General features: G+C 41.2%; 2 protein-coding genes and 2 pseudogenes across 13 annotated transcripts; 1 reads left to right on the top strand and 3 right to left on the bottom strand.

Moving 5' to 3' along the window:
- Positions 1-7,537: 7,537 nt before the first annotated feature.
- GDF7 (growth differentiation factor 7) lies at positions 7,538-11,595 on the top strand. The gene is made up of 2 exons (XM_070573210.1): positions 7,538-8,091; positions 10,494-11,595. Exons 1-2 carry the CDS (start codon positions 7,698-7,700, stop codon positions 11,456-11,458), a joined length of 1,359 nt encoding a protein of 452 aa, XP_070429311.1. The 5' UTR covers positions 7,538-7,697; the 3' UTR covers positions 11,459-11,595.
- A 13,610-nt stretch (positions 11,596-25,205) lies between these two features.
- On the bottom strand, positions 25,206-123,292 carry LDAH (lipid droplet associated hydrolase). Of its 12 annotated transcripts, XM_070573208.1 has the most exons (10): positions 123,000-123,090; positions 107,660-107,815; positions 101,512-101,655; positions 90,583-90,752; positions 78,865-78,977; positions 59,200-59,434; positions 41,247-41,329; positions 37,313-37,441; positions 36,103-36,259; positions 35,726-35,893 (listed from the first exon to the last, which is right to left on the bottom strand). In XM_070573208.1, the coding sequence occupies exons 2-5, from the start codon at positions 107,811-107,813 to the stop codon at positions 78,951-78,953; spliced, it is 495 nt and encodes a 164-aa protein (XP_070429309.1). In that variant the 5' UTR covers positions 107,814-107,815; positions 123,000-123,090; the 3' UTR covers positions 35,726-35,893; positions 36,103-36,259; positions 37,313-37,441; positions 41,247-41,329; positions 59,200-59,434; positions 78,865-78,950. The 12 variants fall into 12 exon arrangements, with proteins under 12 accessions (XP_070429303.1, XP_070429304.1, XP_070429307.1 ...); XM_070573202.1 differs by lacking the exons at positions 35,726-35,893; positions 78,865-78,977 and adding an exon at positions 25,206-27,484; XM_070573203.1 differs by lacking the exons at positions 35,726-35,893; positions 78,865-78,977; positions 123,000-123,090 and adding exons at positions 25,206-27,484; positions 110,209-110,338.
- On the bottom strand, positions 61,519-62,539 carry LOC103542875 (nuclear pore complex protein Nup88 pseudogene; annotated as a pseudogene).
- LOC139073329 (nuclear pore complex protein Nup88 pseudogene) lies at positions 62,398-64,370 on the bottom strand (annotated as a pseudogene).
- Positions 123,293-125,730: the final 2,438 nt, after the last annotated feature.

Raw genomic sequence — 125,730 nt, 5'->3', positions numbered from 1 at the left:
GTGTGTTTTTAGACAGAGCAGAAAGAAGAGAGAGGGCTCCGTGAGGAGATAAGAGGCTGGGATACAGAGCATGGGTGGAAGGACGTGACAGACACACACTTGCCTAGGACCTTTGGTGTGGATGGCTGAGCCTGTCCCTTCCCCTCCCTCTGCTCCACCCACCGTGTCTCTCAGCATCATATATTTCTGGCATCTCTCTATGCCATGCAGCAAAATCTGATTCAATCTCATCCTAGGGGAAGAGCAATCCATGCGAAGATGTATCATAATTCATTTTGTCATTAACCTATTAAATGCCATTTTGGTCATTTCCAGTTGTCACTACCACCTCAATTTTTAAAATCTTTGTATATTTATCTTCACTTGTGCGAGTATACCTATAACAAATTACATTTCTACAAGCATGTGAGAATGCTGAGTCAAAGCCTTTCCTTCTTTACAGTGTTGATGCTGTCTCAGTGCTCTGGGAAAATCTTTATGAACTTACAGTCCTGCCAAGGGTGTATAGAATGCCCATTTATCCATCCTGTCACCAATAATGCATCTTCTCTTCTTCAGTTTGACTAACATGAGAGGTAAAGAAAATGGCATCTCACTGTTCTCTTCATTTGCAGTGATTTGCTGGTGGCTTTTGGGATTCTGATTCTGTCACCCAACGGCTCTACTAATTCTTTCAGATTTGTGCCCCCAGCAATCAGGATCAGCGTTTTGATCAGAGTCCTCCAACTCTTTACTCGAGCCAGAAAGGAAGCCTGGGAGGACAGAACCCAGCTGGGGCACTGCCCTAAATTACCGTCTTATTGGAGGCAGATCAGCTACCTAGGAAAGTGAGGAGCCCTTGGGGGTCGCCATGCCCAGGGCCAAGTTCCAAGTTTTGTAGGTGCCCTCTTCCTTTGCAGGGCAGCCTCAGAGACTGCCTCCTTTAGACAAATCTCACGGATGCCTTTGCCACGTGGGCCAGAGGACCTGAGGCAGCCACCCAACCTGATGACACCAGGTCGCTGGGTCAGCCCCATGATATTTCTGTTCGACACTCTGCTGTGGGAACCATGGGACCTTTTGGTCTCAATGTTCCCATCCTCAGAGGCAGCTGCAAGGTCACACATCCTGGACTGGGGGACACATCTTCTCATTCCTCCTTACCTGTCAGCCCTTAACTTCTCAGAGGAAGACAATTTGGTCCCTATTCATTGTGTATCCAGAACAGAAACACTGGGCTTCTATCTGACCAAGACTGGAGGACTAGGCATTCCACATCATTGCACATTATAAGAGTCACCTGTTTTTATTCCAAAAGGAAGTTTTTAAAAAATATCACGTGTCCACAAATGTCTCCAACATAATCTAACGGGGAGACCCAACTCCAGAACATTGATACTACTGATATTCATGATGGACACGTCGACAGAGGGGAAATGCCTCAAAGGCAGCAGCCATACAGAGGAAACTGGATGGACAGGTTGGATAAACTAGCCTTCCAACTGGTTAACGTGGGATTTACCCAGAAAACAATAAGAGCCACGATTCATTGAGCCAGGCGCCATGGTAAGGACTTTACCTACTTTAAAGTCTCTTTGGCACCCCATGACAGGCAGGAATCCCTGTCCCCATTTAAAGATGAGGAGATGGAGGATGGCAGGTGAATTAACCTAATCAAGGTCACAAAGCGAGTGTGCCACAAAGGTGGTCTGGAAGCCAGGTCTTTACCACGACCTCATACTGTCGTCTCTTTCTTGACCTCAGTGGAGGTGTGTGGTCCTTGGCCCCTCATCTCCCAGGAGACCTCACGGCTCCAGGTAAGCTGGTTCAACAGCAGAGGTCCTGGTGCAGGGGTTCCTGAGTCTTCTCCCGGACTGGCTGGTCTTTGTAAATCCCAGCAGGCAGGCGGGAGTTCAGCCACATTGTGATACTGTTACAACCAGTAACCAGCAGATGGCAGTGTCTTCCAGCCCTCCGCCATTTGTCCCAAACTGAAGGATTCTAAGAACCCTGTGGAACTTCTGGGAAAGAAGCCACCTACCTCCCTTCTTCTCTGTCCTCTCCCTTCCCCCACGCAGCAGCTCAGGGCCCAGGGGCAGGCCAAGCCAGTGGCCCCTGGCCGGGCTGCAGCCGACTCCGGTGTGGATGCCAGAACAGTTGCCCCGGGTAACCTGGGGCGAGGCCGCCCGGCTTGTGCACGGGAAATTCCTCAGAGCCCGAGGAAGCCCAGCCCTGGACATCGGACCTGGGGCTGAGCTGGAGCGCTGCTGGAATCTTCCCACGCCGCCGCCCAGGGAGCCCCATCCCAGGTCTTTCTGGGGGAGATGTTTGCAGCACATCTCCGGCTCAGTGGAGACCAGCACCACCAGATATAGTGACGGCCAGTAGGCGGCTGCTTCCGCGGCTGTCATCACTATCTTCCCTCTCCCACCCTCCCAGGGAGACCATCCTCAGGGCAGAGGCCCAGGCTAACCCAGGACCCTGACTCCTCACCTCTAACCCTCTCTCCAGCTCTGAGTCACAAAGGCCAAGGGCCATTGGTGGGTCCGGACTGACGAGTTTCCTGGCTGGGTCCCTGGGAGTGGGTCCCATCCTTGCACGCTCTCCGCCTATCACAGGTGGACCCTCAGTGGACATTTGATTGTCAGTCTCACCGTGCATTTGGGGATCTAAAGCCAGGAGGGCCCAGGGACTTGCAGCCCAAGGTTAGAGGCAGGATGTGAATTCCAGTCTCGTGACTCTCAGGACCATCAACCAATCATAGCCGGGGGGGCATCTGTTTTATCTTCCAAAATAGCACATGGCTGCAGGGACCCAGAACCCCCGATAGTGAGCAGTGGAGGCTGAGCCCTCATCACACCTCACCTACAGGGTGCCCAGGGCAGAGCCGAGATGAGACCTTCTGAGCTGCGTGGAGAGCAAACGCATGCGGTCACAGAGGGGACCCGCTATCCCAGATAGGTATGGTGCCAAATAACAGGTCCTGATCACTTTCCCTCCTTAGGGCCTTGGCTTCTTTACGTGGACAAAGCAGGCAGTCCACTTCTAAGGGACCTCCTCATGCTCTTGTCATCAGACATGGGGGCCTGGTGTCTGGGTGTGGCAGGAGATGCTTGCTGGAGGCTGATCAGGCTGCAGCTGGGACTGGGCCAAGTTCCAGTGCCTGAAAGTCATTCAAGGAGGCTCTAGCTGGCAGAACCCGAGATTCACTTCCCAAGTGGCATCAACCCAGTGTGCCAGGCTCATGTTCCCAGGTGACATGTAAACTCCCACAGCAAAGGTGCTTTGAGAGCTGTTGTGGCTCTCACAGGCACGGCAGGAAGAACTTCTTCACATTCAGAGCTATCAGAAGGCTGCCTGGGATAGGGAGCTCCCCATCTCTGCAGGCAGGCAAGCACAGCCTTAGCAGAAATTTGTTATGGCTCAGGTGTAACATGGAAAGCTGGCCTAAATAACCCAATAGGTTCTTTCCGATCCTGGGGTTCTATGACCTGAATCAGAGGCCTGGTGCTCAGAGAAAGCAAACAGCTGCAAGGGATGCATGAGCAGCACAGTGCTCTCCAAGAGAAGGATTTGGGGGTGAGAATGTGGGAACCACCCCTCCCTACCCAAGTCAAGAAACACCCACCCCCAGCCAGGCTGCTTGTACCTTCCTCCTCCTATTGGAGCCAATCTCACCTGTCTCTCTGAGAAAATGACAGCTGGAGCCTGGAGTTCTGGATGTGGAGGGTGGGGGGCGGGGAGGTCATCAGACTGATGAAGAATAAGTTAGAACTTTCAGTCCTTAGTTTTCTCCCTGCCTTCTCTGAACTTCCCACGCCTGCCTCTGTTTCTCATCACCAGCCTCCCAGTGACTGCTGGGGCAACACAGAGAACAGAGGAATTTCCCTTCAAAATGCACTTAGCAGCACATTGAGCACAACTTCCAGGTCTCCAGGCAAGGAGCACCAGCTCCGTTCTGCCTGGCCCACCTACTAAAGGCTCCTCACATCCCCCAAGAGGAAGCCCCAATCGAGCCTTGGACGACCTGGTGTTGTGGGCCCCACAAGGGCCACCTGTTCATCAGCAGGCCTCAGCTTCACAGAGTCTCAGAGATGGAGGGGTGGGAGCTCCTGGTCTCAAGTTTTCTCTCTCACAAGGGCACCATCTTCACTCAGGACTGATGTTCCTTTATGGGCCTTGGGGAAGCCCTGGGTGGGGTATCCAGAATCCTGGGTCAAGCCAGGTCCTGCCTATGGGCCTGACTGGCTAGGCCACCAGGTCACATCACATAAACTAAGCAGTTGGACCACATGCTCTTGCTAGCCCATCCTGCTCTGAGCATCTGTGGCTTCTCGAGCCATGGGCAGGCCCTGCCGCTGGTGATGACAGACTGTGTTCAATGGCAGGTGTCCGGAGCTCCAGCTGACGGCAGCAGCAGGAAGGAGTCCTGGATGAGTCTTTCATGGTCTTCACCTGGACCTGAGAGTTCCTTTCTCTACCAAGAATTTTCCCGAGAGCTAGAGAGAAATGGCAGGAATATTCTGCTTTTCCACCGGGGTGGGGGAGGGTGTTGCAGACCAAGCCCCTCACACTCCCACCTCCCCTTTGGGTAGCCAAGGGTTGGGCAAAGACAGTTGGTGACTCCAGGCTCTGTCACTCACTAGGTGACCCTGGGCAAGGTGTTGAATTTCTCTGTGACTCAACTTTCTTTGTCTATAAAATGGAAATAATAACATCTACCTCCCAGGATGCAGCAGCAGTGAGAGGATACGACAGGAGGTACGTTAAGCAGTTGGCCTGAGGCCCAGCACTCAGAGGAGAACAAGTGGTTACTATCATGGTTTAAGGGGAAGGAGAGGCACTCAACATGGCCCAGGCACTCCTGGGCCTCCCCCCTCTCCGGGCTTGGCTCCACAGTTTCCTCTGCGGACTAAAAAGCCTTCAGCCCTGGCTTCCCATCGCTCTGCTCCGAACCACCTGACAGAGCACTGTATATTCATGTGCATTTATGTGTTTACTGTCCATTCTGCCCTCATGTAAGCTCCATGCATTTGTCCGCTGCATTGCTGAATCCACAACACATGGGAGGCTACTGGCACAAAGTATTCACTGGAAAGAAGAAATGAATGGAGGGTTGGATAAATGAACAAGTGAATGACTGCCTCACTTTACAGACCAAGAAACACAGGTGAGAGCAGTTAAGTCCTGGTGGGAGTACACACACCAGTGGGCAGGGGCTCCAGTGACACCAGCCCGCCCGCAGGCAGTCTCCCCCAGAGCCTTCCAGTGCCTATAAGCTGCTTCCTTCCTGGACATCATCATCTTTGGGACCAGAACAGACTGGGATTTTGGGGGGAGGCACTGAGCCTCCTCTGTGGCCTGTTATCTTGGCCACACACAAACTTCCCGAGGTGAGAATCCTCCCATTTTACAGATGAAGAATTTCAGTCTCAAAGAAGCTAAGTGGCTTGCTTTCACAGGGACAGCAAGGGCACAGGGATTCCAAACCATCCCTAATTCCTAAACCGGAAGGTGGCCTCAGGGCAGGGGTATCATGGAATCAACAAACATTTATTTGGCACCCACTGCTTCAAGCCTGTGCCAGGACTCTCCCATTCTCTCCGTTAACACAGTCGGAGAAACTGAAGGGAGAGGATGCAAGGGACTTATGCGTGTCTGCAGGGGGAAAGGAGCCAAGAAAGACAGCAGGGCCCCAGCACCAGCTTCAGTGGAGAGACCGTGGCTGGGCAGGGAGAGCCTGAGGCTCTAGGCGGCATCTCTGCCAGACAGCCTGTGCGGTTCCTGCAGGGCGGCACTGTACCACCACCACCCAGAGAGGAAGACCTGTGGTCACGGCCTTGTCGCCGGCTCTGTATTCTCGGTCCCAAAGGCAGGGTGGCTTGATGCAGCCCTGGGTCATCCCAGCCTCACATCACCCTTCCTGCTCAGACCTCACGCTACTCTCCGGCCTTTCTTCTCCGCCTCCTGATCCGCCTGGGGTCCTCGAGGAGTGACACCTCGTCAGGCCTCTCCTCCCGTCCCTCTCCCGCTCCCCCATACGTCCTCAAGTGGTGAGTGGCCCAAAGTCCCAAGCTGAGCAGGCGCCGCGTATCCGCGGTGGCCGGGATGGCGACAACAGAGGAGCTCGCTTGGGACGAAGCAGCTGGTGCAGGGGAACTCGGGTGCCTGGGCCGCTGTCGGCCCAGGAGCTCCTTCGGCTGGGCCCCTTCCATGGGTCACAGCGCGGCGCAAGGGGGAGAAAGTCGGGACTCACTGGGCTTTGCGTCCTGTGGCATCGCGTTAACCCCTACCACACACTCCAAGGGACCATGACACATCGCCCGTTTAGATTTAGAGTTCGGTATCAAATGTAATTTTAAAGGAAAAGGACGCGCCTGCTCTGCTTCAGGGATCATTTCAGCTCAGGCCCTCCGTCTGCCTAACACCGGCTCGTCCATCCACTGTCTTCGGCGTCGTTCCCGCACTCGGTGGAGTAAGCCAAAACCCGCCGACGACCTCCCTCCCCTGCGCGTCTCCCTGAGAGGTAGCCTCCGAGACCTGCCCCTGCAGGCTGCGGACCCAAGTGCCCTGCCACCCGCGCAAGTGCGGTCTGAGGCGCTGCCGCCGCCAGGCGTCCTCTCCACCCAGCCCCTGCCCCTGAGAGAGCCGCGGCCCGGGAAGGAAGTACGGAGGCGCTACCCCGGGGCTCTTCGCTGCCCTCCCTTCTGGCTTCTGGCCGTGCCCCGACATACCCAGTAGCCCGTTTCAGTTAGCTGGCCTCTCTAGAAGGCGGGCGGAAAGTCATCACTTTCGACGCACGGATGAACTCGGAGGGCCACTCCCGCGCGGGAGGCCCCCTCATCATCCCGAGGCCTTCGTAATTCTTGCGCTCCTTTGAGATCTTGGCTCCGGCTTAAGGCGCGTTCCGCGCCTAGACCTTTGCTTTCCGATTGTCGGTCCACGTCCATGTGTCTTTCTGGCCTGCCCTTTCAGCCTCTCGCACTCTCTTCCCTATGGGTCCCTTCCCCTGCTCCGGCCGCCCGCTCCCATCTTTGGGGGTCTGTGGCAGGGTGGGGAATCGCCGAACCAAAGATCAAAAACGCGCCTTTGTGGCAACCCTGCTCGCCCCTGTGGCCTCTGTGCGCCCTTGTGGCCTTTCTGCGCGCCTTGGCCACCGGGTCGCGGCACGAACAGGCGGGGCCGAGCCCTTCCAACGCCCCACCTCTGGCGTCCGGGGCGTTCGCGGAGTAGGAGCGAGGAGGGGGCGGGTGCTTCTCCACAGGGGAGTGGGGAAGAAGCTGGGTGGATACGCACGATGCCCAGGAGCCTGTAACTCCGGAGGGCGCATTTGGCTCGGGCGCGTTTGGCTCGGGCGCAGCGTGGGAAGACGGGGGTCGCATTGCAGCGGGGAAGGGAGGCGGGGCCCTGGGTCGCGGCGGGAGCCTCTGGCCGCTATCACTCTCTTGTGAGAGTGGGGGCGAAGCGCTACGGTGGGGGGAGAAGCCTCCTGCCCTGGACTCTGCGTTAGGCCGGAGTGGGGGGCGCAGCGCTGCCACTAGAATGTTCAGCAGGGGGCGCTGCTCCAGGCGTTGGGCAGGGGTGGGGTGGGAGAGGAGGGGGGGCCGCGGCTTGCTGCGCACACTTCCCCCATTATTAAACATTATGTTCAAAAGGCGCCGGGGGACTTCCCGGAGCCACGGAGCCCGCGCCGCCCGCCCGCCTGGCCCACGGAGCCCATGGACCTGAGCGCGGCCGCCGCGCTGTGCCTCTGGCTGCTGAGCGCCTGCCGCCCTCGCGACGGACTCGAAGCGGCCGCTGTGCTGCGAGCGGCGGGGGCAGGGCCGGCCGGGAGTCCCGGGGGCGGCGGCGGTGGCGGCGGGCGGACCCTCGCCGCAGCTGCGGGTGCCTCCACTGGCCCGGCCGCCGCGGCCCCCGGGGCCCGCGCTGCGCGGCGCGCTGCCAGCTCCGGCTTCAGGAACGGCTCCGTGGTGCCGCACCAGTTCATGATGTCGCTTTACCGGAGCCTGGCCGGGAGGGCTCCGGCCGGGGCAGCCGCCGCCTCCACCTCGGGCTCTGGCCGCCACGGCCGCGCGGACACAATCACCGGCTTCGCAGACCAGGCGACCCAAGGTACTCACGTCTCTGCTGCGCCCGTCCAATCCTGTCCGGTCCCGGGCTGAGGCCACAGCCAGAGCCGTGCCCCTGCTCCTTTCCATTCGGGGCGCGGCCCCCGCACGTCCCAGCCTCAGGTGTTAGAAAGAAACTTCGCCAAGGCCCACGCACCCGAACCCGCTGCGCCTGGACTGTGGCGAGAGCCGCGGCAGCTCGCGGGGCCGTGCCCCAGAGGCCTGACCCGGTGCCTCTTTCAAGTGGCCCAGGCCCTGTCGGCTGGCAGGTCCCCTCGAGGAGGCAGGCTGAATTGGAGATCCGGAGAAGCAAGGAGGGGGTCCGGCCGAGAGGCACGGCGCAGTGGTAGTGGCGGCGGTTGCTTGGTTGCAGCCATCTCTGCAGCTCCTAGTCTCGTGGGGGCTGCACAAATTGGGGGAAACTCAGGGCAATGCAGGACAGAGGCAGGCACCAGACGAAAGTAAACGTCCCCGGAGAGGCTGGTGGCATCACGAGGTACGGGGAGGGCCCTTCTCCGCAGGCTGCGTCCGGTGGACTTAGTAGCTATGGGTGCCTGTGCCTTGTGCTGGGCCCCTGGGAGAGCCAGAGGTCGCAGACTCGGGCTGTGTGGGCAGGAGAGGAGGGCCAGCGACCGTCCAGGGACGCAGGCCTCTCTCGGACCAAGCGCCCCACCTTACTCCGCCCTGGGCCCTCCAAAGGTAGGACGTGGGTGAGGCTGCGGTGGTTGCTGTGTGTCATCTGGATTTTATTAATCTCTATTGAAGTCATTAAAGCAGACAGATAGGGAAAATTTAGCTAATTTCAGGCGGAAATGCAAGTAATTTCGGCCTTAATTCTATCCAGCCAGAGACGCAACATGGAAGGCAGGAGGGAAAGAAAGGGGAAAATTGTTGGAAAGTAAGCGCTGCCCCAGTCGGGCCTTGTCTGGGAGCCGCTGACTGGCTTACGCCCGGGACCCTTCCTGAGAGAGAAGGTTGACGACGGGTACCCACCCCCTCCAGCACACACACAACGCCTACACACAGATGGGCCCAAATGGCCCTCTAGTCCGGTGGGAACTTTCAAGCATTCTCTGAGGGCCTGGCGTGCCACCTAGACTGGATGCTGGGGTCCTCGTAGGAAGCCCGAGTCCTGATGTACGGGGCCAGGGACGGCCCCAGCCCTAATGCTGCTTTGCGGCTCCCGCGCCGTGGGAGAGGTGGGGTGTGCAGGGCCCTCAGCTGGCAGAGGCACTGCTGCGCTTAGGTCGTGTGAGGCCTGCCATAGCCTCGGCCTGAGCTAAATCCTTTCCTGGGGAGCTCCGTTTGGCTGGCAAGGCTAGTAAGGCCGCCTCTCCTTCGTCCCTCTGGAGGGTTGGGGGATACAGAATCGTGAGGGAGGGAAAGGCCGCAGGGGAAGCTCAGAGAAAGTGCTCCGCCAAGCAAGCCCTCGGGAGGAAGCAGTGGGGGAGGAGCGCTAGCCCAGCGCCTCTTCTATCTCCTTCCATCCCGAGCCACAAATTGGAGTACAGCTGCCTGAGGTCCCCGGAGGCCACCGGCAGCGCCCACACTTGGGACTTCAGGAATCGAGGTCCTGGCGTCGGCGGGAGGGTGAGCAAATCTCCAGTGGTGGGGGAAGACTGCGCAGTCTCTCCGAGTTTGGGGCAAAACGAAACCATATGAACCTCTTCAAAGGGAGCTCCTTATCTGCTGCTTGGTGGAATTTCAGTTCTTTTTTTCTGAGCCCAAAAAGGAAAAACTGCCCACGACCAGAAATAAAATCCCCACGCCGGAGATAAGTCATAAACGAGGGAAAGGATAAGCCTGAGAAGGGACCGGCGGGTCCTGGAGGCGCGTCCTCACACGGGCCGCTGCCCTCACTGAAGCGAGGCAGTCCCGGGACACCCCAAACCCTTCCCGGAAGGTTCCTTGCGCTCCTTCGCCACTTTCCCCCGTCCATCGGAGGTCGCGGAAACGCTGGGAGAAGCTGAGCCTGGAGTTCCCGATGGCGAGCAGCAGCGCTCGTGGCCATGACAACTTGGGGAGACAGGCCCCTATCTGGGCCTCAGTTCCCCTTCGGCGAAGCGAGGAGGGGAGGCTGGATGCACAAGAGGGGCTCTGCAGCCCAGCTGACGCGTCCCGCTTCTGGACGAATCGCAGGGCCCCAGCCTGCCTGGGAGACTGTGGCCGGCTGGAATGGCCAGGCTGGGCTGGGGAGGAGAGGGAGCAGAAGGAGCAGAGTTTCGCAGGGAATGAATTTTCCGTTTTCGCAGAGCTGCGACTCCGCAGCTCTCCCGGAGGCTCAGCAGGGCAATAATAAGTCCCCGTGTAGCTGCGCTGTTCGCAGTTAGGATGCGCCGCGGCCCGGAGTGCGGGCTCCACTCTCACTCCGCTCTTTCTCTCTCTGTCTCTGCCCGTCTCCTGCAGACGAATCGGCCGCCGAGACCGGCCAGAGCTTCCTATTCGACGTGTCCAGTCTCTCCGACGCCGACGAGGTGGTGGGCGCGGAGCTGCGCGTGCTGCGCCGCGAGTTTCCGGAGCCGAGCTCCGGCAGCGCGATTCCCCCGCCGCTGCTGCTGCTGCTGTCCACGTGCCCCGGCGCCGCCAGCGCGCCGCTCCTGCTGCACTCGCGAGCGGCCGAGCCCCTGGACGGTGCGCGCTGGGAGGTGTTTGACGTGGCGGACGCCGTGCGGCGCCACCGCCGGGAGCCGCGCGCCACCCGCGTGTTCTGCCTCTTGCTGCGCGCAGCGGCCGGGCCGGCGCGGGGCCCGCTGGCACTGCAGCTACTGGGCTTCGGCTCGCGGGGTGGAGGCGGGGCCGCGGCGGAAGAGCGCGCCCTGCTCGTTGTCTCCTCCCGCACACAGAGGAAGGAGAGCCTGTTCCGGGAGATCCGCGCCCAGGCCCGCGCGCTCGGGGCCCCGCTGGCCGCGGAGCCGCCGCCGGATCCGGGACCCGGCACCGGCTCGCCGACGGCGGTCATCGGAGGTCGCAGGCGGCGGCGGACAGCGCTGGCTGGGACGCGGGCGGCGCAGGGCAGCGGCGGGGGCGCGGGCCGGGGCCATGGGCGCAGGGGTCGGAGCCGCTGTAGCCGGAAGCCGCTGCATGTGGACTTCAAGGAGCTGGGCTGGGACGACTGGATCATCGCGCCGCTGGACTACGAGGCGTACCACTGCGAGGGCGTTTGCGACTTCCCGCTGCGCTCGCATCTCGAGCCCACCAACCACGCCATCATTCAGACGCTGCTCAACTCCATGGCGCCCGACGCGGCGCCTGCCTCTTGCTGCGTGCCTGCGCGCCTCAGCCCCATCAGCATCCTCTACATCGACGCCGCCAACAACGTGGTCTACAAGCAGTACGAGGACATGGTGGTGGAGGCGTGTGGCTGCAGGTAGCAGACGGGCCCGGCCGGGCCAGGGAGAGGGCAGCTGAGGACCCCTTGATGAAGAGCAGCTGTGGGCCAGGCCTGTCGTCACCGAGCGTGGATGCGCGTCGGACCATGGCCCCGCGCACTCACGGAGGAGGGAGAGCAGACGTTCACACTCACACCAACACTGGTTCACTTACGCACACATTTACCATGGACAGCATCTGAAAGACCTGGGAAGAGACGTCCTGCCGCTACTGAATGTCAAAGCCATGTGTACTCTGCAAACAGATCACCGCTGCACCCACTGCCCCCTTTTGGGGAGAGGATGGTGTTTGTGTTAATGTTACAATAACAGGCACTAAATCAGGTAGAAACGGGTTAGGGACTTGGGGGCTCCAGAATGGGTGAACTAAAGAGGTACTTGCTAAGTGCTGTCTCCCTGCTTTTTGTTTCTGGCCGAGTGGAGTGTGAGGCCTGGCCCGGCTGGGTGGTTGAGTTCCCCGTGTTGCACCTGGGACCGAGGGAAGGGCAGTAACGCCCTTTCTGAGGGTTTGCGTTGCACCGAGGCCATTTACTCCGGGAAGGAACTGCTCCTAAAGGCCTTCCCTTTTTTCTCTAACTTTGAAAATCTCACGTGCCCCCTCAGTTTTGAGAAGGAACATTTGTCCGAAAGAATGCATTGTGGTGCTTCCCAGCTCCCTGCAAAGATCAGCACCACTCTTTTTTATCAGTTCCAACTGGGAATGACCTAGAAAGTGGGAAAAAAAATTTTTCTTTTGGAGGGGAGGCGAAACGGGGGGAGAGGCTTTAAACTGCGAGTCTGAGCTGACGTCAAATTGGGGATGAGGTAGCATCTGCCAGGTTCTGAAGCTCCAAGCCGGGCAGCCCGAGGTGGCAGCAGTGTCTTGGGGGCACTCAGAGGAAGCTAGTGCAATGGCTGGGAATGGGACAGGGGGATGGCTATGGCTCTTCCTAGAGACCTGCCACGAAGTTTTCCTGAGGAGCTGGCGAAGAGGCTCTAAGGGCTTGGAAGAGGCAGGGAGGTGTCCTGGGGCAGGCTCTTGCAGAGCTTCAGGCTTCTCTGCCAGGTAGCTGCAGCCTCCCTCATGACATACTCAGAGTGGGCCCACATGTGCGTGCACTTAGCTATGAAGCCTGTGTCAGCTTTTACACGCGTTCATTGTGTTGTTGCTGTAGTTTTGGCAGTGTGATAGTAACGGGAAGCGAAGCTACACAAAAGTGCTTTTGTGAGTAGAGGGGGAGGAAGGGCTGCTCCTCCCCTGTCTCTCTGTGAAGGGGCGTTTGCAGCTGGGCTGCTGTGGCCCCTTCAGAAGGGCTGGGCCTTGGTATGGGCGAGGTGAGGTGGAAGCCTATCCCCTAGTCCCTGTGTTTTGTCCCAAAGAGTCTTGTTGATTGTAGGATTGTCTGTTCATGTAAGAGGGAGGTCAAACGTGCCGGCCCTCATTGTTTTTGGTTCGTTTCTGCCTGGCAGTCCTTTGTGGCCTTGTGTAAACGGTTGGGAGAAGGAAGTTGGATTCCACCTGCCTGGGGCTCTAGGGGCTTCTTTGAAAAACCCTGCAGTCCCCCTGGGAGCTCCTGTGGAAGGCCGTGCTGGGCTTTCTCCTTCGGATCCCCAGAGGCATACATTCCCCATTTCTTGTCGTGGATGCTAAGGTCCAGGACAGTTTATACAAATTTTAATTCTCAGTGGTTACACTCTTAAGAGAGAGAAATATGAAAGATTTAGATACAGTTAATTTATTTAAGGGTCCCACCTGAGTCCTTTTTATCCTATAAAATTGTCCCAAAGGAAAAGAAAATACTTTTATACTGTGAATTTATATGCTGTGGCTATGTGAGTAGCTGTAAATACCAGAAAATACAAGTCTCTTCAAGTTAAAACAAACAAACAAACATCCCAAAGTGGCTGCTGTGGTGCACTTCCCTCCAGTGTCAGAATGGACAAAGATGGTCCTGATACGTTCATGGATTTTGCCAGAGAAGCCTCACTCTGCTTTTCTTAACTATGATTTTAATGACTGCATGGTAATTGCTCTGATACCTGTCATCATGGAGAATTTAAAAAATGGCACTAAAGTATCAAAACTTGTGGTATTAGAAGTTTTAGAAAAGAAGTTAATGAAAAACTATAGCTAAATACTATTTTGAAGAAATTCTAGCATATTTAATATCTTTGGATGAAAGCAAATATTTTGATACTTTTTCAGTGACTAGGAAGAACAGATTTTTGGGAAGAAATGTCTTGAGTTAGCCTGAGGTTTTTATGGCAGGAAAAAAATGTCCATTTCCTGTTTTCTTCCAATGACCTCCTCCCTCTACCAAGATGTGCTGTAACTGATGTAGGAAGTAGGCACCTTCCTGCATCCTGAATCGAGGATGCACCCCGGGGCGGGGGGGTGATCCTTAGCCAGGGACATTTCCTTCCATGGCCCCTGCCCTCAGTGTGTTCTTTGTTTACCAAATAAAAGGAATGCCTCCTGGATTTCCTCTGGTAGCTGCAGGTAACCACCAGGGGCCACCTGGGCCCTGCTCCAGACCCAGCCCTCTGGCATCTCAGAGTTAAAAGTAGGTGAATGGAGAGGATGTGTGTCACTTTGTAAAAATGACAGCCAAAGGGCCACCACCTGTGGAGGCAGACAGGTTTTTGCTGGTATGATGTGGTTCGACTAAATTTACCAAGATGTGGAGAAAAGGATTCTGCCCACGCCATTGGTGGTGCCCTGTACTATCCGTTTGTCTTCTAGGCAGCAGGGAGCGGGGCTGAATCACCCAGCTGGAATCTCCAGTCCCCACCGATGGTAGAGCTGGCTGCTGACAAGCAGGATAAAGTGTGTCAGGACTGGAGTGAAGGCAGCCTCCCCACCTCATCCCCCACCTAGGGTCACCAAAGTATTCCTCCTAAAGTAAATAGAATTTTCCACTTTTGTCGGGGGAGAATCATGCACTACTAGTTGAGATAATTTCAGTCACTTTTCCTGCTGGGGAGGAGCATTTGGGGAGCTGGAGAGGAAGGTTTCCTGCTTGGGGAGCACAGGGCAGGTCAGCCAGGGCCGGAGGTGGGCTGGTGCTGGGTCTGCCAAACACCAAGACAGTCTGGTCACTGCTGGGGGAAGCCAGACTTCGCATTATGGGACACCCCTATGCTGGCAGGCGGCCATGTCCACTGATGCCCAAATGCCTGCCTGGTTGAATTCTACCTTCCAAGCAGCGGGGATCGTCCTCTAGAGAGGGTGGCAGCTTTATTGTCTTAGCTTGGGCAAGCAGGCTTGAGCTGTGCCATTCGTTCCTTACATGCTCCCCTTTGACCCACTGTCCTGGCACTTTACCCTAATGTGCCAGGGGAAAGAGAGGAGGTGTGGATTGTGTGATTGTTGAGTCAAACACATCAAACCCATCAAACCCAGGGCAGTGACTTCTCCCCTGACAGCCATGGAGGTGTCAGTAGGAGCGAGGACCTTGCTATAAGCACTCAGGAGAGTACTGACCACCCTGTGGCTGTAATTGGAGTACAGCTCAAATCCTACAAGTCATTTATCCTGTTTGCAATTTCATTCAAACTCATAGCAGAAAATAACTAGGGACCGTAGACTGATTTTCTTCTTAAAGCACAGAGAAAAACTGAATTCTTTCCAAGAAAAGGTCGGACTCTTCCTTTGCTTGAATCTGGTCTCCAGAAAATCTAGGGAGAGGAAGAGAGTGCACTACAGCTGTCTCTGGGCCACAGACGTCATCAAGGGCCTTGCTGATTCTTGTGAGTGCATGTCATGAGGGATACAGAACCTTCCCCAGGCCTGGAAAGCAGGGCCCTCTCAGTGGGCTGCGGGCCAGGGGGCCTCAAGCGGGACGCCAGGTGGGCTGGGAGGACCAAGGCTCTGGAACGCAGCAATCTGTCAGAGGGAGCGAAGGGCCTGCATCATCCCCTCAGAAGGTGTCTGTACTGGGAAGGAAAGAGAGGAAGCAGAGGAGCGAACCCAGCAGTTAGAAACATTGGCAGGGAGTGGGGAGTGACTGGAACCCTGTGGGGGTGTGCCTGAGCCTCTGTGGGCTTCTGTATGCCAGGGTCGTATGACCCCCACAGCACACCTGCCACTGGGCCCGTAGGGAGACTGCCCGGTGCCAGGCTCAGCAGGGTGTCTCCTGAGAGGTGTAGGGGAGTCGTGGGCAGTCCCCTCTCTGCCTGGAGCTGCGACCTCTGCCCCTGTAAAAGGAGGAGCTCCACAGGCCCCTGGTTCTAGGATTCTACTTTGTCTAAAAAGCCCACTCACATAGTTCAAAGGCAGAGCAACTGTGACTCCTCCTGGAAAGGTCTCCTCCGATCCCAGTGCCAGAGTCAGCTCTCACAAGTGGAGTCGCTCTTGCTTGTGTGTGTGTGTGTGCATGTGCGTGTGAGTCCATTATACACCGCGCCTCTGCCGCTGCTTCATGGATCTTGCTTCGATTTCCACCTGGGGCAAGGCAGGTGCAGGGCAGGCCAGGACCTTGGGGTTAGGGCTGAGCTCACCAAAGCCACTGCCTTTCCTGTGTCCCAGCTGAGGGACACTGCCAGCCTAGCTCGAGTTGCCCCTGTGCTCACACAGGGTGGGTGGAGCCACACTCAGGTTAAGACTTTCGTGTGCCCAAGTCCTGGGAAGGCTCTCAGTTGCTGCTGGCGCCTCTGTGAGGGCAGCAGAGGAAAGAAAAGCCTGTGTCTTGTTGACAGCCCAGCCAGGGACCTGGGACTGTCCTAGAGTCCCTGGACGAGGCAAGCAAGCCTGTCTAAGGGCAGACCACTCCGCCAGGTCCTCTGCAGCTCCCACCGCCTCCTCAGCCACCTCATCGATGTACTTAACATCTGGTCCAGCTTGCCAAGGGAGTGACCCAGGGGCAGGCATCAGAAGAGCTTCCCCTTCTCTTCTTTTTTATAGCCTGGAAAGTGGTGGCGCAGTTTAACATTAAGAAACACTAGAAGGGAGGAGTCAAAAGCTGTTATTTCTTATTTTTCAGACAGCTCAGCCTTTTGCACCTGCATCTTCTGGCCAGTTAGGCTGGAGTAGTCCTCCTCCCTTTGTGCCGTTCTGGACTTTAGTCTGCGCCCAGAGGTTAGAACCGCACAGTTAAATCTCAGCGAGGCTCTAGGTGAGAGAAGCCTGTTCTTTTCAGGAGGGCCACGCTCCCAGTCTGTGGAGAGTCACCTCCGTGGACGTAGCTGCAGGGAGAGGGCTGGAAGTTGGCCCAGGAGATCAGTGGGGGTGACTGGGGGCTTGACATTTGCTGCATGGGCTCTGGTCACTCATTCAGGGATGCTCTCTGCTCATGGCGTTCGCACACTCAGCCCGACCAGAGCTTGGCGTCTTCCCACCTACCCTGCAGTCTCTGGTGCAGGTGCCGTGCCTTGAATGGGCCTGGGACTTGGCCATGGGCCTTCTGGCCAGGCGGAGTTTGGGACGGTGCTTCATGGTGGCAGCGGCAGTTACAGCAGAGCATCCCAGGAAGGGTGGAGTCAAAGAGGCCACTGAAAAATTGCTCTGCATTTAAAGGCATGCTTATTGTTGTGGAAAAGTACAAATACAGCCTCAGAACAGCACACCCAGCAGGCAGTGGTCCTCTCCCAGGCCTGTGCAGGCCTCCTGCGAGCAGTCTTGCAGGCACCTTCTAGCGTCTGTGCAAGCGTATGCATCTGTGCTGGCAAAAGAAAGGACTGGCTTCTCTCACACACAGCATCCCCCTACAATGGCAAGAGGGCTGCAGTGTTCGCGGAAACTTCCTGAGAGAGGTGTTTCTGTCATCAGGTGAGTTTGCTGGCAGGACAGCTTAGGGTGCTGGTGTAGGAAGCATGGTTTTCATTCTTTTTTGCCTGATGAACTTCCTTCTGCTAGTTTACAAACTCTTCATTCCAGACAGGCTCACCTGAGAGAAGGTAGTGCAGGAACTTTTTATCCTTCTTCTCAGTCAGTAACAGGATGCTGAAATAAGTTGTCTAGAAAAACAAGGAGAAGCTTCTGATGGTCAAGTCCCAGGCGCCTTTAGGCCTGGTGGTACAGACCTTCTGGGATGCGGCCAGCTGTTTTGCTTTTGCATGTCGACTTTCCTACCTTTTGAGCTGTTGGTAGATAGGAGTGTGGTGTGGTGGTGGCTGGAGATGTGACCAGGTAGGAGGCGGGTAAGTGGCTGTCTTCTTTGCAGAATCATCTCTGCACTGCTCGGTATGAACAGCAGTGGCAACAGCCACACCCAGTTACTGCATCCAGAGATGGGCGAGGTGCCTGAGACACTTGGCTGCCAGCATCTAGAACCTCGGCTGAGCCTTCTGGGGATGAGTGTGCTCGTGGCTGACAAAAAGCAGACTCCTTGAAGGCTTATTCATAGGAGTCCTGCGGAATTAGCAGTAAACACAAACCCGCCGAGGCACACAGGCTGGGCCAGGGCAGCCTCCAGGCCAGTGAGCTAGTGGTTCACTGCAGCGGCACGCAGCTCGTACCTGTTTTATGTACCTGCAGATCTCCCCCACGAGCTGACTTCTCTCAGACCTTTCACACATGGGCAGCCCTCGCCTGGAGTTTTCAGGGGGGGTGAGTCTGAAAAGCAGCGACAAGGTGTGTCGAAGGCCTTTCCTTGTCTGCACATTTATCTCAGAGTCACTCCGAGATAAAAGGCTGCCAAGGGCAGAAGAACACACACGTGTCCGAGCTTCCCCTGGGGCTCAGGGCAGTGGCAACTTGGCTTGAGGCGAGCACGCTGGCTTGGAAGGCTTGAGGAAACAAGCAGGGCTTATTTCTTTGCAATTTATATTTCTGGGTCAGGGCCTGTCAGAGACAGAGCAAAGTCAGCCATTCAGCATTCTGTTTAGAAAATAATGATACAGTTCAGGGAGAAAGAAAGCTCGGGATAAAACGTGTTTTCTGGCCGGGCTATACTCAAGTGTTCCGAGCCAGGAATGGAGACTCTGGAACGGGGGATTTCTCTGGCATTCTCCACCTCTGATAAATCACAGAGTGAACTCAAGCATCCTTAGAGTAATTTTTTTTTTTTCCGTATTTCACTTTATACTGTAGTGCAAACAGCTTTTATGTTTTCTATGACAAAGAATCTTAACTGAGTCACTTTAGGTCTTTTAGCTGGAAGTATTTCACCCCAAATGAAAAGTTAAGGCATTTTTTACAAGGATTAACATGCTGACTGCAACTTGCCCTTCGGCAGATGACAATAGGGCATTCTGGAAGGTTTGGAACAAGTTTGTTTGTGTGGTTTTTTAAAAAACATATAAAGAGGCAACTCCTCACTGCGAAGCTTTCTGCAGAACTCCGGCACCCGCTTACAGCGCGGTGCTGTTGAGCGGCCCTGCGGGGGCAGCAGCACCTGACAGGATGGGTGCCCCACCCATCACACCCCTTTACTCCGACTCCAGTGCTGTGATTTCAAGAAAATGGGCAAAACTCGAAGTGGCGGTGATGCCATCAGAGCTCAATGACACACCATTCCCTCAACAGCTAAGACAAAATTAACTATCGTGGGGCATTACAAGCCCTCTCATTTTGCAGCGATGCTCAGTTTCTCAGCGTGGCTTTGGAGTAAGATGGGACAGGGGTGATGTTTTTAAACTCATTGAATGTGAGAGCTGAAATCTCCTTTGCCAGCTGTCTTCCAGCTCTGTTTGGCCAGAGCAGAACTCCGAGGCTTGGGGGCTGGAGGTGGGGCCGCCTCCCTGCTGCCCAGCTTGGCCATTTGGGCAGCACGAGCTGACGTCGCGAATGCTGCCCTGCTCAGGTCAGCTGGCAGGGAGCTCTTCGAGGGCAGGTACAAATCCCCTGTGTATAGGTATTCGCAACTTTAAATAGATTGTACATATTGAAATGTAAATGAACTGTAAAACAGCAATCTCTATTTTTCTTGACGATTATATAGCAATATATATTTGTTAAACATGCTTATCTACTCTTCATTAACCATTTTAATATTTTGTACAGATAAGTTGATTAAATATTTTATTGATAAAACTTCCCCTGGCTGGTCTTTAGAGAACTAACCTTTGACTTGTTAAAGCACAGTTTGAGTGGACAGGTTTCTGCTTTCACACACATCAGGCTGCTGTAGGCTTGCTGTCACTTCCAAGCATGAGCACGGCCACTCTGGAGCCTCTAAAATCCAGAGGTGTGAAGCCCGACTGCAGCGGCTTCCTCCGCAAGGCCAGCTGTCTGTCAGGGAAACCAAGAGGGTCCTGCAGCAGGTTTGACAGGCACTTCTGCTCAGTACTCTTCTAGACAAAGACAAAGATCAGTGCTCGGTGACCCGGCACGGCCTTGCCTCCTTCAGCATCTCTCTCAGACTGGGCAGGAGAGGACCAACCACACAAGCGTTCTGCCCTCCTGCCTCCACACCTGACTTTTTCCTACAAGAGATGGAGGAGTAAGCTGTTCCATCTATTCCTTAAATATTTCTGGGACAGGGTTAGTGACAAAGCAGCGGTTGTGGGAAGATGAAGGGGACTTGCCCTCGTGACTTGTTAGCAGGATTACTTCCTCTGGGAGGTGGATGGGCCAGTGTGACCCACCTTTTTGCAGAGCGATGGCAGCACACCCCCACTGTAATCCAATGTTCCTGCAGTATGTTCATGCCAGTCCCTGCGGTCATGTGTGTCCCTCTCTGGTGAAAGGGAGATCAAGAAAGTCTGCTCTGTTTTTGCTTCTTAATTTCACTACTACTAAATGGAGTCTTTTTCTTTGGAAGCAAAATTATGTTCACCTTTCAACTAACTCATTTGGCAGGTACAGTAAACGGGTAAGTTTTATGACCCTGCCATGGAAAGTGTCAAGTCTTGTCATGCTTTGTTTATAACAATCCTTGGTCAGTTCTTCATTTTCTCATTTTTCAGTCTCCACTTGACCAACCCCAGCATTCTGTGGTTAGAGGATTACACGTTCCGTAGAGAAGGGGTAGTTCTCTACTGGGAGAAAGGGAAGTCAGGCGTAGCACTTAAGATTTTATCCTATTTCCAAAACACTGATGAGAGCAAGTCTCAAAGGCCCTGCAATGACTGGTGCTACAAGAAGGTGAAGATAGACTTCTCCGTGCCCCTGGTATGCCCGATGCCTGCTCACTTCCAAGAAGGCCAAGGCAAAGATGCCGCCAACCGCTGCCCCACCGAGGGCGGTGCTGCCTGACCTGGTGATGGAGGCGCTGTGTTCCTGTGCCCCTGGGAAGTCTACCCTCTTCTGTTCAGAAGGAACAGTTATCTGGGGAGAAACTCATTTGTTGCAATGTGTCACCAGCATGCAGCCACTGACCGTGAGGCTGTGGGCGTCTGCTGAGTCCTAATAACATCCAGGTGTGAGGCCCTTCAGCAGTGACCAGTAGGAGGAAACCCAGATGTTCCGCAGAGCCTGAGCAGGGTGGATTTGCAGAGGCGGGATGCTAGTCCCTCTGTGAGGGAAGGAGGCCCTGCAGGTGCACCCGCACCCCCTGGCTGTAATGGACGCCCAGTCACAGGGTCACATTCCCATCCCAGGGAACAGGAATTTTCCCATAGACTTACCCAGCAAGGAAGTCTGTCCCAAAGTAGGGAGGTCAGCATAGGCCCCTTTGCCAGAATGTCTGAGGAATGCAATACAAAATGAAAATACTCTGCTGTCCCAGAGCACGGGCTTGTGTAGTGTTGCTGCAATTCCCACTTGGGGTGCTGCATGGGGTCAGTGCTCAACAAATAATAACCACATATGTGGTAGTTGCTAATACCCAAACTCTAGAGGTTTTTTAGGAATGGAAGTAACAGTTGCAGCCGGAGGGGACAAGAAGAATGGGCCACGAAGTGTTGTGGCCTTGCTTTCTCATGGTCCCCCAGTGCCAGAAAGCCAACAGTCAATGTCCTTGAATCCACCTGACCCAGTTATGCACAGTTTGGCGGCAGAAACGCTAATGGGAAAGAAGAGCAAGACCATTCATACTCCATTCACATATGCAATTTCGAGGGACTGAGATGTGATTCCCTGATGGTGTGACCAACTGAGAGAGTCATGTTTCTTGAGAGCTTGCCTATTAGGTATGGTAGAAACTTTTATTCAGATAACACTTATTGAATATTCCACGTGGCAGGCCCTATTTTATAAGCCCTGAGAATACAGAGATGACTAAGACACAAGTCCCATCTCCGAGGACTCTCCTTTTAAGGGCAGGAAGGAGTGTCAGGCACGCGCATGGAGGAGCAGACTGGTAAAAATATAATTCCTGCAACAATGGTAAGTACTTCAATAGAGACATGGCCAGGGGACCATGAGGGCTCGGTGGGGAGACGGGGAGAGAGGGACTGCTCTGGGAGGCAGCAGCAGTTGGTATTTTGGGCCAAGTCTCCAGGGGGCGGAGTAGAGGCATGGGCACTCTCAAAGCTGGAGCAGTTCATTCCAAAGGTTGCAGAGCTCAGCATACGTTCAGAGTCGACAGAAGTTGGTGTGTCTGGAGCACCAGGCTGTGGCAGAGCTGCAGAGGGTCGGCGTGTGTGGCTGCTGATGCCTCAGCCCTGACTCTCGCATGCAGGCTTTCCTCTTCACAATCCACTGCCTGGCATTTGCCTCCACTCCCCCTGAAAACCGCTGTTTTATCTTTCATTCTTTTAAAACTACTCAGTTGCTACCAACTATCTACTCTTCACTTCAACTGCCAACCTGGCCCTCATTTGCCCCTCCCTTACCAACCCTCCACTCTCTCTCTTTTTTTTTTGGTGAGGAAGACTGGCCCTGAGCTAACCTGTTGCCAACTTTCCTCTTTTTGCTTGAGGCAGAGTGGCCCTGAGCTAATATCTGTGCCCATCTTCCTCTATTTTTTTTTTTTTTTTTTTTTAGATTTTATTTTTTCCTTTTTCTCCCCAAAGCCCCCCGGTACACAGTTGCATATTCTTCATTGTGGGTCCTTCTAGTTGTGGCATGTGGGACGCTGCCTCAGCGTGGTTTGATGAGCAGTGCCATGTCCGCGCCCAGGATTCGAACTAACGAAACACTGGGCCACCTGCAGCGGAGCACGCGAACTTAACCACTCGGCCACAGGGCCAGCCCCATCTTCCTCTATTTTTTATATATGGGACTCCACCACACATGGCTTGATGAGTGGTGTAGGTCTGAGCCCAGGATCCGAACCTGAGAACCTGGGCTGTTGAAGCAGAGCACACTGAACTTAACCACTACGCCACCAGGCCGACCCTGTAACCCTGGACTCTTGCTAGGCTGCTCACCATTGCCTCCAGGAGGCAGCGTGATGCCGTGGAAAGAAGAGCCTGAAGTGATGGCTCTGGAGTGGAGGGCCGCATGTGAATCCCAGCTGTCCCTTAGTGTCTCTGCGATCTTGAGCAAGTCTCTGACCTCACACCTCCGTGGTAATCTGTCCAGTGAGTATGATCCTAGCCTCCCAGGACTGTGAGGCCTTAATGAGCTGCTGTGAAAGTGCAGGGTGAGCAGCAGACTCTTTCTCTGGACCAGCTCTCTCTTCCAAACCCATCCAAGTTCCCCCTGTCCTTGTGGCACCTGGAGCAGCCTCCTCTCCCTCCAGGAATTTTCTCTACAGAACTACGGCAACTCAGAGCCTTCTGCGGCCCTTACCAGTCTTCCTTGCAGATGTCTTCAATCTGGTGGAAGGGGGCAGATCCCTGTCCCACCGTGGCTCTCCACCTGGACCCATGTGATCACTCACCTACATCTCTATGGGGCATAGGCAGGAATCTCAGTCCCCTTGGAAAGGGAAAACTTTTCTGTCCTCAGTATTCCTGCAGGAGAGCTTCGCCTTTAAGGCCTCAGACATATATTTGTTCACAGAGCACACTTAGTCCCAGCCACAGAGCTCTCCTTAAACCCCACCCGCCCAGGGGAAGGAGCAGCCCAACTATATCCTCTTCTCTCCTGCAAGAGAAGGCCAGGAACAAAGATGATGTCTCATGTTGTGTAAGAAATGCTTCGCTTCCTGCACATTTTCTAAACGACTGCATGCTCCTTGAGGTGATGTTTGAGCATCCTGGGGTGTGTGTGGGAGGTCTGCATGGCCTGAGGCCAGAAAGCTGAGCCAGGTGAGCAAGTGCTTCCCCACTTCTCCCATCCCCTAAATGAACCAGCAATGCTAAGACTGCAAGAATCCAGTTCCAGGCTGGGTGAAACAATGCAAAATGTCATGGGGTCCTCCACTGCACCAAACAGAAGAGATAATAAAAGGAAACAACTCAGCTTTCTACTTTGGTACTATTTTACAGAGCATCTACCATTAACTGCTTAGAAGAAGAAATTCACTTTATGGAAAAGAAGCAATGAGAGATTGACATGGGAAGAGATAGATGCAGGAGGAGAGAGCATGGTGGGTTTTTTTTAAAATAATACTTTTTATAAATTTCACAATCATCTCAAACTTACAAAAAGCTTGCAAACAAAGTACAAAGGACATTTTTTTCCTCTGAACCATTTGAGAATAGACTGACTTGATGCCCCATTGCTCCCAGACATTTCAGTGTCTTGAGTACAAATAAGGACAGTTTCCCTCTTTTCCACAGTACAACCACTGAAATCAGAGTTAACATCCATCTCTTACTCCAAGCTAATCGTCAGACCCCATTCAATTTGCACAAATTGTCCCAAGAATGTTTTTTTTTGTGAGGAAGATTAGCCCTGAGCTAACATCTGTCGCCAATCCTCCTCTTTTTGCTGAGGAGACTGGCCCTGAGCTAACAGTGGTGCCCATCTTCCTCTACTTTATGTGTGGGATGCCTGCCACAGCATGGCTTGACAAGCAGTGCCACTGTCCACACCGGAGATCTGAACCGGTGAACCTGGCACTGCTGAAGTGGAATGTGCGAATTTAACTGCTGAGCCACTGGGCCGGCCCCCCCAAGAATGTTTTTTACAACAAAAAAATCGAATCCAGAATCAGGTGTTGCATTAAGGTGTCATGTCTCCATAGTCTCCTTTAATCTAGAATTAAATTTAATTTTAATAGAATGTATGATGAGGAAAAAATCAAGCCTTTGGAAGTCACTGGTTCTCTAAGGGTGAGTGGAAAAGTGGATGGCGTGAGCGCCCTGGACCCTTGGATATCAGGCCACGAGAGCCACAGGACTGCCTGTGGAGATTCTCTCCCACGGCTCAGAGCAGACTGGGAACAGCCGTGGGCACTGGTCATGGCTCCAGCTTAGGCTTTTCACTCAGCACTAGATGACCCCATATGAAGTGAAGTCTGTGACAAGAGCCATCCATGTGGCTGACTGGGACATAAAGACAGAAATGCTTCTGGAAAATGGATTTCATCCACTGCTTATCAATTTTAGTCTTATTTTTTACTATGATGTTGAATAGTAATAATGATTATTATAGCCAATCTTTATTGAGAAGATACTGTTGGTCTGGCATCGTGCTAAATGCTTTAATTTTATCATTCTATTTAAACAGAACAATATGTTTTAATTGTCCAACAATATGGCCTATGCATTATCATTAATCCTATCCTATAAATGGGGACACTGAGGCATGGAGAAATTAGATGAAGTTGCCTAAAAATCACAAAGATGTTAAGGCCTCCGGAGTTCACAGACCTTATCACCACATATATATGCATGGAGACATTTAATCTTCTGTTTAATTCCTAATGAAATAAAATGAACTTTAATCTTCTGAAATCTGATTCTTCCTTCTTTAACAGACGCATTGGGCAAGCGGCTTTTCAATTTAACACAGAGACTCTGACCCAAGTCTAACTCAGGAGGCCTGCTCAGAGGGTACTCTCCTCCCCCAACACAGAGACCAGGCTAGGTGGGGTCACAGTGCTGGGAAAACATTTATTTCGAAAATTCATTTGGTGCTTAGATGATAAACAGGAAATAAGAACCAATATCTTTTACTTTAACATTTTACTTTTTAAGCTCTGCAAAAACCTATAAAATAAGATTCGATTTTATACACGTGGACTTCAGAAACACAGAGTGATGCTGTAAAATAACACTGTAAGAAAAGCTGGGGATGTTATTCTGTATTCCAGTAGCATGATATACTCAGTAAGGGACTGGCTAGTGTGTCCGGCTAGTACTACTGAGTATCTCTTGCAAGCAAGGCACTTCAGAGCCGTGAGTTCTAGCTTCTAACGTCAGAATTCTGGAAGGCCACCCCATGCAGACGCCAATAAGGACTTTGTGTGCAGCCCTGTGCCAATGGCCTATGCGTCTACTGGCTCCTCTCAGGGTAAAGAGCACTCCTTCCCTGGCTCTTGGCTTTTCTCCTCTGAGAAGTCACTTGCTCTGATGCAGAAGCCATGCCAAAGGATAGTAACTCATTCAACACTCACCACTGGGTTGGCGGCATATCAGAGTTGAATCTTTCGTCAGGCGGTTTAGGTTTTGAGAGGAAGGACAATATCCCATTGTCCTGAAAGAATGATAACGCCATGAGGGATTTCCTTTAGGAGAAACCGAATGTGTCTGATCCATCATTGACCATCACTGCAGTTGGGAGGATGTATTGCTTCCTAAGGTCCCGGGATTGAGTCAATTCAGGGAGGGCAGCAATGCTGTTAGCGCACTCTAGGCCAGAGAACATGCTTCCTCTTACTAGACTTCAAGCATCCAGAGAAGATGAATTCACATAATTTAATGGCTTGTTTTGGTCCATTATTAAAATAATTTCTTTCCAACTAACAAAGCTAATGCAGACATGGAGAACTCATTTACGGTAATTCTCCATTCAGCAATTTAAAAATGCCCTTTCAAGAATTACTATAAGATTTTCAGAAGAAGAGTCATAATGTAGCTAGGAACTCTCTCCTTAGTGCCTAGCATGGTACTTGGCTCATTGCTGGTCCTCAATGGAGTTTTATTGAAAAAAATCACGGAAGAGGCAACTGCATGTGGCAGGTATGGACTTGATTTGGGACAGCCCAGTGCCTCCCCATCCGGGTTCTGGAGAAGAGGAGCCTGCAGGGAGCTTACAACCCAGCAGGCTAAGGCTCAGACAGAGCTTGCTGGATATCCGCTGTTGGGAGGCATAGTTGGGATCCTTCAACAACTCTGTTCTAGTTAGTTGACAAGAGGAATGTCTGGCAAACTTTATTCTCTGCCTAATGCAGGTAGATCAGGAAGTCACACTCCTCAAGGAAGCTTCTCAGAAATGGAGACAAACAGTACCTTTCCTGATGGTGGCTCTGCTTGGGTCTGTGCCACTGATGGCCAGAAAAAAGGCTGACTTGGTGGTTTGTGACATGCTGCAAGGTAGTAACAGGTGGGTCTGTGGGCTGTCCTGGTATCCAGTCTGATTCTGATGATCTCAGCCCAGACCTGTGCAAAGTTAGCCTGGGCTGATCTTCACCTTCTGTCCTTAAGGGAGACCCGGGTCCACTGCCAAGATCCACTGCTCATCCTTTCCTGCTACTGGAACATGAGTGTATCCTTCTCTTGAGCTCATACACTTCACAGATCTGACTGCACTAACATTCCCTGATCGCCTTTACATTTTCTAGCAGGTGTTTCATGGTTTCCTCCAGGGGAGCCTATTCTACAATGTAACTCAAAATCAACTAAACTTGGACTTGCTTTTTTCTAGAGGGATCCTACCTACCAGAGTAAACTGAACGGTGCCCTGGGCGTCTCGTGCAAACATAAGAGCCCTTGTTTCGATCACTGTGTTCCCTGAGTCTCAGATAATATGTTGTTAAATCTACGGAATAGTTCATCACCCGTGTTCACTTCAGCCTGTGGCATGGGGATCGGGGAGCTGAGTGTTTTTAAGCCAAGAGGTTCTCAGTTTTTTCTCTTCTAATATCCAACATTATAATTAAACATTTACCTACTAAGTATACTATCACACCCACTGCCTCTATATGCCAGCTGCCTGTGCTTGGTTCCCGGTGTCAGTATTTATATTTTGGACAGATCATCCTTTAGCCAGTCAGCTACCATGTCAGCCATTTCCTGGTGAAAACCTAAGACAAAAGCATGAGGTATTTTTTTCTCACAGAGTCGGATATCTCCTTCTGGAAAATCTTTCTTCATGTCTTCATAATACTCTTTTGGACACCAGGCATCTACAGTACCATAGTAAAATGTAAGCTAAAAGACAAGACAAAAACATTTTATTAGAAAATGCTTTCCCCTCCCAGCACAGCTATGACACCAGCAGCCTGCAGTGCTTTGAAAACAGCCCCTGAGCCCGGCCCTGTAATCTTGGAGGGCCCCAAGGCTCCCTCCAGAGAGTGGCTCTCTCGAGCCAGTGAGCCTTCATGGTTTATGGGAGTGAATATAGAGAAATCTGATGGAAAGAAACCCATGTAGGGAGAGCCTTGTGTCACAGATCACCCATGACTCACTACAAGGATTCACAGCAAAGTTGTATATATCAAGTTTGGGAGGGACAGTGGGGACACGGCAGATGAGGACAAGGAAGAGTTATTGAGACAACCCCTGAGTGACTAGTGACCATTCATTACATACGTAATAGTTTTCATACAGCCACATGGTAGGCATAAGGGATATATTTGTTGAATGCATGCAAAGATGAATTAGACACTCAGGCCTCTCAATGTAGCAGATGAAATGTGAGCAGAACCCTGAGAGTGTCTATGACATTTCTATGAACAGGCTCCATGCAGCAGGAGAGTATGTTGATTCAGTGATGAGGTGCTATAATCACACTTCAGGTGACAGGAGGCAGGCCAGATGGAGACAGAGCCTCCTTTGAGGCATTACTAAGACCCTTTCTGGATATTGATCTATATTTGCCCATGATACACACACACACACACACACACACACACACACACACACACACGTACATACATACACCTACATATACACATACAAATATGTGTACAGATGTACACAGGCACGTGCATATATGTATGAGTACATATGTACACACAGACATATGTATATGTAAACATGTATGTGTGTATTTATGTGCACACATACATTTATAAACAAATATATATGTGTGTACATATACAGTCATGCGTCACCTAACTACAGGGATACGTTCTGAGAAATGCATCGTTAGGCAGTTTCGTCATTGTGTGAACATCACAGAGTGTACGTACACAGACTTAGATGGTATGGCCTGCTACACACCTAGGCTCTGTGGTACTAATCTAATGGGACCATCATCTTATATGAGGTCTGCCATTGACTGAAATGTCTCTATGTGGTGCACGACTATATATATTTATATATAATGTCTAGCTCTAGGCTGCTGTTCTTCAAGGCAAAAAATGAGTGAAATCTTATTCAGAAGGGTACATAGTAGTAATTTCTACAAAAAATAAGAACTAAGTTTTAAGGACTCTATGACCTCTGTTATTACTGGATAAAAAGAGTTACGTCCAGCTCCCCCTTTACGTGGCTTTCTACAGTCACTTGTTGTTTCTATAATATACCAAATTTGCTCACTTGCTCACAACGCTTATTCATTAATCTGTTAGGTAAATACTTATTGAGCATCTATTCTGTATTAGGAAGCCGGAAAACAGATAATAAGACACAGTCTCTGGTGGAGGGGAGCACTGGAGACACCATGTACACAAGACAAGTAGCCTGAAGGAGGAGCAGCTGGTGGGAACCAGTGGGCAGGAAAGATTCCCCAGAGAGCTGACACCTGAGTTCAGTCTTCAAGTTAGGGGAGCATACCAAGCAAAGTAAAAATGAGGAAATAAAGCAAAGTAAAATGCACGAAGGAGCGGCATACTTAGGGAATGGGAAGTAATTACAAATTGCTGGAATATAGGGTGGTGAGAGGTAAGACTGGAGAGGCAGAGAGAGAGTGGGTCATGAACAGCCTTCTATGCTGTGCTCAGGAGGTTGTACTTTATTCTGAAGTCCACAGGAGCTAACAAGACTTCACACAATGAAGTGACTTGATCAGGTCCGTATGCTCGGAAACTTACTCCGGCTACGTTGGTGAAGAGAGGTTGGAGGGGATCAAGCAGGGAAGAGGATGTGGGAAATATGTGTTATTGCCCACTGGATAATTTTTCTACATCAATCATTAAATCCATTATCTGAATATAGATAGGCGAAGTTACTCTTACAATAACATCATGACTCAACCAATATTTAAAGAGATGGTTAGTTAAAGAACACTTTAAAGAGGAAAATACTTAATGTAGTACTCCAGAGAATCAACTACTAATAACTAAACCAGGAGTTGCAGACTTATTCTGAATCACTTCATAGAGATTTTCCTGGTTGTCACCTGGGGTTTTAGTTTGTACGTTCAAAGGACTTGTAGCTCACAGATTTCTACTTAATTTATTCTTCCCATTCTCCTATTTTTGCTCACTACAATAATTTCTGGGCACTCCAAAGCCCCTAAAACCAAAATTCATTTTGCCATGGCTCTTAGCAGAGTATGAAGTTCTTTTTGTTTCCTGGAGAATAGGAGAGCCTGGCAGCTGACTGGTTCTCTCTTCCTGGTGTCAGTCTCTCTCCCGCTCAAAAATGCTACCACCTCACAACAAGTGGGCGAGTATTCTGGCCAGTTGTGGAATAATAAGTTTCCCAGAATCTCTCAGCAACCAATCTGCTACAGCTTCTCCTTGAAATACTATTGGGAGTACAAGCTGTCTGTAGGCATTAATAATCTACCGAGAGGGCTAAGAACTTTAGGTTCTCTCTAAACCACTCCCTAGTCTTACCACCAACAATCCTTTAAATTATATCCAGGAAATAGTGTATGGAACAGTCATTATGCACAATTGTTCAGCACTTCCTCAGGGTATGAAACAGTGTTGAGAATCTGGAAATTCAGACTTGGGCTCGTGTTTGTCAGATCTGTTCCTCTGCTCCAGTGTACTCTCATGCCTGAAGATACTTGGACACTGAGAAAGGCACTCTGGGAGCCCTCACACTAGTACAAGCTACAGTGGTGAAGTCTTGTGAAAAATCCTAATATGGAAGGGCCAACTAGAAGGAAAGCAAGGTAGATAAGACCTCCCCTAATAAAGTCTCTTTGACAAGGAGGACAACATCACTGTATGCACCTGCTGCCACTTTCTGCCTAACGTTTCAAACACTATTTCTTTTTTTTTTTTTAAAGATTTTATTTTTTCCTTTTTCTCCCCAAAGCCCCCCAGTACATAGTTGTATATTTCTCATTGTGGGTTCTTCTAGTTGTGGTATGTGGGACGCTGCCTCAGCGTGGTTTGATGAGCAGTGCCATGTCCGCGCCCAGGTTTCGAACCAACGAAACACTGGGCCGCCTGCAGCGGAGGGCGCAAACTTAACCACTCGGCCACGGGGCCAGCCCCTCAAACACTATTTCAATGCAGAACTTAGCATTTACTTTCAGTGAGGCAATTACAACTTGCAATGTCTCCAATGAGAAGTCCAGCTTGATGACCTTCAGCGCTGGGGAAGAGCCATTCCTTCCCTCAAGCACAAGGGAATCAGGCAGTTGAGCAGGAATAATAAACAGATTACAGGGACCCTATACCTACCTTTGGCTATCAAGAGACATTAGTTATGGGGCGTGTGCTGCCGAAGGGAGGTACCAGGAACCTCAACACAAAGTGAAGTACATTAGCGTTCAAGACAGTGTAACGGTGAGGATTATAGATATCCCATATGTTCACTGTATTTTATTTCTCAACCCTTCATGACCAGTAACCATTTAGTGTGGGCTGTATTTGGTTCAATCTCTTAAGTGATGGTGGGGCAAGGTCTTTGTTTTGGGTTTTTTTTAAAAGTTCTTCTTCAGGCTATATTCACTGAAGGGCTCTCTATGAAAATCTTGGCTTACAAGTAAAACACGTGGTTATTCTAACACCTTTACATACACTGGCTCAAGATACTTCCTGTTCTTTATAGACTATAAGTCACAGGCAATAGATCTGAACAGAGGACTCTGCACCTGTAACCCTAAACAGGAAAATGAAAAAGTATGGGGTGTGTGGAGGTAGAGGTGGAGGACGGGGGTACAGGTAAAGCAGAAAGAAAGAAAGAACTGGAAACCAAAGTATGGTGGTTAAGAGTGTATACTATTAATATGTTGATAGGTAAAAACAAATCGCACGAATAATACTGAACTGATGAAAACTGCGACTGATGTGCCAGGCTCTGTGTGCAGCTCTGTGCTCATTGAGTCCTTACAACAATACTCTGAGGAAGGTATTTTATCCCTGTTTTACAGAAAAGGAAACTGAAGCTTAGAGAGATTAACTTGCTTAAGTTCAAGCAATTAGTGAGTTGTAAAGCTAGGCTATCAATCCAGAGACAACATTCCTAATCAGTACCTTTTACTACTATTGACAATTAACAATTAACTGATCCATGTTACGAAAACACAAAACGTAAAGACTGGGAGGTCTTGAACTGGATACGAAAACTGAGTATGACAATCAACGACAAGAGCAAACCCAATCATCTTTATTTAAAGCCTTCCCGAAGTCTATGCAGTTCTTCTGGAGTGCTGCATGTCGTGGGGGTGACAACTGCTGTGAAAATACTGGAACTGTTAACTCAGAATCTCAGGCTATCAGCAGGATGTTTAAATTCAAAGGTTTTTAAGAATATAAATTATTTCCTGTAGTTATTTCTCCTTGGCACTTGCTTTGATATGCAGGAGAGTTGATAAAAAGTGCACATTATTGAGATGGAAATTATTCTTTTTCCAAATTGTTGTCATGTTAAATAATCCATTTGTTTATTAAACAAAAAATTTAATTTTCTTAATTCTTCTATATTCCGATTTCCTAGGACTGTGCTTTCGCATTTCCTTGTGTGTTTTCTGCAGTAAGGTGGAATTATGGTTACTATAGTCTCTGTGCTCCTTTGAGTCTTCGGTGTGCTCCTAAGGAGACACGTTCTCCCATAAAATGACCCTGCAAATTGCTGCAGCTTGCCACCATAGAGAAGTCACATTTGTCTTTTCTCACGTTTTAATTTTTTTTTAAATATCACTTTTTGCTGCTGACACTGATAGATTCATAGCAGTTCCACAAAAAATAACTCTAAACTTATCTCCCACCAGGCATGGGCTCAGTGGTTGAAATTCTGAAGTGAGTAAGACAACTCTGTCCTAGAGAAGCTTCCAGACTAGGGAAACACATAGGCATGTACAAACTGCCCTTCAACACAACAGGCAGAGAGAGGTACAAACAAAATACTGTAGGAGCCCAAAGTAGGAAAACCAGACTTCTGCTCTGAGGGAGTCAACAAAGCTTTGTTTTAGTATACATTTTGAGTTGTTGGCTTTTATGCATTACTAATAGAGGCTTTATTGTAAGAACAAAAGAAATATTAGAAACCATCTTATGACCTAAGTTGATATATTTGATTTAGCTGATAACTAAGAAAAATCACTTTCAATGATAAGTCAATGTCTTAAAATATTAAACATGAAAAAGCCACACACACAAATTTCTATCTAGTAGTATATATACATATACAATGGAATATTATTCAGCTATAAAAAAGGAAGGAAATTCTGCCATTTGCAACAACATGGATGGACCTTGATGGCATTATGCTAAGTGAAGTGAAATAAGTCAGACAGAGAAAGAAAAATACTGTATGATCTCACTTATATGTGGAATCTAAACAAAAAAGAACTCATAGAAATAGAGAATAGATTAGTAGTTGCCAGAAGTCGGGAGTGGGGCATACAGAGGAGGGATTGGATGAAGGTGGTCAAAAGGTATAAATTTCTAGTTATGAGATGAATAAGTTCTCGGGATGTGATGTGCAGCATGGTGACTATAGTTAACAACACAGTATTGTATTGTATATTTGAAAGTTGCTAAGAGAGTAAACCTTAAAAGTTTTCATCACAAGAAATGATGAAATGGAGAAAGACATTGGATGGAAGTTCAAGATCAGTCACCTACCAAATAAACAGTGAAGCACACCCCTGTCTCCAAGCCACCACCCACACTTGCTCACTAAGTGGATTCTTACCCACTTTTACTCATGAATGAGACCTGGAGCCTAAGCTACAGTGCCATGTGGGTATTCTTGGTCAAATATCTTCCAAAATGCAGGACAGCATCACCATTCTGAGACTGTTACTTCCCTCCTGGGGGGCTCACAGGGTGAGCCCTGGGTTCTCACAGATCAGAGAGAATGTCCACTGTTCTCCTGGGCTGTGTGAGGCTTCCTCTATTAGCATTTTATAAAGAGCTGTAGCTCCCTGGGTGCTAAATTAACAGGCTTCCCAGCTAAGTTTGTGCTGATTTTTTAGGAAGAGTGCCCTGAGCCATCACGCTGCATGGCAGGGGAAACAGTTGGCCAGCCTGAGAAAGTAACTAAAGACCAACAGGGTGGATGCTCAGGGAGCTGACACATTTTCTCTGTCCTAGTTTGAGAAGTCAAGAAAAACTGTCATTCCTGCTTTCTCCACTTTTTCTTTCCTCTTCTGAAATAACTCCCAACTGACCAGTTTTTCTTTTTTTTTGATCAAAGAAGCAAAAGGTCAGATATAAAGGAGGCAGTTGTTTACCAAGGGGTCAAATTTGTACCCAAACATCTAGGCCTCCTACTTCCCTGCTAGATTTCCCTGTTCTGCCTTCATTTCCCTGTTTTCATCCCCTTCCAGCTTTCCCAGGCTCAGGGCACAAACTGTTACATCCTCCAACGCATTCCATCTCTGGGGAGAATCCAGAACAGGCTAGACGACAGCAACAGGCTGCTGCTCCTCCCCTGCCCCTAAAATCAGACACTTAAGTCTCAACCCTGCAACCTTAAAGAAATCTATTCCGTAACATAAGTATGTCCTTTCAGTTATTTAAAAATCCTACCTTCTCGGGAACAGAGGGACAGCCGTCACAGAGCTTTAAAGTTTCACTGACATCTTTCTGAGGAACAGTTTTTAGGAAGCTGAAGAACTGTTCAAGAAAGGAAGACAGTTTGGAAAATAAAACCTTGTTGCCTTTCTTCTTTTTATCCAGAACTGGCTCAATTACCATTCTTAAGAAAATGAGAATCAAAATCTCCAAAGATTAAGAAAAGTGGCTGAGGCTGGTGGTGGAAAACACAATCCTTTACGACCATGGAGCCCTGCTTCCCTCTGCAGGCCTCTAGAGGGGCAGAGGGAGTCGACATGCCAGGGGAGGAGGAGGGCCAAGTGGGTTACTGCCTGGACCGTTCTCCAGTGGGTGGAACAACTACGCATCTAAACGCTCTCCTTTCTGTGTCTCAAGTGTAAAGGGCCAGAACCCACATATGGAAGTCACTGGGCCATCTCATGACTAGCTTTGTCTCTTTTTTAGCTGGGACTGGAGTGAGAAGCTGACCCAAGGCATCTATTTTCCTCTGGTGAGGCAGCAGAGTATGAGGCATCAGAGCAGATTTATGCTCTTGTGTCTCTGTTTCTCCCTGGTTATACGCCTCAGGAAACTGACAGATGTGCTGGAAGGGTCTTGGCCTAACTAACTTAGAGAAATGGCCAAGTGCAGCTTGTCTGAATTCTCTGCACTAGGATACTAGGCCCAAGTCCTGATAAAGATTAAGTACTTCTGTGTTTTCCTTCACCACTGTTCCTTTACAACATCTCCCCAGGCGCCTTGTGGGGATCAGTGGCTGTGATCTAGAATGGGACTGGGGCATTCCAGGGTCTCTTGGATACATATTTAACATCACCAAATCTGGGGCTGGCCCCGTGGCCGAGTGGTTAAGTTTGCGCCCTCCGCTGCAGGCGGCCCAGTGTTTCGTTGGTTCGAATCCTGGGCGTGGACATGGCACTGCTCATCAAACCACGCTGAGGCAGCGTCCCACATGCCACAACTAGAAGGACCCACAACGAAGAATATACAACTATGTACTGGGGGGCTTTGGGGAGAAAAAGGAAAAAAAATAAAATCTTTAAAAAAAAAGATCTAAGCTATCTAAGAGATCTAAAAAAAAAAGTTAAAAAACAATCACCAAATCTTTCATTACAGAATGAAAATATCTTGGAAGGCATGTGGGGGAGGAAAAGTTAGACAAATAGTCTTTTTAAAGTACTCAGAGGCATATCTAGGATACAACTAAGTTAATAATAATAACAACAACATGCCAGACCCCCTTGCAAGGACTTTACATGAATTATAGCATTATATTTTTGGAACACTATATGAGAATAGATTCTAATATTAAACCATTCTATTGATGAAAAAAGAAGGCACAGTGAGGTCAAGTAACTTAACCAAGGTCACATAAGTAAGCAAGTGGTGGAGCTGGACTTTGAACCTTGGGCTGTGACTCTGCTCCCCGATACACTCCCCCTCCTTTCAATCACGCTCCATTAGAGAACTCAAGGGTATGCTAACATAAGTGCCTGAAATGAAGCTCTCAAGGTCAAAATGATTGAGATAAAAACAAACCTACCTATTATGACATTCTGAACAGGCTTCAAATTAAACAGGCAGAACTAACACAATCAGTTTCAGACTAAGGCTTGGCGGAAAGGCAGTCCTGGTTAGCTGGTCCAGGGAGTGCTTCCTATGCTCCGTTAAACAGGACGTGTGCATGTCTGAAGGATTTGCATGCCCGAATCTGCAAACAACCGCACAAGGTTTGTTCCCAAAGGCAACATGCACCTCCGGGCTCAGGCGGGCCGAGCAGGATGGGGAGAGAGCCATAGCACAGGGGTTCCTGTTCCTGAGGACATTTTGCCCCTTTCCCAAACCACACTGCTGCCTGGCCTGGCCCTCTGGAGGCAGGGGCAGCACCACTTTGCAGGCAGCTCCTGCACCATTGCCTACCTTTGTCAGAAAGAAGCAGCTCATGTGTTCTCGCTGGGAACAATTTCCGACCCCTATGGACTGATAGCGATGTTCAGATTCGGTCTGGCGGTAGCACACACCAGCTGTTTCCATAAGCACAGGCCAAAGATGGTCACGGCAGTTTAGAATTTCCCTCCTAAGTGAGTTTTAAATGAAAACTTCAAGTTTCTAAACCAAACACTCATTCACTTTTCTATGAATGAGACATACATCCCCTTATAGTTTAAAACAATGACAGAACAAGAGAATGCTGACCTCCTCTTTGCCTCAGACACACCAGGTGCCTCATAAAGCAGAGCATACCCCAGAGGCTCCCAGAAGAACTGGGATTGGGATGGCGAAAATGTACAGTTGATTTTCTTACTTTGGTTTATTCCATCCTGGTTCTCATTCTTGTCCCTCCCCGCTCCACTCCCATCCTAATCATTAGCTCCTCTCCTTCCTCCGAACTTCTAAGCTGTGTTCCCCAAGGATCAAGCTTCAGATGTCTTCTCTCCTTATACTACATACTCCCTTAGGTCACTCTTCTCCACGCTCATGGCTTCAACTATATCCTCCTCACTCTCAAATCAAAATTAAGCTGAGACTACTTTTCTAAGCTTCATACCCAAATATCCAGCTACCTGTCAGACATGTGTCCACTTGGATGTCCCACAGGTATCTCAAACAAAAGTATCAAAATGAACTTCTTTCTCAACCATCTTCCACAACTTGATGTTGCGTCTCCTCTCATATTTCCTACATTTTTACCAAATCCAAACACAGAGAAGTAAGCTTAGGCTCCTCCGTCTCCACTCTCTCATACACTAAGTGCCTTTGATTCTACTTCGTAAATCTTTCCAGATTCTTCTCCCTCTCCACCCCCAATTCCACTGCCTTGGTTCTCGTAAAAGCCTTCTAAATGGTCTCCTCACGTCAAATTTCACTCTTTTCCAATATTCTGCCACACATTTTCCCCAAAATAATCTCTCTCATTTGTTACTCTAGCCACATTGCTAGGGCTGACTGATAGGAACTGGTACCTCTGAACTGGCTGTTCACAGAGAGCATATGTTCTGATGGGTCAGTGGCTATGTCACACAGTTGTCAAACATTTTGAATATCACCCTGATTATTAAACTCCATTGCTTAAACCCTTCAATGGCTCCCCAACAACTCAAAATAATCTAGTCTCTTGAGTGAAACTTACGGCTTCGTGTTCTCAGGCCAGTGCGCAAGCCACCTAACCTTCTTTAGTGTCTCTAGCACAGGGCTTCTTCACTTGGGGCCTACACGTCTATGCACGTTCAAGGGCAGAAGCGGCGGCACAGGGGTGGGGCTGGTGGATAGGAAAAACATTACACTTTTATTTTTGCTAACCTCTAACTATAATTTTATTTCCTTTAATTATGAATACAGGTAACAAACCATAGTAGTATTAGTAACACCTATATTTTGTCACCTATAAAATTATGAATATTTTCAAACCACAGTAAACTTGTTGCAGACAACTAAAAAACTATGCTCATCACTACAAAATTACAATAGTAATTCTGAGTGTTATTATATCTCATTATTTTGTGTGTTAATAAAAGACACACGTTATATATCACAAATTCGTTTTTAAGATATTTTGATAAGCATATTTCAATGTAATTTTTTTTAATAACCTCACGTATTTATTTAATGCATTTAAAAACATTATTCTGAGAAGGGCTCCATACACTTTAGCAGAGAGCCAAAGAGATCCATACACAAAAAAGGCTTCAACTCAATTCTCTAAGCTTTCCTCATCCATCCACCTACTATACATTTATTGGTTGCTCACCAAGTATCATGCATTGTGTTGGGCCCTAGGGATATCAAGACAGAAAAACATAGTTTCTTACCTCAAGGTGGGTGAGAGGGGAAAGATGACTGTTTAAATACTGTGTAAAAATGCAATATTATAATTTTACATAGAGGGCCATGGGAGGCAAAGGGAGGGACATCTAATCAAATCCAGGGGCTAGGAAATGCCTCTTGGAGATGACACTGGAGCCAAGTCTTTTTTTTTTTGAGGAAGATTGGCCCTGAGCTAACTACTGCCAATCTTCCTCTTTTTGCTGAGGAAGACTGGCGCTGAGCTAACATCCATGCCTAACTTCCTCTACTTTATACGTGGGACGCCTACCACAGCATGGCATGCCAAGCGGTGCCATGTCTGCACCCGGGATCCGAACCAGCGAAGCGGAATGTGTGAACTTAACCGCTGTGCCACCAGGCCGGCCCCAGGAGCCAAGTCTTAAACGACAGGTAGAATTTAGTCAGGTGAAGAAAGAACAAACCTAAGATGCCACAGGCCATAGTATACTCTTCTGGAAACAACTATGAGTCTGATATATTTGTTCAAGGAAAGGGAAATAACTTATGCAGTGTTGAAGCACTGCAAATAAACGCAACCGTCTGATACTGTGTATAAAGTCTCTAGACCTTGGAAGGAAGACAGACAAGCAGCCCAGTAAATTTTTTAGTTAAAAAGGCCCATTTTCCTCAAGAAGATAAAAAGTTCTTTTCATGTAGACAATGGAAATCCAGCGGTAGAACATTTGAATTTAGAACCACAGCCTGTTGATTATGCTATGATAGTTTCTGAGGGGAGGAGAAAGAATCTGAAAGCCATCCACACAATGTAGTAGAGAGACTATTCTTACACTCACTTTCCTGGCTTCCTGACTGGATGACACAAAGATATATTTTTCAGAACTGTTTTAAAAGTTGAATAACTGAAATATATTGAATGATTTTTACAACAAAATGTGAGGCTCAAAAAGTCTTCACACTGGACAGTCCTGGATAGGTATGAAATTTCTGAATGCCTATGTTTGGGCTGAAATGGGACAGAGCATCCTTGACTAGACTATCTGAAAAATAGGGATGTGTCTGGTCTTGGGAAGCGGTTTCAAGTTTGACTAATTGTCAGAGTTGTTTGGAAGGCGGGAGGCAATGCCCACTATCTTCCTAGAACTATGCGCCCTTTCAAGTTTCCTTATTTTCTCAAGCAGACTGGGACATACGTTGATTCAATTATAACATATTTCCTCTTTTTAAATTACAGAAACAAAAAGTTGCAATAAACTGCCTGTCTCTCTAGACCTCGTTTCACTTAGGAATTGGAAGTATATTATTCTAGTGAAGAGCTCAAACTTAGCTGGTAGAATGGATAACCAATTAATCGCAAGGTAGTTTTGCATCATTAAACTAAACAATGCTTTCTTTGCGTTCTCAAATTCCCCAAGTACATTTAATGTTATCTTAAAAACAAAACAAAACCATTCTCTGTAGTTGGAAAAGTCTATTCTTGTGACTGTGTGTTAATATTAACCTTGAAACGTCTGCCATCTGCCATTATACCCCATATTTCTCCCATAAAAGTTTCGGTAAACTGACAGTCCTGACGCAGTTACTGTGAGCAGACCTCTATCTGGGAATGATTACACTTGCATATGGATTTAACTTAGGACAGGAATAAGTTAGCACCTTTCTTTGACCTCTTTCTGAGCACAACATACAAACAGAATCCAGCGATGATGAGTATTTTACAGCAGCTGGCTTCCACAGGTGGTACGATGGGCTTTGACACATGATGGGTCTAATCATTCAGCATGTGTGCATTCTGGAAGTGAGCATCTGCCAGGCTTATTATTAACTGGAAGCTGAGTTGTTTTCTGAACTTCCAGCCTTGAGAACGTAAATGTATTTTTGAAACAAATGCACTTATAATTTAGCTGAAAAATAAAATACTTTTTTCCCTTTATTTTCATATCCTTCAATGACTGGAAACAGTGGAAAGCCCTGGAGAGAGGATCCTTATGAGGCCCCAACCTTCCCCATTCACCTAATGAGGTTTTTCTTCTGCCTTTAAAATTTCAATCTCTAACAATTGCTATTTTAGAAATATGATGACCACTATGGCCATTAGACAAACACAGAGGCATTTTCAAAAGTCCTCTCTGAGTGAAGCTACTACAGATCAATATTCTGAAAATATATTTTTAAGAACATATACATTTCTTGCTTTAAGATAATTGTATTGGGAGGTTACAGAAATAAGAATTAACATGGTAGGCAAGTTTCAGCCAAATGTCTCAAAGTTTATGAAGAGATTCTAAATCCAGTGAGGGACCTAAGATTTTACTCGCAGATGACAGGTTCCTGAGCCCTGTAAGCGCTGGCCACTTAGTAGGGCTCATTTCATTGTACCCAGCTGGTGTCACAGGTTCAGCACTGACTGTAAAGTTCTAGATTAGCACACTCCAACAGAAATACAAAGGCACGTATATAATTCAAAAATGTCTAGTAACTACATTCTCAACATTTAGTCAATATAAATATATCAATGAAATATTTTACTTTTTTTTTGGTACTAAGTTTTTGAAATCCAATGTATATTTTATACTTACAGCATATCTCAATTCCTGCTAGCCACAAAAGACCACACGTGGTCAGTGGCTACCCAATTAGACAGTCCAGCTCTATCCTGTTTAGGATGGACAGACAGACAAATGGTGCCATGGGAGTACCAGAGCCACCTAAATGATAGGGGGCCTAGACATATCTAAATCGTCGTGCCCTCACAGCTTCAGAGGTCGGTGCTTCCAAATGTGTTTGTGTAAGAGTCTAACATTTGCAGAAATAACTCACAAATGCTAGAAGTTTCTATCTTTCCCTTTCTGCACCTGCTTGTAAAGAAAACTGGTCTTGTGTCAGAGCTGGACGCTCCTGCTCTAATGCATAGGAGAACAAGAAAGCCTCACTGAGTTATTAGGTCTTAGTAATGTTAGTTCTTTTCCAATGTTTTACTTACATTTTAATATAACTCATTTATTCTATAAATATTATTGAGAGTCTTCTCAGTACAAGAGAGAAGTATTGATTCTAAAAATAAACCCAACAAAAAGAGGTGGTAAAATATATTTAAATAACTATGTAATCAGCTTTACTCACTTTCTATGCAACTTTCAACGACTGCATTAATTTTAACTAGAAGCAGAACTCTTTTTCTGAAATCTACAAACCCTTGAGGTCTTATAGATTCTAACCTTTCATCCTCAGTGAATATTTTTGCCCATCTACTTACTTCCTTGCAGTACTACAGTGATTACCTTCGATAAATGTTCCTTTATGGTTTCATTGTCTCTCTTCACCACGTCCATCATTTCTTGGCTCGCAAGGTAGGCAGCGTTAACTACAGTTAAAAAAACGTCAAACACTTAGAATATCCGGGACAAACACAAATGTCAAATTAATCGTAGTAAACTCCCATTCCCTGCTTTCCTTTCAGCAAGTGCTCTCTGATGTGACATATCAGAGAGGCCCAGAGAGGCAAGTGAGGCAGGCAATACGCATTGTCTCTGGAAATAAGAGCAAGTCCTGCCAAAGGAGCTCCTCTCACCCTCATTGGGCTTTCTCAATAGTGACATAGCAGGATGACGGCCTGAAGTCAGATGCCACAGCAGAGGAAGCGTGTAATTGTACCTGATCAATGTGTTTTTATGATTTAAGGATTAGAAGCACAAATTTTTATAGATAAGTCACATATAGCAGGGAAACCGTGTGCAGTTACCAACACGAAGCTATCCTGGCAATTTTTTCAAAAAGGACACAACCAAAAAGAATGTTTATTTTAAACTAGGTTTAAAGGCTAAGACTCTTTGTTTTTGTTTTTTGTGAGGAAGATTGTCCCTGAGCTAACATCTGTGCCAATTTTCCTCTATTTTGTATGTGGGATGCTGCCACAGCATGGTTTGATGGGCAGTGTATAGATCTGTGCCTGGGATCCAAACCTGCAAACTCCAGGACCACTGAAGCAGAGCCCTCGAACTTAACCACTACACCACTGGGCCAGCCCCTCTCTGAGTTTTTAATGAGGGTTAGTCCCATTATACTGACTGCAAAATGAGCAAAGTTACTCTCATTTTCAAGATCTCAAATACCTTGGAGAAAGGAAGAAAGCCAGAGATAACGTGAATTTATGTGGCTTTCTGGTACTGGTGTGGAAATTTTCAGTTAATGCTTTGTGCCTTAAATTCCATTTTGATTGGTATTATTGTTACTTTGCTTTCATTTTTGTCATCACCTGCCTGGTAGATTTGTACTTTTCTTTATTTTTAATCTTTTGTTATTTTGTTTTAAATATGTCTCTTGAAATCATAAGCAGACTTCTATAAAAATGCAATTTGAAAGTCTCTCTCTCTTAAATAAAAAGACAACATATTCACATATATTGATATAAAAGATATTTGGTCTGATTCTAGTCATCTTGTTTTGCTTTCTTGTTATTTCTGACTCTTCTCTCCACCCTCTTTAGGGTGAATGATGAGTTTTCCTCCCCTACTTTTTTTTTTTTTAAATTTTTTTTTTTTTTTAAAGATTTTATTTTTTCCTTTTTCTCCCCAAAGCCCCCCGGTACATAGTTGTGTATTCTTCGTTGTGGGTTCCTCTAGTTGTGGCATGTGGGACGCTGCCTCAGCGTGGTCTGACGAGCAGTGCCATGTCCGCGCCCAGGATTCGAACCGACGAAACACTGGGCTGCCTGCAGCGGAGTGCGCGAACTTAACCACTCGGCCACGGGGCCAGCCCCTTTCCTCCCCTACTTTTTAAACATTTCTTTTCAGTATTAGTCTCAAAGCATTAATCCCATTTTTATTCATCAAGTCGTTAGCTGTGCCTAAACTGTAAAACACATTTTTTCTATTGCTGTCTGGAATTAGAGAGTGTCTGTAATCTCTCCATCCAAACAGGCGCGCCCTTAGCATCCCTGCACCTTCCCCATGCCTTCCTCCCACCCTGCCTCCTCTTGGGAATTGTAAGTAACAAACTCTTATTCCAAGGGCAGCTGTCTCTCTCTGTCGCTTTATCACACCTGATTAAAACAAATTCTAAATACATTTTAAAACAATAAGACAGAGCTGGTACTCTGGGGGGGGGTGTGTGTAACGTAGTAGTTTTTGGTAGGGCAAAGTAGTGTGGAGGAGAGAGCTGCAGAAAGAGATGAGGTGGGGAGGACACTCTGGAGATCTAAAGAGGGTTCCTTTTGAGTTCCAGCTAAGTACTGATTGGTACTATCATTAGAGACACTACCAGAAGCTGGGGAAAGAACCATCTGAAGGTATTTACGGAATAATCCCCAAACTGAGAATAATTACTACTTCCACCAGCCCAGTAGAAAGTCTTATAATTAATGTACGAACTATAGAACTTAGAGAGGTTTTGCCTTGATGATGGGGTAAAATTAGCCCTAAACTAAATGCTGTTCCGGTACCAACCAACAAAGCTTAAAAGCAGGGCCAGAAAGGATCAAACTATTTCTGAGTAACATAACTGTGCCCCATAACAAAGTTCAAGAATATCTATATGAACACAGAAATATCCAGCATCCAACAAGATAAAATTAACAATGTAAGGCATCCAATAAAAAGTTATCAAGCATATAAGGCAGGAAATGAAGAAAAAGGTGACAGAAATGACAAAGATAATAAAATTGGTAAACATTCAAGAAATGGTGCTGGGAAAACCAGATATACACATGCAAAAGAATGAATTGGACCATTAACTCACATCATATACAAAAATTAATTCAAAATGGATCATAGTCCTAAATGGAACAACTAAATCTATAAGACTCCTAGAAGGAAACATAAGAATAAATCTTTGTGATCTTAGATTAGGCAATGGTTTCTTAGATAAGACACCAAAAGCACAAGTGGTGAAAGGAAAAAAACCCTGGATTTCATAAAAATTAACACCTTTTGTGCTTTAAAGGACATGATCAAGAAAGTGAAAAGACAATTCACAGAATGGGAGAAAAATCATATATGTAATAAGGATCTAGTATCCAGAATATACAAAGAACTCTTATCAACCAACAACAAAAAGACAACTTGATTACAAAAGGGCAAAAGATTTGAAAAGGCATTTCTCTAAAGATATACAAAGGACCAATAAGCATGTCAAAAAAAGCATAACATCATTAGTCATCAAAGAAATGTAATCAAAACCACAATGAGATACCACATCACACCTACTAGGATGGCTATAAGAAAAAAGACAAACAAAAGCCAGTGTTGACAAGGATGTAGAGAAACTGGCACCCTCATACATTGCTGGTGGCATTGTAAATTGGTACAGGCATTTTGGAAAACAGTTTGGCAGTTCCCCAAAATGTTAAATATAGAGTTACCATATATACTTGGCAATTCCACTTGTAGATATAAACCTAAATATACTTGGCAATTCCACTTGTAGATATAAACCTAAAAGAACTGAAAACAAAGGTCCACACAAAACTTGTACATGAATGTGTATAGCAGCATTGTTCATAATAGACAAAAAGTAGAAGCAATCTGAATGTCCATCAACTAATGAATGGAAAATCAAAACGTGATATAGTCATGCAGTGAGATATTACTGAGTAATAATGAAGTACTGATAAATGCTATAACATGAATGAACCTGAAAACATTATGCTAAGTGAAAGAAGCAAGTCATGAAAGGCTACACACTGCACAACACCACTTATGTGAAATGTCTGTAAGAGGAAAATTCATAAAGACAGAAAGTAGATGAGTGGTTTCTATGGTCTGGGTGGAGGGGGAAATGGGGAATGACTACTAATTGGTATGGGGATTCTTTTTGAGGTGATGAAAATATTCTGAAGTCAGATGGTTGTCATGGTTGCTTTGCTCTGAGAATGTACTAAAAATCACTGAATTGTGCACCTTATTTATTTATTTATTGGTGAGGAAGATTGGCCCTGAGCTAATGCTAACATCTGTTGTCAATCTTCCTCTTTTTGCTTGAGGAAGACTGTTGCTAACATCTGTGGCGATCTTCCTCTATTTTGTATGTGGGATGCCTGCCACAGCATGGCTCGATGAGCAGTGCCTAGGTCTGTGCTGGAGATCTGAACCTGAGAACCCTGGGCCGCTGAAGCCAGGTGTGCGAACTTAACCACCATGCCAGCCCCAGAACTGTGCACTTTAAAGGGAGTTTTATGACATTTGAATCATATCAAAATTAACCTGTTTTAAAAAAATTGGTAGACACATATTGAAAGTTTTATAACTTATTCCATATGTTCAAGAAACAAGAAATATTAAGCATGTTAAGTAGAATTATGGAAGATACAAAAAAGACCCATACTAAACTTCTAGACATGAAAACTACACTGGATAGGATTAACAGCAGAGAAGACATTGTAGAAGAAAAATTAGTGAATTGAAGACATAACAATAGAAACTCTCCAAAAGGAAATATAGGGAGAAAGAAACTAGGGGGAAGAAAGAAAGAGAAGAACATCAACGATCTCCAAGGGAATTTCAAAGTGGTCTCATATACCATGTAACTGGAGTTTTTGAAGGAGGGAGATACAGAAAAAATATCTGAAGAATGGCTGAAAATTTTCCAAAATTCCTAAAAACCATAAACCCACAGATCCAAGAAGCTCCAAGAATCCCAAAGCACAAAAAATATGAAGAAAACTATATAAGACATATACTAAGTTGCTTAAAACTAGCAATAAAGAGAAATCTTAAAATCAGGCAGAGAAAAATGATCCATTACATACAGATAAACTGAGATTAAAAATGACGGCAGATTTCTTCTTGAAATAATGTAACTAGAAGACAGTGGAGTAACACTTCTAAAGTAATGAAAGAAAAAATAACTGCCAATCTAGAATTCTATAGCCAGTGAAAATAGCTTTCAAAAAGGAAGACAAAATAAAGAATTTTTCAGATACAAAAGCTAAAAGAATTAACTACCAGCAGAACTATACTACAAGATATATTAAGAGAAATAATTCAAGCAAAAAGATGATGTCTGATGGAAATTATGTCTACATAAAAAAATAAAGGGTGTCAGAAATATGTGGAGAAATTTAAAATACATTTTCTCTTACAAACATATTTATATCTCTTTATAAGACAATTGACTGATTAAAAGAAAAATAGTAACAACATATCAAAGAAATAAAACATATGACAACAATATCACAAATGCTGGGAGGGAGAAATTGCTTACCATTGTAAAGTTCTTATGGTGTACCTGAAGTGGTATAATAACATTTGAAGACTGTAAAGTTAAAGGTGTATATTATAAATTCTAAAGCAACCACTAAATAGCAAAAGAAAGCATTATAACTAATAAGCCAACAAAGGAGACAAAATGGAAGCATAAAAAATACCTAATTAACTCATAAGAAGGTAGAAAAAAAGCAAAAATGGAACAAAGAACATAGGAGATAAATGGAAAATATATATCAAGATGGTAGATTTAAACCCAACCTTATTAATAATTCCATTAATGTAAATTGTCTCAACACTCAAATCAAAACTCAGAGTAAGAAAGCAAGATTCAATTATTTATTGCCTATGTATAAAGACATAAATAGGCTCAAAGTTAAAAGATGGAAAAAGGTATATCACGCTAACATCAGTCAAAAGAAAGGTGGAATAACTATATTAATCAGACAAATTGGATTTCAGAGCAACTAATATTACCAGAGATAAAGAGGGTGATTTCATAGTGATAAAGGGGTCAATTCATCAGGAGGATATAAAAGTCCCAAATGTTTATATGCACCTAACATGTTTGAGCTTCAGAATAGATGAAATAAAAACTAATAGAAATACAAGGAGAAACAGATAAATCCAGATATACTGACAGAGATTTCAATACTCATCTTCCAATAATTGATAGAACACTTAGAAAGAAAATCAACAGGGATATAGAAAGCTTGAATGACACTATCAACCAACTTGACATCTACAGAACAATCTACCCAACAAGAACAGAACATACATTCTTTTCAAGTATCCACAGAATATTTCCCAAGATAAACCATATCCTGGTCCATAAAACAAGTTTTAATCCATTTAAACAATTAAAATCATACAAAATATGTTCTCTGGACACAATAGAACCAAATTAGAAATCAATAACAGAAAGATATCTGGAAAATATCCAAATATATGGAAACAACACATTTCTAAATAACCTCTGGGTCAAAGAAGAAATCTAGAGGGAAATAAGAAAGTATTGTGAAGTGAATGAAAATGAAAATACAACATATCAAAATTTGTGGGACATGGTAAAAGTGGTATTCAGAGAGAAATTTATAGCACCAAAAACCTATACTAGAAATAAAAAAAGTCTCAAATGATCTCAGTTTCCACCTCAAGAAATTAGAAAAGAAAGAGAAAATTAACTCCAAAGTAGGCCAAATAAAGTAAATAATAAAGTTCAGAGTAGAAATTAATGAAATAGAAACCAGAAAAACAATTGAGAAAACAAATGAAACCAAAAGTAAGTTTGGTAAAATTAATAAATTTTTAGCCAGACTGATGAGAAAAGAAATCTGAGAAGATATAAGACATAAAAAACATCACCAATATCAGGAAAGAGAAGTGACATCCCTGCAGATTCTATAGACATCAAAAGGATAATCAGGTAATTGTGTGGAACTTTATGCCAAGAAATTCAACAACTTAGATGAAATGGACAAAAATCCACACAAAGACACAAGCTTATTTTAAGCTTATTTGAAAAGAAACAGATAACCTGAATAGTCTTATATCTATTAAAGAAATCAATTTTGTAATTTAAAGCCTCTCCATAAAGAAAACTCCAGAGCAAGATGACTTCGTTGGTCCACTCCAGCAAACATTTAAAAAAGAAATAATGCTGATTCTATACAAACTCTTCCAGAAATGACTAGACATATATGGACATCTGATTTTTGACAAAGGTAGCATTTCAGAGCAGCAGAAAACAAGTCGTCTGTGGTAGGCAGAATTCTAAGATAACACCAATAATCCTTCCCCTTCTATAATCCCCTTCTTTATGAGTGTAGGTGGAACCTCTGAACATGATGACATATTCCCCCCATGACCAGGTTACTGAATACAGTGGAGATGACTTTAAGGGAGATTTATTCTGGTAAGCCTAATCTAATTACGAGAGTTCTTCAAAATCTAAGTTTTTTCTGGCTGGTGGCAGAAGAGGAAATCAGAGATTCACAGCACTAAAAGGATTAAATGCACTACTGCTGGTTTGAAGATGAAGCTCATGTGGAAAGGTCCTCAGAGGGACCTCCAGGAGCTGAGAGGGACCCTTGGCTGACAGTCAGGAAGAAAACGGGGACCTCAATCAGAAAGCCACATGAACTGGATTCTGCCAACAATCTGAGTGAGCTCAGAAATGGACTTTTGGATATGCAGGGGCATAAGGAAGGCTTCTGAAATCTAGGCAACGGTGATTCTTCGGCTGGGTGGGAGTTACATGGGAGTTTGCTTCGTGACTATTTGTGGAGGTAAATATTTATGTTTTAAGTACTTTTCTGTAGTGTCATTCTTGAATTAGAAAAAACCCCAAAATTCAAATAATTTGTAAGGAATCTTACATTTCTAAAAGCAAATTTTTCATCAGGGAATGTATCTCACCCCATCTTTATTCCTATTCTTTTTTCTCCCCCCTGGTAATTTCCTATCTAAGTATACTTTTTTTTTTTTTTTTAAGTAGAATACCAGTTTCCTTTCCAGTAATTGCTCCAAGGAAGCCATCTTTTTCATTCCTCAGAAATGTTCATAACACAACACAGTGGTCAGAAATAATAATACCAAATAGAAGTGTAATTTCCTAAGGGGAAAACACATTTCTCTTGGCAATGACTGTCAATAGCATTCCTGGAAACCCAGCAGAATTCAGAGTTTCAAGCACCACAATGAAGGAAATATCTGGTAGCAGGAGTAATGGAAACAAAAACATGAAGGAAAGAGAACGATTTAGAGGAAGGCTAATTGTTGACTTTTGTTTCATTACAAATCTAAATACAAGTATAAAAATAACTCACTGAGGAGTTTAATAATTCTATTTTATTTGCTACCATCACCTTCTGAAATCTGCATAATGTTCAAATATTACTGCAGGACTTCAACCCACAGAAGAGTGGCTACAGGAATGAAATGAATGAGGGCTAAAGTTGGAAGACCAACGGGACATTCAACTCACAGGTCAAATAGTATCACTAAACTCTCCAAGTACACATAACCTACACTAGAAAGCTGCCGTCTATTGAACTCAATCACTATCTTGATGCCATTTTGTCTGTCTGGAAAAATCCCAACTCATCTTGCAGTCCAAATTCATCTGTCTTCTCCTCCCTTACTTATCTAGGTAGAACTGATCTCTACTTTTTTGGTACCTCTCATGCCCTGTATCTGTTCTTAGGATAGCCCTAACTGTGATATGTCAAAATTCTTCACATTTGTCTCCTTACCACGCTGGAAATAATATAAGGGCAGGAGTCATATTTCATTTATTATTCCCCCCAGTGCTTATCTAACTGCATGGTTCATGGCAGGTCTCAGTAAAGGTTGTTAAACGAAATATATGGGAAGGGGCTGGGCTGGTGTTTCGTTTCATTTGGGGGTAGGGGTCAGGAGGAAAAATCTGCTGCCTTCCTTGAAGTGGTACAAGAGTTGACATCACTATGGAGGTCAGGATTGGAGGCTGAAGCACACTGACTTGGTAAGTCAAGCAGGCAGTGGTATAAAACTGGGACAAACCATTGCAGGCAAGAGGGCAAGTCTAAGAACTTCTGTTGAGATTGGCCATAAACTAGGGCACATAAAGCACTGGTCACAGCAGCAAGGGAAAACGCAGAGGGAAGTAAAACCACAACTGCAATAGGAGGTTTCGGGGAGATGCGTGAATAGCTTTCTAAAGTAGAACTTGGGGGTTGGAAGCCAAGTTGTCCTGCTGTTGTGGTGGTATGTGGTCTGGTGCCACTAGTAAGGTTCCATAGTAAACGCCCCAGTTTGTCTGGTTTTGCTATTGTATGCAGGGGAGAGGGTTGTTGGTACTGAAGTAAAGGGAGTTACAGGAGATGGGCAGAGTTTAATTAGGACAGGTGCACTTTGAAGGTAGGAAATCTGCAGTGTAAAATGTGATTCTTACTCCTCATCTATTCTGAACAAGATATTACTTCTAGTCACATTTTCTTTAAAATGGCTGATAGATTCTCTATGTCCAAAGTATACCATGTTTACAAGGAAAAATCTCTCTCTTAAACAAATGCTCATTATAAGATTTTCTGGATTAGGAAAAGGGTTTGGTATAATCACCTCCATGGTGGGAAGGTGGCTGGGGAGATCAGCCATTAGTAAGCACATAAATAGAGGTGAAACAACAAAAAGTTTTATTTTAAATTCTATTTAAAATAAAAAGTATACTAACAATAATCATGAGAACTGAGATGAGCTCTCCTGTAGATAGGTGCATCTAGAGAGAGCTCGCAGAGTGCCTGCCATAGTTAAACTGCAGTCCCCAGTCTGAGGTTGTCTTGCCAGGGTTTGTGAAGCCAAGACATTCTAGAGGGACACAGCTATGGTGGATTTTAGTTATGGTGGGGAGAGGGTGGAATTAACTATCTAGGTCACTAGTTAACTAGTATGCATGGAGTTAACTAGTGAGGCATTTGGGTGGGGTACTCTGTGATTAAGGCCGTGGAAGATGAGTCCCAAGACCATCTTGAAGTGGGGATGTAGTAAATACTATGTACCCACCTAAAAGCCAATAAAAACTGCCTCCTTTCCTCTACTAGAGACATGGGAAAGTCAAAACATATGACTTCTCCATATCCCTTACAGCTAGGGATGTGGCACAGTTCTGGCTCCCAATCTACAGGCAGAAGTTCTTCGGGGAGGACTTCTCTTTCTAAATAAGCCAAAGCCTTAAAAGGAATAAGCCCTCTGTTTTTTCCCCCTTTCCCTTCATTCTGTCTGAATGTCAGCCCTGAGGCTTAGAGCGGCAGGAGCATGATGTTTTCATGAGATGATGAGCACGGGGATAAAGGTCTATGTGCTAAGGACGAAAGAGTGGAAACCTAGAAAGAACCCACATCCCTGTCGGCACTGGTGAGACATTACCACCGGACTGTCTCCCTCAAGATTCCTTGGTGCATGAGATAAAAAGATCCCTATCTGTTGAAGCCGCTGTAATTTAGCTTTCTGTTATTTTTAGCCAAACTCAATTCCAGTTAATAAAAACAAAGATGGGATATTTGAATTTCCTGGGGGTTTCTGGTCGTAGCACAGGGGTTGACGTCCTTAACTTCTTATCAGATTCTGGTACTTGAGTTTGGGAGGAAGGTGGCATCATACCATATCTATATATACTTAAGAGGAGGCAGAGGTAGGAGATGACTGAAAAAGAGTCTTTTCATGGGGTGCTCCTCCTAGCACATCATCTGACTAGTCCTGAGGCTGGCAAGATGTCACTGAATGTAGGGGAGTTAGGGAGGAGGAGAGCCAAGCAGAGCTGTATGGTAGCAAAATTCTTGGGGTTGAGGACAGACTGTGAAAGTGGCTGGTCCTGGAGACATGAGTATCCCACACTCCAGCAGAACTCCCTGCAGACACTGCTGCTCAGGCAGAGTTAAGGCTAGGCTCTCTGAGAAGCAAAAACCATGACAGTCTGTCCAAAGACAAAGCAGGACTAGATAAGCTCAGAAACCCAGAGGAAGTCTTCTTACAAGGGAGAGATCTTTGGTAGATGTTTTTTCCAGATTGTTTCCCACTTTTCCTAATGGTGCAAATGTGGCTTTTAACAATGTGAAACCAAGTCCTAAAAAAGTAATTCTAAACTTTCTGCATAATTTGGAGAAATGTTTATTATTCACACAATATATTATGTGTTTCTCCATAAGCCAAGACTTTGATTATTATAACCATCTATTTAGTCTGCAAACAGATACTCTTATCTACGTGACAATGAGTTCATCAAAGTGAAAAACACAACTCAAAGTCTATGATTTTTCAAAAATAATACAACTTTCTGGAGTGGCAGATAATTTTTATATATATATATATAAATATATATATATATATATATATATATATATATATATAAACTTCTTTAGAAAAAGAGAGTAAAACTCTCATTGAGTCATTTAATTCTAAACCAGAAATGATACAGTAGTACCATATCTAATCACCTTTTGCCCTAAATCCTGATACTGACCACCAAAAAATCTTTTCCTTCTTTGCTGAATTTTAGGCTAAACTTCATGAATTATTGAAGCTGCAGTTGATGCTTATAGATGAATTTTCCTAAGCTACACACATAAATGAGAGGATAGGTAACATGGCAGTCTGGTTTTGTCTTATGCAAAAAATTATTCTTGGATTGAGTTAAAAATATTCTGAGAAGAAATTTGTGACTTTTTAGAGAAGCTTATGTGTTAACTCACTGAATAGTTCAGTTCATTTCATATTACTGTACATGTTTTTAAAAAGTATTTCCATATTGATTAAGCAAAGGAAAGATTATGAAAGTTTCTCTCACAAGAATGTATGCAACAAAGTAACGTAACCTACTAGGAATGTCCTTTGTCTCTGCCCTATGTTTTTCTAGTTAGGTAACTGAAAGGAATTAAAACATCAATTTGGCCTAACTAACAAAAAGACCCTAGAATATTTTTTAAAGTTAATTATCTTGACCTGTGATACTGCTAAGCTAAAATATATTTGCTTTTGGCTTTGATCAGAAAATCCAATTTAGCTGTCCCAGTGAAAAGTCTATTTTTCATGAAACAGAAGAACATCTATTCTTTAAAAAAATGTAGTAGCAAACATTCCAGAATTTAAAGAAAAAAACCTCATATATTTTCTTTAAAAATAACATTTAAAACAATCTAGTTACACAAATTGAGCTGATGCACACTGTGCTAAAGTTTAGTATGCTCCTTGAATTAAGGCTACTCTTCATTGAATGCTGGATAGGAAATGCTGTTTCACTCACTCAGTCTAGTAAAGAAGGCTAATATACAGAATCTCAGCCTATAGGAAGTGCTATCTTTGCCAAAAGTGCAACAGCATTTGAAATAACTGAATATTTTGATTTCTTGAATTTTTCAGACCTTACTACCACAAAAAAATATGTGTATAAACTAAAGGATATAGAAAATCAGTTTCTATCTAGATAGGCAGGATTTATTATCCACTACTTGGACTGGCAAACTTCCTCCGTTTGTTTCTGTAAGATTTCTACAGAAGCACAGACATTACATAATGTGCAAACACCGCAAGGCCTCCTAAAAGTCAAGCTGGCATGTTAAAGGTCATTATCTGGGTGACAGTCAAGCAGGTCTGCAGGGCGAATGTTTGGATGGCACAGATATAAACACTGAGAATGATCTCAGACATGGTCTTCTTTCCCTTGATAACCCCTCTCTTTGTGTAACCTGAAAATCATGCTACTGACTCAAATGGTTGGTTTGAATATTGACTACCGTTACCGTTCATGGGATGTAAGGTCAGGAAGAGTCCAATAATCACCTGCAAGGGCCAGAGTCTTATCTTATGAGTATCAGTCTCTTTCAGCTGGGACCTTCTTCCATTTGTCTAAGGAATGGCCAGGGCAAGTCTGGGCAAAGGAAGCTTCTGTGGCAGTTGTTTCAAGAGGAGGTAAGCATGACACAGAATCCAAAGGGGACAGGTGGGAAAAGGCTGGCTAGGATGATTGAGTTGCTTGGTTAAGGATCAGGCGAGTGTCACTACTAGGAGACTGAACTAAGTACTCAAGAAGAGAAGAAATTTAGAACCCAAAGAAGAAAGAAGACAGGTAATTCTTGCCTCCTTTCCCTTTACCCAAGGGACAGAATGGCCGGGTAATGGAGAAAAAAAGGGACCACTGAGCTATTGGTTACTTGGACATCAGAAGGCCAGATCTAGTACAAAGAGAACAGAAAATCAGAGCAGGAAGGGACGTCAGAAATAGCAGCACTGTGCTCCAAAGGCTGTTTACAAGTTGGTTGTCAGGAACAGAGATGAAGCAATGTGGCTGAGTGTTCAGTCTGGTTTAGAGTCTATTTTGCACGTAGTAACTCTACTATGGTTGCTTGGGAAAGGAATCCCAGGGTTCCTCAAGCAACAATGTAGCTGGAAGGATCTGGCTGCTTTGAGTCAGGGATGGGAAAATGTTCTGTGCCCTAGCTGTCTTGCTCCTTGATGCCTGCACTTGGGGCTGCTGGAAGAAACAGCAGGAGGTCAATCACCTTGGCTGAAAGGAGAATCCTTTCTCTAAAGTGCAGCTTACGCAGCCTACTTCACCAACAGGGGGTTTATAACTCTGGTGTAGAAAAATTGGAAAAACCCTTTATATAATTACTTGTTTTAATTAAAAACATTAACCACTTGATTAGATGCCTATTGTAATGTATTTTTAGTTGTTGTTAGTGCTGCTGAGTCAATTGTGACTCCTATCAACACTGTATACAACAGAGCAGAACCCTGCCTGGTCTTTTTGTACCATCCTCTCACCTCTGGTGCTAGTTCAGACAATGCCCTGCTGCTATTCATAGGGTTTTCATGGTCAATCTTTTTGGAAGTGGGTGGCCAGGTCCTTCTTCCTAGTAATGTATTATATAATCATTAAATATATAAAAATATATAAATATAAAAGCAAATAAAACTTTCTTACATCCCATGTCCTGATTTCAGTTTAGAAAATATTTCTAAAGAGGTATAAGGAAAGCACAGGTAGCTGCCTATCTAATGCCTATCAGAAACTCAGATGTTTTGGGTGAGGTGTTATAAAAATGTCTGTTATATCCTGTTGGTTGATACTTCTATATCTTTGCTAATTTTCTGTCTTGCTGTCCTATCAATTGTTGAGAGAAGGGCATTTAAGTTTCCAACTATAACTGTGGATTTGTCCATTACTCCTTTCAGTTCTATCCATTTTTGCGTCATATATTTTGTAGCTCTCTTGTTTGGTGCATACACATTTAGGACTGCTACATCTGTTTGGTAGACTGACCTTTAATTATTATTATATAATGTCCCTCTCTGTTCTTGGCAATTTTCTTTGCTCTGAAGTCCATTTTATCTGATATTTTAACAGTCATTCCTGGTTCCTTTTGATTATTGTTTGCATGATACATCTTTTCCCATTCTTATATTGTCAATCTACCTATATAATTATATTTGACCCAAGTTTTATGAAGATAGCATATACTTAGGTTATGTTTTTTATTTTATTGTGGTAAAATTGGTTTATAACATTATATAAATTTCAGGTCTACATCATAATATACTTCAAATTCTGTTTTTTAATCGACTCTGCCAATCTTTGTACAATTTTAATTGGTGTATTTTGACCATTTATATTTAATGTAATTATTGTTATGTTAGAGCTTGTATGCCATTTTATTGTTTTCTGTTTGTTCTCTGTTTTTTGTTTCTTTTTGTTCTTTTGCCTTCCTATGTGTTTCTGAGTATGTTTGAGAATTCCATTTTGATTTGCCTATAGTATCTTTGAGTATGTCTCTTTGTATAGATTTTAAAGTGGTTATTCTAGGTATTGCATTATATATATGTAACGTAATACAGTCTATTGATGTTGACATCTTACCAGTTCAAGTGAAGTGTATAAACCTTTACTTCTTTTTACGTTCTTTTATCCAACCTAATTTATAATATAATTGTCTTAAATTCTTCTTCTGTATACATTTAGAACCATATCAGTGTTATATTCTTTGCTTCAACTGTTAAACATAATTTGGAAATCTCAAGAGGAGAAGGAAAATATAATTACCAACATTTTTTTTCTTTCTGTTGTTCTTTCCTTTCTTAATGTTCCAAGATTCCTTCTTTTATCATTTCCTTTCTGTTTAGAGAACTTCCTATAGCTATTCTATTAGGATAGGTCTGATGGTTACAAATTCCTTTAGTTTTTCTTCAGGAGATTGTCTTAATTTTCTCTTCTTTCCTGAAGTATATTTTCACTGGATATAGAATTCTGTATTGACAGTTCTTTTCTTTTTGCACTTGAAATATACGTCATTTCTTTTGGCCTCTACAGATTCTGATGAGAAACTGCTGTCACTCAAATAGATTTTCCTCTATAAATAATGCATTGTTTCTCTCTGGCTACTTTCAAGACATTTTCTTTATTTTAGTTTTCAAAAATTTGACTATGATGTGTCTTGGTGTGGATTTCTTTGAGTTTACCTTGTTTGGAATCAATCCACCTTCTTAAATCTGTAGGTTTATGTCTTTTGCCAAATTTGAGAAGTTTCTCTTTCTATTGGTCTATCTTCATGTTCATTGATTCTTTCCTCTGTCCCCTCCATTTTACTGCTGAGCCCATATGTATTGAGATTTTTGTTTTGGTGGTTATATTTTTCAGTTCTAAAATTTCCATTCAGTTTTTCTTTAAATCTTCTCTTTAGTGAGACTTTTTAGTTTTTCATTAGTTTCAAACACGTTTATTAATTGCTCATTGAAGCATTTTTATAATGGCTGCTTTAAAATCATTGCCAGATAATACCAATATCTCTGTTATTTTGGTGTTGACATCTGTTACCTTTTTCCATTAAAGTTGAGATTTTCTTGGTTCTTGGCATGAAGAGTGATTTTTAACTAAAACATGGACATTTTGGGTATTATGTCATAATACTCCAGATCTTATTTAAACTTTCTATGTTAGCTGTTTTTTTCTGACACTTATCCGGCAGGGGAAGTTGGGGGAGCAGTGGCACCTCACTATTGCCAGGTGGGGTAGAAATCTAGGTTTTCCACTTGATTTCCATTGACATCCAAGGGGTGGAGGGGTCCTCATTCTTGCTGGGTAGGAATACAAATTCTGATTCCCCACTGGGCTTCCACTGTTACCATCTTGGCTGGAAGGGGTAGGAGTACCTTACTACTTCTCCCCACTGGACCTCCATTGATCTCACAGGGGTGGTGGGGGTAGTGGCCTCATTACTATTGGGCAGTTGTGAAAGTCCTGACTCTCCATTCAGATTCTTCTGGATACTACCCTAGTCGGGGAAGGAGAAGAGTGCCTCATTACTGCTGGGGTGGGGGGAGGGTGAAGTCTAGGCTTCCCACTTGGCCTTTGTTGGCATGGGTAGGGATAAAGCATAGTTCTTATTGTGGTGTGTGGCTAGATTAGAGCAGTTATTATCAAAAAGTTTCTTTGAGAAAAGTTGCCATTTTCCTGGTTCTTTGGCTAGAGTGCAGGCTTTTGTTGGGACTTTTTTTTTTTTTTCTGTCTCCACCTGTTGGTGTTTCTGGGTTGCTGGCTTGAAGTCTAAGACATATGTGGTAAAAAGAAAACCCAGGAAACTCACTACTGTGTTGTTCCTTGGGTCCCAAGGCCCCTACACAGTCTGCTTTCTTCTCCACCTTTCAGAGTATTCTCATGTTTGTTTTATATATAATGTGCAATGTTTTTAGAACTTATTAGGAGAAACAGGGAAAAGTACATCTATTCCGTCTTCCTGGAAGCAGAAGTCCTTGGAGGAAAATGAAGTCCCTAACTGGAGAATGCTTTTTTTTAATCCTTTCCATAGGTAAAAAGAAAAATATCAAAGAAGGAAAAAAAAAAAACTGTAAACGAAAATAAAATGACTTATTGAAGTATATGTGGAGTAATTTTATATATGTTTGCAAGAATTTCAAGTGATTTCCATTTGGCCTCAAATAATTTCCAAAGGTGTGTTGGCCCTTGGAAATCATCTAGTCTAACTCTTGATGTGATCAATGACTGAGAACCAGAGAGGGGAAGGGCCTAAATTGAGGCAACAGAATAAGTTTGGGCAAAACCAAGATGAGAGTTGAGGGTTTCTGACGTGCAGTCAGTACCATTTTCATTCACTAGACCATCTCTTTCTCTTCTATAATGTGAGGGAAAGATAAGGGGCTGGACCAGAAGGTCTTTAAGGGACATCTCTAACTTCAATCTTTGGTGATTTTTATGACTGTTCTTAGCCTTGCTTCTCTTCTCCCTATCTTCTTCCACTGCTATGCTAAGTCTATAATAAAGATGAGGGTTGGGGAGAGCATGGAGGGGAATAAAACCCACAAATATAGAAAATATATTGAACTTTGTGTGATGTCTGCTTCTTGCTACAAATTTGAAAAAATGCCTCCCATACAATCTGTAGCTGTACAATTGTAAAGGCAGGGCTGTGACCTGTTTCTGGACTTACTATGCACATGATCATGTGACACTCTTAATATAGATGGGCATGGTACCTTTATTTAGGAGTCCTGCCTTTCTGACTGACTGTGGCAAAAAGACAATGGCAGCAGCTATGGTGAAAGGAAGCTTATCATAGTGGCAGACTGCCAGAGTTTGAACACTACCCACTAGTTGTATGACTTTGGGCAAATCATGTAACTTCTCTGTACCTCAGTATCTTCATCTGTAAAATGGGGACAGTAACAATATCTAAACCTCATTAGTTCTAAGGACTACAGGCGAAAGCTTAGAATGGTGCCATTAGCTGCTGCAGCAACTGCTGTTATATCATTCATTGGAAGCTTACTGTAAATAAAATACTAGATAGACACTTTGCGTATATTATTATATTTATCCAACAATAATCTTTTGAAGTATGGGATATTATTATCCCAATTTTATAGAGTAAGAAAGAAGGATTATTTTAATGTGAAAATTATTTATAAATACAGTATAAATTAGTATTAACTAAAAAGATAGATTACTATTAAAAACAACATTTGAAGCCAAAAAGTAAAGTAGCAAAAACATTCCCTGGCACAGTCAGAAAATATAATCAGCAAAGCACCCAGTTTTATATAACCATGACAATTGTTTATTACTCTTATAATTTAAACCCCTCCAAAGAGGAAAATAAAACCATGGCCTGTTCACTCTACAGGAATATTGGAATGGTTTCCTTGGGTTTTCCTCGTTTTTGCAAAGTTCTCACATTGAACTAACAGGGCGCACCCTGGATTCCTGTAAGGACTCCATATATACCATATACAGAAGAATTATTTCTCACCATCCTATACCTAGAGTGGAGAATCAGAAGGATAAGGTTTAAAACCAAAATTTGATGAGGCTTTTCTATCTGTCATACAGAACTCCTCTCACTCTATTTTCACTTTATTGCTAGTTTTAAACTTTTTGGAGAAAAACCCCAACAAATAATCCTTGCTTGATATTCATCCACTGTCTGAGATCATTCTCTTAACACTTTCTGATACAGGAATAAACATATACATTTTTAAATGTGCTTACCAAGGCAGAATGGTTCCAACATGTTCAGTAACGAAAATTCAGTCTGTAGGTTCATCATTTGAAGGTACTTTCTGATCATCAAGGACTTGATTTTCTCAGGCCATGGTTTAAGTAATAAGTATGCAGAAACATAGAGAGCATATCGAAACCGGCAGAAAAGTGGAGTGGCGATCCTGCCGTTGGGTGACTCAGACATTCGCTCAATTGTTGGAAAGAGCAGAAGGGAGCGAATTATCTACAATAAAAAACATACTTTTATGAGAAGTTTTCTTAAGGGCTAAGTCATTGCTTAATTGTTTCTTCAACATAGTATTGACAAACGGGTAGGTTTTAAATATGACTAAAGATGTGTTCAGACTGAGAAGAATCACCATCCACTGCTTCCTCAGCTCACAATCAATCTGGGTAGGATATAAGGATGCCCCTTGAGTTGTTGGGGCTAGTTTTCAGAATGAGGAGAAAATCAGATTCCGAGATAACCTCTTTCTTTTTTTTTTTGAGGAAGATTAGTGCTGAGCTAACTACTGCCAGTCCTCCTCTTTTTGCTGAGGGAGCCTGGCCCTGAGATAACATCTGTGCCCATCTTCCTCTACTTTATATGTGGGACGCCTGCCACAGCATGGCGTGCCAAGTGGTGCCATGTCCACACCCGGGATCTCAACTGGCCAACCCCGGGCCGCCGAGAAGCGGCACATGTGAACTTAACCGCTGTGCCACCGGGCCGGCCCCCGAGATAACTTCTTGATTGTGATAGCAACTCATAATCCCTTTGAACGGTCGGTGGAAGTAGGAATTAATGTACTATTTTAGCAGTTATAGCAACTTGATAGACTAACGATACCAGAAGAAAGTACAGCAACATAAAGGACTCTATTTCTAGTCAGCATTTCTTTTATTGATTATATTTGGAGACAGTTCACTTTTTAAAAGCTCCTCTATTCTTAATCTAACAAGCCAAAGATGATATTTAACAGGACCAACTATATTTCTAACAACTGATCCAACCTTAATAAAGTACAGGTCAGGGACAAGTGAAGCTGGAAATCTCTACTTACATGGGAATATGTTTAAGGAGAAAAATATCATTTCAACTCAATTCATCAGAATTTCAGCAAATATATTTTAATAATACTCCTAAAGAAAAAAGAGCATAACTAAAACATTTTAAATTTACCATATTACTATTTTTAAAATTTATATATAAAAATAATTTCTTTGGGGGGATCAGAAAAGTCAAAATAATTAAGCAGAATCTCTATTAATAATAGAGTAACATACATGGAATCATCAATGGATATCATGGACAACGTTAACAGATTGCAAGACAGGAAGTGAGAAGGGATAAGATGGCTTTTTTTTAAAACCTTTTAAATTGTTCAGTATAACATAGATACAGAGAAGTGTATAAAACATAAATGTGCAATTTAACAAATAATTTGTAAAATAAACAGCTTTGTAGGTCAAGAAACAAAATATTGCTGCATGGCACCTTCCAGTCACAGTTCCTTCCTCTGCTCACATTTTAGGTAATTTCTATCTTGACTTCTTTACTTTGTTTTATGTCAATACTTATCCTACCTTAATACTATAATCATTTCCTGATTTCACTTTACCCTAATACTTATCATCCTGCTATAGACTGAACTGTCTACCACTAATTCATATGTTGAAGCCCTAACTTCCACTGTGGCTGTATCTTGAGATAGAGATAGTTTGATGCGGTTGAATTTAAGTCTTTTTTTAGTTATTGTTCTTTGTGTCTGGTTCAAGCAATTCTTCTCCAGCCTCAAATCATGAAGACATTGTTTTTTCATTCAAAAAGCTTTTTTAGAAATTAGATAATGCTATCTCTCATCTGTTCTACAATGTGGGTTGAAGCCTTGGTTATGTTGAACTTCCCAGGTGTGAGTCTATTCCTTAGCTTTCAGGTATCATCGATTTGCTATTGCCCTTCTGTATTTACATTCCTCCCTTTGGATGAACCAGATGCACTTTTCCTGGTAGGACTGGAGAGTAAAGGCAGGTTTTTGTGGACTCAGTCTCTTTTTCATCTTCTATCGTCGACAGTCCTCTTTCATAATAACCTGTTTGATGGCATTGCCTAAATGTCAAAGTTGATCAGGTATCACCTGTAATTCTGCCTTCATGTCTCTCTCACTACTAGAGAATAGCGATTTGAGGGTGAAAACTATGGAGGACTCTTTCTTTCTAATCATGATATCTTCTTGTTTTTCCTTGGTCATATCCGCCAGCTGAGTTCTCAGCTGTTTCCTGTAGACTTTTCCTTTTCTCTGAACAATAACTGAGATATTTTAGTTATTTCTTTTTTGGTCACAATAATTTGACCTCTACTAGATCTCTTCCTCTGTCACATAAGTAAGAATGTACTGTTCCCTGTGGCCTTGATGGTGAATAAAAGACATTCCTTGGGAGCAGGGAGCCACAGCCTTTTCAGATGATTTTTAAAATGCTGGACTGGCAACCACATGCTGTTAAATGCTCACAACGTGCTTTTTGAATAAATGCAGGGTTCCAGCCAGACTAGGGGAGTTTCTGCCGCCTTGGCAACTTCTCAAGTACAAAGCAGAGGGGATGCTGGATGGACTGTGCTTAATAAAGGGCTTATGAGGCATCCATGGATACTTGTGATGCAGATCATTGTGGGCTCCGGAACAGGGATGTTCCAGAATCATCCAATCAGAGCTGGCTGCCTGTATTGCAGTGGATTTATACAAAGGTTATATGTAAAGATACATACAAAAGTTATGGGATCTCTGTGAAGTCTGACTGGACAAGAAAAGTCATTTGAAGAAATCATTCTCTCCGGATGCCACTTTCAGTGTGAATTCCAACTCAATGCATTCAAACACTGACAGAGAAGGAATGAGATGAGCTCTGGAATCCCAGGACTTTTCTGATATTTGGTCATCTTCTTCTTCCCCTTCTGGCATAACACAGGATACAGTATTTCTGATTCAGCTGCAAACACTATGGTGTTGAGGACACAGGGCAAGCAGAATATGTAGCGCAAGCATCATAACTTTAGTTACCTTCAGTTGCAGGGAGGACAAGTAAGGAACCTAATAGCTTTCCAATGTCTCCAGGGCTCTTGAACAGGTCTCCCCAATCTTGAATTTGATATATTGTGGGTATGCCACGACTTCATCTTTGCCTTTCTGCCCAAAGATATTCTTCAGGACTGCTCCCAATGGCTCAAAGTCAAATGTGACTGCTGTCTCTCTAGAGATGTGGAATATGCCCCTTCAGACTGCCAAAAATTAAGAAGTCTAACAATACCAAGTATTAAAGATGTGGATCAACAGGAACTCTTAAACAACATGGCATTAATCAAGTATTAGAGTTTCCTCCTCTGTTTTTAAAAGCACAATCATTTTAGTTGGTGTCTGGAGCTCACATAGAGAGTAAATTTTTATCACATTGTCTAATGTTAGCAGTTTAATTCATGGATCTGGCATTTCATTTGGATACCAAGCAGCATAGTTTGAGGGGTAGAAATGATGGAAAATCTGTGAATGTCTGGAGAGGTGCTACAATTAACCACTGATTTCACACCTTCAAATTCAGAATTCTCCCCCTATCTTTTGGGTAATTCTAATATCAAGAGTCCTTTTATTCCTGTAAGTGCTACCAATGTTCTATTGGACTTAACAAGACTTAAGAAATTCCCAGGAGAGGTGGATGTATACAAAGCAATCTTGGTATTGAGAGAGGTAGGGTTTCTCACTGCCCTGCTGAGGCCTCCCAGCTGGAGGGCTAAGGAGGAGCTCCCTTCCCCATCCCATAGGGAGGTGCTCCCTCGGGGCTGAAGAGAAGGATTCTTGTCAGCAGCTGCGGTGGCAGCAAAGACTAAGATGAAGAGAGTGACTTCTCAGCTTCAGCTAGGCTCTCGTTCGCCAGTCCCACTTGGAGCTACAGGAACACAGTATGGTAAGGAAGCCAGGTCGGCAGCAGTTCACAGTCGTTGCAGGCTCCTTGGCAGCCAATATTCTTCAGTAATATCTTTAAAAGCTCTATGGTCTAGTCTTTCACATTTAGGTTCACAATCTACCTGAAACTGATTTTTATGTGTGGTGTGAAATACGGGTCTAATTTAATTTTTTCCACATGGAAACCCAATTGTCCCAGCACTATTAAGTGCAAAGGCTGTCCTTTCTCTGCTTTTGTGAAGTGACACTTCTGTTATAAATCCTGTGTATGTGTGAATGGGTCCTTTCAGGGTTCTCTAATCTGTTCTACTGGCCTATTTCCCTCATTCTGCACCAAGAGCCAATGTCTTCTTTACTAAAGTTTTATGATATATTTCGCTATTTGAGAGAGTAACTTAAACTCCTTCGTCTTGTTCTTCAAAAATGCCTTGGGTTTTTTGGCTCTCTGCATTTCCACAAACATTTTGAAATTGGCTATTCGAGATCCACAAACATCTGGTTGAGACTTGGATGGGGATTGTACTAAATTTATAAATTAATTTGAGGATAAGTAATATCTATACAATATTAAGTTTTCCAACCCATGAACGTGGGATAGCTCTCCATTTATTATAAATCTTTAGTGTCTCTAAAAATGTTTCAGATATTTTACATGTAGTCATCTTGCACAACTTTTGTCAGATTATTAGGTACTTACTTTTTATGCTATTACAAGTAGGATATTTTCAAAATAGTTGTTGCTTATATATACAATATAAATGATATCTGCATGATGATTTTGTGTCCAGCAAACTTATTAAAGTCTCTTATTAGTTCTAATAACTTGTCTGTAGATTCTTTTGACTTTTTTAAGCACATATTCATCATCCACAAATAATGACAGTATTGTTTCTTCCTTTCAAATCCTTATTATCTTTTCTTTTTCTTACCTTATTGAGTTGGCCAAAACTTTAATACGATGCTGAATAGAAATAATTCCTGTTCCTGAACTCAAAGGAAATTTTTAATTACTATAAAGCGTGATGTGTATTGAAGGTTTTCTAGAGATATACTTTGTTAGATTAAAAAAAATTTCCTCTATTCCTAGTTCGCTAAACTCTTTTTAAAATCATAAACGGATAATGAATTTTATTAAACATCTTTTCTGCACCTACTGAGATGACTGTATGATTTTTCTCCTTTCATTGATTAATGTAGGATAAACCCACCTTGGTCATAACACATCCTTCTTATATATGTTGCTATATATGGTTTCCTAATATTTTGTGTAGGACTTTTGCATGTTGATGAGTAAACCCGGCCCTCCACTTTCTTTTCTTCTATTATTTTTCTCCAAGTTTGGATATAAAGGTTTTGCTAGTTTGAGAAAACTGAGTTGGAGAGTATGGATAATCCATTATCTAGAGGATTTTGTAAAACAATAGAATGATTTATTCTCTGAATATTTGACAGAACTCACTGGGGAAGGCTGGAGTTTTATTTTTGGAAAGTTTTGACTATTGATTAACTCAATTGCTTTAATGGCTTAGGACCATTTAGTCTTTCTATTTCTTTTTGAATCTGTTTCGATATTATCTTTTTCTAAGGATTTGTCCGTATCACTTAAACTTCCAAACTTATTGGCATCAAGTGATTTACAATATCCTGCTATTATACTTTGATCTTTGGACCACCAGTAGTGATACTACCTGTTTCGTTCCTGATATTGACTATCAGTACCTGATAGAGCAGAACTTTTTACAACCATGAAGGAAGTCTCTTCATCTCTAGTAATGTTTTTCCCTTAGGCCTTATTTTATTTAATATTAACATAGCTATAACAGCTCTCTTTGGGGTACAGCTTGCAAGATACAAATTTTCCCACTCTTTTACTTTCTACCTTTATATAGACTTATATTTAGAGGATATAGTTGAATTTTTTTCTATCTAATTTGAAACCTTTGTCTTTTAACTAATATGACTAATATATTTACACCTTTTCATTTAAATAATTACTAATATTTTGGAGCTAAATCTGAGATGTATATTTAAAATCTTATTTTGTGCTTTTTATTTTTCATATCCCTCCTACCCCAGTTTTTCTTCTTTCTTTTGCATGAGAAAGATATAAATAACAAAAATATAACTGACAGTAAATACTAAATAATTGAGTAAATGGTATAAAACACATATGTTAGTAAGTCACAGTAAATGATTAATTAAAAAGTATATGACAATTTAAGCAATGAATAACAATTGAGTAAAAGATGTATGATGTTAGTAAATCTCAAGCCTTATGGTGGGGTGGGGAAGAAATGAAATAACGAAAGAAGACTAGAAATTGAAGGAAGTGGTGGTGTAGCTTTAAATAGGGTGTTTTGGGAAGGCTTCAATGAAAGGTGACATTTACGTAAAGGCAGTTAGGGAGTGAGCTGGAAGATTTTTGGAGAAAGAGTTCAGGGAGAGGGAACAGCAAGTGCAAAGGCTGTAAGATAGCACTTAATGTGGGGTGTGTGTAAAAGCACGGAGAGCAGTTTTGCTGGAGCAGAGCATGTGAGGAAGAGCAGCTCAGGATTGACTACAGAGGCAGCAGGGACGACAGAGGATGTCGGGTCTAACAGGACTTTGGTTTTTACTCTGAGTGAGCTGAGAAACCTTTGAAGACTTTTGAAAACAGGAGAGATGTGTCTGATTTCCATTTTAATAAGATTACTCTGTTGGTTGTACTGTTAACATTGTCCAGGAAGTACTAAGTCAATGAAATTAGACAAGATTAAAAATGAGCATTATCATTATTTACAACTTACGTTTAAAACATAATTAAAAATCTCATGTATAAAAATAGCTAAATACGAAGGTAAAAAGAAATGTACTGCACTTATCTAAAGAAAACTTTGAAACCCAAAGACACATTTCCTTGTTCTTCTACTGCAAAAGAGATACAAATTCTCCCACTAAATTATCAAGTCAATTCACTCAATCTCAATTAAAATACTACAAAATGCTCCTTATTTTGAAATTTGATGAATTATATTAATGTTCATCTGAAAAACCATTGCACTAATAACGTAGGAATTCTGAAAGAGAAGAGAAACAGCAGAGATTAGCTCTACTAAATATTACACATATTGTGAAGCTACAATAGTTAAAACTGTTCACCAGAAGATCACATAGCTCAATGGAACAAAAAAGAAGTCTAGAACTAGACCTGAAAACATATGGGAATTAAATTTATGATAAAGGTATCAGTGGGGAAAAAAAGAGTTGTCCAATAAATGCAGTTGGGAAAAATGGAAAACATAATTATTTGGAACAGTGAAAGAATTATGAGTGTTTTCATAAATTGTGACATATCCATACAATGGAAGACTATGCTACAATGAGACATTGGGTAGTTTGCATGTGCTGACAACAAGGATGTCAAAGTTCTGTTTCTTTGAAAGCAGCTTGCTGGGATTGTGAATGAAAGGGAATTAGCAAGCTTCAAATAAGACATTCTAAGCCTTGGGGCTCATATGTTCTTTGGGCTTTTTATTTTGAAAGCACAAAGGTATTCCTGCATAAGCAAAATCAGGTTCCTCAACTATGTTCTATAAGTGATACCTAGAAAATTAGATGTCATGGAATAATGCAATCTCCACTAACAGGAATCTAACTAGTCAGTACTCAATCTTATTTTCTCCTCCAGGCAACGTTTTTTTAGGACTTTCTTTTTTCTTTTTTCTTTGTATTAAGGTTATGAAAGTTAACATCCTTGTGAAATTACAGTTGTACATCATTATTAGTCATGTTGTAGGTACACCACTTCACCCCTAGTGCCCTCCCCCCACCCCCCTTTCCCCTGGCAACCACCGATCAGTTCTCTTTGTCCATATGTTAATTACCACCTATGAGTTCCTCCAGGCAACTTTTAACCATATTAGTAAATAACCAAACCAACTACTATCAAGGATTTGGTTAAAAAAATAATTCCAGGGAATAATATGAGGTCAGTACATTTAATCCTAACCCCTAAACCTTCTGTACTTACAATACCACCATAGAGGGTAAGAGAAAATAGAACTAGGACTCTCAGGTGCTACAAATTCTTCATTAGGAAAGTAAAACTAAATTATGTTCTATTGTATTCTGTTTATGAAAGCAGAAAAATATGCTAAAACACATTGTAAACATTTTAAATAGGAAAGTTAGAAATAAATGTTTTTATTTTTTCTTCCCCTGGCCAACCTACAGTTAACCAGAACAATCCTATTAATGAAGATGATCTGTTTCCCAAGAAGTCTGGTAATTTAGTCCTTTATGGTAACTCATTGCTCATTTTAGGTTCAAGTTTATTCACTTCAAAATAAGGGGCTTCTTTGTGTTTCATAAAATGTCCTTAAAGATTTAGAGAATATAAATGGTTAATACAGTTACTGTCGTACTAAACAGCGTACCACACAGATTCCACACTAGTTATGTAACCCACACTACATAAGGAACTTCGGACTGATCAAATCAGCTGGCAGAAAGAGGAAGCAATCCATTACTTTGTATAAATGATCCATTACTGTGATCCATGTTAAACAAAACTGCATGCAAGGGAAACTTTGAAAATACACGAGAAACTACAGGGTTACATTTGGTTGATCTATATCAATAATAAATTGAGAATTAAAGTGCACTCTGAAATCATGGGAATGGACCGAAACAATAAGGAAGTTCTAATGTGTACTCTGAATGCATCATTGCCTCTCAAAAATATAAGAAGACCAAAGACTGTTTATCACAACTAATACTTAGTTGATGAGACTGGTTTTCCTCTCTTGCTTTTGGAGAACAACAGTTATTACCTGTTGGGTGAAAAGTATATTTTTCCTAAATATAATAATGATAATTTCAATGAAATCTCTAGTCCAAATTTGATAGGATAAGTCACAGTAATAAAAATTTCTTTTATTCATATAGAAACCTATTGGCAAAAAAATCACCGAGGTCAGAAAGTATACCCAATTTTACAGCACAGCTGTGCAGAGAAGGTTTCCAAATCTGTGTATATGACAAAACATTTTCTTATGTTACATCTCATTAAAGAAAGAACTTCTAGGCTGGCCAATTCAGTCTACTCTAAGGAAACATTTTTATATATTTCACATTCTCATCTGAAATCTACCAGAGTCAACTTCTGATAATGAAGCACAACCAAGTTTTCTTGAATAGTACAGGAAAGTAAATATACACATTGGGACTTTTTATAAAGGGTACGTTTTTAGAAATTACAGAGTATTTTGATGTTTATTTTTCCTGAACTTATTATTATTATTAATCATTTTTCAGAAAGGAAGTTAGGAAACAATTTGAAGTACAGCCATAAGGTAAAGAATATGATGTTCAGGCGTGGTTTCTGCGCAATGTTTCAAAAATGGGCATTTTTTTTTTAACAAAAAGTAAAATCCAAAAAGGCATCAATAAACTTTCTTGTTCAGATAGCTTATTACAGATGCATCCATTTTGCTAGAGTGCAGCAATGATGCCTAGATGTTATACTAAATGAAACCAAGATAAACAGCACTTCAACATCTTCAAAAGAGCAGCATCTCTGCTACTGTCTCTGTTTATTAGCCGAGACCACATGCTGCAGTAACAGCAGGGTGCTTCCCCACTGCACAAGCTGCAAACAAGAAAACACAGCACATACTTTTCCTTTCATATGATTGCCAACATTGTTAAGACATGTTAGAGAACATGCAATATAAACCAGACAGCCTTCAAAGATAAAGCTGCTAGTAGTCAAAGCACAGACATAGAAATAATCCTGGTTGAGTTTATCTCTTCTCCCCATAAGGCCATGTTTTCCTCTCCTTAGGATAAGACTATTCAGCTTATTTAATCATATGAATGCAGTTTACAAACTGCAAATGTCATTCTATTTTAACGATCAAGAGCTTGCTTTTGGAGATCTTACTCTGTAAAACATAAAATTCTTTATATAAAATTTTTAGCAATTTTATACATCAGAAAGACAGGAATATGCCCCACAGCAGGGAAGTGCTTAGAATAACAGTAGTAGTGATAGCTTAATATCTTCTAGGAACTAGGCTAATGCACTTTCTATACATTACATCATTTAATATACATAACAAGCTTATCAAGTAAATTTCTTCATTCCATAGATGAGAAAACAGAAGTTTAGCTACAAAGGGACAAAGATGAGGTATGGACACAAGCAGGGTAACTTCAAAGCTCATGCCATTCACTGCTATATATACTATATACTTGCATACAAAAGAATTTCTTAGTAATCATTATTGTTTGGTGACATAGTTCTCTATGGCTGAACCAATCACTACTATTATTGTTAGAGATAGGCCAATATTTATGTGTTTCAAATAATTCAGTTTCAGAAATAACTAACCCCTTCTTAGAATATTAAGAAATAAAGCATAAGATCCTTCAACTATTGATTACTGAAAAAAAATTATGCCACTTCAATATGTCTTGCTTAAGACAGATGGCATTCATGAAACTGACCACTTTTACCATTTCCATTCATGTGAATTATACTCAGACCTTCTGGGGCAGAGATTTTCCTACACTTTAATCACCTGAATGTAAAAAAAAAAGCCATTTCATGTATTTATTCTACATGTGAGGGTTGGTAATTATAAGGAATGCTTGCATATTTTCAGAGATATTTATATAACTTATGACTACACTTAAACATTTGAAACATAGCTTCAAAATCTTTCCATAGCCCATTCTTCTCAAATTTTTGTTATTTTATACACTTCACATTTATGTTAGTTTGAATGCAAAATGCTCTTCTCCTCAGGTTAAAATCTCTGAGATTGTACTTTCTTTTGAGTCTTTCAGATTCAGAATCACTAAGAACTCAAAGGGAAAATAATGCTGCTCACAGGCTCACTGCAGATTATTCTTCACAAGCTGCTCTGCACTATAATGATCTCTTCTGGAGCGCCTGTTATTCTGAATCGAACAGGGTTCTCCAGGCAGCCTCAAAATTCAGTGATGGTGACAGCAGCAAACCCATCCTCATGTCTATAAGCTACAAAGCTCTCACATGACTACTATGGCCTTTGGCAATATCAGCTTTCTCTCGGTTTCCAATGACAAAGCTACAAAGAACCTGATAGGATAGCTTTGCTGACTGGCAATTCCTTAAACCTGGAGCTGGAGTACTCTATGGGGGTCAGGAAGCAAAAAACCCCAACTGTTCGACAATAGGGTTGGGACTTTTCTAAGTTAGAAACTCCAGTCTTTAAAAGCTTAAGCCAAGAATGACTGAGAGGGAAGACATTCATTATGTCAATTGGTTGTTTTTCAACTTATTCATTTGTTCATTCACTAAAGATGTACTGGCACCTACAATACACCAGATACTGTGGTGAGTGCTAGAGGCAAAATGGTGAACAAGACAGTCTCTGCTTTTAGAGACCTTAAAGTCTAGTGGGAGAGACATTTATAATAATGCATGATGGGTACCACGCAATGGGAAAGAAATAAGGAGTACAACAGAAACACAAAATGGGCACGAAAAACTTCTTCTTCATCCTGGCCTAGGAACCTTTGAAAAAGGCCTCAGAAAGAGAAACTGTTTGACATATATTCACTGAGTACCTATGTGAGCAAAGTGCTGATGACAGAGCTCAAGGTTATTTGGGGAAAATACTAAAAAAGATTCTTCCTCATTTAACTTTGCTGAAAGACATGGTGAAACACGTACACTTCAGTTCCACATACTAAAACACAATTTTAATACCTGTACGAAGATGAGGCAAAGGTATCCGTCACAGGTTGTCAGATTAAGGGGGGAGTGATACCATGGAAAGGCCTGTGGCCAGAGACACACGCTGGGTGCATGTACCAGACAATAGGGGATTTCTGCCACTGCAGCTGTCCCAGTAACCACTCCCAACTTGCCAGAAGTCAAAAGGAAGGGGCAAAGTATGGCTTTCCTGTTCCATTTTATCTGGAAAAAAGCAAATCCAGCAGTTGGGGGGCAGCTAAGACCCCATGAGATTGAGATTAAAACTTGGGAAAACAAGCAGCTAATTCACGGCAGATGGTTAGGCCCAAGTTACCGAAGGAAGTGCATAAACCCCAATACCAACTTTGATAATGAAACAGGTAAGGATCTGTCCTCCTTTCAGTTCAGGAAGAAATAAAGATGAATTTTAAACATCTCTTCTGTTTCACAGGTCTCTGAAGGGGGTGTTCCTCCTCCCACTGATACCCTGACACACCAGCTTTCTGAGGGCAGCATCCCTCCTGGTGGTGCCATGATATCTCCTAGGCTCAGCAGAAACCCGAGTTAGGTCCTGAGTCCTACCACTGCCTCACTGAACTTCTGAAGACTCAGCTTCTAGGGAGCTCAGAAAGGGACAAGCACCTCTGGGAAGGCCCCTACCTTCCCTAATAGGACTAGACTATACGCCTGATAGCCTGTAAACTTCCCTGCCAACTCTTAAGAGTACTTGACATACAAATATGATAAGTCAACAACTTATCAATTAAAAATGCCCCACGGTCTCTGAAAATGCTCTGTGAAGGAAATGGGAATCATATACTCTCTTACCAGTTCAAACTGTAGCCAGCAACTAAAACACTCAGTCACCTCAAAAGACCTTTAGGGGTAAAGGACCACGGTATATTCAACTTACTCTCAAATGGTTCAGAAAGAAATATTATTTATACACACACACACATTTGCCCTCCTTAACCCCCTCTCATATATATATATGAGCGACAGAGACAGACGGGGGTGGAGGGGAGAGGGAGAGCAAATAATAAAGCAAATGAGGTAAAATAGTTATTTTTTAATTATTGTTAACAATAGTAAATCTGAGTAAAGTGACTATGGCGTTCTATGTATTATTCTTATTCTTGCAATTCTTCCGTAAGTTTGAAATTATTTCCAAATGAAATGTTAAAAAATAAAGTGCAGTCCACCACTGCCCTCTATCCCCCAGCCATGGCACTTCCAGTCCCTTTTACCTCGCTTCACTCTTCTTATCAAGGTAGTATCACCCTGGAACACATTCATTTACGCATATTTTCACATTTCTTACCACCTCCCCTTAGTGGACTATGAACCCCGAGAGGGCAGAGCTTCTTATCTGCTTTGTTAATGGGTACCTTCAAGTCTGGAACAGGGGCTCAGTGACAGCGCACGGCACATGGCAGACTGAAAGAATGCAAGTTTGGCTGAGGGGCAGGGAGTCCCCGGGACGACTGACTCATCTAATACCTCCAAGCAACTCCTCCTCCCCAACCCCAGCTCAGGACTGGAGGTTTCTTCTGTATAAAAATTGAAGGAGAGAGCTTTCTGACCTGGGTACACCAGGCCTGGAGAAAGGCGGGGAAAGGCCATCATGAAAAGGGGGATTAAGTGGGAACCTAACACTAGAAGCTGACACTCTCATACGCAAACACCAGCCTCCTGTGCTGTTTTGTCCCAGTGATGTTGCCCTCAGGGAGCAGTTTTGAAGCTTTTCTTCTGGAGAAACTTAATGGCTCTACAGAAAAAACATACAGATAGTGACACTGGGAAATACCAAACACACAAAAAAGTCAGGACACATGTCCAACCACCTGCAGTGAAGCTGACCAGCTGACAGGGTCCACCTCCACACAAACCTCCTAGGATAGCAGTGCTTCATGCTTAAATATGAATAGATAACCAAGGAATGTTGGACATTTGAGGAAAGCTTCCATTACAGCAGACAGATTGACATAAACAAAACATGAAAGAAGGAATTCAGAATGAACGGAGACAACGCAAGAGAATAAAACTCCAAAATATGCTTTCCTCAGAGAGAGAGAGAGATCCATGACACAAAAGGCTACTACCAAAAGGGAAAAAAGAACAAGAAATATCTATTAGAAATTATACATAAAGGTTGAAATCCGAAGTTTTCATTGGATGAATTAGAAGATAAAGTCAGGAAAATATCCCATATTTCTTATTGTATAGAACTAAAAAAACAAAAGAGATGGACAATGGAAAGCAAAATAAATCAAGAAAATCATTTTTGGAGATTTAACGTGTGAATAATGAGAAAACAAGGAGGAAAAAAATATAAAAGAAGTTTTCAGTACCCAAAGATGCCAGTTTCCAGATTAAAAAGGATAAACAGTCCCAAAGAATATCAGTATAAAATATAATAATGGGGATAAAGTAAAGATTCTAAAATGGTTTAGAGAAAAAGACAGGTCACACAAAGAATCAAAAACTCAAAATGGTCTACTTCTCCATAGCAAAGCTGGAAGAACCTGAAGTTAGGCAACAGCTGGTGACGGTGAGATGGGGAGAGGGGATGGCAGACTAGCTGACTGCAGGGCAATCTTCCTGCCAGGAACAATTAGAAAAACTGGAAAATATTTTTTAAAAGTACCCTTGAAAGCTTCAAAGGCAGAGGGGATTTGAAAGGCAAAAATCCTGGAGAAAAAGGAAACAGAGAGAGGTGTGCTGAAATAGCTCTTCTTAGTTACTTTCTGGTTCATGAGCAGTACCTAAGAGGCCAAGAAGATGAACAGAGTTTCTGGAAATCTTGTGGGGCTCAAGGGTCAAAACTTGGGCCTTTGGTGCCCATTACAGAGAAGGTTCCCTAGGCTCTCAGTGGGAACGACTAGAGGGCTACCTCCTAGAAGTAGTGATGAACTGGGAATAGACCAGACCTCACAAAGACAGCTCTGATTCAGCCCAATTTCTGATGGCATTAAAGTGATCGGTGCTTACTAACTACTGGTCAAAAGCAAAAGTAAATTCTCCCTGGGGGAAGACAGAGCCTCATGCTGTCTTAACAATTTTTCACATATAATGTCAGGTATTCAATCAAAAAAATTCTTACCAAGCTGTGATGGTTAGTTTTATGTGTCAATTTGACTGAGCCATGGGGAGCTCAGATATTTGGTCAAACCTTATTCGGAGTGTGTCTAGAAGGGTGTTTTGGATGAGATTAACATTAGAATTGGCTGACCAACTAAAACAGATGGTTCTCCCTAATATTAGTGGGCCTCATTCAATCAGGTGAAGGTCTGAATAGAACAGAAAGGCTGAATAAGAGAGAATTCCTTCTGCGGACTGCCTGTGAGCTGGGACATTGGTGTTTTCTGCCTTTGGACTCGAACTGAAACCTCAACTCTTCCTGAGTCTTGAGCCTGCCTGCTTTCAGACTAGAACTTACAGCATCGGCTCTCTTGGGTTTCTAGCCTGCCAACCACAGACATTGGGACTTGTCAGCTTCCATAATGGTGAGAGCCAAATCCTTACAGTAAATCTCTTTCTGTACACACACACATCCTATTGGCTCTGTTTCTCTAGAGAACTCTAATACACAAGAATACTGAGGGACAAGGCAATATGACCAAAAACAAATAAGGAAAAAGCAGAAAAGAAATGCAACTGCATGAGACTTAGATATTAGAACTATCCATTATAATCATTATTTATTTTAATTTCAAATGTCATCTCTGAATTTTTACTTTTTAAGAATAAATAATTGTACTTTAAAAAAAATGTTGATAGTACGAAGGAGAATAAAGTCTTTAAAATAACTGTGATTAATATGATCAAGAAATTAAATGACAAGATGGAGAGTTTTGGGAATTGGTAACTACGAAAATAATAAAATGGAAACTGAAATTGAGAATGCAATAGATGGGTTTCAAATGAGTTTATAAATAGCTGAAGTGAGGATTAGTGAACTGGAAAAGAGGTCAGGAGAAAATATCTAGACTGAAGCAGAGAGAGAAAAAGAGTTACTGTATGTAAATTATACCTCAATTAAAAAAAATAATAGCTAAAAAAATCTAATAGCACCAAATAAATAGGCAATGCCTATAATCCCAGGTGGAAATATATAAGAATTATGAGAAAAGTATTATGAAGGAAGGACAGTAAAAATGACTGGGAAGAATCAGGAAAGAGTTCACATAGGAGTTTGCATTTGAGATGGTTTTAAAGATGGACAGAAGGCATCTGTTAGGTGATGGTAGGAAAAAGCAGAAAGGAAGTAGACAAAAAGAAATACTAACAGGGGCTGGCCCCGTGGCCGAGTGGTTAAGTTCGCGCGCTCTGCTGCAGGCGGCCCAGTGTTTCGTTAGTTCGAATCCTGGGCGCGGACATGGCACTGCTCATCAGACCGCGCTGAGGCAGCATCCCACATGCCACAACTAGAAGAACCCACAACGAAGAATACACAACTATGTACCGGGGGGCTTTGGGGAGAAAAAGGAAAAAATAAAATCTTTAAAAAAAAAAAAAAAAGAAATACTAACAGTCAGGGCCAGCTCTGGTGGCCTAGTGGTTAAGTTCAGTGCACTCCATTTGGCAGTCTGAGTTTGGTTCCTGGGCGTGGACCTACACCACTGGTCTGTCAGTGGCCATGCTGTCGTGGCAGCTCACATACAAAAAGAGGAGGATTGGTTGGGGCCAGCCCTGTGGCCAAGTGGTTAAAGTTCTGTGCACTTTGCTTCAGGGGCCTGGGTTCGGATCCAGGGCTCAGACCTGCTCCACTCATCAGCCATGCTGTGGAGGCATCCCACATAAGAAGTAGAGGAAGACTGGCACAGACTTTAGCTCAGGGCTAATTTTCCTCAAGCAAAAAAAAAAAAAAAAAGATGGGGACTGGCAACAGATGTTAGCTCAGGGTGAATCTGCCTCCCCTGGCCAAAAAAAGAGGAAGATTGGCAACGGATGTTAGCTGTTAGCTCAGGGTGAACCTTTCTCAGCAAAAAAAAAAAAAAAAAAAAAAGAAATACTAAGAGTCAGAAAGGAGCACGAGGTATGCACAGGGCAGGTGCAGGTGCAGGGACCATGACTGAGGGAGACAAGTTGAGGCCATCTCCCTCGGATGACCCTGGGAGAGCTCCCCTGGCACCCAGATAAGCAGAATCTGTCCTTCAGTTTTTATGAAATCTCTTCTGAATCAGTGTCAATCACATTCACATAATATTCCTGAAGCCCTCAGACCTTTTCTTCTCTGTAATAGGGCACAAGAAGCTCCTCAGCACTTTCCCGAGGGTAGTAGCTTATGAAAGAGGAAAAGGTTGAATCTCTACGACTCAACTTGGCTGATTACAGAAGCTCCCACACTATACCGATGAGGAGATAAAATAATTTGTTGAAATGAAGTTTTCTGGACTGTCTACAGACTTCATTCAGGTGTGCTCCCTCTGGTCTCTGTACAGCTGCTACTGGGAAATGATTTACTGCCTGGTTTCCTAGGGATAGGGTGCCAGAAATGATGCTGGCTTCAGTCTTTATCCACTCATCAATATACCTCCCTGATACCTGACAATCTGGCTTCTTCCCAACCAAATACAATTAGCCTGAACTGGCTTGGAATGAGAGATCCCAAACAACCACATTTTACTTTTGTGAAATATCTTTCATTTAGTGCCTCCTAGGCTTTTTCCACTTCAGAGAATTTTTTGTGGCCTATGTTTCATATTGCTCACAGATTTTCCATATGGGCAAGAAGGGAGGGTAAAGCAGTCTCATGCACACTGGGTGACCATATTAGAAAGCCTTTTCCTTCCTTAAAGATCACATTCATATTTCTTCTCTCTGCAAACAGATAGACCTAAAAAGAATCTTCTGGCTGGAATAAATAATAGCCACAAAAAAAATTTCACAGAATTTTGTTCATCTGTTTCTACTCTCTTCCATGTTATTCTTTCTCGGACTGCTATGCTCCATCCCCTGAGGTTCTATGGATTTGTTCCTCTGGGAACACTCAGGTCACTGGCATAACAAGGTCTAAATGTAGCAAGGTACAAGCTATATTTTTCAGACCTGTACCCATCCAATCGCACGGACATTCACACAGACAACACCTCTGCCTTAGCATGGGCCACTCACTCATACCCCAGAGCCTCTTAAAGTCCTAGTCACTATGAACCTCGTGGTTCAACGATATTTGAATATGCCTGTATTTTTTTGAAAAAGGTCTCTTGCACCTTAGCAGTGGGATGAATGATGATGCTAATCCCAATTTGTGATTTTGTTTTCACATTTGAATAGCAACCATGAGGCAGGCCATTAAAAGGCATACCTATCAACAACCCCAATTAATTTGCAGGGGGCAGGGTTAATAAAAAATCGCAAGGAAGGCCAAAAGCCTAGCTAATTGAGTAGAGTAGGAAGAGTAGGTAAGAAAAGGTAAGAGGCTAGGATGGCTGCTACTGCCAAAGAGGCTGCTACCGACTTAGTGCCACTGCTGGTCTCAGGGCTGGGTTTACCTGCAGAGAAACCATGAAGATGACATTACGCTTTTACTTTCCCCTTGTATTTCTTACCTATTGCTGTGTAACAAATTACCAAAAACGTTCTCTCTCCTGAACCAACTTTCTGTTACGAAGTCATACAACCAAATTGCTTTTTAAAAAAAGACAGAAAATGCAAATCATTAAATGATTATAATAGTGAAGAAATATATGCCATTAAAGGAAATTTTGAAAACAAAAAATAGATAGAAAAGTAAATCAGCCCAAAACTCACCACTCAAACACAACCACTATATTCATTTTGGTAATTTGATTTTTAAGCTTTCAAGCTTTTTAATGAATGTTTTCTTTTGATATAGTTGTACTCTTATATTCTCTACATATTTTAACATCCTTCTTAATATTCTATAATTAACTTTTATGTATTACAATGTCTTTTGCATATTCCATACTCTACTTAACCTTTCTTTTGGAGTTGGACATTAGGATGTTTCCAATTTTTTGTTATAACAAATAATATTTTTGCACAGTTCTTTTCTCTTTGACATTTTCTTAATATAGATTCCAAAGGAAAGAATTAGTACCATCAGACAGTATGGACACGTTGTACAGGAATTAACTTTTTCTGATAACACCTGATCATGGTAAAAAAACAGAAACAATGTAGAGTCTCCACCTCCAAGAGACCCTTACCTCTAACCGGTGGAGATCACCACTATAAGCCACCTAGCCTTTACCTGTTCAGACTCTCTAAAAATGTGTACAGAAATATACACACACAACACTGAAGCTTTTCTTTTAAATACTGCAATAGTAGCAGCTCATCTTGTAACTGTTAAGGTACACTCGCCAAACATCACTAAGTACTACTATACTGAATAAACAGACATTATTCAGTACCACCATATACTAATTTGTTAAGCACCATGTTACACATTGTGCTAGGTACACATTTTTTGACAGATTTTATTAGCTAGCTCTTCTTCAGTGAATTATCTGTTCATGCCCTTTGCACTTTTCTGAGAAGTTGCTGTTCTTTTTACTGATTTCTACAAATTCTTTGTAATCATAAGTTAACCTTTTAGCCTAGGGGCAAGAATATGGACTTTGGAGTCAAACATATGTGGTTTCAAATCCTAGCACAGTCCCTTACTAGCTGTCTAACCCTGAGAAAGTTACTTTTGTCCTTGCTAAGTCTCAGTTTCCTCATGTATAAAATGAAAATAATAATAGCCTCCTCAAAGAGTTGTTGAAAGAATTAAATAAGAGCCATAAATTATAATTATAGTAATATAATTCATAATTATAGTAAAATAGTTAATAATAATTTAATCTTTAATTGCTCAAAATATCTACAACAGAATTAGGTATTTGAAATAAAATTTTTTTTTTTTGAGGAAGATTAGCCCTGAGCTAAGTACTGCCAGTCCTCTTCTTTTTTGCCGAGGAAGCCAGGCCCTGAGCTAACATCCATGCCCATCTTCCTCTACTTTATATGTGGGATGCCTACCACAGCATGGCGTGCCAACGGTGCCATGTCCGCACCAGGGATCCAAACTGGCGAACCCCGGCCACGGAGAAGCGGAATGTGCGAACTTAACCGCTGCACCACCGGGCCAGCCCCTGAAATAAATTTTTACATTGTAATAAATAAAAGTGAAAAAACAGCTCAAATTTTCATTTTTTTCTATTAAATAAAAACAAAATTGCGAAGGCGTGCTGTGTTATCCCCTCTGATCTAAGGATGGAAACTCAAGGGACTAGTTAATTCATTTTAAAATCACCTATATAATATCATAAACTCTTACACCAAGTTTCTCTATAACAAATTATAATCAGATCTATCCGTATCTTTCTTCAAACAATTTCACATTCTGTTGTAAGAAGCTACTTGCTGCACATTAAAAGCAATTTGTGGCACATTTAATATGTCTTTCTGGATACTATAGCAATCTTCAAAGGCACAATCTTCAAAGTTACTTTTTTAACTTTTTTTCCCTACCTTTCTGATTTTTACAAATATACAGTATTATAATTAGAAAGGAAAACCTTTAATTTAAAGTAAGATCTTGCAAACCAAGTATAAAGACATTTTGGGGATAAAGAAAATCTGCTATGGACTATATTAGATGATATCAAAGAACTACTATTAACATTGTTAGGTGCGATAACGACATGGCAGTTATACAAGAAAAGGTCCTTTTTAAAAGACGCACAGTGAAGTATTTAAGGGTGAAATATCATGAGGGCTACAATTTACCTGAAAGTAGTTAAGAAAAAAATGAGGTAAAGATAACAAAATATTAGTAGCTATATTAAACTGGATAATTCATTATGCAATTATTTTTACTTTTCCATTTGAAATTTTCCATAATACAAATTTTAAATGAACAGTTAAAAAGGTGTCTCTTTTTCCTCTCCACCTGTATTAGTTTAGATAGCTGTATTCATGCGTCACTGCGATGGGCTGCGCCTGAATACACCCCAGCTGCTTTAAACTCCGCCCCCAGGATACCCCTAAGTCTCCATCCTCACAAGAAGCTGGGCACCATGATTGGCTAAAGGCCCACACACAACTGACTGGTGACTTCTGTCACCAGGAGAATATTCTCAAAATCTGTTACAATGCCACATACACAACTACTTTAGCACCTAAAGACAGTAATATAGACATTGGAGTTTGCTGGAATGCAGAGGGCTGCTGCAAAACATAAGATTGAGAACTTCACACAAAAGAGCAGGGCTTAAATCAGCTTCCACTGACAGACCTCTGCTACTTTGCCCCTTAAATCTTGGAACTAAGACTTCAAAGAAATGAAAAAGAAATATATAGTCCCATCCCAGGTTTGACCCAGATAACTCAAGGAAGAGGGAAAATACATCAGGTAGTGCTGTTTCCCTGAACAAGCTGGATATCAGCACCTTTACTAAAGGCAGGAGGGGTCACTGTGCTTGTGGATAAAGTCATAGGTGGAAAGAACAAGACAACATGAAACACAGAAAAGAAGATCTTTCTTTTAGGGAACCTGATTAGTAGTCTTCCTGCTTCCAAAGGATGATATAAGAAGACAGAGATGACACGTTACAGAAAGACCAGGGACAGATTTACCTGTCTATAGCATCTCAATACATTCCATGTTCCAAGCCTTTAGAAAGCTTAAGTTGGTGGTTCTCAAACTGGAATCACCAGCAGCACTTGCAAAAGCACTGAATGAGTGGGTCTCAGCCCTAAAGTTTTGGATTTAGCAGATCTGGGTGGGGCCAAATAATTGGCATTTCCAACAAGATCCCAGGTGATGTTGATGCTGCTTTGAGAACTACAGGCTTAGGTATTTGAATGAGTGTCTTGTGTCATCCATTCTACTCACAGCGACTCTTGGGACAGGAAGAGGTGGTGATAAAATGGGTTTAGGCAGTAAGCGTAAGGTTTTCTCTGGCTGGTACCCACTTCACTTTATTTGCCCTACCTGTCCCTTTAAACGCATCTCACTAATTAACTCCCAATATACTGGATCTTTGAAAGGATAGGGGGAATTTTCCATGTCTGACAGTATAGTACAGACATACAAATAAAATGGCTTAATATTTAAATCCAAAAAGAGTTCAGAAATTCTCAGATGAAATGCATTAGACAAAGTACTAAGTATTAACATGCATGAAGAATGTTCTATTATAAACCCTTGTTTTCACTTTCTTGCAGCTTTCCAAAAAATTAGCCCTTTGTGGTGAAATTTTCCATGCTTGGTTTCAGCCCAAAGGTGATTTTTTTTTGCAAAGTTTGAGAAAAATATATTAAATAGTTTTTGAGTTATGAAAAGATGAAAAAAGCCCACACAATTTTTCCACTTTGAAAGCAATTTTAGGATTTTTTTTTTTTAAATATGCAGATATCTACAAAATGGCTGAAGTTGAAAAGTTGAAACTTTCCATGGGTCTAGTCTTCAGCAAGGTAGTCTCCTAGGGAATTCCGAAAAGATAATGTGTGCACAAACATAAACAGATAAATATATATTTAAATAAATGCATAAGTAATTGGAAAAACAGTATTTTATCAATACAAACTTTCTTCAGAGCAGGGGATTTACTGTTTTCTGAAATGGAGAGTCTTTCACAAACCAGAGTAGTCAGTTGTTGATTGCCTAACCTCTGTGGTTTTCACACACCGGAGTTCACTAATGGGTCACATGGATACAACTGTGGACCTACTGTGCACAGTGTTTGCAGAATCCTCCAGTTCCCTTCACATTCTAATCTCTCATTCTGCCCCCAGCTCAATTCTAGGATTCTGAGTCACCGTCTTCTGAGTTCAGTTTCTGCTCTGGGCCCATGCCTCAACACCAACTCCCTTTATGCTCTCTGCTCCAGAACACCCACACATGTTCTCATTTCTCCCAGTTCTCTCCGAACTTCCCTGCACCCAAAGCATTCACCTGCTTCCCACCAAAACTCTCAAGTATATTTGAAGAACTCAGGTATTATAGAAACAACAGTATAAATTTTACATTTCAGTCAAATAGGTTTTGGTATCTTACTCTAACTGTCTGTAATCATAACCTTCCTAACTACTTCACCTGGAAAGCAGATAACGGGAAAGGTAGAAAAAGTTAGAAAACAGACTACAGAGTCCTGGTTCTGCTACTGACTAGCTAACTGACATATAGGTTAGATACATAACTCCTTAGAACTTCAGTCTCCTTATCTGTAAAATGGGAAAAATTAGGAAGTTAAATGACCGTGTTATATGTGAACATGTTTTATAAATCTCAAATAAATGTTGGGTATAACTGTTAGTAATGACAATGCATCAATTTTAAAAACTGGTTCAGGTTTCTAGACACAAATGAAGAACCAGGTAGAAGTCACAGAAACACTTTTACAAGGACACAGTCAAAGATTAAGAAAAATTCAATGTCCCTAGTTTTCAAGTGTACAGGCTTAGAAGACAAATAGAAGAAAATCTGCTCCAAGAAATGTTCTTCTCTCTCTTTCAACACCTCTCTCTGCACAGGCTATTCCCCTCGGCATATGTTAAATTCTCTCCCACATACGGGAAAAACATGTTCTTTTGACCAGCTTCTTCCTCAAGTTATCATCAAATTCCTTCTGCCATTATTTCACTAAAATGTTCTCTTTGAGGTCATCAATGACCTTCCAGTTACTAATACCAGAAGCTTTAAGATCTCCTTCTCTTCAACCTTTGTTACACTCAACTCTGTTACCTTGTTTCATTTACTTACTGCTACATAACATACCATTCCCAAACTTATGGTTTAAAACCACAATGATTATTCTTTCTGATTCTGTGGGGTCAGGAATTCAAACAGGCTTAGCTGGACTTGTGCTTATATGGCATTGGCTGGGGTCACTCACTTGGCTGCATCTGGTGCCTCATGAGTCATCCTATGTGGCCAGCTTGGGCTTTCTCACAGCATGGTGGTCTCAGGTAGTTGGACTTCTAGTACGGCAGCTAGCTTCCAAGAGGGAGGAAGTGGAAGCTCCCAGTGCCCTGTAAAGCCTGGGCTTGGAAGTACCAGAATATTACTTCCACTGTATTCTTACTAGTGAAACCAAGTCACATGCTCAGCCCACATTCAAAGAGGAAGGGAAAGAGACTTCACTTCTTGAGAGAGGAATGGCAAAGAATCTGTGACCATCTTTAATACACCATTTATGTCTTTCTTGACATTCTCCTTTCTCTGGTCTTAGCTTCTGTAGTATACTCTAGTGTAAGTTAATGGCTTTCAATTTTTTTTTTACCTTGACTCACAGTAAGAAATTCTACATTGTAATCTAGGATATGAGTGCACACTCATAAAAAGCTAAACAAAAGTTTCACAATACATATCTTTATTACAATACAATACATTCTAATATTTTCTATTCTATTTTACTCTATTTTAGTATATAGTTTTTTATAAATGTTTGTTATTGTTCACAAACGTAGGTTCCCTTCTCTGAAAAGGATTATATTTCACAGCCTCACTGATGGCAGACTTGGTCATGTGACTTGCTCTGTCCAATGCAGTGTGAGGAGTGACAAACATCACTTCCAGGCTAGGGTTTTAAAATGCACTGTGTGGTCCACTACTTCGTTTCTATCCTCTGCCACGAGACTGGAATATTCCAGATAGAACCTACCCCATCAATCTAGACTCTGGAGTTAAGAGTGCATGAAGAGAACTACACGGGGGCAGCCTACCCTCAAAAGACTTGCATCATGAGCAATAAACAAATCTTTGTTGTCAAATGCCACTGATACTGTGTTACTGTAGCATAGTCTACCTCATCTTGAGCGAGCCCCTGGTTGCAACCCACTGAGGCGATTTCAGGATTCACTAACGGACTGCAGCCAATAGTCTGGAAAATTATTATACCTTTGTCTCTTCCTCCTCTTCATTACCTGTTTCAACAAATGAAGTCATTCCCCTAATGTACATCCATGACCTGTTTCTTTTCTCCCTTAACAACATTCCTGGGCAAATCCCATATACTGTCTTCATTATTTCTCATCTGGACTAGTAGACTTGCTTATTTCTTGGTTGTTTGCTTTTTATTCTACACATTCTCCCCATTTCATTCTCTTTTTCATTGAGAGATTCATTTACCTGTTGCATGATTATTATCGTCCCAGATCCTTCAGTGGCTCCTCGCTGTTCAGAGTCCAAACCCTCTAGTTCAAACTCTCTTGTCCCTCCTCTTCTATCAGCCTAGGTTCTCATATCCCACTGCTCCCTTTATGCACACTATGCTGCACACAATCAGACTACCCACTGCTCTCTTCATGTGCTCAGTGATAAAAACCATTTCTCTTGTTTTTCATACTATTCCCACTGCTTAGAATTCATGGCAAGCCCCCACCACCAAAACATCAAATTCTCTACTTCTAAACCATTCTAAATACTGACTCTTCCTTTCCCTCTTCAAATGCCAGCTCTTCCATGAAGGTTTTCCCCATCCTCACAATTAGAAGCCACCTCTCTCTTCAAAACATTTAGAGCCTTACGGTCCTGCCTGATTTTGCCTTCTTATCACTTGATCTAGGGACAGGACTCTGACAACAGTTACTCTGACAGATGAATTATTGCCTATTATTCCTCCTCCCTCTAGATTACCTGGAATGTTGCATACAACTTAGTGATGTTATATGAATGTTTCTCATAAAAATGTCTAACTTTGACTACAGACATGAAGGTTCATCAGAATAATGTTAAGTGCACCACAAACTGTCTCAATAATCTCATTGTTTGCAGAATATTTGAATTTATTTTTTTCCCTAATGTAGATGAGATGTACTCCTGAATCAACATCATGATCTAACACGCTATTCTCTTTCAGTAAGATTTTTCAAGATTCTCGGCTGTACTTGCAGTGTGTTTTGAGTCTCTCAAATTTTGAGTATCTGAAACACCACTGGAGATCCCAAAAGAAACAAAAGAAAAAAGGCTCTGAGCAATAACAAATCCGTGTCCTTAATTTTGTCAGTTTTACTTATCTATCTTCATTTAAGACCTGTTCATTCTTACTTGAGACAAAATTCTAATACGGTTATGTGTTTTCTCTACTCACAGGAAATTAGTAACAACAAATTTTAAGTAGGGAAAAGAAGAGGCACCTAACACTGAATGAGGAGATAGAAAAACTATAAAATAAATTGACAAGAGAATTTTTTTAAAAAAGCACTGTCATCTAAGAAATTTCAGGACAAAGGCAAAATCCCTTTGATGGTAGTAGAATAACACTATCAAAATGATGTCCTTGAGTCACTAATTCCTCCATAATCAATATTAATTCTTGAAGAAGGCAGATAAATAAATAATATATTTTAGACAAATTTTTATCCAATTGGATAAAACAGTCTGGTGCTTAAAGGAGTAAGTTTAATCTGGAAATTTCATTTAGAGAGAAGATATTTTTGCCAACCACACAGGCAAAGGATGCTCTATGTTATTGTGCATTTTCCTCAAAGAAAGCCAAATAATATAAAAATTAAGTTTTGAAAGATCTGATACCCCTGGAAGGGGAGGAAGTGTTATCATTAAATACTATATAAATTCTTAGAGGGAAATAAAATTTAAATTACTTGAAGTTCATCTCATGACTCAGTGCAGAGTCTGGTTAAGAATCACAGGCTTTCAACTTCCAAACTTAAACTTTATGCAAACAATTTATTGGGAAAATCAGATGGTACATTTTTAACGTACAGAGAATTGATGTTGAGAGAAAGAAGATTCTAGATAGTGAGGATAAGACTGCTACTTTTTTGTTCCCATGTCGTCCCCTCAGCCCAAATTGCTTGAACAGTATTCATGGGGTCTCCTGTTCCTTGAGCTGCAATGTAATGAGTTGCATGAAGCTAGCGTGTACACTCCAGAACATACCACACTATCTGTAGGCTCTGCTGTCACCCGAAGGTTGAAAGAGCCATCAAATGAGCCATCAAATATCTTCTTAGACTCTCCTTATCCCCACAGCTAATATAACCGTACCCCATTCCTGGTTTCACACAGAACAGAGGCTGAATCCTGGCAAGGCACTTTTCTCTCAGTTCCCACCTATAAAATGAAAGATGGGACTAGATTTTCTTAAAGCCCACCTCAGCTCTAAGATCCTATGAATCTAAAATTGTGTTTATTATTATAAGTCACAATAGCTACTATTTAACAGTCTTCCAATTATTGATTTTCTCAGCTTCTTTTTGAGTTTTTTACTCTGGACATTACTATCAAAATATATGAAGAATTTCTATAATGCTAGGTTCCAAATTCGCTTCAAGAAAAAAAATTTCAATACCATATTTTTAAAAGAGCCGATTTTTTTTAGTATATTAAAATATAGGTCAGATACTATGTTTAAAATATGCAGTAAGTCTCTTAAAATGATGTTAAGACCAAAGTTTCCTAAAATTAGTTACAAAAATATTGTAAAGAACTGAACCAAAATAAAACCAAATAAACCAGCTACTAAACTACACATATGTCCTCAAAATCTTATGGGAGTCAAATATTCCAGTAAAAATAACAGAAGAGATGGAAACACAAGTTTCTTATTATTGCACTTCATATGTTATAAAACATAACAGCTAACATATTTTTGGCAAAATGATTAGGGACTGCAACACTCTGGCTTACACAAACTTACTTGATTGTCAAATGCATCTTAAATGGAGCGTGTCATGCTACCTTTAGGCACGCAGGCACTGTGCTGTCTTAGAGCAGCCTAGAGACACTGAAATTTCAACACTTCAGCAGGGGTCACACCGCCAATATTAACCGGGCCAGGTGTTTAAAGACATGTAGGAGGACTTCAACAATGCAGTTAATTGAAACCAGATAAAGCTTTTGAATAATAAAAAAATCATACAGATGTTCACCCTCCTTCCTGGGTGACCTTTATGCACAATTTATTGCATGCATTATTTTCTAGAATACACCTTTTTTAAGAAAACACAGTTTCGCATGTTTCTCTGAAAACTCTATAATCATAGTATGAGTTATGTCTCCACAAACAGACTAGGTTAAGCTCCTGTTTCACCTTCCTTTTCCCTTTTCCTATTCGTGCAAGGGCAAGAACATCTGAAAGTAGACCAATAATTAGAAAGTTATAAAGCTGAAGAAGCTATAAGAAGCTACATTTACCTTAAGATGCATTGGACTTCTTCCCCAACAGACATTGTGAATGCAAGCCAAAAAAGAGAGATGGGTTCAAAACAAAAGTGTTGAACAACTGTTTTCAAATATTCACAAGATAATCTGTATATTACATGCAGAACAGATGTGGAACAAACAAACAAAATCAAAAGGACAGATCTGTGATTAAGTTAATAAACTGTGAAGGATTCAGAAATGAGTATTTTCTTCCCTATATTTATAGAAAAGTGTATTCGTCAGAGTTGTCCAGAGAAACAGGACCAACAGCACATATATATGGATATATATAAAAAGAGACTTAATGTAGGAATTGGCTCATGTGACTATGGAGGCTGAGAAGTCCCACAATAAGCTGTCTGCAGGCTGAGAACCAGGAAAGCCAGTGGTGTAATTCAGTCCAAGTTCGAAAGCCTGAGAACCAGGGGAGCCGATGGTATAACTCCTAGTCAGAGGCTGACGGCCTGAGAACTGCGGGTGCCGCTGGTGTAAGTCTCGAAGTCTGGAGGCCTGAGAATCCAGAGCTCCAATGTCCAAAGGCAGGAGAAGATGGAGGTCAGGTCAAGAAGAAAGAGAGAAAGAATTTGCCCTTCCTCCAAGTTTTTGTTCTATTTGGGCCCTTACCTGATTGGATGATGCTGCCTGTATTGGTGAGGGCAGATCTTTACTCATTCTGCTAATCTCTTCCAGAAACATTCTTCTAGACACACCCAGAAATAATGTTTTACCAGCTATCTGGGTATCCCTTAGCTCCGTCAAGCTGACACATAAGATGAACCATCACAAATAGCAATGCTATTATTATTTCAAATATGCACGTACTCTCTTTGAAAGATTTTTAAAAAATTTTAAAACATCTAGAACAACTAATAACCACAAATTGTACTTCATATCAGTTTGCTACATTTATTTGACATGATCAAGTCACTTCCTACACTGGGAAATAAACTCAGTATTTTAATTTATATGTATCTATATATTTACATGCTTGATTATACATTACACAAGTGAAATCCTAACTGTAGTAGTGGTGGGGTAGGCAGCTTCTGACATGGCCCCTAGTGATCCCACCTTCTAATATTCATCTTTCAGTGTAATCCATTCCTCTTGAGTGGGGGCTGGACCTGGTGATTTGCTCCTAACCAATAGAATACTATAAAAGTAATGGGATATCATTTCTGTAATTAGGTTACAGCCCGTGACTTCCATCTTGCCAGCAGACTCTTTCTCTGGCTCTTCTCCCACACTTGCTCTGATGAGGTAAGTTAGAAAGACCCACGTGTTAAAGAATTGAGGGTAGCCTCCACTCAGCTGCCAGTGATGAACCAGGGCCCTCAGTCCAACAACCCTTGAGGAACTGAGTCCTGCCAAGAACCATGTGAGTGAGCTTGGAAGCAGATCCTTCTCAATTCAAATCTTCAGAAGAGACTGAAGTCCTGGAAGACACCTTGATTACAGTCTTATGAGAGACCCTGAAGCAGAGGACTCAGCTAAGTTGTGGCCAGATGCCAGACCCACAGAAACAGTGAGAGAATAAATGTGTATCATTTTATGCTGTTAAGTTTTGCAGCAATTTGTTACACAGCTGTAGGTAAGTAATACAGTTGTTAACCTAATGACTGAGCCAATGATTCCACTGTCATTTGCATCATCATAATAATAGCTAATACCTGTAGGGAACTTTCAAGTTTTAGGTACCATTCTTAATTCTTTATATAATGCCTCACAAAACTCCTTTGAACATTTAAATCCTTAAAATATTGCAGAACATTTTATTATCCTCATTTTACAGATGAGGAAACAAAGGCACAGAGAGATTCAATAACTTGTCCAAGGTCACAGAAACAAAATATGACAGCAAATATTTGAACCTAGTTGTCTTGGCTCTAGAGCCAGCACTCGCAGCAACTGTGCAAACAGAACCACTAAGTGGCAGGGCTGAACACTGTAGAGATGGTAACCTCATAACAGAGTGCTAGAGAGGAGATTGAGAACACACAGAGGGATTAGAAGCCATGCAAAATGCTAAAAACAAAAATGAAGTCTGCTTTCTGACCAAGACACCTTATCTAGGGAGGAAAGAAACAGAGTAGAAGCAATAATATAGTGAATGGAGTGCTATCTTGAATTTATTGAATTTACATTTAGAAATAAAAAATACATTTTCTCATACCCAATAAGAGAAAATTAACAACCTCCATTTGGTATTAAAAACCACACCCAGGGAGGCTACAGTCATACTTTTCCTAAGGGCAATTATGAGCATGAAGTAAGTGTGTCAGGGGGCTGGCCCAGTGGTGAAGTGGTTAAGTTTGCAGGTTCCACTTCTCGGCGGCCTGGGGTTCGCCAGTTCGGATCCCGGGTGCGGACATGGAAGGAAGATGGGCATGGATGTTAGCTCACGGCCAGGCTTCCTCAGCAAAAAGAGGAGGACTGGCAGTAGTTAGCTCAGGGCTAATCTTCCTCAAAAAAAAAAAAAAAAGAAGAAGAAGTAAGTGTGTCAAGATGGCAGGAAAAGGAACAAATTTCTAGTAAGCTCCAAAGCTCCACTGGAGATATTTTATCACGTGGGGTGAGAAAAGTCAAAATCCTAAGACAGAGAGATTCCACAAGGAAATCACTCCATATCTTGCATCCAGATTCAGATTAAATAGCACTCCTTCATGCTCCCACACACCCAGTGCTTACATAAGATAGCAGTTAGCACACCTATGGGTTAGTCTGTCTCCTCCATTAGACTTCAGACTCTCTTACCTCAAAGACTGTCTTATTCACTGGGACATCCTCAAAATACAGCACAAGGCCCGACACACAGCAGTGTTTAATATATGTTTGTTGAATGAAGTAATAATTTTTGTTGAAGAAATAATTTATGACCCGTCCATTCAATGGGTCATTTCAATGGTATATGTTAGTGAAAGTACAAGTTTCTGTTTTGTTTTGAAGTTTCTTGTAGTTCACAATCTTTTCTGGGCACTTTAAATAGGGTGTTGTGTTTCCAGTGTCTTGTTTAATATCTGGAACATAGTGGCACCCAATAAGTATTTATGAATGAACGAATGAATGACTGTCTCAAAAAAGCCTCCAAGCTATAGAACAGGTAGGGATCCAGACTTAAGACTAATAAAGATTTGGTATTCCATAAGGACAGCTGCTTGCCTGTCAATGATGATGATGATAAATTTTTTCCCTTTGAAAGGAGGCATGAACATTTGCAAAATACTCTTTCAATAAAGACAGATTCTTGTCTTGGTCTTGGCTGGTGACTGCTCTTAAATATTCATTTATAAAAGACAACTTATACATAACTTAAGAATTCCAAATAACCCTAGATTAAAAGGCATTCATTTGGAAAGTTCCTACCTCCTTCAGCATTATTTTTTGAAATGTTATGGAAATTGCATGAACATACACTCACACAGGGCCACAGGGATATGGAGGGAAGGACAAAGAAAGCCACCAAAGATCCCTCTCTCTGTTCTGTTTATCAATTATACAAGAAACAGAAGAGAAAAGGAAAGCCGAGGAGGACGTGTGCAAGTGCATAACAAAGCCCCTGGAGTCACCTCCTGAGGCATACTTACTGGGAGCTCAGGGGCAAGCTTCAAAATCTGAAGGGAAATATAGCAGCCTATTGAATGGCCGATGAGCACAAGTTTCATCTCCTTTGGTACATGAGTTCTCAGGAAAGCTAGCTTGTGTTCTACTTGACCACAGAGTCCGTAGATGTCCTTAACTTCTTGAGCATTTGGATCTAAAAGCAAAAATATGAGTTTTTCACATTTTCACATTTTTATTTCAATAAGTGAAAGTAATAAATTCACTGGGAAAAATATGTTTAAAAAATAACTAACAATAGTAGTAGTTATCATTTATTTAAAGCCTACACGTGCTAGCTACAGTGTTAGACACTTTGTTTAAATTTTATCAACCAATCCTCACCACAACCCTGGAAAGGAAGTATTGTTATCTTCATTTTATAGATGAAAATACCAAAGCTCACAGACACTAGGTGGTAGATGACAGTCACATACCTATTAAGTATGAGAGGTGAGATTCCAACCCAGGTCTGTCTGTCCTCAAAACCCATGAACTTTCAACTATTCCATGAACTCCTGTTAGCTTAGGCCAATGGTTCTCAAACTTGAGCATGCATCAGAATCCTCTGGAGGGCTTGTTAAAACACTAATTGCTGGGCCCCACCACCAAAATCCCTGATTTAGTAGGTCTGGGTTGGGGCCTGAGAATTTGCATTTGTAAGCTTTGAGGAGATGCGGCTGGTCCCAGGACCACACTTTGAGAACAACTGGTTAGGCTGATTTATATTATTAATAGACAACTAAGAAAATTCATGACACTGCTTCATTATTTTAGATAGTTTTTGTTTGTCTGAAGAACTCATATTAAAAGACTTAAGTAGCAATGTTGTCAACTGTGCCTTTTAACCAGCACAGTCCTGACCTGAAATATCCTTTCTTTCTTTCACAAATGAACTGTTTTCTAGATTCTTCAAGAGCTAATTAAAACTTTATTTAGCTAATCTTCAAGAAAAATGAAGCACTTTGCACTTAACCAGTATTCCACTCTGATTATAGCACTTTATCAAGCTTGTATAAGTGTCTGTTTATTTCCTCTCGTAGGCCATGAGCTCCTTGAAGCCAGGTCCATCTTTTCATCTCTGTGTCCTCTTTAACACAGTAAATTTTATTGTTGAGTGAAAATATGAACTGACTAGATGCTCTCTGAGGATGCTGCCTGCTCTAATATTCTATAAACATAGAAAACTTCAACAGATTTTCCCTATGAACATATACACAACCCCAATGACAGGGTATAATATTTCAAAATATCACAACATAGTTCAACTACTTCCTAAAATTTGAATCATTGGAATACCAAATTTCTTGCCTTCATGACTCCTGCAAGGTACTAATGCAAAGTATATTTTTAATCACAAGGTACCCAGAATTCATTATGAAGGACTGCTCTTCCGTGTTATCAGCACATACTGTTTTTATTTCCTTTGGTGCTCAGCTCTTCTTGCGAGTCTAGCTAACTCCTCCTCATCTTTCAGACTTTCAACAAGTGTTATCTCTTCTGAGGAGTCTTTTCATGATTCAGTAGGTGAGGAGTAAAGTCCCTTTCCTTTCAGTTTCCACAACATTCCCCTTTTATCTCACCACACTACTCCTAATTTATTCCTACTTTACATTTCATGCTCGCTTATCTCTGTTCCCCGATGCCTGGCATACAGTTATTGAAGAGCTTTTCATTGAATCAATGAAGCTTAGTTCCCTATTGCTGTGGTGGTACTGATCTCCCAGTTAAGACATGTTCTGCCCTAATCTTCGTCCCAGGTCAGCCTAGAATTCATTCTCCAAATCCAAATGTTTATTAAATATTATATTTAAGTTTGAGTAGTTTACATACTCCTCTACCCTTAGTGTATCTTCTCTCACCACTTCACCCAGAAGTGATCATACTGTTCTCTGATACCCCAAAACAAACACCTATAATAGTGCAAACCAAATTCTTTATTTTTCAAAATATACAACATTTGAAAATGTCAAAGTCTTCCTTTCATTGGGACAGTATGATGTAGTACAAAGATCACGGGCATTGGAGACAAGATACATCTGGGTCTAAACCCCAGCTGAGCACCTTACTAACTGGGTGACTTGGGCAAATCCTTTAACCTGGCTTCAGTCTCTTCATATTTATAACAGAAATAACAATTCTAGCCTCCTAGGAATGTTGTTTGCATAACACTTTTAAAGCATATAGCACAAAATGTCCGGCATAAACTGTTTGAGAAATTAACGTTATGATTGCTATCATTTTAATTCCTGTCATTGAAGTTCTCCCTCAAATACATACCAAGAACACTTACATGGTTAGAGCAAAGGGAAAGAAAATGAGCTAAATCCAATAAACATTTTAAAACTTCACTGACACCAGAAATAACGTCCTAAAACATATTTCATATGAACTTCAATGAACATGATAATTCAAATGATTATGCAAATGAATATTTCAGAGAGAAATCTGGCTTTACTTTTGGGAACTGTTCAGTAGATTTCCAAGATAAACACACTACTTGCTAGTGTTTGCTGAAGTAACGAGATTAATGGGCAAAGTACTTTCTATAAATAAATAATCAATGATAGAAAATTTAAATGTGCTATCTGGACATTATTTTACTAGCAAAAACTAAAGTTTGAAAGATTATCTATATACTTGATTACATATTTTCATGCCTATTATTATTTTAACATACTCTGAAAAAATGCTAGGAATCATTAACTTACCCTCCATAAAATGCAGTAAAAAATTACACTCAATTATATCAAAATCAGATGATAATATGGAAATTATGTATACCATTCTTTCTATAGGGAAAATGTACTCCAAATTACAATCAACTAACACACTTGGAACATAATCTGTTTCTAAATTAAGAATTGTCTGACTTGCTGGATGATAATCCAATTCACCATATCTTTATCAATATACGGTCCTGAATACGATACTGACAATTCCCTTTAGAACCTGACCCTATCTCTTAGGCTCATTTCTATGGAATTCACTTTACAGCTCATTTATCAATTCTGAAGTTTATTTCAAAAGGTACGTATATAATCTGTTCCTAACTAGTTCATAGAGGAATTAAGTAATATTGGTACTTCACATTTACTTTTCATTTAGTTGTTCAAGTGGATTGATCCAGTTATTAAAATTTTGTCACTTTTGGATCAAAATATTATGCTTCAGGACATAGGTAAATCTGATAACTATTATTTTCTTTCATTTCACATGAACGAAATTGACTACTCTGACAGAAAACAGTGACTACTTGGCCCATCGTAATATTGAAAATACAAATATAAATACACTATACTCCCCTGGTCTTCAAGGAGTTCACAGTCTAACAAGAGGAAACAGAAATAGATAAAAACACAGTTATAAAACACTGAAGCATTCCCATGAGAAAAGAATAGTTTCATCAGATCACAATAGAAATCTCTTTGGATTCATAAAAAGTACAGTGCCTTTCTCCAAGTAACCCAAGATAAATTCGCAGAAAATACTCTTTACTACATGCATAATACTATAAATGTATAACTTTTCATATTTGAATGCAATCACAATGGTCTAAATTTAACAATACATACACATATATGTATGTCTAGCTACACATTGAATATAAACGCCTAAGTTTTACTATATATTGTCACACAAGCAGTACTTACAAGTCATCTATGACCACAACAGAACTAATAAGACTGGAGATCAGTGCTACCTGAGCCTTTTGCTAGAACTGAGTCTGTAGACAGTAACTCTCTTAATCTCACACCAGAATTTTCTCAACTAGTAAACTCTTCCATCCTGCCCCTATAATTACTCCAAAGTTATACTTTAATAATAACTAATTAAATGACTTATATGTAGAGATTAAAGGGCTAAAAATAGCACTTCATATTTTAAAGAATGCTTTGAGCAAGATGAATATAGGTAAAATTTTAAAAACACAAAACAATATCATAAACTATCCATTATTATATATATATAACCAAAAGTACAAAAAGAGACATGAAATTTACTCTAAATTCATGACAGTAGAACTGGAGATACAATATCAAAAAATGGAACTTTTCCTGTATTATTTTATTCACAAAAAATATTGAAGCAATTATGGCAGTGTGAACTATCAACAGAATAGTGATTAACAGAATCTTGGACTGTTAAACAATTATTTGTACTTTTCTATATTTTTAAAAAATTTCTCAAAATAAAAGAAAAATTTTAACTATCAATGCTTTGACATCCTGTTCCTAGCTATCTTACATCAATTTTATAGGGAAAACCACCATTCACTTCTTCACTACTCCCACAAGAATACAAAAGCCCCAATTATCTAAGTTCATGTTAAACATCAGTGAGCAGTGGATGAGAACTGTCCCAAATTCTTTATGTTTACTTAATTCACCAATCCAAAGTCACCTTCCTTAAGTCACCTTCCTTTCATGACTGTCCCCTGAGTTTACTAAGCTGATAGGAAGTACACTCTCATAGCGTAGGCCTCAACTTTCCCCGCTTCTTAAGTATTTTGTAAGTTCCCTGTATCTAAACGTTGGTGCGACTCTTGTTAACCATCAAGGTATGCAACACAGTGAGGGCATGGTAGGTATACTCTAATTAAATCTGCTATCTCACTTAAAAAACAAACAAAAAACTTCATAAACCCCATACATGTCTTATAAAATATTTTTTAATTATTATTCTCCAAACAGATGGTGAAAACTAAGGTCATCAAATTATGCTTTCTACTTGACCAAAACCAATGATCTGCTAAGGATTTCAACGGGGAAAATAGGGGATATGAGAGGGAGAGAGAGAGAGGAAGAGACTGATTGACTGACTCAGAAAGGAGAACATAACGCAAAGACTTAGCAAATAACAAAAGCAAGAGGGATGAAAGTGTGTGGTGTAATTTTGGACACAGCAACGAGTCCTTTGGCTATCTATGGTTATAAGGAGAGGTGGAACAAATAAGGTTAGAAAGGAAGGTTACAACTCGATCAAACAGGACACTGAATATCACCAAGAAGTCTGGACTCCATTGTGTGAGCCGTGAGAAGATATCTAAGGATCTCAAAGGGATGAGCAACAATTAGGCTGTGTTAAAGCATGTTGACCTCAAGGCTATTCTCCCTAATCCTGCAGTGCCTCTTACTTCTGTGGTCCCCAAGACCAACAATTCGCTTGATTCCTAACTTCTATTCTTGCTCTGTCCTTTGGTTATCTGATTCTTCCCACCTACTTAGAGACTGACACGTTATTTCTAGTTACTGTGGACCCCGAGACTTGACTGACTCATTGTCTCTGCCTTCGGCTCATCTAGTCATTCCATTTCACCTCTACATTCCTCTGCCAATCACAGTCCTGGCAAGAGAGAAAACTCTACTGGTTTTTCTCTCTTTCTTTCAGTTTTGGGTACTGGAATGGGAGTGGTTTACTATTTCTTTGGATAAGCATGACCCAAATCTATCATTAATTGAAAGACTGTGTAACTTTTTTAGATAATGTTTTATCAGCTGAAACTAAACCACTATGATTTCCAGCTTTTATGTTATACTTTTTGAACAAATGATTTAAAATAGTTGATAATGAATCTGCCATCAAGTAAGCTGACTCTATAGTAAATCAAAGCCAGAGTTTATACTTCTAATTCCTCAAATTTTCTTTTCACACTTTTTTTTCTTGAATCACCCCCTTCTGACATTGGTGAACATCTGTTCTCCCAATTATACTCAATTTATGATTGTGATAATGTGGTGCAACTAGAATATTATTTCCAACTGTTCATAATTTTAACATGTGCTAATACGAAGCAAAACATACTTTCAACATTTGATGTGTGGTTATAGCTTATGTCTTTTCTCCCAACGATTACATATTTTTCACACCATATTTTGCGTGTCAGAAAACCTGTACTTTAGAACAATAATCTTGGATGACGAATAAAATATCTGTCCTGCCTATCCAAAGAAATCAACTATAGCATGCATTTGCAAACATGACCTCCAATGTGTAAAAGAGCTGAAAGCAGGACTGTTTCGGGTTGACTGGGGGTGCTGGGAGACCCACAGCCCTGCTTGCCCTTCTCAGAACATTCAGCTTACTAAGAACACAGATGGAAAGTGAGTAAGGTAAAAGGCAGCATTTCTATTTCTTCGTCTACCTCTGCAGCCCCACACATAATAACCCAGTAGGTCGTCAATAAATCCTTGATGATGATGAGTTGCCCTTTCATCTCCTCTAGAAACCACAGCTTCCTTTGGCCCTGTGGTGGCCCTGTGGGCTAATGCCTCTAGATGGCACTGTTCTCATTAGGTAGCAAAGGACCCAGGCTCTAATTACTAAGTGATTAACTCAATAGTACACAAGCAGCCTAAGCAATAAGCATACTCAAAATAAAGTTACAAATAATAAGTGTCAATTTAAAATAAGAATTAAAGACATTTCCCCAAAATTGAGACACACAACAGATACTTTCTACTGGTTTTCCTCCTGAGTGTTTACTGGTAAAGATCTATGGCAGCGCTTTTGAAAATGTCACCCTCAGGAGTGCCATGTACCGTCCAGTAATAAATCTTGTTCCTCAAAGTTGCCTGAGGGTTTCTTGCTGAAGTGCATCCTGCAATCATAAGAACCACAAGAGCCGGCCCAGCCATAAATAGGGGCTCTGTTGGGGGAAATGTCTGTGGAGCTCGCGACCAGTGATGTGTGCCCAGGTGAGTGCTGCAGGCATTCCTAACTGAGGGAACTACTATCAAGAGGCTCAGGATCAAGGGAACAGTTACCTTTCTTTGTTGTTGTTATGGTGAAAACATAAGATTCACTCTCTTAGCAAATTTCAATTATACAATACAGTATTAACTATAATCGCCATCCTGTACATTAGATACCCAGAATTCACTCATCTTACAACTGATAGTTTGTACCCTTTGACCAACAACTTGCCATTTTCCCCACCCCTCAGCTCCTGGCAACCACAGTTCTTGTTCTGTGGTTCTATGAGTTTGACTTTTTTAGATTCCACATATAAGTGAGATCATGCAGCATAAATGTCTTTCTGTGTCTGGCTTATTTCACTTAGCATAACATCCTCCAGGCTCATCCATGTTGTTGCAAATGGCGGGATTTCCTTCTTTTTTATGGCTGAATAATATTCCACCGTATATACATACCACATTTTTCTCTATCCATTCATCCATTGATGGACACAAGTTGTTTCCATTTCTTGGAATTATCCATAAGTTGTGAATAATGCTGTAACAAATATTACAGATATCTCTCGAGATACTGATTTCACTTCCTTTGAATATCCACCCAGAAGTGGGATTGCAGCTCAATTTTTAATTTGTTGAGGAATTTCCCTACTGTTTTCCATAACAGCTGTACCAATTTACATTCTCACCAACAGTGTGCAAGGGTTTCCTCTTCTCTACACTCTCGTCAACATTTGTTATCTCTTATCTTTTTGATAATAGCCATCCCACCAGGTGTGAGGTGAATCTCATTGTGGTTTTGATTTGCATTAATTAGTGATGTTGAGCATCTTTCCATATACCTGTCTGTCATTTGCATGTCTTCTATGGAAATATTTGCCCATTTTTTAATCCGGCCATTAGGTTTCTTTTGCAATTGAGAGGTATGAGCTCTTTATATATTTTGGAAATTACCCCCTTACACAGATATATGAACTGCAAATATTTTTTTCTCATTCCACAGAGTGCCTTTTCATATTGTTGATTGTTTCCTTTGCTGTGCAGAAGATTTTTAGCTTTACACAGTCCCACTTGTTTATTTTTGCTTTTATTACTTGTGCTTTTGGTGTCATATCCAAAAAATCACTGCCCAGACCCATATCAAGGAGGTTTTCCCTATGTTTTCTTCTAGGAGTTATATGGTTTCAGGTCTTAAATTTAAGTATTTAATCCATTTTGAGTTAATTTTTTTGTGTATGAAGTCAGATAAGGGTCCAATTTCATTCTTTTGCATGTGGATAACCAGTTTTCTCAAAACCATTTACTGAAGATAAAATCCTTTCCCCATTGTATATTCCTGGTACCTTTGTCAAAGATTAGTTGATCCTATGCATGGGTTCATTTCTGGGCTATCTATCTTGCTCCACTGGTCTGTTTTTATGCCAGTACCATAATGTTTTGATTAGCAGCTTTGTAATATAGTTTGAAATCAGGAAGTGTGATGCCTTCAGCTTTGTTCTCCTTTCTCAAGGTTATTTTGGCTATTTGGTGTCTTTTGTGGTTCCATATGAATTTGGGAATTTTTTTTCTATTTCTGTGAAAAATGCCACTGGAATTTTGGTAGGAATTTATATTGGAATTGCACTCAATCTGTAGAACTATAATTCTAAATATAATTATAATAAGGATTGCATGAATCTGTAGATCTATAATTATCAATAGAAGATAATTAGGGAAGTAACAAGGGTAGAGTAGGTGGAGGTGGTAGTAGAAGAAATCTGAGCAACTGAAGTGCTGAAACAAAGTCTGGATGATCTTGCTTACCAAGGGCCTGAGCACTAATGGTGGAAACTGTTTTAGCAGAGAGGAATACAGAGTTTGCTGAGACAAGGGTAATCTTACATGTGATGCCTTAAAAAGAAAGATACAGGAAGTCCAGATAATGGTATTACCTAATAATACACAACGTGAGTGCAACAGATTTATTTTAAGCACAGGTGAATTTTTCCCTAAGCGCTGGCAAAGAGACAAGTTCACTGCAGGTACTCAAAAATGATTAAATTGAGTAAATGGAGTTAGGAAAAAAGGAGGCTTAAACTCCATTCTCAAGAGGTGGCATCTGATGTCGAAGTCAATTTAAAATTAACACAGGACTCTAGAACCAAAACTAACATTTCAGGAAGCTGATCTATACTACCATATGTGAGAATTAAGAGGAGAGGTCAAGAGCCAGAGAGTTGAGATGTTCACAGTGAGACAACACAGGAAGAGTCTGAGCCATGGCTTCAGGAGGGAAAAGAAAAGAGAACCAAATTCCAAACTGACCACAGAACCACAGAGCATCTACTCTGTTGTATGTTGGTGATTTTGTTTCCCAAATTCTGGAATAACTATGTTGTGTTTTGACCATAGGTTCCAGCTAGCAGCTAAAAATAGGATAAAAATAGGAATCGCCTCTTAATTTCACCCACTTCTTCAAATAAAGGGATTCTTACAAATTTAGCACACCTGTAGATGTTTACGACTGTGGAAAGAAATTCCACTTGGAACAGAAACTTTTCCTTCACTCCTCAATAGGATCAAGGCTTCAAAAGACCAGCTTCTAAAAACTGTCAGGTAATACTTCTGAGGATAGACCAAAGGCAGCTACTAAAACTTGTACAAATATTTAGTAAAAATGTTTTAAGAGGTAACTTGTATGTTTTACCCTTGCTCATGTGCAACGTCATATGGATATGCTGACCTACACTTGTGATCAAATTTGGGATACCAATACATAATGTTCCCATTCATGATTGTTCTGGACTGAATGTTTGCACCCCCTAAAATTCTCATGTTGAAGCACTAACCCCCAATGTGATGGTATTTGGAGACGGGGCCTTTTGGAAGTAATTAGGGTTAGAGGAGGTCTTGAGGGTGGGGCCCTTATGACAGGATTAGTGCCCTTATAAGAAGAGAGCAGAGAGCTTCCTGACTCTCTGTCTCTCTGTCATGTGAGAAAACAAAGAGAAGGCAGCCATCTGCAAGCCAGGAAGAGGGCTCTCACCAGAAACTGATCATGCTGAAACCCTAATCTTGAACTCACAGCCTCCAGACTGTGGGAAAATAAATTTCTGTTATTTAAGCTACCTATTCCATAGTTTTGTTATGGCAGTCCAAGCTGACTAATACTATGATAAAAAGTAAAATGTAAATATTGTTATTTTTAAATTGCAGTATTTTTTTATTAACAGATTTTTTCAGAATGATTTTAGATTTACAGAAAATTTCAGCAGATTAGTATAGAGAGTTCCCATATCACCTGCCCCCCAACACACGGTTTCCCCTTTCATTAGATGCTCAGTAAGTACATGATGCTCATATCACAGGAGAGACATACCAGAACACTAGGCAATGAGGCCATAGCCACCCCTCTCCCACCTCAAATTAACTAAGGGCTACCTTTAGGACAAATGGCCCTTGAATGGGATGCCTTCAGAGAAGTTAGGTTATATCTTTCTTTTGCCCTCTCATTTTCCATTTTTTAGAAGCGTGAACATGCTAGAAATCCCGTAAGTCATCTCTATGGTACTACTTCCTCCATTTAAAGGCATCTAGAAATCTACCACATGGAGTCCTAACTCTCTCCCCAGCTTTCTGAAACTTCCTCCCAGTCTTGCCTAGCAGCATACCTGGTGAATCTCTCTCCCTGCTATGCTTCTCCTTCTGCCTGTTACACCTGTGCACCCACCTCCACCCCTCAAATCCAAATTCTACTCAACTGTCAAAACCTATCTACTCCACAAAGTCTTCTGAAACCCATACTGCATTCTTTCCTTTGTTTACTCCTTAAGTATCCACACAATGAGCAGGCCAGAGTTTATCACTTAATCATTCTCTAAATGTGAGAGTGAGAGTTTCTTTAGAGTAAGGACCACGGCTTATAATACTTTTTCTCCACCATTCCTCTTAGTACAACCATGGAAATACAGTGCATGATCAACAAATATATAGTTGATTACTAGTTGGAAATAGAAAAGGCAAGTCCTAGACAAACTATTTGACCTGCCCAAAATTTTAGAGAAAATCACCTGCCGAAGAATTAAAATGATTTTAAAAATCTGAAATTAGCAAACTGTAGCACGATGGGCCCAATGCCACAAGCAGAGGTTTCCACTGGTGTAACTCTTAACCTTAGCAGGTTTTTTAGAAACATAAACACCCACTCACTGTAAAGGAAAGCAGATGTTAATGAAGACATACCATCTGAGGTTGTAAGAATCTTCTTGTCTTTGGGGGCCAAGGCATGCCCAGCATGAGAGATAACCCAAACTGGAAAGCGTTTGTTTACTGAAGAGTACAAAGCCTTCACAAATGGCACATAAGCGGCAGAAAAACCTGGGTTACCTAAGAAAAGAAACACAGACCTTAGATTAACCAAAGAAATAAACTCATATGGGGGCCAGCTGGTTCGGATCCTGGGTGCGGACATGGCACCATTCATCAGGCCATGCTGAGGCGGCGTCCCACAGAGCACAACCAGAGGCACTCACAACTAGAATATATAGCTATTTACTGGGGGGCTTTGGGAAGAAAAAAAAAGAAGATTGGCAACAGTTGCTAGCTCGGGGGCCAATCTTTAAAAAAAAAGAAATAAACTCATATAAGATGATGTGCAGACTGGAAAAGAGGATCTATTTCTCCTCAAACTTTGCTCTACAAATCTAGTAACATTTACATATACACCTCAATTTTAATATCGTTTATACCTTAAGTCTGAGAATGATCACTTAGAAAATTTCTGTTTCTACTTTGTTCTCTAATTGTTTCAAACAAATTCTTCCACTCTGTTCCTCAGCTTAATAAATGGAACCAGCAAATACTCAAGTCCTAACACCAAGAGTCGTTCTTGGTTTCTTCCTATTCTTCACATCCAGTTCACCAATAAGTTCTGTAAACTTTGCTTCTAGAATACATTTCAACTGGGTCCACTTCTCTCCATTAGTATTATCACTTCCCATTGGCTTTCTTGCAACATCCTCCTCACAGGTCTTCTATCTACTTCTTGTCCCCTTGGAATCCGTTCTCCAGAGCACCCAAAGAGAGATCAAACCAAATCACAGCAGTATCTACTCAAACACTTTCCAGTGGCTTCCCATTGTCACCTGTATAGTCTAAAATCATTAATACTGCCAGCAAGGCCCTTTAAGATTTGACTATGCTCAGTTACCAAGCTGTATGAAAACAAATCAGTGTAAGAATCAGTCACAAAGAGACCTTTAAGGATTCTACTGTTTCCTTGTCATTTATCACAAGTGCTTATATTGTTAACAGACGTTTAGCATGATCTTTTGGGGAAAAAACCACCAACTAATACATGTAGATTTTTCTTGTGTATGTATAGAAGGTATTTTTGACATGGGTTTACAATAGAGAAATAGAATCTATCAATGATCTTTTTAAAAAAGAGTCAATCTGATACATCTTTAGGAGGAAAAGATAGTGAAATAGGGTTTTCAGCTTGCAATCATCATGTATATTGTGATGATGAAGGTGTTAACCTTCATAGATACTAATCCATTTTCATCAATGTCTATTTCTCCAATTTATCTATTTCTTTATGCTATTGTTTTCTCCTCTTTGAAATTACATGCCACGGTTTTGCCACATTGATGTAACCTCTGCTATCCTTGTCAAATTTCACTGATCTCTTCTTCATTGTCATATCTTTTAGTTTCCTAGATAGGCAGTGCAGCAACTGGCTAAGGGCATAGACTCTGGAGCCAGACTACCCGGGTTGGAATCCTGGCTTTGCCACTTACCAAGTGTGTGACCTTCGCCAAGTTATTTATCCTCTTTGGAACTTGTTTTCCTTGTCTATAAAATGGGAATAATGATCACACTACCTTATGTGAGAACTAGGTGAATTAGTATATGTAAAGTACTTAAACACTGCTATATACAGAAGTGCTGTACAAATGTTAGCTATTCAAACTTGTCATCAGTGTCAAGATGGTAACATATGATGGCCTTATCATCCATATTGTTATTTTGCTTCTGTTGCATTCTGATCTAGCGACCCAAGTTCCAAATTCCTTTCTGTGATGGTCCTAGTGCCATCTTTGTTAAACAGGGTGAAAACTTCCTCAACGCAGTCATATGCTCTGTGGTCAGCTGACTGGCCGATGTGCAAATGGAGGAGGAAGAAAAGAGGAGGGGTGTATCCACACAGGGGCTGTAGCAGCTGGGGTGGCTGTGGAGGACACTGTTTCATGTTTTATATTTAAATCTTCAATAACTTTGGAATATTTTTGCGTATAAAGTACAAAGTAGCAACCCAATGTCTTTCCAGGTGATTAGCCAAGTGTTCCAAGACCATTTATTATATAACCCATTCTTTCTGCATTGATTTAAAATGGGTCTGATCCAACACTGAATTCTTACATTAGCTTGTTAATTATGATTCCAAATAATTCCACTTATTTTTTCCTTTTCTCTTCTGCCAGCACGATCCTGCCTTAATTAGTACAGTGTTTTTTTAATGTTTCAGTACCTGGTAGGGCAAATCCCTTCTCCTTATTTCTTTTCCTAAATTTCCTAGGCTGGTCTCATAAACTTTAGAACTATTTCTACTAGTTTCAATTTTTAAAAATCTCTTTGAAATTTCACCTCATTTATACCTTAATTTAGAAAGATTTGATATTTTTTACATTACTGAGTATAACCTTCTAGGAACATGTTATGTCTCAGATTCAAATGCTTTATGTCTCTCAGCAAAGTTCGTAGGGCTAGAAAATAATAACAGTCAACATTTTTCAGTGCTATAACATGTTACATGCCAGGCTGTATTTAAGTGCTTTACATATACTAACTCATTTAGTCCTCACAGGAGGTAGTACTATTATTATTTCCATTTTATGGATGAGAAAACTGACATACAGAGAGGTTAAATAACTTGTCCAAGGTCACACAGATGATATGTGCTCAACAAATATTGGATAACTGAAAGGCGGCCCAGTGGTGAGCAGTTAAGTTCACACGTTCCACTTCGGCAGCCCAGGGTCCACTGGTTCAGATCCCGGGTGCGGACATGACACTGCTCATCAAGCCATGCTGTGGCAGGCGCCCCACACATAAAGTAGAGGAAGATGGGCACAGATGTTAGCTCAGGGCCAGTCTTCCTCACCAAAAAGAGGAGGATTGGCAGCAGATGTTAGCTCAGGGCTGATCTTCCTCAAAAAAAAAAAAAAGAAAAGGGCCTTTTTATAATTTATATTCTAGTGGGAGCACATATACACATAACTAAGTAAATAACCCAAAAGTGTGATAACTTCTATGAAGGAAATAAAGAGAATCATGTGATAGAGAAAGAAAGAGATTAGGGTGGCCTGAGAAAAATGTCTGAGGTGGCATTTAGCTAAGACCCAAAAGATGAGAAGAAATCAACTTTGTAAAAATTTGAGGGAAGAGAATAGCAGGATGGGACAAGAACAGGTTCAAAAACCCTCAAGCAATAAAGGGCTTGCCTTTGAAGAAACAGAAGAGTCCACAATGGCCAGTAATAGGAAGATCCAACTTAAGCAGAGATAGAAGTGGAAAATGAAATGCAAATGTTTCAATGTCATTGCATACTTCACCACTTAAATGTTATGGCTTGTGTTACACTTTATGAACCATGAACTAAACTTCCTGGATAGGAAACCACAAAGAAAATGAAAAGGGTCTTGTTTATGCAACCAAAATAAAATATGTATATATATACATCTACAGGTGTAGGGATGTCAAAAACATTCCAATACAGAAAGGCAAGTAAAACATTTTATCAAAGAATATCAAAATATGTTATAAACACATGCTTGAATATACACATAGTCAGATGCCTGAGCAACGTGTAATAGAAGCTGTGGTGGTCATCTCTAGATCCCGACTGCCAAGAAACTCTAACTATTCAACATTCCAATTGCAGACTTATGCCTTCCAGTTAGTCTTGGAGGGGACAAAAACTTCCATATATCAAGTTAACGTGGCATAGCACCTATGTAGAAGGCTATCATGTGGACAGAACTTTGGGCTTGTCTCTGGAGCCTTGTCTGCTCCATCTCCAATTACTGTACTAACAACACATGATTCTAATATTCCCATAGGATCACTTGAGAATTTTAATGATTTAATATGTTTTATAGTGAGTTCTCAAATCGTTTTCCTTTGCTCATTTCACTACTTAACGCTGAAAGAGAAGCACTATAGTGAGGAGAGGTTAAATTACGTGTTAATAAACACTGAAACTCCCAACCTCCTTTCCCATGTTTGGCTCTGAACATGAGTAGACAGGCTTCCACTCCTCAAACAGGATCCTGGAAGATACCTTCCTGGGAAAACTGAACAATCCAAGAAACAGCTGCAGATACTGAAAGGTGGAAATCCTCCAATGAAATGCTGGGTCCCTACCCAATCACCCTAAGGTGAGGATTACCTAGGGTGACCAACCATCCTCTTTTGCCCAAGACTATTGTGGTTTTAGTACCAAAATTCACATGTCCTGGAAAACCCCTCAGATCAGGATGGCTGGTCACCCTAGGCACACCTGTGGACAAGTCCCACCCCTGAATACAAAGATTCCAATCAGTTTTTTGTGTCCTCCTTTTAAAAATGAATGATCATCAAACATTTCAGGAAAAACAAACACTAATGCAAACAAACAGAAAAAAGAACACAGTAAAAACTCTAACAATGCAAGACGCCAAAGAAAATGATAGTGCACCCAGGAAACAGGAAACTATAAAAAAGAAAAGGAAAACAGAGCTCTTAGAACTGAAGTATGTGAGTCTCTGGTTTAAAAGGGTCCACTAAAACCCAAATACAATGCATGGAAAACACCTAGACCAAGGCGCTTCACTGTTAAATTTCAAAATCTTAGGACAAAGAAAAGTTTTTCAGGAAGGAGCTTCACATACAAAAGATCAAAATTCAGAATGCTATCAAGACTTCTCAAAAGCAGCTCTGGACCCTGGAAGACACTGAAAATGCTCTCCGAATTCTAAGGAAAAATTATCTTCAAACTAGAAGTCTAAGTCATTTTCTGACCTACTAGATTTTTTAAAAGATTTCTTCCCATATACCTCTTCTCAGGAAGGTGCTAGAAGATGTGTTCCACCAAAATGAAAGGGATAAACCAAGAAGAAGAAAATGTGGGATCCAGGAAACAAGGAATCTAATCCAGGAGAAAAGTGAAGGTAATCCCCAGGATGGCCTATGCAACAGGCCTGCAGAACAACCATCCAGACTGGAGTTGAAGAAGAGAGAGTTCTGGGAGGAACGTCTCCATCAAAAAAAGAAACTGACTGATGACTCAAATGCATTGAGAGGATGTTTTTCACTTCTAGAGAATAGTTTTAGGATAAGTTAGGGATTAAAACATAGGAAACTAATGGGGCTGGCCCCGTGGCCGAGTTAAGTTCCTGCGCTCTGCTTCGGTGGCCCAGGGTTTCACCAGTTCGGATCCTGGGTGCGGACACGGGACCGCTCTTCAAGCCATGCTGAGGCAGCATCCCACATGCCACAACCAGAAGGACCTACAAATAGAATATACAACTATGTACCTATGGTGGGGGGGTGGGTTGGGGAGAAGAAGAAGAAGAAAAAAAAAGATTGGCAACAGATGTTAGCTCAGGTGCCAATCTTTAAAAAAAAACATACACACACATAAGAAACCAAGCAAATAAAAGAGACAATCATTAACCCAGGGAAAACAAACAAACAAAATATACAAGAAGAGAAATGCAATCACAAGACCCCATAGGCTGTCATATGATATGATATAATAGGACATATTTACAGTTTCATTTTTAATCTTTAAGGTTGATAATATACTTATGTTCAAAATCATTTAAAAAGTGCTTCGAATACCTCCAATGAAGCATTCACTCCTAACGTTCTATGGACAGCGATCCAACAAAAGTCACAAGTGACCCAGGTGCCAAATCCCAGAATATGCAAACGTTCTATAGTAAACTTATAATCATCTTGACACGAGGAAGAAAAAGTTATTTAGAAAATTGTCAAAAATATTTGATGAAGTTCTAATTATTCTAAATATTAAGAAATTTTAAAAAGCAGATTCTAAAACTTTATGTATGGTACACTTCCAATTGTGATTAAATATATATATATATATACATACTTAATAGGCAATATAATATACATAATATAAACGCATAGAAGAAAAACAAAAAGCCTAGCCACCAAAGTATTAAGCATGGTTGTTATCAGTAGTTTGAGTGATTTTATTTCCTTCCAAAATGTTTTCTATATTTACCAAATTCTCTATAACAAACCCATAATAGTACTTTTACAATCAGAAATACTTAAAAGTATCTGCATAAAGTCTCCTAATCCAGATTTTTAAACTTACCAGTAATAACGAAAATAAGCAGCTTAGGCCTGTTGGCACTTTGATCATTGAAGAGGTCAGTCCAGGGACCACATTTTAGAACTTGGGTTTCAACTCCACAACATAAAATGAATTCCTCATGTACAGGAATTTCTTCCTTAATTTCTGAGTCCATTCCTAAGTAAGGGGAGAAAAATAAAATGAAGAGTCACTAAACTGTAAAACCCTCAGAGCTTTATCTCCTCCTACCGCTTTACACCAACCTTGCACTCCAGTCTGTCTTGTCCTTGCATTTCCTCAGTGACCTCACATTTTTCTGCTCCTATAACTATGCTAATGTTTTATTCCTCAACCACTCCTGGAACACTTTCTCACCTTGTGTCAGTTATCGGTTTACTGCTTCAGCTCCAAATTCATCCTTCACTACCTTCTCTGAACAAATGGATCTCAGTCTTTTAAATATTTTTCCTCTGCCAGATGATAAGATGTCAAGCTTTGTCAGAAGAGTATGCTGGAGAGACAGTGAAGGAGGAGGGGTTTTCTGTCCTGGATTCAATGTACTCTCTCAGCAGGTTTCGGGAGCACTTGCTTTTTTTTTTCCCCCTCTGCTGCTCAGGCTGTGAGGTCTCTCTAGTGTAGTGATTTCCAACTGGAGACAATTTGCCCCCAGAAGACACATGGCAATTAAGATCTGGAGATAATTTTCATTGTCACAACCGGGGGATACTACCAGCATCTAGCGAGTAGAGGAGGCCAGGGATGTGCTTAACATCTTAGCACAGGACAGCCCTACACAACAAAGAACTATTTAGCCCAAAAGGTCAAACTCTGCTCCAGTGCTGGGTGCTACTCAGACAGCAGCAGCAATGTAGCAAGAGTCCTAACACCACAGGCTTGTGTCCCAGTCCAGGTGGCTGCTCCCTGCAGCCCCTCCTCAGCCTCCACCCACAGTTTTTTGTATCTTCCTCTTGAAAATGAACAGGTAATCAAAGATTACCAAACAGATCTCCAGTCAAACGCTGGAGGCACTGGCAGGGGGAGGCCTCTTCAACTAGCTGTTCCAGTAGCACCCAAAGCAGTGCCCCAATTTTCTCTGTACCCACCTACCAGCCTCAATTCACCTGTGCCCTAAGGGTTGTTACTGTCGCCCTCCCAACAGACACCGCATGCTCCAGGCTTCACAGCTGCAGCTGCACCCTGATTTAATCTGCACACCTGCCCATTAATCTTGGTCCACCTGCTGACACAGTGACTAAGGACCAGCTTTAACCCAGGCAACCTACCAAATTACTCTACCATACAATGGGCTGCAACCACACTTTCTTCTATGAGATCTAAACTCCCCTTCCCAGTTTGTCCTTCCTTGAGCACTTTCCCTCAGCTCTCAGGTAACTTTTAGAGTTCTCTTTATATAGTAGCTTTATAGTGTCTCTCCTATCATAGCTTAATAATTCTTCATGCTAAACTAACCATTTAAGTTACTGTGTGGTTTCTGTCTCCTGAGTGGATCTAGATTGATATATCCCTCATGTGTCTACCCAAATTCTTGAATTGTGATTGCTCTTCAAATCTTTCCCATCTTAGACTCAGCTTAAATCCTACTTTCTATTTGAGTCTTCCCTGACGACCTCAAAGAAAGGAAACATCCTCTTCCTCTAAACTCAAAGTACCTGTCTTTATCATAAGTAGGCATAAGTAAAGATAGTCAGCTAAACTTTACCTAGTAATCTATGCACTTGTTAATCATGTCATGCCACACTCTATTTCTAAAATCTCCAAATATTTCTAAAACCTCACTTCTCTAGCCTGATGTTATGTTGCCCCTTGCATTTTCTTCATTTATGCCTTTATTACTTTTACTGTCATTTAGTGTACTTAGAAAGGGAGAAGAAATAAACATATATAATCCAACCTCCATGTGTAACCAAAAGTCCAAAACTGATTTCCTTAAATAAAACTACTTAGAAAATGAAAAATTACTTCAAAAGTGGGGATTCCTCTCCATTCAAAATATATTGACTAAATAAATAAAACTACCATCTCAACTTTTCTTATGGATTGATTTTTAGTTCACTAATAAATGTCACTGTAGCCCAATCTCTAAAACTATCACAAACACAGTCTATTTTTAAAGGCCTTATGACATTTATAAAGTGTTTGAAGCAATATTAGATTTAGCTGTTATACAGAGTATTAAATGAGAGCAGAGAGAGAAGACACTGGCTAAATTTAATATTTGCACCAGAAGAGAAACCAAAGTCATCAACTACGTTCCACTCATACTTAACTTCAAGTAAATGACATCTTGGGAGTTTGATTAGCCACAAATTTAATGAGAATTCAAGTAGATATGAAACTCAAACACAGCTTATAAAAATTGGAAAACAAACAAAAAATAACTACAACTCCAAGACACCTCAAATAAAATACCAGTGAACACAATGGAGTTAACATATGTATTTATAAAGCATTTTCAAATTTTATTTCACTTTTATGTTTCTGAATCTCACACAGCCAAACAGAAAAAGCAAAGGAAAATTTAAGGTACGAGAATTTGAATTCTTCCTTACCTAAGAATCCAAGGTAATTCAGTTCTGCAAACAACTGTCAGATTAACAAGGGAAAATGTTTTCTAATTATATCTTCTTAAAGGCTGATGGGCCCGCCTTCAGCCACAGCCTACAAGCAATCTTTAATGATGTCAGTTTTAATAAGCAGCAAGACTTAGGCTGGATAGAAACCAAGTGTGGATACAATCTGTACAGGTCAGACCAGCCTTGTTTGCTTAGATACAGGTGTTCATCTGCTTACAGAAATGAGTTTCTGATCTTATTTAGTAAAAGAATTTTTTCCAACTAAATCTTATATAAACCTAGACAATACATAAAATAGAAAAGCAGCATTTGATCAGTATAAATTTTAAGGTTCAAATTTATAATATTTATTTATTATAAAGTCAGCCAATGAGAACAATAAAGCTGTACTAATGAACAAAAATATCTGAAAGTGGAGTTATAAATGAGTTTTATTTAGCTTTAAATCCAAATAATGTCTGCATTTTATTCTGGCTACTGAGTAAGAATTCTGCTTTATCTATCCATGTAAGAACTGCAAAAAATAAATGTTTTTTAAAAACTGGTGTTGCAATGTCCAAATTGTCTTCAATTAAACAACATTACTCCTGAAAGAGAGGGAGTGAGAGAGTTTTCCTTTAAAGTTAAAGCACTAACAATATCTAGCAATAACTTGTACTATTTAACATGCATATAAGGCAGATAAGAAACTCCTGAAACTTCCCCAAATGACAGGAACTTTATACATAATATTATCAAATGTAAGTGGTGGGCTGTGTTATTGTCCCACAATTATACAGAGTAGAGCATACACTTTCCATGTGTCTGAGGCTTGACTGGCAATTAACCAGTGCTGTTCCTGCTCACTAGTACCAAAACTACTTGTAAAATATTTAGTGACTGGACAAGGAAAGATAAAGGCCCAGGGAAGAGATACAAAATTTCTAATTGTTATCAAAACACAATATGAAAAGTACAAATATATACAAAAATGGCAGTGGAAGCTTTTTTTAAAATTAGCCTAGTAGCAAACATTATCATGCTGGTTATCTGTGTATATTAAATGCCGGTATACAACAGAGAGGAGTCCGGGAGTTGTTTTAAATTAGAGGGTTTTTTTCCCAGTTTAAAATGTACATTAAAATTCAGTTTGATCCTCCCTTAGCTAGGCACTGTAGCTTGTTTTCAAACAAGCTTCCATTGAAAACAATTTGAAAAGCCAGAGAAAATATTGAAAAAAATATCTGTTCAAAAAATCAGTAACCATTAAAAGAATTGTACAAGGATGCATAATAATTAATAAAAGAGGAAATAGTAAAGAGAATTAATATAAAAACAAAAGCAGAAAAGTAATAAAGAACAGGTATACAAATAAATAAAAAATAAACATCAAATAATATATTTAAGCTCAACTATATCAGTAGTAAGTTAAATGTAGACTAATTATGCTAATTAGATACAGGCAAAGATGATCAGATTGGGTAAAAATAAAACGAGTAACAACATGCTACTTATAAAAGATACACATTAAGAATAAGGATATATAAGGAATAAAAGTGAAAGGATGGAAAATAATATACCAAGCAAATACTAATCAAAGGAAAGACAGTGTAGCTATACTGAAATCAGATTTTAAAAGTAAACTTTAAAGTAGGAAGTAGAAAAGAGATAAACAGGGACATTTCATTATGACAAAAAATCAAACCACCAGGAGACCACAATAATTCTAAATGAGCATGCACCTAATATTTTAGCCTCCAAAGATATAAATTAAAAACAGAAGTAAAAGGAGAAATACATAAAACTACAATCATAGTGGAAGATTCTAATGCATCTCTTAGTATCTGATAGAATGAGCAAAGGAATATATGGACAAAAAACGTAGAAAATTTGAATAACATAATTAATATTTATGTTAACATGACATAACTGACATAGTGGTCTCCTCTCTATTTGAAAGTAGAGCATTCCTATGAAACCTTCCTAAGCTGAAATGGCGTAAAGCAAACAAGCAATTACCATTAATTTATATGGGAAAAATTTTTGAGTATTCCCATAGCCAAAATATAACCAACCAAGACAACTTGAAATGAAGCACAGATGCCCACAGATACAGTTCAAAGCCACGGCAGCCTGATGCTGAGATGCTAAGTATAGTTCCCAGGGAAGGAGCTTGGCAGCGCCACTTTCGCTGCTCACTGCCTCTAATGATGGCTGGCTGCAAAACAAACGGTGAAGGCTATTTTCGCCTTTTATTTTTGGTAAAAGCGAAAATCCTCTTCAGACTGCTTTCAGTTAGTAAAAATAGGTATTAATGTAGGTACTAAACAGGTACTAAAGCAAAGTGGCAGAAAGCAAACTTTCAGATAGTGGGGGAAACCTGTACATAGAACTCTTTTGCAAATAACTGCAAAATGTACATCCTTTTCAAGTGCACATAAAACATTTACCAAAACTGACCATACACTGGGCCAAACAGCAAGTCTCAACAAATTTCAAAGAAGTGAAATAACATAGAGTATGTTCTCTGTCCACAGTGGAAATAAGCTAAAAATAAATAACAAAAATAATAAGAAAATCCTCCAATTTTTGGAAATTAAGCAATACACTTTTAAATGACTAATGAGTGAAAGAAGAAATCACAATGTAATTTAGAAATAATAATGAAAATATGATGTATCAAAATGTAAGGGATGCAGACAAAGTCATGAACGCAGGAAAATTCAAAGTCTTACAATGCTTTCTAAAATATTAGGGAAAAAGTCTGGAAATCAAGGATCTAACCATCTGTCTTAAGGAGTTAGAAAAACTAAATGAATCCAAAGAAAGAAAATAGAAAAAAGAACATAATAAAGAATAGAAATTAATGAGATAGGAAAAAGTTTACATTCCACAAGATTAACCAAAAGTTTGTTCTTTGAAAAGCCTACAAATAAATACACACCTGAGAAGACTCATCAAGAAAAAGGGCACAAATAACCAATATCAGAAGTGAGAAGAAGATATCACTCCAGCTTCTAAGGACATTAAAAAGATAATAAAAGAATATTATGAAGAACTTTATGCCAATAAATTTGATGCAGGCAAATTCCAAGACAAACAAACACAAAGAGGTTGGAAAAACCTTAATAGTCTTCTATCTACCAAAGACATTGAATCCATAATTCCCAGTCCAGATGACTGTTAACACTTAAGAAAGAAATAATACCAATCTTACAAAGTTGTCCAGAGAAGAGAAAAAGAGGGACCACTTACCAACTCATTTTATGAGGCCAGCAAACCTTGATATCAGTAACTGAGAAGGACATTATAAGAAAGGAACACTACAGGCCAACTTCTCTCATGAACATAGATGCAAAAACTCTACTCGAAACATTAGCAGACCAAATCCGGTGATACAAGACAACCAAATTATGTATATATCAGAAATACAAGGTTGTTTAAACATTCAAAAGTTAATCAATTTACCACATTAACAGAATAAATGGAAAAAACCATATAATCACTTCAACCAATACAGAAAATACATTTGATAAAATCTAATTCAGAGTCATGAAAAAATTCTTAACAAAGGAGAAATAGAAGAATCTTCTTATGAAACATAAGTATCTACAAAAACAAAAAACCTACAGCAAACATTTTACTAAGGGTGAAATACTGAAAGCCCTTCTGAGTTTGAGATCAAGACAAAGAAGTCTGTTATTATCAAGTCTATTCTACACTGTACTTGAAGTCCTAGCCAATGCAATAAGACACAGAAAAGAAAGAAATCTGTGTGAATTGGATAGGAAGAAAAAAACTGTTATTATTCACAAACAACAAGATTATATATAAGGGTATTCCAGTTACTCTTGCTGCCTAACATACTACCCCAAAACTTAGTGATTTAAAACTACCATTTTATTATACTCATGGATTCTGTGGATCAAGAATTGAGAAAGGGCACAATGAGGAGAGCGTATCTCTAATCTGTAATGTCTGGGGTCTTGGCTGAGAAGACTCAACAGCTGGGTGTGATATGTTCACTGGGGGCAAGAGTCATCTGGAAGTATTTTTATTCAGATACCTGATGACTGATGCTGCTAACACTTTCATCTGGGTGCCTCACTGATGTGTCAAACTTTACCTGTTAAAAATCAAAATCATCTTCTTTCAAAAATCAACCCTACACACCTGACATCCTGATTTCTATGTTGCCATACAGAGCATCTTTATTTTCCCAGTGACCTAACTCGAAAGCTTCTTTGACAGTTCTTACTGTATTTCGGAGGAATAATCATAGGTGAGAAAAAAAAAAAAACCCATTAAAAGAATGAAAAGGAACAATTAGAAATGGGCATGAAATAAGATATATAGTTATGAAAGCCAGAGGAGAATGTTTCAAGAAAGTTAGGGGCTGGTAATGAAAATTTTAAAATACATAAATGTCAAAGACTGAGAGAATTAGATATAGTAAAAACTCATATTTTAAAAGTACTTTCTGTAAGCCAGAGCACTGTGCTAAATGCTTTATAAATATCATATCACTTAATCCTGACAACAATCCTATGAAATGGGTAGTAGTATTTCCTCCCTCTACCCAAATAAAACATGTGAGGAGAAAACTGATTGAAAGACATTAAAGAATTTGCCTAAGTTCACACAATTAGTAAGTTGGAATGTGGTGGAGCCAGAATTTGAACCCAGATGTCTGAATGACTCCAGAGCTCACATTCTTGTTTTATAAATTTTACTTATATATGCACATATATAATTTCACTTAAATGGATAAATGAGACATAATATATGCTGAGATCTTTTTAAAATGCTCAATTACTTTTTAATCCTTTGCATGCCTCATCTCTACCGCTCCTTCTCATCTCCATGAATAATACTCCTAAACTTATGTTATTTACTCAGTATAAAGTCTTCCATATTCTTCTATAATCACATACAAATATACGTAAGCATTTATATATATTTTAATACATATGAGTTGTCTGTGTTTGAATAAATAGGAGTATATTGTACATACTTCTATACATTTTGCTTTCATACTTAACAACACATGAAAATCCTGCCAAGTCACGTAGTATAACACTATTTTATTATTTTTAATGGTTCTATAACGTGGATCATAATTCATATCACTATCTCCCTGTTGACAGGCAGTCAATTAGTTTCCAGTGTTCTGGAACAATGTTGCAATAAGTATCCTTAAATCCCCACGGTCTTACATATATCCATCTACACCAGCTCTTTTGTTTCTAACCTGATTCCCAAGTGTGGAATTACTGGGTTGAATTTTAATAAGTGTTGCCAGATTGCTTTCCAAAAAGAGTGTAAGAATCACATTTCCTCTAGCAATCTAGGGAAGTATCTTTCCCCCTACGATCCTATCAACAATAAGTAGTACCGTTATTTTTAATTCTTGAAGTCTTTGGGTATAAAATATCTCACTCTTTAATTTGCATTTCTCTGACTACTAGTGAATTTGAACATTTTTTCATATTTGCTGGCCTTCTGGACTTCCTTTTCTGTGAATTGTCTATGCATATCCTTTGCCCAGCTTCCAAGTCGGTTACCTTCTTATTGGTTTGTAAGAGAACTCGGCATACTGCTGATATTAACTCTTTTCCAAGCTCCTATATTTCACATATAGCTTTCTAGATGTTTATTTTAATTTTTGTTTTTTACATTTAACCCTTTAATCCATTTAAATAAGGATCCAACTTTGTTTTCTTTCAGATAGAGAGCTACTTGTGCTAATACCATTTAATAAAGAAACCATCTTTTCCCCACTGAATTAAAATATAATTTTTTTCCTGTATTAAGTTTTCATACTTACTGGGAAAGAGCTTCTTAATCACAATACTATACTGTCAGTAAACCTGGTAATTGGTCCATGGTTAATTTTTAACTATTTGGTAAGGGCAGAAACCAAACTGACAGAACCAAGAGTCAGTATTACCTAAATCTCAAGTATGGCCACTAAAAGTTACCTGTTCTACTTAAAATCATCAGTGTTATTCAAGGGAAAATGGGGAAAGGAGGGAGCTTTTGGAATCTGGAACTATATCACAAAACTCTTTTAAAAGTTTTAATGAGCAAATGTAAATTTTTCATTTAATTTTTGATTCCTGGTTTCTTTTTTCTGGAGTTTCAAAATTCCCACTCAACCTGCTAGTAAGATTCTACAATTTGCCATTTACCGAGGCCTAAAATCCCTTCTTCATTTCCTTCCCCATTTCCCCTTTACTAGGGTTTCCAAAAGGCAATTGCCTGGAACAAGAAGAGAAAATTTACATCTTCTTGGTTCTGCTAATTACACAGATAACTTTGCAGTGAAAGTTTAAAATCTTGAGTAAGATGACTAGTTTATATACACAAATAATCTAAGGCTATTATTATTTTTGCCCAGAAATTACGTGGATATTCAAAGTAGCTCTTCTGGAAGGATAAAATGAAATGCTTTTCAAAAAGCAAGAACCAAATGTAATTATAGAATTGAAAGTATAATAAAAGTTTTAAAACTTGCTGTATGAGTTCAATAGTAGAGTTGAACTGCCAGAATAGGATCATGAACTTGAAGACATATCAATAGAATTTACTCAGTCTGAACAAGAGGAAAACAGACTGAAAAAAAAAGAGCAGGATCTCAGGGACTTGTAGGAAAATAATAAATGATCTAATATTTGTATAATCAGAGTCCCAGAGAAATAGGAGAAAGACTGCTGGGCTGAAAAACACTTTAAAAAATAACAGATGAGAGTTTCTCTAATTTAGCAGAAGACATAAACTTACAGATTCAAGAAGCTGAGTTAATCCCAAATAGGATAAAACCAAAGAAATACAAAACACATCACAGTCAAATTCGAGAAAACTAAAAACAAAGAAAAGATCTTAAAAACAGCCAGAGAGAAATGACATATTACATATAGACATAGAGAGGAACAATAATTTGAATGTCAGCAGATTTCTTTTCAGAAACCAGGGATTCCAGGAAGAAGTGGCACAACATTTTTCAAGTACTAAAGGAAAATAACTGTCAATCCCGAATTCCATATCAGACAAAACTATCCTTCCAGAATGAAGGGGAAATAAAGATATTCTCAGATGAAGAAAAACTAAAGGACTCTGTCACCAACAGAACTATCCTTAGGAAGTTCTCTAAACAGAAAGGAATAAGTGAACAAGGTTTAACTTTAGAAAAGGAAGAACAATGGATTGAGTAAAAGCAGCAGTAAATATAATGGACCATCCTTCTCTTCATAAGTTTCTCAAATCAGAATTGATGGTTGAAGCAAAAGTCATAGCATCATTTGATGTGGGGCTCAATGTATGTAGAAGAAATATGATAATTATATTTAAACAGTGGAGGGGGTAAAAGGACACGTAAATGTAAGTAAGGTTTCTACGCTTCACTTGAGGTGGTAAAATGTCAATACAATAGGCTGTGTGATGTTATGTATGTATACGTTATACAGGGCAACCACTAAAAAGAAGTATACTAAGCGACATACTCAAACATACTATAAGTAAGTCAAATGGAATTCTAAAAATATTCAAGTAACCTACAAGAAGGGAAGAAAACAGAAACGGAAACATGATAACAGAGAAAACAAACATAAACAAATAATAAAATGGCTGAATTAAGCCCTAACATATCGATAATTACTTTAAATATAAATAGTCTAATTTTACCAGTCAAAAGGCAGAGATTGGTAGAATGGACGTAAAGAGAAATGACTCCCAAAAAACATGTTTACAAGAAACTCAATTCAAACAAAACAACACTGGTAATTTGAAAATGAAAGAATGGGAAAAGATATATCATGCTAATATTATTGTTTTTTAAAACAACACTGGCTATATTACCGTCAGATAAAGCAGACTTCAGAAAAAAGAAAATTACTGCACAAAGAGAGACATTTCATAGTGATAAAAGGATTAATCCACCAAGAAGACATCCTAAATGTATATGCACTGAACAACAGACAGTCAAAATATATGAAGCAAACACCAACAGAACTTAAAGAAGAAACAGAAAAATCCACAATGACAGGTTGACACCCTCAGCAGTGAAAAGAACTACTAGACAGACAGACAATCAACAATGTAAGGAAGAAATGAACACCATCAACCAACAGGATGTAATTGACATCTAACTGACATCCAACAACAGCAGAATACACATTCAAGCGCACATGGAACACTCAACAAGATACACCGTATCCTGGGTCATAAAACAAACGTAAATTTAAAGGAACTAAAATCATACAGCCTATGTCTTCTGACTATAACAGAATAAAACCAGAAATCAACAGCAGAAAGACAACAGGCAAATCTTCAAACACTTGAAAACTAAAAGACACACTTCTAAATAATCATGGATCAAAGAGGAAATTTGAAAGGAAATTTTAGGAACATACAAAACAGTGAAAATGAAAATACAACATATCAAAATTTGTGAGATGCAACGTAAGCAATGCTGAGAGGGAAATTAATAACACTATATGCTAACATTAGAAATGAGAAAAGATGTCAAATCAATAGACAAGAAATAGGAAAAGAAGAACAAAATAAACTTAAAGTGAGCAGAATGAATAAAATGTTAACTATCAAAGCAAAAATCAGTAAAAATGAAAATAGAGAAAAATCAATTAAATAAAGAGCTAGTTCTTTGAAAAAGAGCAATAAAATCAATAAATCTCCACCAAAAAAGATAAAAAGAAGACACAAATTACTAATATCAGGAATGAAATACGGGTTATCACTGAATATCCTATAGAATACTATTACCCTGATACCAAAACCAGATACAGACAGTACAAAAAACAAAACTACACACCAATACCTCTCATATGTATACCTTAACAAAATATTGGCAAATAGAATCCAGCAGTGTATAAAAAGAATTATATACCACGATCAAGTGGGATCTATTCCAAGTATGTTCAACATTTGAAACTCAGTCAATGTAATTCACCATACCAAGATGCTAAAGCAGAAAAAAAACATATAATCATATGAATTAACTAAATATACACCATATGACCCAGCAATTGTACTCCTGGGCATTTATCCCAGAGAAATAAAAACGTGTTCACACAAAAACCATCACAGAAAGGTTCATCGCAGTTCTATCTGTAATAGCCCACAACTGGACACAACCCAACTGTCCTTCAACAAGTGCATGGTTAAGCAAACTGTAGTACAGCCACACCACAAAACACTATTCAGCAATAAAAAGGAACAAACTATTGATATACTCAACAAGTTGGATGGATTTCAAAGGAATTACGCTGAACGAAGAAAATCAATCTCAAAAAGTTACATACTATATGATTATATTTAGACTACATTCTTGAAATAGACAAAATTATAGAGATGGAGAAGAGATTAGTGGTTGCCAGGGGTTAGGGACTGGGGTAGGAGGAGACGGCTGTGGTTATAAAGTGGCAGCATGAGGGGACCCTGTGGTGATGGAATAGTCCTGTATCTTGATTATAGTAGTGGTTATATGAAGCTACAGACCTGTATAGACACAAACAAGGCTTGTAAAACTGGTGAAATCTCAAATTCTGTGGATCATACCAATGTCAATTTCCTGGTTTTAAAATTGTGCTACAGGTATGCAAGACGTTACATTGGGGAGGTTAGGTACACAGAGATCACCTTGCACTTAATTTTTTTGCAATTTACTGTGAATTTATAATTATTTCATTTAAAAAAACTCTTCTTTTTTTTTTTTTAAAAAAAAACCATCTAATTACGCATGTATTTATTTAATCACAATTGGTTTAAGTTGAATGAAAGAGAAAAACTGGGAATCTTACCACATAGCCACATGTAAGCTTCCAAACACACAGCTGCAAGTCAACACATAATACAGATGCATGAACAGAACCTTTTTTTACAATCAGCTGTAACTACAGATCTCCTTGACTTAGAATTGGGGTTATAGGTTCCCAATAAACCTATCATAAGCTGAAAATATCCTAAGTATCCATTTAATACACCTAACCTACTGATCATCATAACTTAGCCTAGCCTACCTTAAAGGTGCTCAGAACACTTACGTTACCCTACAGTTGGGCAAAATCAGCTAATGCAAAGGCTGTTTTATAATAAAGTCTTGAATATCTCATGTAATTTATTGAATACTGCACTGAGAGTGAACAACAGAATGGTTGTCTGGGACAGAATGATCGTGAAGTGTATTGGTTATTTGCCCTCGTGACCGCGTGGCTTACTGGGAGCAGCAGCTTGATGCCACTGCCCAGCATCACAAGAGAATATTGTACTTCATGTCACTAGCCTGGGAAAAGAGCAAAATTCAAAGGATGGTTTCTCCTGAATGCATATCACTTTTGCATCATCATAAAGTAAAAAACTCTTAAGTTGAACCATTCTAATTTGGGGAACGTCTGTATTAAGCTTATATTCATTTCATCTTTCTCCAGAATAACATATTAAAGGAAGCAATCATTTTCTATATCTTGACGTGATGACAATCTCACCAATTACAACAAAACTGCCTTCTTTTTCTGCAATTCTTTCACTTGTGAAGCACATTCTCATTCTTCTTATCTGACCTTAGCAACGCCTGCAAAGTAGGCAGCACAATCAATCAAATAAGAAATTGAAGGTCAAAGATTTTTATATTATTTGTCCAAGGTTATAGGGCTTTTAAATGGCAAAATCAGTTCTACAGTCTTCTGACTCCTACTCCAATATTTTCCAGTCACATGTTATTCCAAAATTTTATGCAATACTATAGAATCCGAAGGATAAATAGCATAATATTGTAGGAGAAAGTCAGAGTGGGAATGAGAACGATGCACATTACACCAATATTCTGTGCAACAGTTTCTTGTTCCTGCTTGACAAGTGGTCATGAGCCCAGTAATTTTACAACTTTTACATTTCATCTAATTTTGCCATTTTAATGACCACATACTAACCTCCAGTGAGATTCTTCTCAAACCTGTGCAACTGGGTCAGAACAGCAAGTTTACACGATGAATATAAAATCCATCACCACTGCCAAGGAAATATCAAAGCTAAAGCACATACTACACTCAGGATGAACTTGAAGAATTATCTTTATTTGAAAAAGGCAAAAAAATTCTTTTTCATAACTCCTTTACTGGTTTTAAGCCACCAACTATTACATCAAAATTTATTGTAATCATACAAACAAAAATATTTTTTTAATGTGCCAGAAAGCAGTTTTCAGTTTCTAGACATCAGTTAAAGCCAAGAATTTCAAAAATTTGCACAAAGTACTCTACTTACATATTAAATACACTCATTAAAAATAATATACTAATTTTCCTTTGGTTGAAGTATACTTGAGAAAGTAGATTTTATAATTAGCACTTAATTCTAAATATATTATAGCAATACTACAAATGAGAAAATGCAAGGCTCAATCTTTTAAGAAAGAGAAAGAAAGTCACCCAGTCTGAAGGCCTAAGTTATCATACTACCAATTTTAGAGGTGTTCCTTGATTGTCCCCTAGAATCCTACATGCTGGGAAGAAAGGCCTTAGAAGGCCTGCAGGGCTTCACCTTTAGGTGGAAAAATGGGCAAAGATCCAAAAGAGACATTCTTATCATTTCAGAAAAGTTTTTTTTTTTTTTAAAGCTTCATGAATAAGGATTCCAGAGATTTTTCTAACTTTGCTGGGTTTCTTTTTGTTGCATCTGTCTCTTTCACCACAGGGATCTGCTCTTAGAACCAAAATGGTAATAACTAAAAACCCAAGGGTGAGTTTACAGTTAAGGCTTTAAGGGTGAATGAAGAGCAGTGTGACCACCAGATGCAAAGAACATCAAGAGAGCTGTGAAGTGCGGTCGTTCTAGAATAGCTGACGTTTATTGAGTGCTTATTGTGCTTAGAGCACTGTTCTAAGTGCTACACGAATGACCTTAGTTAACAAAACAAGCTTATCAAGTGGATACTAATGTACCCCATTTTACAGATGAGAAAAATTGAGGCACAGACTACCTCCATAAAATACCAAGATGCGCCGCAATGGTAGAGGCAAAAAGCCTCAACGGTTTCGCCAAAATGCTCCGCTCTAAATTGAAGGGAGCAACAACCTCCGTTTTGACTTCGGCTGCATAGCGAAATATTAAAGCAACTACTGTTGAACCTCAAACGTGTGGTTAGGGGAGTTTTAAGTTCAGAGACTAGTCCGAGAGTCACTTCTCAAGGGTACCTGGTCTAACAAATTGGGAGACACAGGGGGAGGAGGAGGCAGGAAGAGGGAGGCTGAGCCTGCTGAGAAATCTGAGTCCAAACCAAAAGAGCCCTTAATGACCCCGCTGATGGACAAGTAGGGAAACTAAGACCTGCTGAGGGACGACAGTGACTTGGCCAGCGCTAGAAGCTTAGTTGGTACAAAAACTCAGATCTCTGGAGTCCCCGGCCCACACTCTGGCCCCTCCTAGTCACTACTTCCCGGCCAGCTGCCCAACGTCCTGGCCCCTACTCCCTAAGGCGACCGCTGTAAGACCCCCGACAAGCACGCTGCAGTTGGCAGTACCAGTGGTACCTTCCCGCGCCCAGAGGAGCGATCACTGCGCCAGCAACCCAAGGGGCTCCCGGCCAGAGCGGCTCCGAACCCCAGCGCGGTCGCGGTCGCAGCACTGTTGTCTACGCCCCTGCAGGCTGACTGGCCAGGGGCAGCACCGCCTCTGCGAGGAGCCATGGAGAGGAAGGGCTCCCGCTCCTACTGCCCTGCCTGGCCGTCCTTCCTCTGGTAAAGTCACCCCGAGGGCAGTGGATACCACCTCACCTGTCCGCCTAAAAGCAGCGGGCTCTCCCGTCACGGTCCTGGGAGGCGTCACCAGGTCCGAAGTCCCGTCCCCTCTGACGTCACAGCGCCGCGCCGCGCGCGTTTAAGACGCACGGTGTGCCGGGGATTGCAAGATTCTTGACCTTGGCTTGGGGCCTGTGGCCCGAGTGCAGCGAAGTCGTTGGAGGGCGTGCCTGTGCTGGAACTTTCTTTTCCCTTTCATTTGAATTTCATCCGCCTCTTATTTCAGTCATCCTTGATATACTTCCGGCTCCCCATCTCCCTTCTCTATTGCTCCCCTTTTATTCACCTGCTGGTTTTACCCTTCCTCCGCTGATGGTTGCATCTCTTCCCTTCACCAGGTACACGTGAAAGTTGATTCTCAGTTGAGCTTGTTTATTAGTATTAGTATGGCCAGCCTCTGCTACTCTGCACTTTAGCAAAATGCTGAAAATGTCTATTCCAGAAGTATTTTGAACTTACCACACCCAAACTCCCTGCAGACAGGTCACATTCGTCTTGTCACCTGTTGCATCCTTGGCACCTGGCACATAGTAAGGTGATGAGTATATATTCTCCAAAAATGCAATAGGGAATATGACATAGTTTTGTAGCCAGGGGGAGAAGCAGAGAAGTAGACCAGCGAATCAGTGAATCTCACCCACGCATAGAAAAGGACCCTTGATCCTTTTGTATTCAACATCTCAGTAATATGTACCACACCCAACTAATTGTTGGCAGTAAGCTGGTATCTCTTCTTCATTACCTCTCCCCTTTTCAGTTTTACTTCCTAAATACGGTAATTAACCAGAGAAGTTTAGAAAAAGCCACTCACTGTGCTTTTCATGAATTAACTAATTTTTAATCTTCACGGCAACCCCATGAGGTCAGTTTTCACATGTGACCATAGTCTGGAAGCACAAATATACAAAATAAATGAGTGGTTACATTATAAGGACATTACACGATATGTTCAGGGTGTTGTCCCTCATTACTAATGCACAGCTCAATGTGTGTAAAATTCCAATGAGCGTGATTCACTAACGCAGCATTTCTTTCAGTCTTTGAATATGCATTTGCGGTGTGTCGCTGAAGTGATTTATGTCTCTGATTTCATCGAATAAACCTATGCCAGAAAAATTAACCGTAGGAGTTCAATCTTTTTAAAAAAATCTGTCTTTCCAGACCTTTGGCAACTCTGTATTATTATCCCCATTTTACCCATATGTAAAATGCAACACAGAGAAATTAACTTGCCCAAGGTCACTTGGCAGAGCCAGGCTCTACTATCCTATATACAGTTCTGCATTGCTTAATGAAGGGGATATGCTCTGAGAAATGCATCATTTGGCAATTTTGTCGTTGTGTGAATATCATAGAGTGTACTTACACAAACCTGGATGGAATAGCTTACTACACACCTAGACTATGTGGTACTAATCTTATGGGACCACTGTTCTGTATGTGGTCTGTCATTGACTGAAACATCACTATGCGGCACATGACTGTACTCCGTTGTGGTTGGCTGAGTTCTCACTACCTCTGTCATGGGTGAAGCACTTATTCTTCCACATCTGGACTGCTTGCAACAGCCTCCTCATTGTTTCCATGTCTTCTGTCTTTCCTTGCTGGGTCAGGAGAGCCATGCACCCTTCAGTGAAACTTTCATGCTTTCCCATACACTGTTCTCTCTGCCTGGGTGCTCTTCTCCCTCCCCTCCTCATTCCCCCACCCTCCTCAGACTACCTCCAACACATGATGCAATTCACTTTTGAATGGCTTTCCCTGATGCCCCCAGCCCTGGTGAGGTCCCTTCTTTATACTCTTGTATCACTAATTACATTCTTCTATTAGGATGCTTATTTGTCTACAGCACCAGGATCCACTGTGAGATCCTAGAGGACCTCTTCCTTCTTTCATCTGTATGTTTCTATGTCTAGAATAGGGTCTGATACATGGTAAGCATTCCATAAATGTATGTTTAAATGACTCCACTCAAGTAGTGAGTGGAAGCCTATAGAATCCATTTGGCATGTGTTCCAGGTAAATGTGTATTGTGAAGCTTTTATGTGCACATCTTCTTTCCCACATTAGTTTCCAGGCCCAATTAAGGCAATGTTTGCCCTGCAAATTGTGCTCTGTACAATCTTTAAGTAAAGACTGTGTTAAAATTCTTGTGCATGTATTCGTTTATTTGAAGGTCTGGGGTATTTTGAAATCATCTTTTCTAGTGTTATCCTCTATCAGTGCTTCTCAAATTTTAGTGGGTGTAAGATTCACCTGGAAGAGTGTTAAAACAGAAATTCTGATTTAGTAGGTCTTGAGTGGGGCCTAGAATTTGCATTTCAAACAAACTTAGAGATGCTGCTGCTGCTTCTGCTGCTACTGCTGTTCCTTAGATCACACTTTTAGTAGCTTTGCCCTATATGACAATCATAGAGAAAATGGTTGGTGGGAGGGTTATAGTCTCGATTTATAGTAATTTGTGCCTAAGAATATGTATAATTGCCATCACTTCCAGCATTTACAACATATGTTGCACAAAAATATTTCTTGGGAAATGGATTTGTGCCACGGCAAATTCATTCATTTATTCATTCTTTCAAAAAATCAGTATATATTGAATGCCTGCTATACACCAGGGACAAGAGGGATCTTTGCTTTCTTGGAAGGCAAGCAGATAATAAACAAACAAACAAGAAAGTAAATAAGAAATAAGGAAGAAAGTAAT

Source organism: Equus przewalskii, chromosome 14 (assembly GCF_037783145.1).
Source record: "Equus przewalskii isolate Varuska chromosome 14, EquPr2, whole genome shotgun sequence".
NCBI classification, from domain to species: Eukaryota; Metazoa; Chordata; class Mammalia; order Perissodactyla; family Equidae; genus Equus; species Equus przewalskii.
The sequence above is the reverse complement of the archived record's forward strand: the minus strand, read 5'-3'. Positions and strand labels throughout refer to the sequence as shown.

Excerpts from the sequence above, each read along its gene's own strand:
- GDF7 (XM_070573210.1), top strand. The coding sequence starts at position 7,698 with ATGGACCTGAGCGCGGCCGCCGCGCTGTGCCTCTGGCTGCTGAGCGCC. Across the intron at positions 8,092-10,493 it reads CGCAGACCAGGCGACCCAAG|ACGAATCGGCCGCCGAGACC; the intron begins GTACTCACGTCT and ends CGTCTCCTGCAG.
- LDAH (XM_070573198.1), bottom strand. The coding sequence starts at position 107,813 with ATGGACTCAGAAATTAAGGAAGAAATTCCTGTACATGAGGAATTCATT. Across the intron at positions 59,435-90,582 it reads AGCTTGCCCCTGAGCTCCCA|ATAATTCGCTCCCTTCTGCT; the intron begins GTAAGTATGCCT and ends TTTTTATTGTAG. Across the intron at positions 41,330-59,199 it reads GTTGGAACCATTCTGCCTTG|TTAACGCTGCCTACCTTGCG; the intron begins GTAAGCACATTT and ends TTTTAACTGTAG.